At 43.8% G+C, this 116,663-nt stretch overlaps 1 protein-coding gene and 1 long non-coding RNA gene across 4 annotated transcripts; both read left to right on the plus strand.

Moving 5' to 3' along the window:
- The first annotated feature begins 2,746 nt into the window (after positions 1-2,746).
- LOC142360605 (uncharacterized) lies at positions 2,747-75,049 on the plus strand. 2 transcript variants are annotated; one of them, XR_012763237.1, is made up of 4 exons: positions 2,747-3,140; positions 10,326-10,437; positions 40,344-40,540; positions 74,965-75,049. It is a non-coding gene; the product is annotated as an uncharacterized LOC142360605 (long non-coding RNA). The 2 variants fall into 2 exon arrangements; XR_012763236.1 differs by lacking the exon at positions 74,965-75,049 and adding an exon at positions 52,491-54,764.
- Positions 75,050-80,255: 5,206 nt separating this feature from the next.
- Positions 80,256-95,844, plus strand: OGFRL1 (opioid growth factor receptor like 1). 2 transcript variants are annotated; one of them, XM_075414565.1, is made up of 7 exons: positions 80,256-80,618; positions 82,435-82,521; positions 83,083-83,161; positions 86,361-86,439; positions 86,532-86,598; positions 86,741-86,886; positions 88,442-95,844. In XM_075414565.1, the coding sequence occupies exons 1-7, from the start codon at positions 80,343-80,345 to the stop codon at positions 89,193-89,195; spliced, it is 1,488 nt and encodes a 495-aa protein (XP_075270680.1). In that variant the 5' UTR covers positions 80,256-80,342; the 3' UTR covers positions 89,196-95,844. The 2 variants fall into 2 exon arrangements, with proteins under 2 accessions (XP_075270680.1, XP_075270679.1); XM_075414564.1 differs by having other exon boundaries at positions 83,080-83,161; positions 88,442-95,843.
- The last annotated feature ends 20,819 nt before the right edge of the window (positions 95,845-116,663 follow it).

Raw genomic sequence — 116,663 nt, forward strand, 5'->3', positions numbered from 1 at the left:
ACCCCGTACATCTTAAATATATGATTGAGCTTTACATGTTTATCAAGCTATTTTAAGTGTAAAACAGTAATGTTCAGCTCTTCCAGCAAGATTGGGCTAACCCAGCCTTCCAGTGGATCCATCTAGGTGCTCCAGCCTGCTGAGAGCTCACCAGCGATGGAGTTACGAGGCGTCAGCCGAGCAGCAGTGCCCATCCCTGCTCTTAGCCCATGGCAAAAGTGAGACGCGATGCTAACATAAACCTCTTCCCCTGTGAAAGCGGCTTACGAAATGTTTTTCTCACATTTGAAAGAGTTTATGAGCAGGAACATGTCCGGCTACCATGGCTCAATCAGCGGCAGCTTGTAAAGGCGTTGCTAATCACCTATGTGTCTGCTGTGATTGTCTGATTTTACCCATGTATGGGGGAGCTGGACGTGGCTATTGCAGGAGGGATTTGTGGAGTACGGATCTGAGTGGCTCCAAAACTTTTGCTATCCTGTTGAGATTTGGCTGAATCCTTAGGTAACTACTCCATGTGTAAATACTAGATGTCATTGTTCCTTCAGCATCTCTTGTACCCTGTCCAAGTTGAGCTCTGGGTTGTTGGAGGCAGCACTGTCCTTGGCTAGAGGTTTGTATCACAACGGCATGTCCGGGCTCTGTCCTGGGACTTGTGCCTGGCTGTGACACGAACACAAGCCTTACAGACAATATTAATGCCTGAACTCCTGGGCTATAACCCCCAGACACCAGAAAGGTACCCAGTCTGCTCAGTAGGTCAGGTCTTAGTTGAGAAACAGAAACACAGCAAAAAATCTAAGCTAAGGCTGTGTTTTGAGACACACGGGAGAGGATGCTGGCACCAATGTGCTTATGCACTGACACTCAGCCCTCAGGAGGAAAGGCTGAGAAAGAAGGACCTCTGTGCCACGTGCAGGAGAAAAATCCAAGTTCAGTCAAACCTGTTTTTGTTACTTGTAATATTGTAGTATTCATGACTCTCCGACGGGAACAAGATGTATTGTATGGCATACAAGCTGGAATTCGCCTCTGTTATTCTTATATCTATGGTATGGGACTGCTGCGACGGCAATCCTCATCAAAGGGCAGGAGTCACAGAAGATGTTCTCCCCAGGCAGGGGAAGCCCACGCTCGCTAGCCACCAGCGCGCTCTTACTGCCAGCGTTCAAACTCAGCAGCAAGCAACTGCAGACTACGTGTCTGCTACCATCACCAAGGACTGAGAGCAGATGTATACGGAAAATGTAATGAAACAGGTGGAAGCAAGCGGAAAGTGGGATAAAACGCAAAAGGGCTTTGCCAAAGGCAAATCTCGCGAGGCAAACCCAGCACCATCTGTGAGAAACGAGGTTCCTGAACAAGAAGGCAGGAGATGCAGCAGACCTTGGTCAGCATTTGGTACATGATTTCACGGGGAGCTGTTACAGGGGTTGGTGCCGCAGCGTGGGTATGAAACTGGCTGAGGGTACATGCCCCTGAGGGAACGCTTCCCTGCAGAAGGAAGCTCCAGAAGGACCAGGCACTACAGTGACCTGAAGTTTAACATGTTCATCCACAAACTTGGCACTGAATTACGGGGTATACTGGTGAAATCTCCTGATGGCGGGGCTGGGAGGGACAGCCAGGAGAAAGAAGGATCAGGGTAAGAACTTCTTCACTCTGAGAGTGACGAAGCACTGGAACAGGCTACCCAGGGAGGCTGTGGAGTCTCCTTCTCTGGAGATATTCGAGACCCGCCTGGACAAGGTCCTCTACAGCCTACTGTAGGTGACCCTGCTTCAGCAGGGGGGTTGGACTAGATGACCCACAGAGGTCCCTTCCAACCCTGAACATTCTGTGACAGCCTGAAAGATTTGAGTACCGGAATGACGGAAGTTCAAGCAACAGAGTTATGTATGTTGAGATGAAACAACAAATGCACTCAGTTTTCGGGTGCCTAACTGTGACCTATTGGGTAGGACCGAGCAGAGTGTCCTTGCGGGTTGCCAAACGAGCGTAACACGCTCGCAGGAAAGGCAGCGAGGCCCCGAGCCGGCGGCTTTCCTCTCGGAATTGTTATTTTTAGTATCGCTTCTGCTCGCTCCCTGGGTGTGTCAGGCACTTTGTGTTCCTCAAGCTCCAGAACCGACGGAGGGACTCACCAGGGGAGGCTCTCGCCGGTGGCAGAGGCAGCGGCCAGAGACAACGCTCCTCGGCTCCCGAGGCCGCTCGGGTCCCCGCCAGCTGCTCCCCGCTCCGGACCTCACCCTGCTCCTTCGCAAGCCCTTTTTTGCCGTCCGCCTCACCGGAGAGGTGTCCGGGGAGGCAGGGCCGCCCCGCCGGGGGTGCGACGGGGCCACCCGCAGGCCCGGCCGCCCCGCTGAGGGCCCCACTGGGCCAGGCGCGGCGGCGGGGCCCCCCGCTCCGGGGCTCTGTGAGCCGACGCCGCCTCCCAGAGCGCCGGAGTCCAGCGCCGGGCCCGCGGCTGCTACCGGCCGGCGGCCGCCTCAGCACTGCGCGCCGCGCGCCGAGGAGGCGGGCCGGCCCGCCTGCCGCTCCCCGCCCCATTGGCTCACCCTGGGGGGGGGTGTGACACTCCGAGCTCCGCGGCGCCTCATTGGTCGGGGCTGCCCCTTTCCCCCTGAGCTAATTGGCGGAGCGGGACGGGATCCCCCTCCGGCGGCGGGGTGGGCGGTGCCTGGGCGGGGGCGGGCGGCCGGTCACCTGCGGCCGGGGCCGCCCCGCTCCCCGGGCCCCGCCGCGGCGGGAGGAGGAGGAGAGGTCCCGCCGGGGGCGGGCGGCGCGGCGGGGCCCGCGGCCCTCAGGGGGAACGGCCGGAGAAACAAAGAACATGGCGAGGGGAGGAGGAGCCTGTGTGTGCCCCCCCCCCCCCCCCTCCGCCTCCCGCGCCGGGAAGGGCGCTGCGGGGGCGGACAATGCCCGGCCCGCCCCGGCCTCGGCGGCAACGGGGAGGTGGCTCGCCTCCCTCCCCCGCCCCCTTTCCCCGCCCTTGTGGCAGGGCCCGGCACCGGCCCGCTCCCGGTCCCCGCCCCACGGAGCGGGACGGGACGGGCTGGAGGCGGCGGTCGGGAGCGGGGCCGCCGCAAGTTTCGCCCGGAGCGGGGAAAGTTGGGCGCGGCCCGGCGGGACCCGGCCAGGTAAGGAGCGGTCGCGGCGGTCGGCGGGCCCTGGGGGCCGGCACCCCGCGGGCGGGCCGAGGGCACCTGCAGGAGCCGGGCCGGGCAGCCCGCTCCGCTCGTCTCTGCCAGGTGCGGCGGGCCGCGCCGGGCCCGGAGCTCCGGCGGCCGCCGCGCGGGGCCCGAGGAGTCGGGCGGGTTCGCCGCCCCCCGGGCTCTGTGAACTTCTGAGAAAGTTTGAACATCGGCCCCGGTCCGGTGTGCGGGAGTTCCGCGGCCGTGCCGCCGGCACCGGGCCGGCCGCCTGCTGCGCTTCCCGCCTCGGCGCTGAGGGGAGTCGCGAGCGTGCCGGGCCGCCCCCCCCGGCGAGCCCTGCTGCCTTGCCAGGCCTCGGTCGCGACTTCGGCCCCGTCGCTTTGTGCCGACACGGAGACTTTTAGTTATTTTTTTGTTTGTTTTTCTTTTTTTATTTAAAAAAGCCCAATGGTTGATGCGTCTGCTTTGGAGGTGGTTTCAGTGGGCCAGTACCGAGCGTTCGGCTCTTCAGCCTCAGTTTTGAGACGCTTTGAGCCAGTTAACCTGAAACTTGGGTTTCCAGAAATGTTTGGAAGCGGAGTATTGCTGGTCTGACTGAAATCGTGATTAATGTGTTCATAATAAATTCTGCTGTGCTCCCCTCCGCCCCTTCCCCCCCCCCAGTTTTACATCCAGGCAGCTCAGTTGCGTACCAAAAGCCTCTTCTCGTTTTCGTGTAGTAAATTATCAAACTTTCAGGCTGTTCTTGCTCCTTTTTTTCTCTCTTCACTCACGCTCTGAACAGATGAAGTGAAATTTTGGGGAGAGGGAGAAGAGTGTCTCCGTATACATGGTGAGACACGAGAAATAAAAGGCAGCGACAGGAAAGCTGGGAGCATAAATAGCCATTATTTTCTATCAAAGGTTAATTAGTTATCATCTTTAGATCTGCACATGTAAGTATAGGATGAGTAGAGTTTTAAGGGGAAAGCGGCACAGTGGCTTTGGAAGGTACTGTTACACATCGCCCCAACTTAAGAAGAATATCTCTTTAAAATGTGTTGACATTTAATTGACCTTTGAAAGTTCATTCTGTTAATCATACTCAAAGCACTAAAGCTATGGTTGACTGATCTGGTGTTCCTACATTCAGCCGTGCTCAGCATATAAATTCTGCAGCATAATTGCTACTTAGTGAGCAAGAGTTTCTTTTCTTCTCCGAAAATGAGAAAGTTTTGCTTCGCCTCCGGCCGGGTGCTAGGGGTAGAGCTGTGAATCCAAATGCTTTCCTACCATCAGTTGGTGCGGCGGGTGTGGCCTCCAGCCAGGCAAGAAATTCTTTTGCTGAAACTGTGTTTTTCTCCTTCCTGAGGCCGAACATAGGGCAAGGTAACCTTGAAGGCTACTTCTGTGCCTACTGAGAGTCAAAACACAATGGCTCACTTTTCGTTTCTTTTTTCTTTTAAGCTCTTCTAAACTCCAGCTGTTTGGATGGAGAAAGCTGAGTTTAAATAGGTTGATGGCAGAAGATAACAAAGCCCCCCACAAAAAACCCCAACAGCTTGACTCTTGAAGTCAAACTTGATACACTCATGTTAAAATGTGTGCTACCTGCTTCATGGCCGTTGTCCGTAGCTTTGCTGTAACAAAAACTTGGACAAATACTGGGAATGGAAGCGTTACATGTGAGGTTGCTATTGAAAGATCCGGGTAAAGATTAATTTCTCTTATGTTCACTTTCTAGAGGATAGGTTTCCTGGTGAGGTAAAGATCGCCAGCAATATTTTTTGTGTGTTCAGACCTCTTGTGTCATGCGTTGAATTGATAAGTCTGTTTCCTCGTGAGAAGTGAGGGAAATACTAAATGTTAAATGCAGCATCTGTGATTCCTAACAGATCGTTAGCTCTTTGCTGTTACCATTGAAAACTAATTAATAGCTCTTACTCTTAATTGTAAATCTACTTATAAAGTTAGAGCCCTGCAAGTGCTGCTGTGCTTCTCTAAACTATTTTCTTAATGCTGCTTTTGTAGCTGGAATCCCCTTCCCTAACTGGGGAGTCAGATGGGACGGTCAAGCCACGTCTGCAGCTGAGTAATTGCCCTGCTGCTCCGTGGGGTTTCTGGCTCTTAAAGCCCAGGGGGAGGGGGGTCAGCTGAGGGAGCGTTTTCATCAGGGCTGCGTCCACCAGCGTGCAAGTGTTTTGAATACTGAAAAGAGATCCTGTGGTTGAGTTTTGTTTGTTTTAGTACAATAGATACAGGTGCTGCAGGTGATTCGTTTCGCTGAATCTTTAGAAAGCTGGGTGAAAATAAATATGCCAGCAGCATATCTGTACTTTCTGTGCAGTTGACGGAAGGAGGAGGCAAAAAAACCCGAGGCGGTTTACGGGCTGGAGCGTGCAGGTGCCTGACCTGCGGCTGCTCTGACGCCCGGGGGTTGGCACCCGTTCCAGCTGCAGGACCTGTGGGGAAGGGCCATGCGAGGGGTCCTGCGGCCACCGCCGAGGACAGCGAGCAGGAGGGCCTCAGCTCACCGGCGGGATGCGTGGAGAGGGGTCTGCTGTGCAGGTCAGCTCTTACAGAGGCTTAGTTAGCTATTGGGTCTCGCTGAGTGAAGGCGTCGATCCGTTTGTATGATTTGCAGTTGCTAACGCCGCCCTGGAGTGAGGTGCCCAAGCAGGGTCCCCTTTTCCAGAGGCTCTTTTTGGGGGTCATCCTGCTGATTCGGAGGAGCGGTTGCTCTCCTGGGTGGCCGGAGCTCCCAGGCTGAGGCTCTCCTGTTGAGACCGCTGGGCAAAGCAGGGATGGCTTCACCGCATGGGCGTTCGACTGGGGCAAGGACAGCCAAGTTTTGGGTTGTGGCCTGAGGCAGACCGGGGGGGGGATTCAAAGCCAAACGCTTCTTGTCCTTGTGCTTTTATTGTATAAAAAGGTTTCTGGTGCAAGCCGGTCCATTCCCAAACTCCCCATTTTTGGTTTTGGGATAAAGGACAGACCTGGAAGTTGCATTTTGAAAAGCACATTTCTGTGTTTCGGTGATTGAGGTGTGGCAGGGTCAGCAGGGGATATGAGCACTGCGTGGAGGTTTGGACATGCGGTACTCATTCAAGCAATGTTGTGAAGGCTTCAGTGTTGGTACGTGTACCCACTGGCACAAAGTTACGTGCTTGAAGGGTAGTAGCAACTGAGCACGGATTTTTAAAGTTTTATTCGTATCTAAAACTCTAGCAGGCACCTAAACTCTTGAGGGTTAAGAGGGAGAGTCTTAATGAAGGTGATGGTTGATGTTCTTTGTATCTGCATTCCTAGATTACTCTGAGGAGGATAATGTGCAGTCATTCACTGAAGATTATGGCATTGCATGAAAGGAATGAAACATTGGGCCATAAATTAACAGAAACAGGAAAAGCTCATTCTCAACTCTGGTTTGTTAATCCAACTGTTTGCATATATAACCCTTTGCACAAAGAACATATACTGCATAAATGCACCTTTTATAGTAACAGAACCTACCACAGCAAGTATGCTTTGCAAAGAAGAGTTCCCACTCCTCTTTTAAATTCAGATGTGTAGAAAAGAAGCTATGCATTATTCTCTAAGTCTGTTTTTTTCCTGTAACACTTCATGTTGAATAAAACGGGATGATAGTGTGGTCTTGATCAGTATTAGCCTAACGGATGCCTTTCTTCTGTAACCATTTGAAATTTAAAAGAAGCACGAGTTGGGAGTGCAGATCTAGATGGGTTTAGTTGCATTTTAACATACTCGCTGGTCAAGGTGAGCCCAAGCCATCCTAATGTGACATGGCTAGCATAATCCAAAGGGGAATCGTTATTAATACATTTGAAAAATGAAGTCTGGTCTTGCTTCAGTGTTTTTCTTCAGTGACGTGTTCAGAATTAAAGCTTTTGTGGCAAGTTGATTATGAACTTTCTATGAGTCTAAGCAACTGAGAGCTTCTTCTTGGAGCTGTCAAGATATGTTCTAATAGCTCTAATTTTTAGCTGACTACGAAAGCTGCGTCTCTCCACTGGGGATTTTCTTTGCTAATAAACATCAGAAAAGTTTTTTGGATAGGAAGCCATTTCATAGGTGTCCTCCTGTCCCCTTTTCTCTTCCTTTTCTGTAACTTCTGGGCAATTATTCCTGCTCATCAGGATCAAAATGCAGTTACACCATTTGTTTGCATTTGTGGAAAGCTGTGGGGGGATACCCCTTAGAGAAGCTCTTTGTAACTTACACTGGTAATTTTGGGGTGAAGGTGGGGAAGGAGGGTAACTTTAAGTTCCCAGTGCCTGAAGCTAGCAGTAGGGTTTCTTCTGTCTTTGTGCCCTCTTCCTACCCGCCCCCCATCCCTGGTCTCATATATGGCTCTGTGGTCAGTCTAATGCTTTCTCCTCTATGCGTAGGACTGAATTGTTTCTCTAACTTGGTGGATGTTTTTTCCATGTGCATGTTAGTCTCTTACAGCTTCTGCTTCTGGAAGGCTGGGAGGAAAGAGCTTCTCACACCGATGAGAATACAGGTTAAGAGAAATTTGAAAGTGTAACATAAACAGGATTCGAATTCGTGGCCCTGCCAGTATGATGTCAGGATTTTATCCAATAGGTCAGAGTATTTAATTACAAACTGTGGGAACAAGCAAGTGTTTAGCTACCTGGAGTCTGATGTTCAGCCTCATGCTGTTACCTCGCTCCATAAGCCTGCTTATACCCAGGGGGAGGGAAGGCTGTTGGAAATAAATGAAGAATGGGACTGGAGTAGGTGTATTGCCCCGGTCTGTAAGTGTGTGAGGGTTAATGCATGAACTCTGGTTTTGTTCTTTAAACATTGCTGTTATGTTTTCCTTATGTCATAGTGCTTCGAATAAACAAGAGTTTTCTAAATTACTTCAGCAAGCGGTGTTGTTAAGAGTTGCTTTCTGCACGCTTTTAGTGGATGTGTTGCTTAACATAGTACCCAGAAGTTCTCTTGCATCTAGCACTAATTTCTGGTAATGTTCAAGTACCTCTGGGACTAGAGTAGTCGATGCATTGCACAGCCTCATAGGAAAAAAGCATAAACTGAGGCCTAGCAGACTCTTCTGCAGCATCTGGGACTTGTGCAGTTCACTATGGAGCACACTAAATAAAAATAGTCTTGTGGTCAGAGGCTGTATTTGTTTTCGTCTACTGGAGAGGAAGGAGAAGCATTAAGACTGTGCTAATTATTCTGATAGTCTTTATGTCCCAATTGTGTGTTTGAGCACTGCACAAGAGAAGGAGTGATGGGAGGAGAAAAATAACCTTCGCTGTTTAGGCAGGGAGTTAGGATGGGTGCTGTGTTCTCGTCATGGGCAAGCAGATTCCTGCATTGACTACCTGGCCCTGAAATCAGAAATATTAGGGTAAACTTGTAGCATGTGAGGTGTGGGTTGCTTGACCAATGCGACAATCAGAGTTCAAGTCCCTGCTTTTCTTCAGGAATACAGCAGGTTATAAAATACATTCCCTAGAGATGTGACTTCAGAGCAAATTACATGTCTTGAATAACGGACATAATGTTAGTTAGGAGACAGTTTGCAAAATACAGGATGAAAGCTTCCTAGAAGTTTTTGGGGGGGTGTTGAGACAGAGTTTTGTGTTTGAAGACTGTTCTGGTCAGCCCAAACATACGTTCACCCCTGTGTGCAGGCATCTCAGCTATGGAGCGCCTGCTGCCTGTATACAGCATGTCCCCTGTGCCAGAGGCTTGTTCTCACCGCAGCTTTACTTTGCCTTCCCTTTGAACATGGACAATAAGGCTGAACAAGTTGTGTGCTAGAGGTAGTTTGTTCACCCTCTAAATCTAAGTAAATGTTCTTTGGTAAGCTTGGGATGTGGTATGTTACACTCTCTGGGGTAATGCTTTTCCCAAATAACCATGAGAAGGAGTTATTGCCGTTGGGGGCTGTTTCCTTGTCCAGTATGCACTCTTCATTCTTGTGTTGACCAAGTACATGGTCTTTGTATTTATCTGAGATAGGAAACCGCTTAAGCATTCTGCGTTGGGAGCTGGCACAGCGATGCATACTTATGCACAGCTTCAGGCCGGTCGCCTGCTCCCCTCCACGGCGGAACAGCAACCGGCACGGCGCTGCCAACAAGAGCAGCAATGCTCTGAACCACCTGGGCATCGCCTGCTTTGCTAGCTGGTACGAAAGGACCATTGAGCCTTTTCCACCTTTCTGTCTGGCCAGTACTTAGGGTTTGTGGGCTTCACAGTGATGCCCTCGTGTCACTGAAATGTAGAGTAGTGAACAGCACCGTATTGTTGGCTGAGTCTGTAGCAGAGCATAAATATTGTGGACATCCCTCCCTAGCCTTCACTTGTTCCTGGAGCTGGCTGACTGGTGTTTATCAAAGGCATCCTCGTTTCACGTGGTCACATGCAGAGCTGGCTCGAGTACCTTCAAAAGGTGTCAGGAGTGCAAACTGACAAAGAATATATTTTGAGTGTACACATTTCAGTTAATAAGCCCTACTTACTGCGTTTCTTTTGCTTTTGTCATGTGCTTGTTACTGAGATTTCAGAACCGTCACGTGTGTATTCTCCTTCTACAGATTGGTTTACTTTAGTTCCCCTTATTGTGTTGCTTCCACGCTCTTCTCTATTACTCTGTTTCTTTGTTTTTCTCCTGATAATCTGGTTCTGTCTTGGATGTCTGTCTGTCTATCCATCTGCGAGGGGTTTCCGTATGTCCCTTTTCCTCCAGAGTGACTGCATGAATAAATTCCTTCTCCGTCTTGAAGGCTTAACTAGGAGGGCTCTGGGGATTTTGCTGTTCTGAAGTGATGCTCAGTCTCGGATGTATTGTATGATTGGTTTTGGTGGTCGTATCTGTATGATTCTTAAGATAACAAATAAGAGAAGTCATTATCCTCATCTCTGGTGGGAAATTTAACTACTTCAGTATAAGTTCTGAATACTTCTGTTGCCTTAGCAGTTAACCTTTATCTGCTCTAATTGAGAGGCAGCTGCATTCAGGAGTAATGTGTCACTTTAAACACATTCTAAGTTTTAAATCACTGTACCAGAAAAGGATACGGTTTTAAATAATGGTTGTTAAAAGCTATCTGACTTCTTGCAGACAATCCTAATAATGAGAACTATGTGATCTGAACTGCTGAACTTCTGGAATGACAATAACTTCTGTTCATGTGTGTGATGCAGATTCCTGGAAATCTGAGGAGCAGTCTTCGGCGTCCGAAGAATGCAGTTCTCCCTGGAGGTGTGGGTATCTCGAGTGAAGGGGGCTGAAGTAGGATCAGCTGGTATCCAAGAAGTAAGTTCTTGTTTATTCTCCAGATATATTTCCACTGAGATGCACCATAGTATTCATTCACCTAGATGGATTAAAAGCTGGTGAAAATCCTCGGTGATTAAACATTGGGGAGAGATTCTTGGGAAGAGGCTCAAGAAGATGCACCCCATGTTGTTCATTCTTTTTACCAATAGTTTTGACATCTCATTCCCAAATGTTTGGATGTTCTGTATCTCATTTGGTGCATAATTTCCGCTGCTTGTCTGCAATTGCCTGCTCAGCGCAGGGGAACACTGCTTCTGCAGGCATTTCGGAGTGAGTTCAGATGCAGTTAAGAGAATCGGATTCATCGGCAACATTTGGAGAAACTCATGCTGTATCATAACAGCTGTGAACTTGAGTTCATATAAGTAATGTGTGCTTAATCTTCTTATGCTGTCAGTGACAGGAAGAGGAGGAATATTTTTTTCCCATATTTAATGATGATCTTAAGGTTTTTGACAAGCAAATTTGAAAATTACTACAAAGCAAGTTGGGAAACAGTTGCCATGAGTGGTTTTTTTTTTCTTTTTTAAAGTTCTGTGCAGCTTTGAATTTGCCTTTTTATCTGTTGGTATTTCAGTGTTGTTCTAATATGGTTGAAAAGTAATTTAAGTGCCTGAGTTTGCGTATCACCTCATCTCCATGAAAGGTGATGGAAAATGTGGAGGCTCTGTTTTTGAATTGTAGCAGGACTTGGAAAATTTTGGTTTAGTTGCTTTTTTTTGTTTGTGTGTTTTCTTTATCACCAATAAGCCATTCATCTGGCATGGAAATTTCAGGAGAGTGAGAGAAAAACAGTTGATTTTTTTTTTTTTTTTTAACTGAATGATGTTTAAGCGCCACCAGTTTGCCCCTTTCTGCTGCTGTGACACGAACTGTAAATTCTTGAAGACATTAAAACGTTAGAATGTTGGTCCTTTTTCCTTACCTGTATTTGTTCAAAACCTATTCAAGATCAGCATATATGAAGCCCTGTTGATTGATATTCGAGTCTTGGACACTTTCTGCCTAAACACCTCTGTAAGAATACTGTACAAATTAAAGAACAGAGCAGTAAAGATAACTGATTTCATTCTCTTGCCTAACAGTCCATACTGTGTGATAAAATGCCTCACAGTTTTAGACTGACCTTGCCTTGACTTTCATACAGATATAATCTGTTTGATGTCTTTTTTAAAAGCGGAAAGGAAACTATACATGGAGTAGAATTGCACATTGTTGCTGACAGAATGTCCTTCATCCGATTAATTCAAAGTAGTAGGATTTTATACTTTTTCCCCCTTTATGTTGTAGATATTAGGCTGGTGCATTTACAAATGAAAGACTTAATATCTGTTTCATGACCAGGTGTAATTAAGCTGAAATGTTTTCATTCTGCAATCAGAGATTTGCATATAAGGATTTTTTTTGCTGCCTTTTTTCTTTTTTTTTTTTTTTTTTTTTGTTTTTATGCAGTCCATGTAGATTCTCTTGCAAGGTGACTATTTGTGTTTTTCTTAGCTGGCTTGTGATAAACAAGATGGGACTTGCCAGAAGAGGAACTAGTTTTTCCCTTTTTTCCCAAATTGTCAGTATAGGGGTTACATTTTTCTTACCCTCCTGTCCTTTGGTAAATGTCACACAGGGATGTCAGCACCTCCTTGTATTGGCAGCTTTGTGAAGCTGGGCACCTCAATGAGAGTTTCATAGTTTGTCGTGCTAGCTCTGCGAAGGAGAGGACAAGTGGATCCCGTGGCTCTGGCGTGGTATATAGATGCCAAGTGCGAGGAATTCCTGGAATGTAGAGTTGTGCAGCACTGATAAAGTTTGCTTTGTTTCCTTAGTGACTTGACCCATTGAGAAAATGTGGTTCCCTAGGAAGCTTTAATAGCTCAAAGTTGGTGTTGAATAAAGGGAAAGGCCCCAACATAATTCTGCTTGTTTTCACCTGCTGCCCGAAAGATTAATTTTCGTAACCTTAGTATAGAAAATATAACCCTGAGTTTTGAAAGTGATTTATAGAGATCCTTCACACTTATCAGTTTGAGTAAATACACCACAGGCTTCTGCGTTCCAGCTACAGCCTTTTCATAACCTACTCAGTTTACAGTGCGGTAATTTCACTGGGGGACAAGCAAGTTTCAAGGAAAAAACACCTTCTAATTAGAGTGATATAATCACTCTGCTTGCCTGCTGCGGTTTCGTATGACTTCAGAAAAATAGTTGAGTGATTAATCTTTAATTTTCCCCATCATTAACTTAATAAGGAAACGGGAGATAGGATGAAAAACAAACAGCAGAACTGTGCAGCCGGGATGTTGTTATGCCAAATCTTCTTGGCTTTTTCATTTGGTAAGAGATGCCATTCTGCCAACGACATGAAATGTAGCAGCAACTGGGTTGCTGAGACAGTCAGTAGAAATCTTCTAACAGGTTTGAACTTTACCGAAGCCTCTGCAGAGCTTGCTACACGAGTTCTTCCCTCTGCCCCACAGTCCCCTGTGGGCTGGGCGTTTTTTTTCCACGGTTTTTTTTGGAAGCAAATGTTGCATAAACTAACTTCTAATATCACATAATTCCCTCGCATCCACTTTGCTGTGGGGAAGGAAGCCATCCCGGATGCTGTAGTGAAATACCCTTAGAAAGGGTTTGGTGCTATTTTCGTGCCGGTTGCTATCTTTAGTCACTGTGCTGATAAGCAAACTTAGTTGTAGAGTAGTGCAGTTTTTCTAATGAACGTGACAGGATTGCTCTAGTCTCTTGGAGAACAAAACAAATGCAACAGTGGAAGCAAGCTGGTCTTTTCATATGTCTTTATTTTAATTCTTACTGGATGTGAAATAGGCAATGTAATTCTAGAAGCGTCATGCTTGAATAGAAAATATGGCTGGCTGTTTGCAAGTGTTCCTCGGGAAGTCGTACTTTATTTCATTTGTAAATACTTACGGAAACAGTCCCGTGTACATCTGCGGGCAGCGACACAGCAACAGAAGTTGTAGCGATCTTAACTAACCTGCTCGGAGGCCTCTGCATGTTAATAATATAAAGTAAACAGCTGAGGAATGTGTATCGCTGTTGACAGTGAGCGACTGTAAACATCCTCGACTGGAAGCTGTGAAGCAGCAGATGGGGCTTTCAGTCGGATGTTTGCAGCTGCCAACTGCCACAGACGTCAAGAAATGTTTGACACCTAAAGCACAGTTGTCTGTTTAAAACTTCTATTCTATTTGGTTTATCACAGACATACGAATTTAGGCCAAACTTTTCTACATACTGCCTAACCTTTCTTGTGATGTCTGTGTCTGAACATCTAGAAGTCATCCAGCCTCTGGTAGGAAAAAGAGCAAAAATGGAATCAATTAGGTTATAGTTTAAACTGTAAACTTAGTTGTAAGTTTTCAGACGTGAGTTTTCGTGCAGCTTGCTTGGCTGTACAGGTTGATTGGCTTCGTCTGCTACGAAGTTTTTACGAGATTATCCCACGCATTTAGCATCTCTGCAATGGTTCATTTAGAATTTGAAATGCTAAGCTTTGTAGGAAGCAATCACTTACAGGAGTTCTGGAAACTAGAAATGCACCAATCAAAGCAACTGTGGAAAAAATTTATAAAAAAATATTTTTTCCTGGAAGAGGCCCAACCCAGCAAAATGATGGGGAGGTCAGGGAGATTTCATGCGACTGCGTTCACCTCTGATGTATCGCAAGATCTCAGCTGTTTGAGGTTGAGGGATCCTCCCCCTTCTCCCTTTCCTTTCATTCTCATTCCCTCCTCCCTTTCAAAAAAAAAAAAAAAAAGCTGGAGAAAGTGGTGAAAGCTGATTCATACTTTTCTAGAAGTTAGTTGAGACAATTTCAAGACTCCAGTCCTGCCAGCTAGTTTTATGTGTGGGTGGACCCCTGTGCTTAGACATGACCCCAGGACACAGAGAACAGTTTGTGTGATTGGGATGGTATTTAATGATGATTGCTGTCATACCAGAGATAGCGCAGCGAGGTTGCAGCACATAACTGATTTGAGTTGATACTGAAAGCGCTAGTGTATTCACTCTAGAGAGAAGATATGCATCTTGTTGGTATGTATGTTACATATCTACACCTTTGGTAAAGAGATTTTTGTTGTTAACTTGTTTTTTCTTGTCATCAGTAGTATCCTCCTTTCTCAAATATGTATGCATGCTCATATGAAAATATGAGGGGAAGTAATCTAAACGTTAATTTGCCCCTTTGTTTCAGATAAGGTACAGATAACCTAAGACTCTCGGGAGTTTCTGACTTTATTTTAGAGGAGCTAATGTCCTGGTCAGAGTTTTTATAAAGAAATTATTGACGTGTAGATAGCTAAAGCGGTATCTGCATTGTCAAGAAAGCATGCTCTTATATTTGAGGAACCTTCAGTAATTCATGCTTTATGAATTGCTTGCAGTGTAGATTTGTACACTTGCCGTAGACTCAGATTATATTGTATTTCAGTAGTGCTTGAAGGCTCCTGTTAGGATTAGCACTGTATGTAATCTTGCACACTTCACCGTCTGTAATGAGGTACGAGCTCTCCCAGCGAGGGATTGCAATCCAATTCAGAACAGTGGCATCAAAGTGGAATCCAGATGATGTGGGCAGAGGACAAACGGGAAGGGTGAGAGGAAAACCAGGGGGACAGAGGGATGTGCTTGGGAGTGACTGTGTCTGTAGGTGGCTTTGTTTAATGAAAATGGAGAAATACAGGAGACATCTATCTTCTTAGCCAGTTATGTGTCTGACTATAAATACCTTGAAAGGTGATGATTTGGTTGGATGGCTTGTGGATTTGAAGTTAGGACAGACAATGATGAAGCTGTGTTTTTAGTGGTGTTTTTTTTTTTTTTCTTTTTTCTAAAGACAGCAGAGGGAGCAGTTGAAATGGGCAGATGTTTCCAGAAGTGTTTTCTTGCAAATTTAAGAAGCTGTGCAAAGCTTGTAGTGAACTTGGAAGAAGAGTCAATATGAATACAACATTTGACTTAAGTGTTGCAAACTTAGCAACATACTGACCAAGTTCAAGGCCAAGGTAGTTGTCAGAGGTAGGGCTTACATTCATTGCAGAAGTAGCTGAATTTTCTGTGTGCATCTATGGCAAAAGAGAAATGGGAATTGCTGACAACAGTCAGGTTATATTTGTGAATTATAGGTATGGGTGTTAGTGTTGGCAGAGCAGGACGATAATGAAGAGATCTATGGTTCATCAAGTAACAAGTTTTTAGATGAGTGCTTCTGCAGCCTTTCTGGCCTTGAAACTGGCTTTATTGACAACCCAGGGAACTTCCTAAGTGATCTTGTAATGAAATTCATGAAACTTGCATGCACTTGAGGAACACTGTCTAGGCAGAGGATTCTTGACATAGTCTCCTCATCTGGAAAGCTTCACTATATATTGAAGAAGAGGACTGAGCAATAGGAGAGAACTTGCATAGACAGAGTATTTAATATCAAAAGCATTAAGTCCCTGCTGTGAAGATTTACATATTGATAATATTTGTGCTTTGGCAGGAAATTCTTTTAATACCCATTCTATTACTCTTCTTCCTGAATTACGTACCGTCTCAAAGTTCAGCGTGTTTCCTGTTGGAAAATGTAGTAGTATGTTTGGGTTGTTTTCTTCAGCCCCTAATCTCGCTGGCACATGAGTTTTCTTCCAGAAAAACAGCTTCAGACATGTAACCCACTCTTCTGCCAGCTACCTCTTAAAATCTGCTAGAGCTAAACTTCAGAAGAATGATAGAGCAGTGGTCCTTAATTTCCGCCTGTGGTGGAAGCTGGCTGCTAGCTTTGTGTTACTCTGAATGCTCGTGTATGTTGTCTTACCTGGTACTTCTTGAGGTCACTGTCTCGCTTGGAAGGCAGGGTCTTGCTTTCAGGCCCTGGCTTCCAGATTTGAGTAGGTCAAGCCAAGCCCTCTTCACCCCTCTACTGAATTAATGGATGTATTCTTGAAAAAGCTGCTTCCTTCCCTGGCCCTCTGTGAAAGGGAAGAGCAGTTCTTGTCTGAGGGGTCCTGGTTTTGACTCTGCAGAAGTTCTGTCTGCCAGCCAGGGAGGAGGGAAGGAAAAGGGGAAAGTCAACCAGTGCTACTTACCCGTGCATGCTGTTTATGGAAAATCTTTAAAATGGTGGGGCAGCTGTTGGAAAAGGCACAATCCATCTGCCTACATGTGCGCTTGTTATGAAGAGAATACGGTTGATGATGTGAATGGATGGCTTTCAGTACTGAGCTGCTGTTCCTACTCAAGCCACACTCAAACCCATAAGTTGTTCAGATACGCGCTTTAACTCTTTGCTTGAAAAGTGACTTTAATAGCCACACTTGTTACGGAGTTTGCTTTGTTAATGATATGTGAAATAGGCATTGTACGTTGTGCATGTTCAGTTTAAAACCACAGTAAAAGAAGATGAACTAATCCTGTAGCGTTACAAAATGAATCTGAATTGAAGAGCATGATTTTTTTGAGTTGAGTTCGGCATATGATTTTTTTCCCTTTAAGCAGTAATTTATAGACCAAGATGCTTGAAAACACTCCTTTTTTTCACTGGTACATACAGACTGTTCTGTTTTTTTCCTAAAGCTTCAAACGGTTATTATGAAACAAATAAATGAACAAAGGAGATGAGAAGAAAGCCACGTGCCGCTGTGCAGTGACATAGTGTTTTTCCAGATGATGGCTTAAGGCATCATTTTAGCTATGGATGTAAATGTAACTTTTTTTATTTAACAATACTGCTCTTGATTTAGTATGGATAGCCAGCATTTTGCTCCAGTTCAGACTTCTGTCATTGGCACTTGATTTTTCTTGTGAGCAAATTGGAGATATTTTCAGTAACTTTCTGTCTTATGTTGCTGAAGATTTTTTCTTTTCCTCCTCCCTTGTATGCCCTTTGATTTTTTAAAATATGTGCCTCCTTTGATAAAGCAGAGCATAGAAAATTATCTCCAGAGCTTCTGTCTATAGCAAGGCAAGACTATCAGTGGAAGAGGGGGATAATGCTCACAGTGGGTTTTTTTGCAGTCTTTTCTGGGCATCCAGGTAGATTTCAGTCAATAGCTGGTCTTTCAGCATCTGCCTGGAGGAGCTCTGAGCTGTTCTATTTTTTTTTTTTTTTTTTCTTTTCTGTTTAATTGTGTAGTGTAAGGGCAGAGGATTTGCTTTTAACTCTCCGGGATGCTGTGCAGAGATCTCTTGTCTCTTTGCTTTCACCAGATCACTTATCTCTTTGGCTTCCCCTGACTCACCTTTATTCATTAGATGCAACTTACACTGCTTGCTTTTGTCTTCAAGGCCATCCCAGCCTATAAGTGTATTAATTCCCACAGCCAGTTGTCCTGTAATGCTGTTCTTCATTACTGGCTTGAACTTTTTCTAACTTTTCAAACTTTTCGAACTTTATTGCTTGATTTCAGAAATACAAGTCTGGTCAGTCAACAGTCTTTTGAACTACATCATTGTAGTAAAAGCTTTGGGACGTTTTTGTGCACTCTTCTGAAGGCCATAGGCTGTGAAGAGATCTTCTTACAATAATGTTTATAGTACTTTTTTCCACTTGCCCTCATCACCTTCTGTATACTTTGAGAGTAGGATTAATATTTTCATATTACGGTGTTGACTTTGCAGAGTTGATAGCTGCATTTCTGATGTGTGCTGCCATTTCTGGGGAAACTGTCTGCTCTACCCCATGCAGAATGGTGAAAACATTTTACTTCCTCCAGAAAGGTTTTCACTGTTCTGCATAGCAACATGTGTGTCCTTTGTGTTCCTTTATATATTTCTATAGAGGTATGCTTGCAACCAGTTGTATTAAGGCTGATATACTTTGCCTTGTATTTTTATCTGTGTGTACGTATGTGTATATGCACACATATACATGTGTGTATGTATCAGGGAAGAAGAAGGAAGAGGCAGAGAAGGCTGTGCAAATGGCTTATTTTTTTCCACCGGTTGCCTAGAGCTGCATGCTGAGCAGAGTAAACCAGGCTTGTATTCTCGAATTTTTTAATACAATTAGTTTCAAGAATTCTAGCTGTGTTTCATATATTACTGTGTATTATTCCATGGAATAATCTGAAGCTCTTGTTTGAAAATTACTGTTTAAAAAAAAATAAAGCAACTGAGTATTTCATCTGTTTACATTAAGAACAAATGCTGCTGTTCCTTTAGAGCAAGGATGTTATTAGTGTGTCAGCACTTTAATGTATGGAGACTAGAATGGGCTGTGAAGTTCTTCTGTTGTGGTTGTCGAAAGCTATGTAACGTTAAAGCCTTTCCGTGTGTCCAATACGATTCTGGGATTCATAGCAGTGATTAATTCTATAGCTATAAATGCTTGTCATCAACATCCTGAAATGTTTTCACAACATATGGAAGGGTTTTTAACAGCTTAAACTAAACAGCGATGAAATAACGGAAAGCCTCTATGAGACACGTTTACAAAGTACTTACTATCTCCTTGAAACTGTACCTGCTATGAGGGTTTTCAGTCTTTAGTATGAATAGTGATGTCCCTTGGGACACTCCAGCCAGTAATTGGAGCTTCTATGTAATTCATGGAAAGCAGCGAAAGGAAGGAAACTAGCTTAGATCCTGAACTTACAGGGCAAGACCCAACTAGGAGCAGTGGGGAAAAGATATAAAGCAACACTCAGCTCTGCAGGGCTAGCACAATGTCCTGTCTGCTAAACGGCGCTAAACCTGCTCCAGCTCTTCCCTAAGAAGTTTGCATGTACAGCAGCATATTCACAAATACTTCCAAGGCACAGGTTAGACACATTCGAAATGGCTGGCTGTATTCTGCAGAGCTTGTTGGATGGGGCCCAGGGCTGTGACCCTGCAGATGCAGAGCTCTGACCAATGGCCTTGGAAATGGCAAAGCAGCCATTTGTCAGGTTGCATAAATAGAGGTATCTGAATCGGTTAAGTATCTCAAAAATGATTACTTATTTTCTGAGCAATTAAGCTTCTTCACAAAGAAACAAATAGGAATTAACATTCTGAAAGTAAATACGGTGTTGTCTTAAGATGGAAAAAACACTAGAAATGTGATTTCTCTGTCCCACAATGGGTTTGTATCATTATCATTACCTTTGAATACTTCATGAGGATCTAACTGTTCATGAGGGTTGGTAGGAAATACCTGTGAAAAGGATTCGTATTGCTGAACTTACATAACTGTGCTGTAGTTAAATAGGTCTGAGCTGGACTGTTTTAGGCTTATGTTAATGAAGAAGGAGAGGCCCTTTTACAGGACAATTTATATGGTTTATTTTAGATATGTATTTAGGAAGGGGATGACTGGTCCCCAGTTGCCCTGCTTATTTCTCTCCTTTATCTTCAAAGTCAGTCTAGGATAAGTAACTCAGGTGTGGGTATTTTGAGTTACAGAAGTCCAAATGTGGTCAGATGAATACAATCTTTTTCTCAAAGGAAGAAATTCAAAAGGTAGAAAGCTTTTGAACAACACAAGGTGAAAGATGAAATATGAACAGAAAAAGCGGAGCACTGTGGAATGGCTTACAAAAATCTTCCTAGTTGTGGAAGAATCCACAATCAAGGGAGATAGCAAAGATAAAATGGCTGAGAATAGAGGTGGAAATCGTTCTTAAAAATAGTCTCTCCCTTCCTCCTGCCACCAGAAATCCCGAAATAGATGGCTGTCAGCTTCTATTCCATGAATATAAATTAGCAGATAATGAAGCAATGTATAAAATTAGTAAGAAAATGACGTGGATGGAGGGAGGATAGCTGGACAGTCACAGAAAGAAAGATTTTTATTAGAAACAAAGGTAACTTTAATGCGAGTTCTCCATGACCAGGTAGAAGTCAAAGTCAGAGCAGTGCCTAAAGACAACAGTACTCGATGGATTTGTCAGGTATGTGGTTAAAAAGCTAGATTGTCATATTAAAATATGACATAACTTAGAAGATGCCAATAACTTGTATCAAGGAGTTAGAGAGGAGTAATATGAGAAACTCTGTGGACTGCTGATCTAAAATTAGAGTACTCCACATTACAGATAGAAGCTAAATTGTGCCAGGGCTTAACTGGGTGAATAGAGCATACAACTGCTTTATAGGCTGTCAGCTCGACATGGTTTTGGACAAAAGTACTGAAACAGTGTCCTGTACAAATAGGGCTTGGACCAAAGTAGGTAAGTGGAGTAAATCACACTGGGAAATACTCATCTACTATGTCATCTTTTTATTTTATTTCATGTTAAGTCAGGCAGATTAGTAGCCTCATACAAATATAAGCCTTTACAACCTATTTCAGGATATTGGATTTGGCAACCCAAACATCCTGACGGAAAAAAGTTAAAATAGTAAAAAGTTTCGATACGATGTATCAGAGGGTTTAAGAATTGGTGAACAGATTTAAAACTATAATTAGCAATAAAGAATCATCGTTGAGTGTTACGTTTCCCTGGGGTGGAGAGTGGTAGGCATTGATTCTTTATATTCCCTTGGTTTATTTTTTTGTTGTTGGTTTATCTAAAGGAAACCAGAGGTATTGCTGGTAGCTCACAAGTAAATTAAGTATTGGAAAGGTACAGTGAAGATGGGAACAAGTCATATAGCAGTCTACTTGTACCTCTTAGGGAGCAAGTTGGGGAGCATCTTGGATGCAACCAGTATATAGATCTTTATACATACACATGTTTAGAAATCAGAAATTTAGGGTATGTTTATATTTGGTTTTTCTGTTTGTGAAAAATGCTTTGTAGGTGCCTACTGGGTAATGGGTTAAAGCAGTTGTAAAAATATGTGCTTTTAAAAGGCAAAAAAAAAATTATACGAAATCATAGGATCATTAAGGTTGGAAAAGACCTCTAAGATCATCAAGTCCAACCGTCACCCCAACACCACCACGCCTGCTAAACCATGTCCTGAAGTGCCACATCTACATGTTTTTTTGAACACCTCCAGGGATGGGGACTCCACCACTTCCCTGGGCAGCCTGTGCCAATGCCTGACCACTCTTCCAGTAGTTTTTCCTAATATCCAGTCTAAACCTCCCCTGGTGCAACTTGAGGCAATTGAGGCAATTACCTCTTGTCCTATCGCTAGTTACCTGGGAGAAGAGACCAACACCCGCCTCACCACAGTCTCCTTTCAGGTCATTGTAGAGGGCAATAAGGTCCCCCCTCAGCCTGCTCTTCTTCAGACTAAACAGCCCCAGCTCCCTCAGCCGCTCCTCATAAGACTTGTTCTCCAGACCCCTCATCAGCCTCATTGCTCTTCTCTGGACACGCTCCAGCACCTTGATTTCTTTCTTGTAGTGAGGGGCCCAAATCTGCACACAGTACTTGAGGTGTGGCCTCACCAGTGCCGAGTACAGGGAATGTTATGTGTCCAGGATTAATTTATGTTGTAACAGTGAGGAGTTAGGAAAATGGCACTATGTAAACCTAGGTGGTATTTTGTACTTTTCTCTAGCAGTATGTGCTTTGAGTTGGACGGTGGCTATGACAAGCCACGTAGCTTCTGTGTTGGAAAAGGGAAGGCAAGGTTGCAGGCCTATTGTGAGGCAGTGGGCAGTGTTAGGAGATAGGATAATACCAGGGAGGCATGAAGAACATGTTTTTGCTCAGCAAAAAAAAAAGAAAATGAGAAGAAGCAAGCTAGTAAAGCTGAAAATGTGGAACGGACAAACATGGGAGAAACAGTACTAAAACCTTGAAAACAAGCACTGCAAATAATACTTTTGAAATACTTTGATTTTTTTTTTCCCCACTCCAAGTTCCGAGTTGTGCAGTTAAGCGTGACTCTGTCAGGCAAAGTATGTCAGCAGCGTACCTCTGAAGCATCTGATCAAAAGCATTCTTGAGTGCCGCGGTGACGGGGTGGAAGCTGAGCGCTGACCAGCCCCATAGGGAGTCCGGGTGGGGACAGTGGTGTGGGAGGGATCAGCCTGTAGCTGAAGGTGTCCTAAAGGACTCTAAACTTGTTTTCGAGAGAGACTGGATGCTTAGTGTCTTCTGAATATCAGGCCTTCAGGATTTATCTCCACACTGCAAAGAATATCAGTTTTGTCATAAAATATAGTCGTGCTGTTTTGACTTCTGATGAGGATCTTTAGGGTCATCTTATGGCTTGTGTTGGATGGTATTTTTGAAAGGAGCAGAACTCGGCTGTATAAAATTAACACTCTAAGTGTCATTTGACAGTTCAGAGAGTTGTCTGGTCTCAGACCTGAAGTAGCTGAGCTATGGATTACTTCTGACGCTCCAGGATATGATACCACTACGAGCTGAGGTTAACAGATCAAATTCCTGAGTCAATCAGTTTCTGATTCATCTTTTAAGTGTTGTTCCAGGTCTTGAAAGTAAGCCAAATTCTCTGCAGCAGCAAATGTTTCTACTTCTCCGAGCATACCGAACAAGTAAAGAAGTCCAGCAAAACCCAAATGCAGTTTGGCAAGCCAGGATACTGCTGGAAATACTTGCCGAAATTGCCTTGGCAAAAGCTTTTCTCTGTTTTCAGTAGATTTGGAATGAAATCAGACAAAATCTCAGCTTTCTCTCCATGGGAACCTTGTGATTCTCTTAATATTCCTACTACTGGATGGATTGTGTCTAATGAGTGTAGCTGTAGAAGTGCTGGGTGCGGGGTGGTTTCGTTGCACAGCGTTCCTTGTCTCTGAGCTATGGGAACTGGGTTATAGCTGCATCAGCAGAGTCATTCAGATGCTTGTTAAATAAATGGAAAAGGAGAAGCATGTGTGCTTGTAAATGTTACAGTGCAGGGACAATACTTTCTCCCGTGTTTAAAAGTTAGCAGTTGTTCTGTCTGACTCTGGCCTTGGTGAAGGTTGGGAGAACATTGACAGAATGCATTTGGAAGGGCTTCTGGGTTGACAGCCAGGAGATTAATGATCTTCTCTTGGAAACAAATCTCAGAAGATGGAAGAACCAAGGAATAATGGAAAGAATAATGCTCTAATACTCTCCAGCGTATTTCTTTGTTCCTTCAAATTTCTTGTGATGCTGGTAGTAGCACAAATACAGATTAGATGTTACTGTTTCAGTTTAGGCTGTTTGCTAACAGTAGGGAGCTAATGGCTTGGGGTGTTAGTTAAGCTTTCCAGGTATATGTGATGATATGGAAAATCGTATTTTTACATTTTGTTCAAACAGTAAGCAGGTAAAGAAAGAGAAATAGATGATGGCAAACCCCTACATTGGGGGCGGGGGATGAGTAAATTGCAGTCTGAAGAGAGCAAGAAAACTGCTATGGAATTTGAAAGCTGTCATAGGTCTTGTTTCCTCTCCTATTTATTTTTTAATTTTGTATTCCTGACCTGGCAGAGTAGAATATTCAGGCTGTAGCAAGATGCTGGTGTGGCCAGTAATGATGCCTAAGATGGATGTTTGAAGCAATGTAGATGCCAAAAATTAGACAGCATCTCCCTCTGGAGGTGTTTCAAGGCATCTCTGTCTCTGCAGGGAACTTGGTGCTTATTGAAGGAAGACTGCGTCATTAAGTTCCTACACCTTGGAATTATCCTGGGTACTCTAGTCACTTCTACCCCACCCTGCATGTTCAGTAAAAGCACAATATATGGCAGAACCACACCGGTCAGTGACTGAATGGGAGAACTAACCTGTTCTGTATGAGTGGATTTTATGCATCATACTAAAGAAAAGTTGATTAAGGCAGTTCATGCAAACAGGTTATATAGAACTTTATACACAGACTTTGACAAAAAGGTTCTAGTCTAATCTTCTGGCAAGTGAATGATGGATCTAGGGAAGAAATTACGTTTGGCTGCTTGAATAGAAGATGGGCCCCTAAAGAACTGACTAGGCCAAATCTCTTGCATAGCACCAAAATGCCAATAATGAATAGCCAAAGACTGTTGTACAAGTGATAGTTATCTTGTCAGTTGGCAAAAGAATAAAGGATGCATTCTGTTCATGACTGATCAAAGACTTCTGTACAAAGTTTCTATGCGCTCGCTCTCTTCATAGCTGGTGAAAATTTAATTGGTAGAGTCAGTGAGGTCTGGATAGCAGCCCCCTGTTCACCTGCCTGAAGCTAGTGCCAATTAGGATCTCTAAAGCATTGGTAAAATTGTGTGATGCTGATGGATACAACCTGGGACCTGCAGGGTTTACAACAGAGGCAGCTGAAGTGAGGTGGAACTACCAGGATGTTTAAACTGACATCAGGTCTAGGTACCTGAATTACACCCAAAGTGTCTGCTGTAGGACAGGCTGAATCTTTCTGTAGGCTTTTTTGATTGTGGGGGAAATTTGTGTCTTTATATGGTTTAGGTGTCTTAATGAGAGTTGAGTCCTACCCTAAATGCATTTGTCTTATTCTTCTTGAATCTGTAAATAGCCAGGCATATCTGTTTGGATAAAACTTGTGTAAGAAGTTCTTGGAAGAATCATAATTTTGCCTGAGAATGTAGAAACAGCATATTTTTATAGGTCCGTTCAGTGTTGCATTGTGGTGAAGTGTTGACGGTGTTGAAAGATAATCTAGGGTTTCATTCCCTCTTTTCCTTTGAGTAAGTCTCAGGATGTATTGTAGCTTTTATTCTTCTTGAAACTATATTGTCCCTCCTGTTCGTCGTCTAATCCACGTGGAGGTCTTTCTCTAGATCTATGCAGAACACGTGGGAGCTTAGTGAAGTTGCTGATGCTGTGTTTGTCCTCTGCCATCTGATAGCCTAAAGACAGGAAGCTAAAGGGTTTCAATTTCAAGATGAAGTGGAGCATATTGGAAACCTGTAAACAAGAAGTCTGATCCCTCCTCTTTTTCACCTGAAGTCTGCACCATAGTAAATATCCACACAGAAGGATTTCATGTCTTGTATGAGGAAATCAGTGGAGAAGCCTTGTTGTTCTTTAGTTCATTTCTGTCACAAAGATGCGTTATGTGGACACATCTGGTGCTGTCTTGGAAAGTTGGGTGTTTCATTCCTGGGAGGAACTGACTGCAGATATCGGCTTTGTTACAAGATCCTATTTTTCTGTTGCGATTTCTTCCATGTCAGCGTGCTGAGTTGAGAAGTGAATTGTAAAGGAGCTGTGAACTCAGTATTGAAAAATAACAGGTTGTCCACATGTTCGTTAAATTGAATGAAATTGGTAGCTTCAGGAGAAGGAGAATGTGAGTGTTTCAATACAGAGTTTGAAGAACTAAAATTTGGAACTGATCGTGTTTTTGCTTTGGGCATTTTGCAGTTGCTGCTTATGAGGACAGTGTTATTTCGGAATGATTTGGACCTTTTGTCAGTATCACTGATTTGAGACTGGTTTAGCTCTTACACGGCTGAGTGGATGTATGTTGAGGGGAAGAAGGAGCAACTGTTTCTCATTAGGACACAGACAAAAAGCTGTGAGCATAAAATAAAGGTATGAAAAGCATCTTCCTTGCAGTAGTGTCAGCTGGACCCAGTTCTGAGCCTGTCTACTGCTTTTCTGTGGTTATACTTTTTTTTTTTTTCCACTGCCAGCTGACTGTTTGATGTTCATGAAAGTGCTTGCTCAGCGGGGCTGAAGCTCACATGTTCTTCCCTGGCTACTCACCTTGAGGTGCACACAGTCTCCCTTGTGTTCAGACGGGCTTATTGTCTACAGCTTCTCTTGACTGTCTAAGAATACTCATTCATCGTAGCTAAAATAGATTTAAAATGTTTCTAGGAAAGGTATCGGTGTTTTGAATCCCTCAAACTTCTGGCACTTGCTGTCCGATGCCTTGGGACGTGGGTGGCTAGACTTGGTCGTATCGTTGTCAATGCTTCTCTTGTAGAGAAGTTTTCTAAACCTTTGGCAGACTACACGTGCTAGGTGTACTGAGTTATAAGATGGTGTTATATGCAGGTATGTGTTCTCCTCCAAGAAAGCTGCAGAACAAGCAAATGCTCCTAACTGCATCTGTAGAGCGTCTGCTGTCTTAGATACTGATGAAGTGTCTTTGTTCCTAGAGATTCAGTAGCTCCTAATAAAACTTGTGCAGTTCAACTTCTAATGTACGGCTACAGCATTTTTGCTTTAAAAATAAGTTGTTTTTAACTTTTTAAAGATGTTTCCACGGCTGCAGCAAATCTGTTCTGTGGTGTGAAGTACGTGAGTAGAAACAGCATGTGCTAGAAGTTGCATCATGAACTAAATCAGGGTTGTGACATACATCATATATTGAGAAATAGTTTGCATTGAATTTCAGTTGCTTACTGAAAAGGACATCTGAAGGTATAAATCCTCTAGTTTTCATTGTAAGCAATAAAGCATCTCTGATTTGATTGCATTTTGCCTTATGTGCTAATATTCTGCTTTCATTTGCTGGAGTTGATATGCTGGAACCACTTTTCTGCTCTTACGAGAGAACTGTCAGCTGGTGGGATGAAAGTTTCTTTGAGCTGACCAGAAAAGTAACCAATGTACCTTAAACGCAGTAATTCTTGTAGTCTAGTATATATTATATTTTTCTACTATGATTTGTGTCAGAACTCATTTTAAGTTTTGAGTCACTTTAAACTTAATAAGAGTAAAATATTTTCTTTTTAGGAAACAAGGTGTATGCTTTCAAATCTGGTCAGAGAAATGGCTACTGTTGCAGTAATTCTGCTGCAGAAAATCTGTGTCAACTCCACCTTTGTAAAGAATCTGAAGAGACATGATGTAAAACTGAACATCATTCAATCTTCACTTCCACGTTTACCATTTCACAGTGGAGGATTTCATTGTTTTAAAAATAAAAATCGGAACCTAACTTAACTTTCAATTTCCTTGTCGGTTCCTGTTTTAGCATCTCTCGACACTACTGCTGTGCTGGCGGGAGGTGTCATGGTGTTGGGCTCTCGAGAACAAAGTTTCCTGGCACTGGCATGAACAGCACCAGGACAGAGTTTCTGTTATGAAGAGGGTGTATATGTTACTGTGCTTCTTAAATTTGTTTTCTGACCTGTGCTGAAGTGGCTAACGGTGACGACAGACTCATTTCTCTAGCAGTGGTGGCCTGCGGTAGCTTCAGTGCAGCTCGTGCAGCCCGCCGGGGCTCTGAGCAGGCGAATGTCAGTCACTGCAACTTCGCAGAGAAAGTGAGGTATTTCTAGATAGAAACATAAGTCAGAACAGGAGAGAAGGTAGACATCATGGCTTTTCCAACTCATCACAAGGTGCTCTGATTATTTTGCATAGCCTCCTAACAACCAGCCTGTGTGGCATTTGCCAGCAGCCCTCTCTTTGGTCTTGTGTCTAGCCCAGAAGGTAAAATTGGGATGTTGCTGAACCCTGCCTAACATGTCACTTTTTCAGAGAAGTCCCATAGAATTGCAGTGCTAGTCAAAAATATCTCCAGAAGGGAAGTACCCGAGCTGCTTACATCCCTTGCTTCTCCCTTTAATACTTGGCAGGCTTTCACTTAGCTTGGTCAGGAAGTTACTACGGGGTGGTAGCTGGAGAGGTCACTTGCATCGAGCAATCTGAAATACTAGCTGCCTGCTCTCATCCTTAGCCAGGAAGGGCACAGGCAGAACTGTAGGCGGTTGCTTGATTTTTTTTTTTTTCCCCTTTTTTTGCATTTGTTTAATTTTTTTCCTATGCTGCTTGTAAGACCTAGGAAAGAAAGTGAAGTCTCTGTTTGGTGGTTGGGTATGGAAGTGGTTTCTCGCAAATTACTTTTTGTGAGAAGTAGCCTGCTAATTTTTGTAGCAGAGAGTAGCTCGGAAGGTGAGTGGCACCGTTCCAGGTTAGCACAATGATTCACAGCCCTGAGCAGGGCAACAGGATGCAATTTAGCAGCCTCAATGGGGGAGGAGGCATGGAAACTTTTTGAAATATGATTTCCATTGCCATTTACTGATGAAAATTCTTATCCTGGAGCCTGTCTCTGCCCTTATCTTCTGCTGCTGACCCTCGAGCTTCTTCCTTCCTGCTTCTCGGGTGGAGCCTGGATATCCATGTTGCCTCTGACTGATGCTTCTTTGCCTCCTGCTTCCTGCCAGCCCTGTCTGTCATAGTCATCAGGTGGGTTGTAGGGCTGGAAGTGAGGTAGAAACAAGAAAAATCGTGATGCAGTTTTCTCTTACGCCTGCTTGCCTTGTCCTGTACATTGACCATTTGGTGTTGCCAGTTTGATTCCTAGGCAAAATGCATGCTGAGAGCAGCTTTCTGCTTCATTCCTGTGTTAGTAACTGAAAAAGCAAAAGCACTTCAGTTACCAGATGGACTGGGTTTTCCAAAAGTTGTAATTCTCATGAACTTTGTGAAGCTCAGAGTTTATATTTATATATCCTATTCTTGGATTATAGTTGTCTGTATTTATTTGTTGAAGTATGGAGTACAGTGTGTACTAGTTTGATGTGCTATTTTTGATGATCACTGCATTGTTCCACTTCCTTAAAATAAATGAAGTAAAAATAGACTAATACTTAGCAGCATGCTAAGTGGTGAAAGGTTGATGCTAATTAAATAGGGTTGTCAAGTGCGTGTATGAAGAATTACAGATGGTGCAGAACCTTTGTAAATACTTCAGCTGCCCAAACTTTGTGAAAATACAAAGTTTTTCAGTGCATTAAAAATTTTTTTAAAAAATGTTCCTTTTATTAATTTTATATTGTTCTTTTATATTAATTTTATATTGGTAGTACTTGGGCCCCTCATTTGTACATGTGTAAGTTAGGCAGCCAGAGGAGAGGTGGAGATGGAAATAGAGAACTGTTGCTAAATTGGTACGTTTCAGTTCCTTTGTTCGGCAGAAGATTTACTTTAACCACAGTAAAATAGGTGTATGTTTTAAAGAAAACTCCATGTAAAATAACTAAAAAAAATACCGTCTTCTGTGATATAAACCAACATAGAATCAAAAAATCTATAAAGTAAGTAAAAAAAAAAAAAATCTATCTATGTTTGACAAATGCTTAATTTATTATTTTTTCATTGGGGGGGGGGGGAAATGTGGCTTCCTGCCACAACTGTTCTTGTTCCAAAGTATCTGAAACTCTCCTATCAGTGACATTGCTGTTTCTGTAAACACTGTCCCTGGGCTGGCTCCGGGACTCTGTTTGCTCAGAGCCTGAGCTGGGAGACTCCCTTCCAACGGAGGAAATGGGCCAACGCGTTAAGCTCTCGCTGGAGATTGTTCACGTCCACAGAAGCTGTATCCTCTGCTGGAAAACAGAGCTTGGATCCGTGCCACAGTGTGTCCGTGATGTTAATGAGTGGGAGAAGCCCTGTGCTCATTGCCTGCTTCAGCAGTAATCTGCTAATTCGGGGAAGGAGTGAGAAAACAAAGTGGAGTTTGATGAAATTTAAATGTGATACTTAATCCTGTTAGTCCACAGAGGCAAAAGCTTTGTGTTGGGGGGGGGGGGGGGGGGGGAGAGGAGCTATTGAATTTACCTGAAATCTATGCATCAGGAAGAACCAGATCAAGTGGGATCTGGATCCATGCCTTGTTTCAAATACGTCGTCTTTGCCAAACAGAAACCTCAGCTGAGTTTCTGTAAAACTGAAGCCCTGCTTGTTTTCATCCCGCAGCAACTGCTGTTTAATACAGATGAGCAACTTGATCTTCTTGGGTTGCTCACATACCATGGTATAACCCTCACCGAAATGCTAGTAAAGAAGTTTTACGTTTACTACCTGCTTAGGAGAAAAGAAAGTATGTTCGGATGAGTTTTATTACTATCTTTTAGATCAAGTGGTGAGTTTAAATCCTTTTTTTCAGTTTCAGGGTTGCTGCTTCGAGTAGTAGCTATTACTGCTCTCAAATTTTTCTTTGGTGTTGCTACTTCAGCAACCCAAGCCTAAAAAGGGTTAAGTGACTTTGTAAGTTGTCAGGCAGATGTTCAACATGACTGCAGCACTTGGTGGTGCTGAGCACCGTGGTTTCTGTGATATCCTTGACGTGGTTCTGGATCGCAGTGGGTAGATGTGCTGCGGGGAGCATGGGGCACAGCAGCACTAGTAGGGCTGGTAAGCCAGCAACACCAGTGTGATGCTTAAATCTTTTTTTTTCGTAGGTAGTGTGGAGAGGAGGAAGGAGGACTGTGAAGGGAGGCTTTGGAGTTGGAAGTTGCATTTCTGTTAAGAAGCAACATAGAGGAAAGCACAAATGAGGCTTAATAGAAACTATAGCGTGGGGGGCAGAGACTGATGTGATGTGATAACTGGAGGTACGGAAGGTGGCTTGATGAGGGGGAAGGATGATTGTAGACCTCGATAGGCCTAGACCATGGCAGTAGTTGGTGTTTGATTCAGCTGAGAAGGGGTAGCCATAAGAGGTTTTAAGGGCATGATTTCTTACACCGTTCTTCCTGGCAGTAGTTTTCTGAATGTGTTACGGTCACAGCGAGATTTTTGCCTTTCCTTCATTGGAGAACGTTGTGTGAAAATGAATCTGGAAGAGGAAAAGTTGCTGGATGAGATAGAAATGTAAGGATCAGTTGAAAGGGCCACAATTTAGATTTTGTGCATAAAGGATCTGCAACGCTGCTTGTTTGGCTGTGTCTGTGGAGCTGTAAGTATTAATGATGTGTTGGAGTTGGCAGGCATATTTTTCTTGAAGTGATGGAGAGATGAAGAAAGATTTCATGTGTAGCAATGGACACAGATTTGGAGTAGAGGCAGTTTTCCAGACCATATTCACAAAGGTGGCAATTTTTTTAAAATTGTGAAGTCAGTCACCCAGAGACTGGATGTCCAGCAGAGCTTTTCAGCATGTACACTTTAAAAGCAAATGGAGGCTCTTCTGATGGGGAAGAAAAAGTAGCTGAGTAAGAGAGCTGGGTCTGGACCTTCACAGAAAAGATGGTTGACAACTCAAAATGCATAGGGATGGAATACTGCAAATATCTTTGGACTTTGATAAGAACACTGTTAGCTAAGTTAACCTGAAGAAGGTCTAGGATGGAAATAGAAGAGTGAAACTTGAGGTGACTACTGTGCTTAGAGATTAAGTGAAAATCTGGGTAGTGAATGAAGAGGTGAGGAGATTGAAAGATCCAAGACGGGGAAAATAGCTGGAGGATGAAAATTCCCTAATAATGCATACTTTTCCATAGAACTTGCTTGTAAATCCTTAAAAAAGGAACATGATTTAAAAGAAGTGATCCAACAAAACTATTGTAACACGGCTGTAGTAGCTATAAGCACTGGAAATAGGAAATGCTTCTTGCATTGCTTAATTCTTGCTCTGTAAATTTATTAGGATTCTTAAACCAACAGCGGCAAGAAAAATTGACTGTACAAGTCTTTCAAGCATTGTGCCAAACCTCATTTCTACTTGTCCACGTAAAAATGACAGCATTTCAGGTTGGCAATTTCCCTTTCTTAAAAGCATCTTTATCTAGAACTTTTTTCAGTAGAGGAAGAAGGATTCATCCATCATACTCCATCTGCTCGGTCATGCAAGCGCTGCCTGGTAACTATTGAAATGCCAGCCTCTATCAAAGTCTCACAGCTTGAATGCCGTTTGCCGCAGTTCATTCGGCAGCAGAGCTGGCTGCCTGGTGGGTGTGGAGGAAATGGTAGAAGCTAGCTGAACATAGTTTAGGTAATTTAGAGAAGGACGCATAACCCCCTTTGACGCTCAAGGGTGAACTTTTAATTTAAAAATTTTAGGAAATGAAGTTGCACTAAATAGTAACTGAATGAAGAGCTTCCTTCTACCCAAATTTTGCTGCTGATGTGAAATCTTAAGTAGCTCTTAAGTGAAGCTTTGCAGCTTTGCTCCTGCAGAAGCTCAGATTCCTCTTTACCGTATTAAAGCTTTGATTGTAAAGAAGTTAGATTTCCTGGGGAAAAGGGGCCAGCTATTCTGTTATTCTGGCGTAGTGCGCAAGCTGGCTGTTGAGTCATGTACTCTTGATGCCAGTAATGTTCTTGAGAATTCCCGAAGAGACGGTGCCTGCAGTAGTGCTTGTCACCTGGGCATATCAAACTCTGACTGAGCAAGCGGCATGTGTAAAACTGAGGCAGCTGGGGTTGGTTTTTGCTTGTTTTGAATGTGCAAGAAGTGGGGGGAAAAATGACTTGCAGAAAAGCTGTCGTAGAAACAAGCGTGTATGTGTAGAGAATTTGAGAGAGAGAACTTAATAGAGAGGAGCTATGAGCCTTAAGGGTCTTTGTTACAGTTAGAGCCAAGACTCATGAATTAAAAATTCCAGTTTAGAGAGTGCACATAAATTACCTCTTGTTTTAACCTGACAAAGACTCGCAGTTGTATGGAACAAAATAAGAATTGTGCAAAGGTTTCCTGATGAAACTGAAAAGCAAGGTGAAACATGCTTGTAGGTTTTGTGTTTAATTAAGTACTTAGGTTTGCAACAAAACTTGCCTTCCCTCCTGAGTCTGTGGTCAGGTCCCTCTGAGAGAAACTTCTGAGACTATGTAGCTCACCTAAATCGGAGGGAGGTTCCAGGGTTTGGTTTAGATATGAAGTTAGAGGAGCTCTTCCTTTGGGTGTAATTTTGATACCATGTTAAGTGGTTTGGGGATTTCCTGTGAAGTGATTTACTTCAGATTCATTTTTCGCAGTTGCTGCTGCTCTACTACTAGGTAGTTTGTACTCTATCTCCCCTTCAGAATTATACACGATAAATCTTCTAGGATTCTGTCTGCCTCTCTGCTTTTTATTTCTCTCTTCCTTATTAAAGTCCAAATTATCTAACATCTATATTAAGAAAACATAAGTGCTCCAGAAAAAGCCTCTGTGTATCTGTATTTTTGCTGCTCTTCCAATTTTACTCAACTTGAGAGGTGAAACCACGCAATAGAAATCTATGTGCGGTAGGCTTAAATTTTAACGTGAAACCTCAGAGCTGTGCTAAAACCACCATATAAGGCATGATCGAGATGTTTCAGTAAATTCTCTTCCTAGCCATCAGCCTAAAACGTTCATTTTTGCATGCACGGTTTTCAACTTAACGTAAAGGTTGTTTTAATTATTTCATTTTCAAAGTTATTCACATTTGACTGTAAGAATATATTTGCACTGGATTAACTGCATTTGGTAAGAAAATTGAAGAGGTTTTTGTAAGTCGTGCAATAAGCCAGTATTAAAACCATAAATGTGGTTTCTTATATTACTCTTATACCTAAGAAATTAATTAAAAACAAAGTTCTGATGTAGAGTTCCACAGGTCAATGTATGCTTGTTGCTTTGCTTACCTGCGTATTTCTCACAAAAGAAAGATCAGGATATCACTAACATACAGTGGTTCTATGCCAAGCAAAAATGACAGGAGTTAGATTTCTTCGTCACTTCACGATGCATTGCTTGGCTTCTACAAATTCTGTTGTTCTCTTAATATGTGTTTTTGCTTCAGAGTAAGACTTGCTTTCTGTCCTACAGCAATCAACTCAACCTTGAAACGAGCAAACCTGAAAATTCTTGCTAAGACTAAGTAATATAGGTGTTGTTTGGGATGGGGGAGTGGTTTAATTCCCTTTTTGATTATTTTTAATCTACGCACTAATGGTCTAATGTAAGTCCTGCCCTGTATGTCAGTAGTCCGTGAAACTTTTCTAGTTAATAGCTTTAGTAGCAAAGTGTGTAACTGAATTGAGACACTGAGCAGGAAAAACGGTTTTATTTCACGTCTTTCTTGCTGAAAACTAATTTTTACCATTGAGAAATTGTATGTTTTGATGCTTATTTGTGTGAAGAAATGAGGTAAATGCTGCCGCTTGTTGGAATTTTCTAGGTAAAATCTCCTCAGCCAGAGACACTCATTAACACTTTCCTCACAACTCTTGTCAAAAATCAGAGGCAGGGAGAAGATGGAGGGAGCCTTTGCTGTTTCATAAGGACAATCGTGCTAATGCTTCTTTTGCAGAAAAGCTTTATTTATCTTAGCAACCTCGTTGTTAAATAATCCCCAACACTTTGTAGCACAAGCTAAGGAGAGTAAAGCTATTTAGGAACAGAGGGAATGTGGACGTGTGGGGCAAAGACGCATGCCATAGCTAGAGAGCCTGATGAACACGAGAGAGGAGGGCATTGAACTGTAATTAGAGATTATTTCATATAAAACTGGTTCTTGATGCCTTATGGCACTAGAAACTGATGTCTAATCTTCCAGCTTTGTATTTCATTTTTTTGTACGTTGATAACGTGTAAATGAGATCTTATGGCAGGCCCCCCAGGCTGTTTCTCCATATGAGTGTGGAACTTTCTATTTTATGTGACTCTTTCTATTCAGGACTGCTGTCAGGGCTGGATTTGTGTACCCGGATGGTTGCGGGGGTGGGAGTGGAGGGGCGGGGTGGGTGAAAGAAATACCCTTATCAGCATGGAGTGGAGGGTCGAACTAGCAGTTCTCTAGGCTGTACTGACATCTGGTGGCAGTTTAAATATTTCTATAGTATTCGAAATCTTTTTCATTCAAAGATGGGGCAATTGCCTACCTACAGTCTGCTTGCTTTTGTATTTTGAGCTGTTCCACTGTATTTTGTGGCTTCTGTGTGATGGCCATCCTTCTCCCACTATCTTGCTTCTGACTCCTGGGGGAAAAAAAAATTTTAAATTGCCAAAACTAATGTTTCTTTTATCTAGTTTAAAAATGTACTAAGGACTTCACTTTTAGATGTATTTTTTTATTCTGTGTTTATAGCAGTTGGAAAATTATTATTTTATGTTTTTTCTCCCCTCCCTTCAAAGAACTGCAAGGCTTATGAAGGGAATGAATGAGATCGTTTTCTTTCTTTGAAGCCAAAGGCACATACAGCTGCTAAAAGAGAGCCCAGAGATCCACTTTCGTTTTTAGATCTTCTCCATCAGACAGAGACCCTGGGGTTCCTCCTTACGTACCCAGATATATAAGTGCATGTATCCAAAATGTAACACAGAATGATCAGGACAGGAGAAAACATAGAATTCACTGGCATGGGCTTGAAGCAATCTTATAACGGTGTCAGGGTTTTTTTGGAGGAAGTCAATAAGCAATTATTGTTGCCGGGCCCAAAAGTTGTTCACTGAAACTGAGTGCCCTTCCACGAGCAGGCAGCTGGGAGGAGAAACTTGGCAGTTTTGAGGGAAATGCTGTTTCGTGTCGTAGGAGAACAGCAGGAGTGAGTGGTTTGTGGTCTTCACAACTGCCACATAAGGATGGACACCTATGAGGGAGGATCCACCAGCCTCTAGTTAAGCTCTAAGGATGCCTGTCACTTTGCCTGCTCCTCAACGCAGCCCAAACCTCAGTTCTTCACATTAACGTGGCTGTTGTACTTCAGATGTTGTTAGTTACTCTCTGAGGGGTGGCAGGTCAGTGAAAGAGGTAATTTGGGATATATCTCCAAATGTAATGACCACACAGTCTTTACTCCAGGACTCCACCAGGCAAGGAAGGAAGAGTTTTAAATGTTTTGAAGTCTTCCCTAGGCCTGCTGCTTTTTAAGCTCCCTGTATGCGGGAGGGGGATACAGCCCCTCCAGTGGGTCACTGCAGGTGGATCGGGTAGCCTCTCTGTAGGCAGATTATAGATGTACGTTACAGATGAATTTTGAGGAAGGTTTTGGAGACCGTTTTGAACTTTTTTCATTTGTAAGAGGCAGTATAAGAGGGCTTATGTAAATAATGCCTTATTAGTTACACTAATGCCATAATATCCGTAACATTCAGTGATACTTTTCCCAATTTTAATAGTGTGTCTGATGCAGAGGTAGCAGAAAGATAAGTTTTTTTTCAGAGGGCCACGAGTACCTAGAAAGTAGCAGGATGTCAGCTCGTCTGACAAGGCTGTAAAGGTGTTGTACCTCACACTATATGTGATTTTCTCCCTGTTTACAAACTGAGCATCTTTTTTTTTTATTTTCCAGTTATCTGCTGTTGGGTGATATAATTGAGTGGTTTTTGACTGTAACAAATATTCTGTAAAGTGAGCAGTGAGTAATATGTGTATGTTGGCACCCAACTTATTGTCATCACAACAAATTAAATATATAACTTGCTACAAAGGGAAGAGAATGGGTTTTCCTTGCAGTCCTTCCCTTTCGTTCTTCGTTGTGAAATGAAAGCGAATGAACAACAGCTGTTGCTTCGTGTATAGTGTGGCCTGAATTGTGCAGTTCAGAATGTCTTCCTTCCCCGGCAGGGCAGTGCTTCAGTTGTGTTTGGGTGCTGCTGGTTTTTGTTGCACTACATTCTTTTAGCAGTTGCTTCTTTTGTAACTCTCTGTACTGTAGTTTATCCTTACTGTTGTGATAGCTTTGCTGAGACCATGATCACTGGTGTGGCTGTCAGTACAGGTAGTGCCTTCCCTGACCTCCCTCAGCTGCAGAATTTTAGCCTAGCTTTTTGCAGGACTTGCTGGCAAGTCAGCAGCTTTATTTCTTCTCAGACACTTGTAGAACAACATGCTTTGCAATGAAAGCTGGTGGGTTTTTTGTTGGTGGGTTGGTTTGGGTTTTTTTCTGCTATCTGGGTACCTAGACATAGATGAGGAACTGTGCCTAGCAAGTGATAGGCAATTATTTTGGCAAAGGAGTGCAATGTATGTAACTTCCTACCCCTCCCCAAATATCTTGCCTTAGAAGCATTATTCAGACTTCATAAAATATTGGTTAAAATAAAATAGTCACCTGAAATGACTTGGAAGTCAAAGGCAGTCAATAAAGGAGGAGTAGAAATATATTGGACCTGGACTTAACGTAAGCATTTCATTGTTGTCATGTTCTGTCAGTTGTTTTGAATGTGAGCCATTCAGAATAGGAATTACTGTGTTCAGTATAAATGCGGTTCTTACCAGAAGACTTCCTCAAATTGTTTGAAGATGTTATGACTATCTGGTGGGAAGCATATCTGAAATATATATGCAAAACTGACTTTTAAAGTCCTAAGTCACTTGTATCATTCATTTAAATGCTGAAGCCGAAGAACATATAGTATGTCTCAAAAGTGTTTGGGATTCCATGATACTGTTAGACAATAATACATTGCTTAGCTTTTATTCTGATTTTTCTTGTTCTAAATTTCTGGATTGTTTTTCCTTCTTCTGTATGGGTATTTCCTTGTCACTGCATCATTTGCCTTGACAAGTTTTCTTCCTGTATATACTGACAGTATGATGCCTGTTATTGCACTGGCTTTCATAAATTTTCTTAGATGTGAGGCCAACAGCTCCAATAGTTCATAGGCTTATTTTGAAAGCAGAATTCTTTGTTGTTATAGAAATAAGCCGAAGCAGACATTTTGGGTTTTTTTTCCTGCTACATTCTTTTTAGCAAATACAGTATCCATGTTCTCTGAATTTACATGTTTTAGGGTTTTTTTGCCTTGCAGACATACTGGATTATTGAGGGGGAGGTAATTTTTTTTTCCATTTATTTTCCATGTATTGAACTTAGAAAAATTGTTTTAATGTTAGGGAGTCTAACACAGGTTAATGTTTTCAAAGTCAGCTGTCTGATTTTAAACCCTGAAGTTGAATTGTATGGGACAAGTGAAATAATAGTAAATAGAAGTTCTAACCAGCAGTTATAATAAAAGATGCAAATCAAGATGATAACACATGAATATGAAAAAATTTCATCATAGCCCTTAGAGGATCAAAATAGGATCTGTTAGAAATATCAGATGCTTGTCTGCCAAAGGTTAAGAGTACTGCAGTAATTTCAGTCAGAAGCTACCACAGCATTATTTTTCCACCCTCTCTTATAAAAGGTTGATGTGCCTTTTGCAAATAATACTTAATCTGGAAAACCTTGAATAAGAAATATAAGGTCTCTAGCATCTGTTCACGTGGGACTTTGAAGCTGGCCTTGCCTCCAACAGGGGCTGGGACTAGATGACATCCTGAGATGTGTTTCACACCTGGATTATTCTGAGATTTACTCCTTTGTCTTGCTCTGAGGGTGCAGCTCCATGGTTTTCTTTCTGCACTTTATGCTTTTGTTTCTACCGCTGGATTAATTGTTGATCCAACAGCAGGCTGTTCTGTTCCTTGCAGGGTTACCTGGCAATCTGACTTGCTTGGCTGCTTGGTTAAAGGACAGGCATTTCCCTCTTCTGCTGTGTGTCTTGGAGAGATCCAATCCATGGCCCCAGTCAACAAGTAAAACAGGTGGAGTTTTTTAGAAGTGCATCTTCTGGGCACAGAACTAACGTAGGTTGTTCAGCTGCTGATCAGAGAGATGATTTATTTGTGACAGACAGCTTAAGAAGGAAACCTTTTAGTTCTTGCAATTTTTGCTGCCTTTGCGTTGCAGTTCATATTATTTTGTAGCAGACTGGAAGGTGAAGGTGATCTGTACCTTCAGATTTATTTCAACTTTTCAGGCTCCTGCAAATCTCTAGGACCTCTTATGAATGGTAAAGTGGGGTGTGGAATTATGTAGTTCCGCTCTTTCCCTCTCCTGCTGCTGTAGTTTGTTTTCTTGAGTGAAGGGATCCCCACCAGGGATTTTTGTGGCATACTGTGCTATATAAGGTGTTCATACCATGGTGAGAACAGTACCAGTACTGGGGCAACCCTTCTATAGGTTAAGCTCTCAGATAAAGCTTTTCTGGCTTTTCAATAGCAAAGTAACTTTTCTTTAAGTAGGTTGTGTGTGTGATTTTGTAAGACAATTCAGGTCCCCAGTCACTTGCACATTTCTTTACACATACATTGTGTTTTCAAAGTGGAAGCTATTAATAATCTTGTCCCAAAGTGTTGCTTATGTTATACTAAAACCTGTTGAAGTGAAATTTGTTCTCTTGTGAGGATTTTGGCTTTTCTTCTAGATGAGAAAACCTTTTTGTTATTTATGATTAAGCTCTCATTTTTTATTTTCATTTGCGTTGGTAGCAACCTTAAAGGTCACCTAGTTCCAACCCCCCTGCCATGGGCAGGGACACCTTCCACTAGACCAGGTTGCTCAGAGCCCCATCCAACCTGGCCTTGAACACTGCCAGGGAAGGGGCAGCCACAGCTTCTCGGGGCAACCTGTTCCAGTGCCTCACCACCCTCAGAGTAAAGAATTTCTTCCTTATAGCTCATCTAAACCTACCCTCTTTCAGTTTAAAGCCATTACCCCTTGTCCTATCACTACATGCCCTCTGTCAAAAGTCCCCCTCCAGCTCTCTTCTAGGCCCCCTCAGGTACTGGAAGGCTGCTATAAGGTCTCCCCAGAGCCTTCTCTTCTCCAGGCTGAGCAGCCCCAACTCTCATAGGAGAGGTGTTCCGTCCATGGGATCATTTTTGTGGCCCTCCTCTGAACCCGCTCCAACAGGTCCATGTCTTTCCTGTGCTGAGGGCCCCAGAGCTGCACACAGGACTCACGGTGGAGTCTCACCAGAGCAGAGCAGAGGGGCAGAGTCACCTCCCTCGCCCTGCTGGCTATGCTGCTTTTGATGCAGCCCAGGATATGGTTGGCCTTCTGGGCTGTGAGTGCACACTGCTGGTTCATGTTGAACTTCTCGTCAACCAGCATACCCAAGTCCTTCTCGGTAGGGCTGCTCTCAATCCATTCTCTGCCCTGCCTGTATTTGTGCTTGTCATTGCCCTGACCCGTATGCAGGACCTATTTTGTTTTGTCCTTTTCCTTTAGAGGTGATATACTTAAGGAAACTGAATATTTAATCTGTTTCTGAGAGGAAGATACAATCTCAGACATACCTGGACTGCTGTTAACAGTCAACTGTTGTTGTATAACTGAACTCAAGTTTATCAAGACATGTCTTTAAAAATATCCTTTTCCTCACAGTATTCAAAGGTATCCCAGAACCATCGTTCTTCTGATATTTAAAATATAAGCCAGATATTGTAGGCATTCCTCTAAGCCAGAGCTCTGGGGTATTTCTTTTAAATACTGTTAAAAGCTTCCAGTCCTTTGGAAAAATTACACAACATCTTTTACTTGTGGAGCACAATATTTTTTTCTGCTTGATTGATTGTTTGCTAGTGTATTTATGTGCCTTCATTAAAATGGCGAATTCTCTCTTTTCTGCAGGCACAACTTCAAGACATTCAGGAGTACTTTGGAGTGAACTGGGAGGAAGCCTTGCAATACCACGATGCCAGTCACAGTGGCTGTCCTCTGGAGATGCTGAAGCTCAGCTTCGTTTTGAACTTCTGTCTTACGCTTCCCCACTTGTGCTCAAAGGACTTAACATTGACTGGGATTCATATGGTATAAAATAGTCATAGGTATGGGGTTTTTTCCTCACTTTACTTGACATTTGCATGTTTCTGGCAATCAGTGATGAAGTCTGTACTAGGTCTGCTGACATCTGGTCTGTTTTCAAGAGCTCTGGGTGACAGGTACTGTAAACATCCTACACTCTCAGCTGTGGAAACTAAGAAAGCTGGGAGAAGGCTGTTTACTCTCCCTGCCTTGGAAATCATCTGGAGGACAAGGGCGGAATATTGTGAGCTCTGTGTTGACTGTATTTCTGACAACCTGTATTTCATATTTTATGTTACAGTGTCAGTAACAAAATAGCATTATATTATAGAATCAGTGACCATTTTCTGACTGAGGTCAGAAGGGCCTTACAATACGCTTAGGCTTGAGGGAAATTTAAGTAGTAGCAATAATGCATTACAATACTTCCATCCTTAAGCAGGGATTAAAACAGACCTGTCACCCTGTTTGTTTATCAGTAGTGGTACATACAAGTTACGTTGTAGACATCCTCAGGTTGACGCATCAGTAGTGGATTTAGTCAACATCATCCTTAAATGTTTGGTTCTTGTTTTCCAAGATTCACTCAATTCTCGTTTCCGACCCAAAAGGGCTAGAAACAGAGGTCAGAAGGCAAAAAGGTTCTAGGAGATTTCAAATTTGAGTTTCCATTTGAAGAAATTCATAGGTGTCAACACTGTTTAACTCCATCTCTAAATTAACTGAATTTTAGATACAAAGGATACAAAGATATTGTATATCTTGTATTTTGATAGGAAGGATACAAAGATATTTTAGATACAAAGATACAAAGGTATTTATTTGCCTTTTGTTTTCACAGTCTTCCTCTTCCTCCTTGTGTTGCATTCTGTTTGCTGTTAGGCAAGTAGAGCAGGTCATTTTAAATGTAGAATAAGCTGAAAAAAAAAAATTTCCTTGTGAATCTAATATCCTGCTGGCATGGTCTAAATCCTCATGAAGTGTAGTTTTGCAGCTCTTCTTAAGCAGTTACTTTGACAGAAAGAATATTATTCCCCTCTTCCTTCTTTTTTTCTTATTTATGGGAGGGGGGTAAGTTTTGTGCTCTCTAAGAAATTTCATAGAATGCTGTGGGTTGGAAGGGACCTTTAGAGGTCACCTAGCCCAAGCCCCCTGCAGTGAGCAGGGACATCTTCAACTAGACCAGATTGCTCAGTGCTCCGTCCAGCCTGGGCTTGAATGTTTCCAGGGATGGATCATCTACCACCTCTCTGGGCAACCTGTTCCAGTGCCTCACCACCCTCACTGTAAAGAATTTCTTCCTTATATCCAGTCTAAATCTACCCTTCCTTAGTTTAAAAACGTTACTCCTTGCCCTGTCAGAACAGGCCTTGCTAAAAGGCAATTATTTGTCATAATATAGTCGAATTCAAAGATCACATTCTAGCTCCTTTTACAATAGTATTCTTATGTCTTCAGATCCTGCTTCTCCAGCTTTCTAGCAAAGGCATTTGAGTATAAAATCTTGAAATGAGGGCTGTTCTAAGAGTTTAAATACCAGGATTTGGAAAAGTGATGGGAGTGGGAAGACGACAGGCGAACGGTAAAAGATTGTGTAAGGATTTGAAGTAGTACTGCTACAAAATGGACAAAAATGAATTCAAACTATTAGGCAGAGCTAAAAAAAACTCAGTTATTTGAAGCAATAATTATTTTTCAGGCTGTTGCTTGCCTTCCATTTGTAAAAATGAATGGGAAGGGAAGCCAGAGTTACAGGGCCCATGAGAGTGCAGTAGCCAAGGAGTAAGCTGATGCATGAAAGGAAGGTTTGGGTCTGACTGTGCAGTAACGAACAGCAGTGCTTCAGGTTTGTGGGGTTTTAGCTCGTGATTTGTGGAGTAATTTCTAAGAAAAGCAGAGTTAGCCTCCTAAAGGGATTGTTTTACGGACACATTAACTGTTCAGACTAGTCAAACGATAGAGGGTAGCATTTCCTAATACACATGGCTCTCTTGGCAGAGAGAGATTTCCGAGGGTGATGGAGCACACAGTTACATCCTCCACTGTGTGACGATACTGATTGTAGGCTATGCTGTCGAGGAAAGACAACCTCCTCGAAGGAGATAACATCCTGAATTTGTGGGGTGTGGTTTTTTATATTAAGCTTATTTAGATTTGCTTTAGGCTGGGAACCATTATTTTGTGTCAATTGGAAAAACTTTTTTATATTTAGCAGTACTTATTTGGGCATTTAATTGTGAAATTCCATCTGCAATTTCATCAGTGTTAGCTGGGACTGGTTGAGTTTCTCGTACATTCTTCCTTGGCCGTGCTTTCCTGCCCTTTTACTTGTGCTGACATTAATGTTTGTTTAAACTGCAAGCTAATTCAGTGGCTTGACCCTGCTGGAAACTAAATAAGCAAACAGCTTTTATGTGGATAAGCTGAGTAATGGTTTACTCTGCCACTGTGGTGTGGCCTAAAATGCTGCTGAAAATGCCAGTTCCTTCAAATATGGCCAGTTTTCTGAAGACCTAGAACAGAGTTTATTCTAAATAGATTATGAAATCCCAAAATAATGAAATGGTGAAATTACAGGATTTTGTATATTTTTGTATCTTATATGATGTTTAATTCTTGTTAATGCTGTTGGGATGCAATTGCAAGCATGCTGCTAAAATAAATTCACATAAAATTGTTTTACTTAAAATTTTTCATTTTTTGAACACCATTCATACTTCTTATTGAAAGATTTGTTTGTAAAATCTAGTAACTGTGTTGGTAATAGGGAGCAACCAGTAATTTTGCTACCTCGAGACCTTTAATTGTAAAGGCATCCTCTGATGGACTTGCACAATACTGAGCGCTGTATAAATTGTGTTATTTCTAGATCCCAGAGGGTGTTTTCCCCCCAGGTATTACTTGCCAAGCCAAAGGCAAACGTTATGTCCTTTTCCCTTGTTAATCTCAGACTTCAAAGAGTTTAACATTCTTTCCAGTCTTTCAGTTAAATATAGAGCTTTGCCATTGTGAAAAAAACATACAGGGCTGTTTCAAAAGCCTGTTGCTGGTAATGAGTTTTGGATTGGGTCCATGGAGAGGTAATCTGGATAGCTACTAGCCAATCATCTGTGGGAAATGCTGACTGAAGGCACGAGGGTTTTTAATTTTTCTTGAAGGGTGGTTCTGCCAAGATGTGAAAGTGACTTGGTCCAAGTGGTTCTTGGCACCCGGAAGAATATCGTGCTTGGCTGTGAAGCCTAACATGCTGCATTGATTATGTTTTGGGGATCTTTTTTATGAGGAAGAGGATAGTTCTTACTATCATGTTTCTTTGAGTTTAGGTATTGTAATTTTCTCTCTCTAAACTCTTAACAGAGATGAAGCAGAATATTTTTTCTTCCCCCCCTTTTTTTTTTTTAAAGCTACGTTTTTGATTATGTAGTCCATCTAGGTAATTGCCTAAAGTACAGTTCTGGTAACAGAGAGGGTGACTGTGGGAAGAAAGAATGTGTGGGAGTCCTTGGGCAGAGCTGTCGCTTGTTTGGATATTGCAGCCTGTTACAAGTGAAATACTAGAAAAACGTCATATTAAAAGTTTCAAAGAGCTGCTAGTGGGGGAAAGGAGAGATGAAGGGGGAAGAGAGGTGACTGACTTGTTATCCAAAGGGGGAGTAGTTATATACTGTTGATTTTAAGTGTAAACTCTTCCTCAACCATATAGTGAAAGAGAGCAGCAATTGTCCCTGAAGCTTGTGCAAAAGTTGAGTCCTTTTTTTGTGAAGTACATCTCACTGTCACAGATTCTAGTTCAGTGCAGGATTTAAAGGTCTATGAGAAGCCACTGTGCTTTAAAGACCTATATCTAAATTGAAGAATGAAAGAGGAAGAAATTTCTTTTAATGAAAAAGAGGAAGAAAAACACGTTAGGTGGACTTCAGTCATAGCTGCCCCTGAAATGAGAAAGCAGGTTCTAGATTTGAATTTTCTCTGTCCTATGACTGAGATGAAAACATGACAAGTAACTGTCCTTCTGCAAAATAGACAGGTGTGGAATATCTGTAATACAAATATTATGCATTCATATGCAGACAAAGATTTTAAAGCTTAAAAATACATTAACTTAAAATCTGAGCAAACACTTTTTCTTTGATTCAAGCTTTCCTCAAAATTAGGTTCTGTTTTTTAAAAACCTTTTTTTGTAAACTGATTCTCTTAAAAAGCACTTTTAATGAAAACAGAATGCAAAAGCTGAAGCTTCTTTTATTCTTGTGTGAACCTTTTGGTTCTTGTCAGCTCTGGGCTCCATCCAAGACCTACTTAGCCACAGTTAGGCTTTTGTTTCCTTGGTTTTGGCCTTTGGTTTTAAGGATGTTCGTGTGAATTAAATGGAAATATGCTTTTGTAGCAACCATTTTGTATAATAAGCAAACTTCAACTAAGCATTGCAACCTATAACTACAAAGTACCTCAGAAGAGAAGCTGAGGGCTTGCTTATTTTAAGTAGTGTAATATGATAGCTAAATTACACCTTATTTAACTCTCCAGAAGGGAGAGCAGAGTGAGGCTGTGTTGCGTAAGCCTGAAGTTTGCCACACTGACTTCGCTCCGCAGAGCATCTGGCTTTGTTCCTGCTATGGTTAATAAGGGATTTTTGTTGCTGCCTTGGTCCTGTTACTAAGCTGTTAAAATAATAGTGCAGAAAGATGGAGACTAATCCTGGCTTTGGACAGACTATCTGTGCTTCATTTTCTCCTGTGTGAAAAAAGATGACACTTCCTCTGTAAACACACAACCCCAGGTTGTTTTGGAGTCTCTCTTTTGCAGAGAAGCATATTTTGCAAAATCATACCATCACAAGCTAGTTTGTCTCCCCATGTTCAAGCCTTTCACCATGATTTAGATTGCACTGCTCGGCTGTGCTGCTGGGGAAGCAGAAGGGATGTGCTTATTACACGACCTAACGCAGGGTGATCATACAGGCTGCTAAGAGCTCCTTCTTGTGCTGCTGTTGTGGCGCTGTCCTCCCACGGGTGCCAAGCACACAGCACCTCTGCCAGTGGGACTTTTAAGTGTGTGTGTACGGGGCAGCCCCCAGTTTGTACAGTTGTACCCGGGCAGCTGGGGTGTTGAGAGCTGCCTGGCTGTGGCAGCACAGAAGCTGTCTCCAAACCAGCCTCACCCCACTTTGAGGCCATGGGTGTATTCTTAGGCTACGGGAGGGTGAGGTTGACCCTTATTCATTACTTATGCCAGCAGAAATACGCTGAGCGTCACCACCAACTAAGGACTTCTGGACTTCGCATCATTTGAAGGCTGTTCTTCAGTTGTTTCTGTATAGTCTGAAGCACCAGTTGGCTCAGGTGTTGTGAAAAAGTGCTGCTAAAATAACTCACCTCTGATGGGCAAGGGATAGGTTGATGTTGACAAATTGAGTAATTCCAGGATCTAAGAAATTCGTGGTATGTTCCTTGGCTAGAAATAGGCAGCTCTGTATAGCTATGAACTTCCTCAATAGTTAAACTTTGTGTTACTTGGCTAGCTTGCAAACAGTTTTGGTAAGGATGTTGAGGTATCACGAGATTATGCTTAGTTCACAAAGTACAAATGAAATATGCACAGTGGTAGATTTTTTTTTCCTTAGCAGTGACTGTACTCGCTGCATTGATATTAACAGAGCTGCTAATTAGGACCTTGCAGCTTGACTGTGTGCGATTGATGAAATGCTACAATAAGCTTTGTGCTGCCTGCATGGAAGAGCAGATCAAATCTAAACTGAAATAGATCACATTTTATTGCCTTGGGGTAACTGTGTATGCTTACAAATATCTGAAGGGTGGGTGTCAGGAGGATGGGGCCAAACTCTTTTCAGTGGTGCCCAGCAACAGGACAAGGGGCAACGGGCACAAACTGAAGCACAGGAAGTTCTGTCTGAACATGAGGAAGAACTTCTTCCCTCTGAGGGTGACGGAGCACTGGAACAGGCTGCCCAGGGAGGTTGTGGAGTGTCCTTCTCTGAGATATTCAAGACCTGCCTGTACAAGGTCCTGTGCAGCCTGCTGTAGGCGACCCTGCTTCGGCGGGGGGGTTGGACTAGATGACCCGCAGAGGTCCCTTCCAACCCCTACCATTCTGTGATTCTGTGTGTAGCATACAGTCTTTGAAATTAAAAGTGACAAAACCAGTTGTGTCTGTTGCCACTCAGAGTAGCTGTGTGTCATAGCATATAGGTTTGCAAAAACAGGAGTTACCAAACTTGTCTGCCCTTCACTGGAAAGTCCTGACACTCCTGAAAAGTCCCAGAGCCACTCGTGTTCATGGCTAGAAGCCTGTCGTGTTGACCTGTGGGTCCCTGGCCCTTATGATGACCATTGCAGTACCTCCCCCCAGACCCCAGGAAAGGGCTCTCCTGAGGGTATTTATCACTTTCTTTCCCTAATGAAAGTGTAACGTATCAGTTGCCTTTTATGATCAGCCTTGCTGAAGTTTGCATGCTGTAAAAGTTCTGCAGATATCCAAACTGAAGGGTCCTTGGTGATATTAAACCTTGGGAGACACACTCTATTGCTAAAAAAAAAAATAAAAAAAATCTATTTTCTGATACTTCCAGTGGAAAACTTAATTCTGACAGTGTTTTCACCTATACTTAATGTTTTTCTGTCCTGCAGAGGTGTGTGTCTTGGCCCAAATGCTCTTCAGTGGGGCTTTGCTGCTCTTTAGCTCGAAGGTTTGGTTAGAGCAATGTGAATTCAGCATGTTGTATGGCTTGGTTTGGATAGGAAGGAATCAGGACTGAAACTTGGAGGATAAAACAAAATGAATGGAAAATATCTGGTAAGATTTTTTTATGAACTGCTGAGCTCTTCCAAGTGGGAGAGAAAAAGGATCAAAAATTGAGAATATTAGAGACAATTGAAATTGATGTCTGAACTGTCAGTTTGGAAAACTCCAGAGACAAAGCGCATGGAAAGTTTTCCCCTGAAGTCCCCACAGAATTTTATAGACAAATCTGAATGGAAAACAGCAAGGATTTACGCCTTTGTCTACAGGAACGGAATAACTACTGGCAGCCAGAAAAGAAACTCCAGATTCTTGGCAGAAAAAGAAAGAGGTCTGGCTCAAAGACTTGAAATGAGTTGATTTAAGGTCTTCCATGGGCAAATGTAAGATGTTTCATATGTACAAAATAACAAATTTGTGGAAATATGGAGGTGGCAAATGAAAAATGTTGGTTAGGGCTTGAACCTATGTGTACCTGTATCTGGTTTCTTTTTTGTAGGCTGAAATGATGTCTGAACATATGCCCAATGTGTTGTTCATAGCAAGTAAGGTAACTACCTATAAAGAAATATCGAAGTTCCCACTTCAGATTGTAGTCTGTCACTTAATTTTAAAAGCAAGATTTATTTTGAGTATTTAAACAAAATTGCAATTTCTATTTCACGTTTTCATCTAAAATGAAATGAAAAATAGTTGATGCTGTCATCATTTCCTAGTTTGAGCAGTCTGAAAAATATATTTGGATTTTAGGTGCATGAAAGTTCACAGTGATTTCTTGATTGCTGTGGGTGGTTTGGTTTTGGGTTGGTTTTTTTGGTAGATCATGCTGTTCTTTTGATCTGTTTGATGTTGCTGGAATAGTCTTAAGGCAGCGTTAGACTGGCTTTGCTCCCCTCCCTCCACCTCTCTCTCTAATCTGTATTTGTGTCTAGTGAAGAGGGGGAAGTAAGGATTTTGCTTCAGTCCGTTCAGTCAAGATTCCTATGCTGTGCAGATATTTCTGGTGAAGCCTTCACAGGCTTTTTAACATTGCTGGTTTAGTACCATCCTCTAGTTCTGCGGGGATGTGAGAGAGTGAGTCATGGACACTGTGCTCTGGGGCTTGGACAGAGGGAGATCCTGGCAGGGGAGGGGCAGTAGGCTGGACCCCTGTGTCCCTGAAGCCTTCCCCTCCAACTCGCCTGCTGAACTTTAAAGAAACTTCACAGGTCTATCCAGTTTTATTTCTCTTCGGGTTAACCTGAAAGATGGAGAAATGCATATGGCTGTCACTAGTTGGGCTAGTTCGTGTGGCTTAGCAATCTAAGGTGGTTTTTAATGTCTGTTCTGCTGAAGAGAATTTGAACCAAGACACCAAAAGGTATGGGCAGGGGGACTTGTTCCACTTTTTCAAGCAGGAACACTGGCTTTTTTTGTTATCTGGCTCCAGGGACTTGCCTATACATGGACTTGTTCTGAACAGCTCTCCCTGACGCTTCTGTGAATAGAACAGGAGCTTCCAAAAATAATTTAATTTTTGAATCATCCATTGCATTTGAAATGCATGCTCTGCTTTAATAGTAGCAGACAGTTTTTAGGCATAGACAAGTTCTTGACAATTTGTTGAAAATGAAACCTTTTTGTGGAAATATTCTCTTCTTTGAATTTTTGAGAAATGTGCTTGGATCCAAGCTGTGGTTTGTGTGTGAACGAGGGCAAACCTGCAGCACAGGCACTGGGACTCAAGTGGGATGTGAGAGACTGAAACACGTCTGTCTTCTATGCGATTCAAAAATGAAATCTTGACAACTCTTACAAAACCAAAAAAGCACCCCAACCTGTGTATGTGCCCCCCAACTTCCCATGTTCTCATGTTCTGACCAACTTTATTCCACTGTTTGTTCATGGAAAATATGGTTGTTTTATACCTTGACATGCAGCCTGCTTGAGAGTATATTTTCCAAATTAAGTAATCTTAATTTCTCATTTTATAAATAAAGAAGCATCCAGTTACATTTGGGATACAATCTTCTTGTGGACAATGGAGGTGGAGGACCAAGAGTCAGTCGAGAGCTGATCATGCACAGAGAAGGAAGTACAGAAGGATTTTTCAAAGGGCCAAAAGGTCCGACTTAATCCTTGCTGGTGCTGACAGTCCTGTGGAGATGAACATTCATAGACGGGCCTATACCCTTCTGAGGTTGTGCCTTGCCTTTCACCAGCAGCTCCTGCTCTGCATCGTTCTTGCACACCTGTCTGCTCCGTGGGGATTGCCTGATCCCATTAAGGGGGGGCTGAGGACCAACTCTCATCTGATCTGTTTCTCACATCTTGCGTTTCGTAGCTAAGGGACTGAGAGAAATTGGGCTGAGAGGAGGTGGCTGCCCAGAGAAGTTCAAGAGGGGCTAAAGTCGGTATGGTTGCCAGCACAGAGACCTAGAAACAGGGCTGCAGAATGGCTTAGAAGCAGCCTGAGGATGGCTTGAGTAGAGAGGAGTCTTGGGAAACAGAGAGGAGCAAACCTGGGGAAGGACAGAGCTTGCTGCTTAACATAGAGCCTCAGCAGCTGATTTCACAGGAGAGGAGGTGGCATGAAGCCCTCCACAAGAGGACATAAAATGCGAGAGGTGGGCAATATGTGTGTATATAATAAAAAGACAGCAAAATGTGAGACTGCTCCGTGTGTGCGGGCTTGTGAGCAAAACTTGGAAGTACTTGGTTTAGCAGGCATGGTGGTGTTGGGTTGACGGTTGGACTTGGTGGTCTTAGAGGTCTTTTCCAACCTTAGTGATTCTATGATTCTACTGTACCAGGAGAGTGTGGTGAACCTTTTTTGAAGACAGGTCTTGACAGACCTTTAGCTTGGAACAGGCTTGCGTCCAGCTGGCAGAAACAGAACTTCTAATTGTCTGGAAAGGACCATGTATACCTATTCTAAGTCCTGTTGCATGGGCTTCTTCTCCCTTGGTGAAGGAAGGAGTGGTCGTCCCACATCAGTCCATAGACTGTTGCTGCTGCTCAGCCTGGAGAGGGCAAGGTCATCTGCAAAGAGCCTGGTCTGTGGTGTCGTGTTCCTCTGGGAGGAGAAGGCTTGTGCTCCAGTCACCCATAGCCAAAGCCCCTGTGCCGTCAAGGGAAGATGCCAGGGACAGCAGGGAGTACAGCCTGATTCTGAGGAGGAGAGTTAATTGATCACAAGATTATCTTCTTGGGCATCTTGAACAAAAAGCAATGTGTAAAGCAGCCAGAGATTCAAATATATGTTCCCCAAACCACCTGCATCAACTCAAGCTACTCTTAAGAACTAGTCTTCTATCAACAAGCGAACCTGGAAGTCTTCCTTTATGCCTCATCCTCCTCCGGCGCAGCGTTTTGGAGGTAGCTCCGTGGTGTCTGTAAGGTTCGTCGGGCGCTGCTCTAACAGAACGGGAGCTGGCCCCGCTCCTGCCGGTCCCCGTGGTGGCTGCTGCGAGGGGACCAGAGGCACAGCTGCGAGAGCAGAGTACGGAATATGTTTGATAATGTGGATTTACAGTCGGGGACTTTTCTTGTCGATGGAGGCGGCGGGGCTGACAGAGGCGGGCGGGCTGCCCCTGCGGCCTCCGAGATGTTTAAAAAATAATAATGAAATAGTTTTCGGTGCTGGCTTAGTATGACGTAAATTTGCTTCTCCCTCAGCACCCTGTTCTCTGTCCAGCCGAAAGCCAATATAAAGCCCCCGTGCAGAGAATTAAAAGAAATAAAATGTTTTCCCCAGTCTCCCGCGCGCCCGGCCCGCTGGCCTGGCGGTGGTACGAGGCCCTTGGGCCTGCTGGGCTCCTTGGGCCCGCTGGGCTCCTTGGGCCCGGCTGCCCCGCCATCGCCCGCCACGCAGACACGGCCCCCGCCACAACACACGAGGTGAATGTCTGACCCTGCCTCGGGGAGAGACCGGGAGACCCTGGGGGGGGTGGTCTGGTCACAAGGGTCAGGTTCTAATGAGCCAGGGCACGGCCTGGCTTGGTAACTCCTGTTTCCGACTACCGTTTTCTGCTTCAGGACAGAAGTGACAGGGTTTTTTCTGCTTTAATTCAGGTTGAATGCTGTACTCTGCTTTGTCTCCCTACTCATTTAGGATTTAGGCAATAGATAGTTAAGGCAGTCTGAAATATTTTTGCAGCTATCTAGTCCATGAACTGTAGCAGATTTGGCCTGTTTTTGGAGAGTTTTGAGGCAGAGATGTTTACAGCAGCTTGCAGAAAGGACAGGACTTGCTTTTGTAAAATGCTCCTTAATGTGCCAGAATCCGCGTACCTCAGTCTCACTGCTAATCAGTCTCCAGGTTACAGAAACATCGTTATATTTCTTTTTGCCGGTCATGGCCTCCATTCCTGGAGGTGGGGAGAAGTACAGCCTTCAAACCTAGTGGAAGCACAGAGCTCTTGTTTGCGTTTTCAGACAGAGCTCCAGCTCCAGGCTACGCAGTCGACAGAGGCCAGCTATGTTTGAATCTCACTAGCTCTTTTCAATTTATTTTTGTCACTCTACGATTACTTTTTCCTCTGTCCAACTAGATTCTAGAGAAAATCTTTGAGGAAAGACAGCAAAGGACAAGATGATAACACTATACCTTCCGAGTTGGCTTTTTAAGGATGGTATGACACTCCAAATCATTCCTTTGGTGCAGGAAAGGGAAATCTTTTATTTGAAGAATGGTTGTGGGACAACTCTAAACCTTGGAGCTTTTGGAGTACAATTTATTTCACATTCTCATTTTGCTTAAATTTAAGATGATGAAATTTTCTGTCAAAACTTCTGTATATAATTGGGCATTAAAGTTACTCTGCTGGGGAGCTGTGGATGGCTTCACTTTCTACGGTTCTTACAAGAAAGGATCAGGGACAACCAAGGGTTCTTAATTTGCTTTACAAGGAAGCCCAGTGTACTGGCTTGTCTGTCACTGCAGTATTTTGTCCATCTGCCAGGCTTTCTCTCTGCATCTGAGTGGAGCACTGTGGCTGCATTTCTGTTTGCAACAGAGGGGGTTTCAGTGGGCAGGCATTAAGTTATTCAAGGTCTAATCATCTTTATGATATGAACAGGAAAAAAAAAGGCAATTCTGAGTGTGTGCCTGATGTCTGCCGACACACAACTTCTGTTGCAACCAGTGGGAAAGCATGGTTGACACAGGCTTAGCACCCCGGTCTTACAGCATCTTACAGCACAACTAATTTTTTTTTTTATTTTTATTTTTAGTTGTAACTTGTGATTGTGCAAAGGTGTTAGTTTGACGGAGCACTGGAACAAGCTGCCCAGGGAGGTTGTGGAGTCTCCTTCTTTGGAGATATTCAAGACCGGCCTGGACAAGGTCCTCTACAGCCTACTGTAGGTGACCCTGCTTCGGCAGGGGGGTTGGACTAGATGACCCACAGAGGTCCCTTCCAACCCCTACCATTCTGTGATTCTGTGACTTGTTTTTAATTGCTTTTTCAGGCACACCAAGCTTTTTTTCAGGATAAACAATCAAACTGTTCTGGTGATTGCTGCACTTTGAGCCGTCACATCTGGGTATGGTCATAGTGAGGAAGTGACCAGCTCTGCTGACAAAATCTGTGAGCTTGAGACACTTGTAAGTAACGAGGTGTTAGAAAGTCAGAAGATTAACCTTGTGCTATGTTAAGGCAGCTGTAGGAACAATAAATAAGCTTTTGCAACTCAAGAAAATCTGGAATTTCAAAATGCCTATTGCATTAACCCAGGCACAATTTGGCAGTGATTGCTATGGGTTATCTAAATTAAGCAAGAAGTTTTCTAATGTGGCAACTGTTAGGAAATACTTTGCAAGGCACATCAATACCTCCAGGACCCAAATGCACTTTCATTTCAAGGGGGAGTTGTGGGCATTCAGATCCTTGCAGAGAAGTTACTGAGGCCCTAAATCAGCAAAACACTTTTAAGCGTATCCTTAAGCACTTTGTTGATGAAGGGGAGACATAAGCTCTTAATTATCTGTGCTAAATAGGGAGTTGCGAGGCTCCTTGAGTGTCTTTTAAAACACTTACACACTAGCTGTGCCCTGAAATACAGAGCCCAAGAAGCTGCTGTCTTACCCTCTAGCTGCACTTGTCTTATGTGAATGTGCTAACTAACCTTCAAGTAAATGGTGCGCTACATCTCTTTGTGGGAAATTTGTCTATCCCAAGTACTTATTGGTTTGAAAGAATAGCATAATGCGGTATTCAGCTTTAACTGGAGCACTTTTGATAACTGTCCATCTTATCCAAATACTGCTGAGTGTGGGATTATTAAATAATCTGAAAGAGAAATGGAGGATAACACCAGGAAGGGAACTGACTTTGTCTTTTACATGTTTGCCTCTGTAGCATAATAGGGCATTGGTAGATACTTCAGCCCTATCAGTGCAGCCAGCCCTTTGGAGTTCTCTGCAGGAGGCAGAAAAAGACAGAAAAGAACCCCCCCCCATCCCCTCCCCAAAGCAGCGGGCAATCACAGCTGTTCTCAAGGAGAAGGTTTGTGTCAGCAGTTTTACACAACTATGCTCAGAAAGTTTGTGTCAGCAGCCATAAAAGCTGGCCTGTCAGCATTTCTCTTTTATTCCATATACAAAATGCATATTACTGAACAATTATGCTAAAGGCAGGGAATATTTCTTGATAACGCAACTTTGAAGAAGCATCTTCCTGTGGGAGCAATTCACATCACGTGCTGCAGAAATCTGTGTGGGTTTAGATGCAAGTCCTTCTTCCTGGGACTTGCTGTAAGATTGTGTTGGAAGCCAAGTCATTTGGTGCTACATTGTGGCCAAGGTAGTCTTGGCCTGACCCAACATCCATGGAAATAGGTGAATTTCTAGTAATTCTAACGAGCTTCCAAGCATGCCCCCCAAAAACATATTTATTATGAAGGAAGCTGGGTGATGCTTAGATTTTTGGCCTGCAAAGTCTTCAGAGAATATGTAAAACTTAAGCTTTGTCCACTGTTACAGTGTGCAGTTGTGATCTAGTCATCATACAAGGCAGGACAGCGACTTGGGATGAATTTTGAGTACAAACTGATTTACTGCTTAATATATGTTTATTGCTGTATCTCAACCACCATTTCACTGTATTTTGGCTGTCTCCTTTAAGAAAGATGTTTGGGGTATTTTCGTCCTTGTTCAGAACAAATATTGTATTAAATAACATAGGTGGAGAAACAGAACTGGATTTTAATTTCATTTTTTATTGAATAAGAATGCTTGTATCTCCTGTGAATAGGCAACATTTTGCTGCACGGTCCTCATCTCTGCTTACTGGCAGGCACAAGTTCTTTAAGAAACAAACAAAAAAGCCAAGCAAAAATTCATGCTTGGAGTAGTTCAGGAAGCACGAGAAGAGCATAAAATCCCCAGATGCTCATTGTAGATTTGACCTCTGTCCATGTGCAGGAGCTTGACTACTTAATTGCATGCGGCTGCAAGTCTAATTTCTGAAACTAATACAGACCTCTGTTTGCACATGGGGACTCTGGTGATCCAAATCAGCACAGAATTTGCTGTAATGCTGAGATCCACCTTGCCCACTTGTCAGCTGTTACCAGTCTGCTGCTGGAGGGTACTGCTGCCAGCCAGTCAGCTTTGCAAGGCCGGCTCTTTTACACAGCCTGCAGGGGCGTTTTCGTTAGGCTGTGCAAGGCGCTGAAGGGAGTGCAAGGAAAAGCCGTGCGCAGAACCGTGCTGCCAGGCCACTGCTGCCAGGTACTGGCCTCCAGCTGGGATGGGAGTGGGGGGGCGGGATGGTGGTAGTGGTGTCACCTTAACAGCTTTTCGTAAAAAAAAAAAAAAAAAAAGGTAAAAAAAAAAAAAAAAAACCTCCAAAACAAACACTGCCAACAGCAATAAAGTCTATGCCAGCTGCTCTGCATAAAGTTGCAGATTCTCTTTTCCTTTCTCTTTTCCTTTCTCTTTTCCTTTCTCTTTTCCTTTCTCTTTTCCTTTCTCTTTTCCTTTCTCTTTTCCTTTCTCTTTTCCTTTCTCTTTTCCTTTCTCTTTTCCTTTCTCTTTTCCTTTCTCTTTTCCTTTCTCTTTTCCTTTCTCTTTTCCTTTCTCTTTTCCTTTCTCTTTTCCTTTCTCTTTTCCTTTCTCTTTTCCTTTCTCTTTTCCTTTCTCTTTTCCTTTCTCTTTTCCTTTCTCTTTTCCTTTCTCTTTTCCTTTCTCTTTTCCTTTCTCTTTTCCTTTCTCTTTTCCTTTCTCTTTTCCTTTCTCTTTTCCTTTCTCTTTTCCTTTCTCTTTTCCTTTCTCTTTTCCTTTCTCTTTTCCTTTCTCTTTTCCTTTCTCCCTTCTGTATCTGAAATCAGTAGATTCTCAGAAAAGACTATTTTCTGGGTTTTTTTCTGTTTTTTTCTGTAGACCTTTTACTGATATAGTATTCAGTCAAAACAAATACATTAATTTTATCCATGTCACAAACACTCTGGCATACTTTCAGGAATTATGACTATTCTCTAGTTTAATGTGTTTCTGTCTTTTTGGTGTATATAGGTTTTATTTCTTTCCAGCAAACATGAACTATTTTTTTTTTTCCCTTTATGAGTCTGAGAATTTTTCCGTGCATTTCAATGGGAAGCGTAACAGGGCCTCTCACCCTGTCTTTCACTGGGCTGCGTTAATCTCTTCATGTGTTTTTGGGAGGGAGGCATATGGATGTTATAGCTTTGTCTAACCACAGAAGCCAAGCCTTTGTGCTTGCAGTTCATTTTAGGACATCTTTTGCAGCATTTACTTACCCATAAATGCCAACCTGTTGGAGTGGTAGAGGGGAGCACCACACTTTTGTGGCAGTTATTTTGGGGATGGGAATGACATTGCTTTTTTAGAACACCAGATTTTGCTGTGTTGTTTTTATAAGAGAATGACCCAATTATTAATTTTTAGCTGTGTATGCAGGTACAGTCTTGTTCATCTCACAAAATGAAAACAAATGCCCTGAGGACTAAATGCAGATGTTTCTGTATAAGATAAAGCATAATTCTTTAGGATATCGTGCCATCTTGAGTACCTCCTCACCACTTAGGGATTGAGTTGATAGTCATGTCCAGTGTTTATCTGTTTTCTCAAAATCTTCTCTACAGTAGTACCTTAATACCTCTGATGTGCAGGATACCGTACACCTTCTGTCAGAACCCTAGACATCTAGGTTCAGAGTCCTGCACTGCCCAAGTACATTGGTAGGTTTCACAGTGTTTACGGTATCTTCCTTGTCTGTCTGCTTATCTTCCTGCAAGTTATCTAGAAGCTAAGATGTCCTCTCCATTGGTTAATGGTATCCATGAAGTGGGTGAAACTGGAGGAGAGAAGCTCCTGAGAGTTTGTAATCCTGTAATCTTTCAACAGTTCAGATAATGTTGGTGACTCATGGAAAGATAACAAGCGCCAATTCTTGCACTTTCACTTTGAGAATCAGATGGCAAAACCCAACAAGTTAAACGTGAAAGGGCTGAAGAGCCCCTGTAGTTGCCTAGGAAGGAGGAAAGGAAGGGGATCAGTTGATTCACTTGAAAAGCAGTCACGGTTTCCTCTCTGTCCAGCCAACCTCAGTGTCTTCAAAAACACTTTTTCCTGATACAGAGTTTAAACTGATTTTTTTTTTTTCAGCTTTAGCCCTTTACACTATTACAGCTAATCCCAGTGGAAATATTTCTCTTCTTTTCATTATTTTTTTCTCTGAATATTTGTGTAGTTTTCTATCTGTTTCATTTAATTCTTCTCCCTTTAGGCCAAATAAATGTAGTTCTTGTCATCTTACTTTCAAAGTTGTATTTTTAAATAATAAAACAGTGTTAAATATAGTTGAAAGCAGGCAACGTAATGCATCTGAGATTCCACAATTACTGTCTCCAAAAGCCTAAATTGTGTCCATTTTACTAAGACCAGTAATCCAATGTTATGAATTAGTCCCTTGTTAGAAGTTTTTGAACATTTGAAATAATAACTAGCTTTTAAAAATAATTTATTGTGTGTTACTGGCATGTAAAAGCCTATTGTCAGACTTGATGTAAATTCTTCATCCTGTTTTATTACTAATTACGATGAGAACTTGAATGTTTAAAAATTAATCACTGAATTATTTTTTCCTTTTGCTTGTTAAAACACTGTGAAAAAGCTTGGAAACTCTTGTGACATCTGACATGGGACTTCATGGTGCGTGTTTCCTTACATCCTGCTCTGGAAATATTAATGCCATTCATTCTTTAGCAAGTGGGACTGGGAAGAAGTCCAGGTTTATCTGTCTTTTCCTGGGGCAAGTGGAAGATCCAGGAGGTTATAGGATTTAGAGATTCTTAACTTCTAAAGCATTTGTTTGAATTGCTAGTAACTGAAAAGTTTTAATATACTGAATATATTTGCAAAGCCTCTTTCTTAGAATTTGTATACCAAATGGTATCCTGCAGTAAGCTTTTTAGTGGGCACTCCTGGAAAAGTCATGTAGAAGCTAACAAAGATGTAATGACTAGAATTTGACAGAAATTAGCTGTTAGCTCAATGATACATCCCTGCCTATTTGATTTGTTCACTATAACTTTTACACAGAGTATTAAGTCATTACCTGGTAATATGTATAGATCTTCTGATTAGTTCAGATTCATAGATACTCTGTTGAAAGGAAAAGTGGAAATGATGAGGACGGGAGCTTTGTCACTGCTTCCTCTCTAAGATCTTGACTACCACTGGTTAAAACTTCTCCGTGCACTTCTAGGCAGAGTTACTGACATGGCTGCACCAAGACTGAAACATACTCTGAAGATGGGTCTCTGTAATGGTTTGACCAATAACTTGAGCTTTGCAAACTCCTGCCTTTGGCTCCGAGCACTGGATATTTTAAATCAGGCTCATAATGAGTGATAGGATGTTACCTTTTCCAGGTGACACCCTAGATGCATTGCCAATATACCTAGTTGAAATTTACTAAGCAAGTAAGCAATAAAATAAAGTCTACAGAGGTACATAAAACTAGGGTTGCTTGGATTTACTGCCAATAGATACATGATGAGTATGATTAAGAGGCACTTTATGCCAACTTTCTAATAACTCTCTGCTAAAATTTGTATTTCAGGCAGTTCTGTCAGCTTTATTGTTACTTTCTAATTTTGGTCTAAAGATTTTTATCAGATGTGATTGTTCCCTTTGGGGACTATAGGATGCATAAATTTCTCAAGATGAGAGAGTTTCTGTGATGCATTTTTCTTGGGCACTGCTGGTTAAGATGAAACTCCTTACTAGTCTCTGTAGTGTTTTTCACTCTGAATTATTTTCTTAAATCTTCAGCTTGATTTAATATTACTTATAGCATAGAAAAAAGCTTCCTTTCTGTATGACTGCAGGAGGTTGGTATACTGGTTTGAATAAAGGAATCCTTATTCTTGGAAAGAAATTGGGTTTGAACTCCCATAATCTTGTTTGTATTAAAATTGAGTTCAGCCTGTGATTGTGCTGCAGGAAGCTAGAAACTGAAGTCCTCTGTGAAAACCTACTGCCCTAAAACTAAATTTATATTGTTTTGTCTTTCAAGACAAAAGCAATTTAAGTCTTATGTCTTTAAAATAAATATTAAAACTAAGTGCATCTTGCCCATGAGGTAAACATCATTTGATTGTCTTGCCTAAGCACCTGCTGCCCTAGGTCTGTCTGGCTTCTTGCTTCTGGTCCAAAAGGACACTGGCATCTCATGACTCCAGTGTCACACCAGCCCCCTCCCTGTGTAGATGTAACTATGCTGAAGACCACATTTAATGTCTAGAAAGACTTTGTAGAAGGAAAAAATAGAAGACTAAATTTTGCCATTTCTCGGAAACAAGTGAATGAAAGCTGATACAGGTTTTAGTTTGATATCTTGTAAAATTCTTTGGATTACCAGTAACAGCCCACAGAAGCAACAAGAATCTATGGGCTCAGTTCAGATCCTCAAGCACAGGCGTCCAGTTATTTGCTAGATATCCTGCGTGGCCTCTGGCTGCTGCTCCAGAAGGCTGTGAGTTTCTGTTAAATCCTGTGTCCTATCTGCCAGACTTCTGTGGGTGTTGTGGTTGCAATGGTGTCTGTTGTGGGTCAAGTGAATGAATCTCCAGGGTCTTTTGACTACGTCTGCCTTGGCTTTACAAGGATGTCACACACACCCAGCTCTTGGGTAGACATGGCTAGGTGTCCAGTGCTAGCCAAGATGCCCTCATGCCATCCTCCTAGTTCCCAGCTACTGCTCCAAAAGGACACCAGTTTCAAAAAAGTCTCGTGTCATACCTGCCAGCCCTGCCTGGACATCTTAGATACTCCGGAGTATCTCTGTGGTATTGGACACTGTTTCATCTAGAAGTTGGTGTTAAAGGGCCCTGCTCTATCTGTTACCAAACAGCCACTGCTGTCCTATTGTGCTTTTGGAGAAGACATTCATTGGGACGAACTGGTGGCAGCCCATTCCACGTTCAGGAAACTGTATCTAGTAAGGGATAGGATTCATTTCACCTAACTTTAGAGACCAATCTCTTAGCTACTTTACAGAGGGAGTCTAGATAACTAGCTTAGTGATATGAACACCTTGAAAGACTTTTGTGCTGAGGAGATGCCTGAAATGAGTGAGATGATGGCTTCTTATGACTGAAGAGGAAACCTAGCTGACTAATTCAAACTGCAGCCTCAGAGTGCGTGTCTACATGGTATGCTAAAGAAACCACAGTTAGACTGCAAGCGTGCATGAATGCAGAATCACACAGAATGTTCAGGGTTGGGAGGGACCTCTGTGGGTCATCTAGTCCAACTCCCCTGCCGAAGCAAGGCATACTGTCCAGATAGCCCAGGAACTCAAGCATCTGGGGTGCTTTGCTGGCATGTCAGAGACCGTGCTGTGGCAATCATCTGGGGACTGTCTGTGAGACAGCAGCGTGGGAAGGAGGAGGAAGGGGCCATGTTCATGGCAAGTCAGGAGAGGACTCTTTCTGGGCAGCATAGGTATGGCTTTAAGGCAGTGCCATCAAAGAGGTGAAGGCAGCTATGCGGGCATACCCAGGTCCAAATCAGTGCCTGGAGTGGACGTGGCCAGGCTGTGGCTGACCGGAGGTGTGACGGGCTTGGGAAACCGTACAGTAGGTAAGCTCTCCCTTACATCATCGGCCACACAGATAGGGCTACAGCCCAGTAAACTATTCCCACCCTGTTTCAAAAACACCAGTTAATGAACTGGATGACTATGTGAAGCCATTTTATGTGAAATTCAGTGTGGATTAATTGCTTAAATATTCACCCAGTTTCTCAGGGGGTTTTATGGTACATGCTAAGTTCCACCTTGCTGCTGCTACACTACAGTAGTACTTATGCTCATTAGCCTTCAGGTTAATGGGAGCTTTTCTAGCAGGGTTGCACTAAGCCTGCAATACACGCATAGTTCCTTTACAGGGAACTGCTCCTACCTCTTGTGAAATCCTCAGGGGCAAATGAAGACACCCATTTCCTCTTTGTGGCAGCGAAAGTTCCCTGGGGAGACTCCCGTAGTGCCGGCCCTGGGCTGGCTAACCAAGCGTACAAGGCTGTTGCCTGTGAGTATGTGATGAACTTCATAGTTGTGTTCTGGTCTAAAGTCTGCCTACTTTTTTGTTCTCTTTGTCATCCCCTCATCCTACTATATGTCTGTCTGCATGTGTGTGTATATATATCTAAATCTATCTATATATACACGCAGACATATATATACACGCATACTGTAATGGGGAACGTGGGTGGCTGTTCTCATAGTTGCATTTTGGAAAGCTAAAACTAGGCTTTTGGTGTTAAAAATGGTGTACGGTGCCCAGAGCAGTGGTTCAGCTTTGCCTCCTCTCTCTGTTTGCTTGGTAACCATAGCTACTGCACTTTCCTTAGCAGAAGCACGTTTCTCAGATTCCTTCTTGTAGAATTACTGATATGATTACTTTACAAATACCAACACAAAGCTTCTGCAATGGAAGTCTGGTCTCTTCTACTGGCTTCAGCCTGTTTTCTGGCCTAACTGCTCAACTCATGAACAAAACCTGCCCCTGGTTTGCTCCATGCTCAGCTCTCCCTTCGCATACTTGTCACCCCTTAACTGGTTTTGGTTGACAAGAGCACCTTACACTACCTGTTGCTAATCTAAAGAAAATAACCGGTGGTCCTGGCTTCTGCTGAGTATGTGATGCTCAGCAGTAAATCTTAAATGATTGATTATCCTGAATTGTTTTCACCAGCTATTGGAAGTGCAAGTGTTAGAAAAGTACATGCTGCTTCATCAAAAGCATGCAAGGATTTCAGGTCTCCTGCAGAAGAGGCAAGCTAGCAGGAGAGTAAATCATCACAGGCACTGTGGTACTGATGACTTGTATTTGTGTAGCACCTATTCCTTAGTCCTGAAAAGCCACAAAATAAAAGGCATTCCCGTCTTCCAAATGATGGATAATCTTGGCATAACAGAAGGAAAATAGCAGACGGCTGTAGATGCAGGGGGGAATACAGTCAGCCTGGGTCAGGATGATGCCAGTCTTAACTTAGCAACTGTCTAACTTCAGTTGAATTTTTGAGGCTTTATGACTTTGGATCATTTCAATGGAGAGATACGACATAAACATGACTGTCATTATGCTGTCATAAAAGAAAAGGAGGAACATCTTGTAACATTTCTAATAAGTAAGGGGGGTTTTTTGGTGATACCTATTTGCGGTATGGTTCTTGTGTGAATAACTCAATGGCTGTAGTTACCACAACCCACCACGAAACCAATGCACTGCCATGAAAGTAAAAACTAGGCAACGATGATTTTTGCTTTATTGTCATATGGAACTTAATTGTCAAAAATGCTCTGGCTAGGTGAGAAGGATCCCATTTGAGACTGATGCCTTAGCGTAGGTGTCTACAGCCTTGCTACTGCTGTATAATCCCATTTCAGTGAGAGCAGACAGCCTTAGCTAATTAGCCATCATGTGTCTACTCTGCAATGAGGCAAATAATTTTTAGGCTTCCTGAGCTGTGTCCGTTAGGTTGTCATTGACTACAATTGACCTTGTTGGTTAGATTTGCCACTGACTGTTGTGGAGCTTGGAGACACAGTACCGAGGTAAACAATGTCAAAATTTCCAACCAGAGTCCCATCCTGTGCTATCTCTTAAACTGTCCATGCAAACGTGTCTGCCAGCTGGGATGTCCTCAAGTGTCATGCTTGGCCAGCAGATGTTGCTTTTAGGGTGCAAGTCTACCAGAAGCTGTGTGTCATATCATGCTATACTGGATGTCTCTGATTCCCCTGGACATCTTGGATGTGACCAGACACCTGAGCTTGAGCAACTGAGTCACAGAACCCCCTTCTGTCTAACACAGAACTCTGCTCAGAGCCCGTGAACGTGGTATACATCTTCATTTGGGTAACCTCAAGTGTTGGTGTAAGAGCAGCAGCTGAAAGAGTGGCTTCATAACTAGCTGTTGCCTAGTGTTGGAGGCATGCTCAGTGTAGATATATGCAGAGTTAACATCATATTAGGGACAAAGAATTCAATATGGGAGCGGAAGAAAGCTGATTTTCACTTGCTGGGCCAAGCAGGCAGAGATCCTACATAGCGTGTTCTCAGTTAAATTCTTTAGGTTACCATGGCATTTATCACAATACCTTGTCAGTGTTGTATTCTTGTTTTGAATGCCTTGTCATGCGTGTCACATCAACTGAACACTGTCTTTGACTTTGCAAGGGTGAGTCACTACATGCAGGGAATAGGTACAGCAGGAGCTACCCATCAGAGGACAGGGGTGTGGGCATTTCTGTAGCCTGTGCTGGTGTCAGCCTGGGTCCAAACCTTCTACCTTGGCAGCAAGCAAAACCACGTGCAGCTGGAGAAGCAGGGGTCAGCTCTGCTGCCAGACTGTGATCTGTGTTCTGCGCAGGGCTCCAGTGCTGATGTGCACTTCACGTGTTGTAGGGGGATAGCATTCCACAGGCTCGGTGATGGCATCTCACAGACCTTTGCTTATGCCTGACAGGAACCTGAGGTAAATCCTGGGGTCAAGAAACCAAGTGATCTATCCCTGAGAGCTGCACTTTCTGCTTGCAGCCCACCAAAGTGAAGACACACCACTTTCTCAGTATGACACATCTCATCCACCCTCCTATGCGCCCTGTGTCCAATTTTCACGTCACTTGGTTACATTTTGTCTTAATTTAGAGCTAGTTTTGCAAGCAAACAGTGCTACTGTACTGCCATACGCTATATGACTTTCGCAGCAGTGCTTACGCAAGCTGAGATCCCAAGTGAGTTACTCAAGGACAGGGAAATAATTTGCTATGGCTTTGTACAGGGGCACGGCACGAAAAGACCTCGGTTAGGACCGTGGATGTTAGTTTACTACAAGCAATAGGAGGTTCATTTACAAGGAGAGTAGGAGTGATGCTGCTGTTATGAAAATCGTGAGGAAGGATGTAACTTTTTGTTCACAGCTGAACTGTATGATTTTCTCTAACTTGTCATATTGCTTAGCTTTGCTAGCCGTCTCCATTCTCGGAGGAAGTAAATGCTTTCAGTAGAAGAGTTCTTGGTTATTTTAATGTACACTTCCTTTGCAAATGAATGGGAAGGGTTAGAGAATGAAGAAGCAGCATTACATCAGCCTGTGAAACCATGTTATATACAGAGACACCCACAGAGGACCAGAATTCTCTGTGTTGTTATGTTGCCATGCAGAGAAGCTGCAATTATATTAATGTGTGATTTTGAGTGAAATTAAGAATAGTATTGAACAAAGATCACAAGGATTGATTTTAAATTACCATTTTTAAAGAACATTAGCTATTATCATAGAATGATTTGAGTTGGAAGGGACCTTAAAGATCATCTAGTTTCAACCCCCCTGCCATGGGCAGGGACACCTTCTGCTAGATCAGGTTGCTCAAAGCTCCATCCAGCCTGGCCTTGAACACTGCCAGGGATTCCCAGCTTCTCTGGGCAACCTGTTCCAATGCCTCCTCAACCGCATAGTGAAGAATTTCTTTCTTGTATCTAATCTAAACCTACCCTCTTTCAGTTTAAAGCCACTACCCCTTGTCCTATCACTACATGCCCTTGTGAAAAGTCCCTCTCCAGCTCTCTTGTAGGCCCCTTCAGGTACTGGAAGGCTGCTATAAGGTCTCCCCACAGCCTTCTCTTCTTCAGGCTGAACAACTCCAACTCTCAGCCTTTCCTCATAGGAGAGGTGTTCCAGCCCTCTGATCATTTTTGTGGCCCTCCTCTGGACCTGCTCCAACAGGTCCATATCTTTCCTGTGCTAGGGGCTCCAGAGGTGGATGCAGGACTCCAGGTGGGGTCTCACCAGAGCAGAGGGGCAGAATCACCTTCCTCAACCTGCTGGCTATGCTGCTTTTGATGCAGCCCAGGATACGGTTGGCCTTCTGGGCTGTGAGCGCACACTGCTGGGTCATGTTGAGCTTCTCGTCAGCCAGCACCCCCAGTCCTTCTCGGCAGGGCTGCTCTCAATCCATTCTCTGCCCAGCCTGTATTTGTGCTTGGGATTGCCCTGACCCATGTGCAGGATCTTGCCCTTGGCCTTGTGGAACTTCATGTGGTTCACGCAGGGCCACCTCTCAAGCCTGTCAAGGTCCCTCTGGATGGCATCGCTTCCCTCCAGTGTGTTGATTGCACCACACGGTCTGGTGTCATCAGCAAACTTGCTGAGGGTGCACTCAATCCCACTGTCCACGTCACTGACAAAGATGTTAAACAGCACCGGCCCCAGTACTGACGCCTGAGGAAAGCCACTTGTCACCGGTCTCTACTTGGACATCAAGCCATTGACCACAAATCTCTGAGTGCAACCACACAGCCAATTCCTTATCCACTGAGTGGTCCATCCATCAAATCCATGTCTCTTCAATCTAGAGACAAGGATGTTGTGCAGGACAGTGTCAAATGCTTTGCTCAGGTCCAGGTAGATGAAGTCAGTTGCTCTTCTGTTATCCACCAGTGCAGTAACCTTGTCATAGAAGGCCACCAAATTTGTCAGGCATGATTTGCACTTGGTGAATCCATGCTGGCTGTCACCCATCACCTCCTTGTTTTCCATGTGCCTTAGCATAGTTTCCAGGAGGATCTGCTCCATGATCTTGCCAGGCACAGGGGTGAGATCTATTAAGATATGTATTGAATTGTGTCCATTTAGTTTTGTATATAGTATGCAAAAATGAAAATTTGTGGTTCCTTCTAGAACATTACATTTAGCCTTTGTGGTGTTTTTATGCTGTCTCAGAAATCAGTGCAACAAAGTTTGAATTTTATAGGTGTAGAGTTAAAGTCATTCCACAGATGTCTTTTCCTTAATACACCCATTTGCAGAGCAAACAACTGATGAGATATCCTTGTTCCAAGGTACTTCAAAAAGGGGAGTTTTTTCTGGGTTTTTTGTGGTGTTTTTTTTTTTTTTTTTTTTTTTTTTAAAGTAAAAGATGTTTTGATCCTTTGATAGCAGCTTTGCTATAAATTTTGCTCGGAGTAGCCTTCTCAGGATGACTGAATTTTAACCACATACTCAGATTGAACTATGAAGGCTTGAAACAGTTTACTAGTCTTAAAGGAACTATGGAAACATGCCAAACCTATTTTCTTTTTAATCACAATTATTAAACAACAACGTATGCAAAGTATGTCATTTTTTCTTCCTGAGAACCAAAGTGTCCATTTGTTTACAGGAAGGATAAAGGGTTTTGTAACTTCCCTGAAAGTATGCAAATACAGTGCATGAGAAAGACCTTAAAGCTTGTGAAGCAGTGAAGGCACTCGTAGATAATGTCATATGCAGCAATTCTTCTAATGATCCTTGGAGCAATAGCTCTAGGCTGTAGTGCTCTGGCTGGGACGGAGTTAGTTTAATTCATAGCAGAGCACACGGTGCAGTGTTTTGGATTTGTGGCTGAAGCAGTGTTGGTGACACAGCAACGGGCTCTTGATGAGCAGTGCTTGCACAGCATGAAGGATTTCTCTTTTTTTCACTAAGCGAGTAAGCTGGGGGTGCACAAGCAGTTGAGAGGGGACACAGCTGGGACAGCTGACACAAACTGGCCAAAGGGTTGCATCACAGCAACAAAAACTGAGGCAGAGGAAGAAGAAGGGGCAGGAGGTGGCTTCCTAGGTGGCCAATGTTCAGAAACTGGCTGGGCAACAGTCTGTCTATGGCAGGTGGTGAGAGATTTCCTTTGGTTTGGTTGGTTTCTTCCTTTTCCTTTATCTATTAAACTGTCTTTAGCTTGACCAACGAGTTGTCTTGCTTTTGTTCTTCCTATTTTCTCCCTTTGTCCCACTGGAGTGGGGGATTGAGCAAGCAGCTATGTGGGTGCTTGGGGACTGGCCAGGGTCAACCCACCACAGTCCTTTTAGGCACCCGACATGGGGCTCGAGGTGTTCACGATAATGACAGATTTGATTGGAGTGTGCTAGACTGAGTTCACAGCTGTTACCTGGCAGCTGGTACTTGCTGTTGCAGGTCACAGTGATGGTATATTTGGTCCCTTTCTTGCTGTACATTTAATTCCAGGGCTTGTTAATGGTTCCTTTCAGCTTTTGCTGTTTTCTGTGTTGTTTGCCGCTTTGTTTCACCTTGCCTGGGAAACCTATGCTAAAAGCACTGTCCTTGAGCCCAGTCTGGTATTTGGCCCCTGCGTCACTGCCCTCCCAGTCTCTGGAGAACCATTTCCTGGAGACAGCAGGAGTCACACCTGCCTCCTCTCTGGTAGGACCCGCTTTGTGGGGGCAGTGTAGAATGGCACCCCTGCTCCTCTGGGGTAGGTGCTTCCAGTCTTATTGCAATGACCGCTCAGATTCTTGAACATCCAGATGCAATCAAAGCTCTCATACAGATGTGGGCTGTGAATCTGGTTTTGTCTTCTCATAAGGGTAGCCAGCTGGTACGAGATGTGACACGGGAGTCTGCCCTGAGGCAGCTGATTCCTGGGTGGTAAGGTGCATGGGAGAATTTGGGCAGTGTACTGGTCAGGCTGGGATGGAGTTAACTTTCTTCATACTAGTGCTATGTTTTGCGTCTGTGGCTAAAACAGTGTCAGTAACTCACCAAAAGCCTACAGCACCAGGTGTTCCCAGGCAGTCTCCCATCCGAGTACCACTCCAGGTCTGCCTTTTCCAGAGGGCTGATCCAAAATCAACAGAAACTCAGGACTGTCTTTAAGCTGATTTCAGTACGTTTGAGGACATCTTGGTAGAGCCCTGGTTAGTGGTGTTTCTCAGCAGCTTCTTGGACCATCTCGTAATTAAAAGATTTAACCTAAAGTATTTTCTTTCATATTGGGACTCCAGTAGAGATAATAACACTTTATTTAATCAGGTGTGCAATGTTACTTACTGGGGTAACTGGTGCACTTAGCTAGGTCGATAGTGCTGGAAATGGTCTTTGTGCTTCGTTTTCCAGTTTGTATTGTTCTTTTACAGCCATGTTAACTGGTAGGCAGTAATGTCACGGTTAGTTTACTACAATTTATGCTTGGATGAAGTCCTGAGGCTGTACTGCTATAAACAAAATCTCATGGGTAGCTGTATTTTGAATTTACTAGCCATCTCAGACAGGTATACTAACTCTGTAGGCGCAGAAGAGTAATTGGTAATCAGCAGGTATTTTGCATCCTCAGTTAATTCACTACCTCATGCCTTGTGCAGGACTTGCTTCTGCCTTGTTTAATGGATGTTTCCTTTGTTTAAATACTGGATTTTGGAAAACTAGCCTATGGTCCATTTGGTGGTTATTTGTTTCATTCACTTTTGAGTATGCTGACTTAGCTATCTCATCTTCCAAAACTCCTCCAGTCATTAATGGAGAAGGGACTCTTCCAGGGCCCTATTCACTTTATGTTACATTAGCAGGTAGTGCAGACCAATGGCAGCCCTGAAGAGCAAAACAGTCAGAGCTCAGGACCTGACACTCACACTATAAAAATGTTAGGGATTTTTTTGTTTTCTTCAGAATAGTGCTAATCTGGTCCTGTGGACTGAATGCCCATTGCATCTGAAGTGTAGCGAGTACACTCCTGGGCTTCGTCTTCCCATTTACTTGTTCTGAAAAAAATAAAGTTCATGTTCTTGGAGACTGCATGAACAAATAATGTGGACCAAAGCCCAGTAGGTGGGAGGATTAGGAACTCATCTTTAAAAGCTCTCTTCTGATCCAGACTAAAACACTAATATAGATGCAGCCTCAAAGTGCCAAAGTCAGATTACAGTTCTGGATCTCTTGCTGTAGCAGTCTTCCTCTTTCTTCATTCCCCATAGAGCAAGTCTGTGGAGACTTGCCAGCTACTCCATTGCAGCAAAGCTGGGTGCTGAGAGTTGCGCTGTGACTTCTGTGCGACACCACTGCAGTGCGGAGCTGCCCTCCTGGCGGGACCAAGCTTTGCAAGAGTCCTTTAAACCACCTGAGCTTGTCAGTCATTCATCAGATGGCCAAGCAGAATGAGCTCAGCCTGATGAATTAAAATGTGTCTAGGTACTGAAGATGGATCTCTTCTTCGGTAACTTTACGTATCTTCAGTGTAGGTATCGACACGTAGGTACATCAGGTGGTCTCCCTTTATAAAGAAGATAAAGAAAGAGGCACTTCATCAGGCCTAGTTTAAATGTCTATGTTAGGATTAAATGATTCGTGACCTAAAAGTTCCAGTTTTTCTCCACTGACTGTAAGGGGACTCTGAGCAACCATTTAGGGGCACCCACGCTGTAGATTTCCAAAGCTGCATGAGAAGCCCACTTCTCCTTTCCATATCTGACCCAGACTTCAGAGATGTATTTCACAGAATCACAGAATAGTAGGGGTTGGAAGGGACCTCTGTGGGTCATCTAGTCCAACCCTCCTGCCGAAGCAGGGTTACCTACAGCAGGCTGCACAGGACCTTGTACAGGCGGGTCTTGAATATCTCCAGAGAAGGAGACTCCACAACCTCCCTGGGCAGCCTGTTCTAGTGCTCTGTCACCCTCAGAGGGAAGAAGTTCTTCCTCACGTTCAGACAGAACTGCCTGTGCCTCAGTTTGTGCCCATTGCCCCTTGTCCTGTCGCTGGGCACCACTGAAAAGAGCTTGGCCCCATCCTCCTGACACCCACCCTTGAAATATTTATAAGCATTTATTAGGTCCCCTCGCAGCCTTCTCTTCTTCAGGCTGAACAAACCCAGCTCCCTCAGCCTCTCCTCGTAGGGGAGATGCTCCAGTCCCCTCATCATCCTCATAGCCCTCCGCTGGACTCTCTCCAGCAGCTCCTCATCTTTCTTGAACTGGGGAGCCCAGAACTGGACACAGTACTCCAGATGAGGCCTCACCAGGGCAGTGTAGAGGGGAAGGAGAACCTCCCTTGTCCTGCTGGCCACACTCTTCTTGATGCACCCCAGGATTCCATTGGCTTTCTTGGCAACCAGGGCACACTGCTGGCTCATGGTCAACCTGTTGTCCACCAGGACACCCAGGTCCCTCTCCACAGAGCTGCTCTCCAGCAGGTCCACCCCAAGCCTGTACTGATGCAAGGGGTTGTTCCTCCCCAGGTGCAGGACCCTGCATTTGCCCTTGTTGAACCTCATCAGGTTCCTCTCTGCCCAACTTTCCAGCCTATCCAGGTCACGCTGAATGGCAGCACAGCCTTCCGGTGTGTCTACCACTCCTCCCAGTTTGGTGTCATCAGCAAACTTGCTGAGGGTACATTCTAACTCTTCATCCAGGTCGTTGATGAAGAAGTTAAACAAGACTGGGCCCAGTACTGACCCCTGAGGGACACCACTGGTTACCAGCCTCCATCTAGACTCAGCGCCGCTGATGACGACCCAACAATTTGAGGATTCGTCTTGAGGATCGGGGGTTTTTTGTCAGACTGAATCACTTTTCTCATTTTCTGTCACTTTCATACCTGGTGTGCTAATGATGACTTCTCTCACAAGTTGTAATCAGCTGCTGGTGTTTTCTCCCTGGCCCAAAATGTCTCTCAGACATTATCAACCATCACTAGTTTTCACCCCGTGATCTGAGCTCCAATCCTGTTAAATCTCAGGAATGCATACAGAAATACTGATGGGGGAACAAGGCTTCGCTTATATCTTGGTGGATTGTTGACAGCATTGATAGGCTGCAGTGGATTAACATACTGAATTATCAAGCCCCTTAAAGGAATAATGAATACTGTTTACACTGACTTTCTGCCAAAAACATTCCTTTGTAATGTAAATGAAAGAACACACCAAAGCAGTTAGATACATGTACCACCTGTGTCTGCTCAAACTGACAGTGCTGAAAAAGAGTTGTTCCTATTCTATCTTTTTAGCCCCAATGTGATGCTTACTCTACCACGGATGCTTTATTTTTCACTCTGGCATGCACTCAGACCTGTCAAGTATTTTGCTGCTTGAGGACAACTAGGAGTGGTGTTAGAGGGTGACAAATTTCATAGAAATGCAAAAATTAATCATTATTTTCATCTGGAGCAGAACAGGGAGATGATCATTACATTCTAGAAACTGCAAACACCTGCATGCGGGTGAACTGCTTGTGTCAGAGTTTCAGCCAGCTCCCTTAAAAAACATCCAGAACACTCGATATTGTTACTCATGCATGGCTGGCAATCTTTATTTTGTTTTCATTCTGATTCCTCTGAAGAATTCATTTAATAAGAACAAACATGCATCGTGTTTTTTTCTCCTGTGTTCCTTGCAATGTTATCTCCCGATCTTAACTTGTAGCCTCCCACTACAAAGGAACACCACCACAAAGCACCACAAGCCAGAAAATGCCATCGCTTTAATGTTCTTAAGAAAAAAAAAAAGGGTTTTCTCCTTTTTAACATCAATTTCAAGAATAAAAATTGCTTCTGGTTTCTTAGCCATACATTTCTGTTGTAGGATGAGTACAGGGTTTTTTTAAGTATATTGTTTAGCTGTCTTATCCTTTTGGTGAGGATCCTCCTGTCCTCTGGATAAGCCACATTTACAGAGCAATGAAGCTGCTCCTTGCTTCCCTGCCCTGGATCAGTCCTTTGCTTTTTTGGGTGTTCTCAGCTCTGCCTGCTGAGTCTGGATTTGGCTGTGCTCTTTTGCCTGTGTTCTGGTTTGTGTTTTGCTTTGTAATGACCTTTCTTTGAAGATGTATATTAACAGCTTTATCCACTGTTAATTCTCATTTTATCTGTAATTATGGTGATGATATGGGATTTTTTTAGTTTTGCTTTTGGTGTTTTTTAACAGTGCCATTGATTAACACATGTAATTTGCACTCCCTTGTTCATCCCCAAATCCTGGAATTTCCCAGCTCACCTAGGGGTTTTTTTTTGAGAAATCGACTCCTCCCAAATCCAGCTGCAAACAAACTCCTGGATATGATGTACTGAAGGAGGACAAAGCACTCATTGTATTTTAGCATATTACCACCAATATTTTGGGGGGGCACTTTGCCACATGCAAAAGGACAATGATGTGCTGCTTCACTCGTCTCTTTATTCAGGATAGAAGTGAGCCCATGTGGATGCCACTGGTTCATTCAGCCTGGTCAAACACCGATGTGAAAGAATAGCGATGTCTTTCCTGAGCACATCAAAGGCTGCCTGTACTCCAGCTGCCAGGTGGCTTCATGCTGTAACAAGGCATGTTACAAAATGAAATGGGCTAATTCTGGAATACTGCACATGCTCACTGTGTTCAGATAATTTTGGTCGCTGCATCAGATTCCGAAAGTGAACATTTGTTATCATTATTTGTTAACACATAAGTCAGATTTTCCATACCAAGAAAAGATCTTCCTTATACCTTGTTAGCTCTCCAGCGTCACTAGAAGCAGAATTTCATCTCTTTAAACTTGCCATCTTGCATGCTGTATTAAGATGGCAAGTACACAATGTATTGGTGGCACCGCAGGGATAAAGGGGGAGAGGCTTTTACCAGCTCTACTGACGTATTTTCTTCAGAACAGAAGAACACAATAGCATTATGATGTGGCCGTCCTGTGGTGATCTAAAGAAACCTGTGACAGGGAATGTTACAGGGGCAACAAGTAAGATGAAAAAAAATAATTTCTTTCATTCCAGAATCTGTGTGCACCAACTGCTTACAGAGTTTTTTGTGAAGCTCACATTATGTAATGTATAACATGCTTGAGTCCCATCTCAAATCAGGTTCGTGTCACCAACTGTGGGCCATTTCTTGCTCCTCAACACTGCAATGTAGTTGAATTCTTCAGCTTTGCCATCTTCTCCCTCCAGCCTGCCTCTGAAATCACCCAGAGATTGGCAGGTGTGGGGAAGGATCACTCTGAGGTGCCATCACAGAGTAGCAGGCAGGACTGATGCAGAAGACAGCTCTGCCCTAGTGCAGCTGGGAAGCTGGATCTGTCTTTTAATGCTGTGCTGAATAGTTTTACTAGGTAAACTAGCCCAAATGGTTGTAAAAATCTCTGGGCCTGTGATAAGTAAATGAAAGTCGGTATTGTTGGTGGTTTCTGTTCCTGCTTGTGTGCATTTACTTTCTTTCATATCTCAGTCTATGCATGTTTGCCTTAATCACAAGCTAAAAGCCCTGTGGAGCATCGGTGACCTAATTAAAAATGGCTTCCCTGATGAACTTCTTCCCCAGTTTATGTATTTATATAGGTTTTCTACAGATGACATACAAAGCATGATATGGGAAAGGATGAAAAGTAGGTCGTGGCAGAGTCACTGCCTGCAGTTGTCCCACTGGTGTTATTTGGCCTTGTACCAGCCTCTGACTGGAACTAACTGCTGAGGAGTTTGTCAGAGATCAATGATTCTAGGCATTTTCAAATTATCCTTGATGAACTATATGAAATCCACAACTGTCCACCCAAAAGCAAACTACAGAACTGCACAAATATGTGTTATTCAACAGACCTTTTTTTACTTGTAGGGGTCCTATAAGTCTCATCAATCTTGACACCAGTTAGATCTTTGAAATAGCTGTGCTGCACCATCCTGACTACATAAATTCACACAGTCACATACAAAAACTCAGTTAGAAAGAACAAGTAGACTCTGTCGTCTTGAAATAATGGTTTACCGGCAATATCTTTCACAGGGACAGCATGAGCTCCTAGTCTAGTCAAACTGAAGTATCGCTGCTTGTGCGTGCTTCTCTTTCAGCTGCCAGAGGTGGGCCGAATTTGCAACGGCTGTATGTTGGTACTGCTGGGCTGCACTCCTAGGGTTGCCCCAGCTTTATGTTGCCTTAAAGTCAGGCCCTTTAACCCAAGTGGAGCAGAACAGGATTATTGCCTTCTTGTTATGGATGGGAAGGGGCTCTGTGCAACTTCTGCTATGTTTAGGTGGGGAAATAAAGCACAGTATCATGACATATCAGGGTTGTATGATGCTAATGATCTCCTTATACCCTTTCATACTTCTCTGTTGGTCATAGAGCCAAAGGCTGGCTATTCTTTCAAAGACCAAGGAGGAATCAATTTTCTTGTTAGTCTCTTTATCTTTGTGATCTTATACATAAGAAATTCAATAGGATATGGCAGGAAGGTTAAAGCCCTGTCTCTTCCTAAAGAGATTTGAACTCTGAGGTCTACATACCTGGCAACAGATGCTCTGAAACAAGGGTCCACTTGGTCTCTCACTGGAAGTGAATTATGTGGTATGACCTGATTACAGATAATTTCCATCATGCCATGGAAATGGATGCTCACCACCAGTTCGGTTGGTTGCCTCTCCTGATCCTATAGGAAGTTGGGTATTCTATTCAAAATTCAATAGCTTCAGAAAACCTCAGGAGTGTGGGGCTGGGTCATGTCATGTCTGATGTCTAAACCTGAGTTTGGCTAGACCTTGACTTCATTTATAATCAGTAGATATGAACAACTTTTTAGTGATTTAGCTTACATATTTAAAATGCCTGTCTTAGAATGATATGGATCATCCTCTGGAGGTGCCTGTTTTTCTCCATTGACTACACAAGGAGTGTTGTGTGATTAGCTCAGGCCTAGGCATCTACACGTTAGATGCCTCAGGGCATATAAATGCCCCAAATGAGAAGCCTGCTGAGGCTCAAGAAGGATGTCAGTCTATGTCTCTGGTTAATGTCCCAGAGAAGACAATCACACAGTTTTGGGGGGTTTGGGCCTACTCTGAGTACACTGATGAGTCCTACATCTGGCACAGGTAGAAAGTGCCTGGTTCAGGATTTCTGGAAGTTCAAGGCAGGAGATACTGTGTGCTGTCAGATCAGAAACATCCATTTACACATCTAATGGCAAAGACAGTCTGTAGTATACCTTCCTGACAGAAATATGGGTGCTCAGGGAGATTAGGGGCAGGATCAAATTTGTAACAAAACGCCTAAATTTAGTAGTTTATACATAAACTTATGCCTACAAGCTAACTAGGGTGTGTAAGTGTCCTTTAGATAAATGGAGCTCTGGTCAATACAGTCCATGCAGCTTTCGGAGCGATTCAGCCAGCCAACCAGTCACATATAGGCATAGCTGGCCTACGCCTGTATGTCATAAGCATACACCTAGTAGGTGTATCATTCCCTTTGAGATGTCCTAGAGTAGCCAAGACATCTGCATGGGGCTGGCGGCTACACCATGGGACTTGCCAAGCCTATGGAGCACCAGTGCCTTTCTGCAGCAGAAGATGGATGCACTTAGGGGTCTCCAAGGGCACTTTGATGCCTGCATTTGGGCTTCTGAATCACACTCTTTGTTTGTCTTTCAGGGAGAAGAATTTGTTTCTAGGTTCCACTTCCAAAATTACTAGCTTGCCCAGTGCATTCCAGGAGCCCTTCAGCAAAACTTACTGGCATCACCTAACTCTGTGTGAAATTCTGGTGAGTAGATGTCATTTCTCATCAGTGGTGTCAGGCAGCTGACCTGCTCATGCACCGTAGTCAAGCCCCACCACAGGAAAGCTGAGCGTGCTAATCCAGGCAGCTGGTTTCAGCCCATCACAAGGGTGATGTAGGACCCTAGCTATAAATGAGGGGTTGCTGTACAGCAGCTCATTTAGACCATGTTGCATCCTACAACCGGATTAATTTCCTCTCAAGGAGCTGGCTGCAGTTGTATGCCACGTTCAAAAGGCCAGTCTGGGAAGAAACTGAGCAGAATCTTAGAGGCTTAAGGACTAGACTGAGACTAATTCTCTGACCACCTAAACAGACCATCTTCAGGTAATAGACTCCTTCATTAATTTCTTCTGGGCTTACCTTGGCTGTGACCTTTTACAGAGCCCTAGTACAAGACACTCCAATAATCAGGGCTTTAATTAAGGTTTTCAGGGTTGTAATCATAAGCCAGCAAAAAATGGAAGAACTTCCACTGGTTTTAGTGTGCTTAATACACTGATCTGTAATGTCTAGCATGATCTGTGTGAAGTCTTTTCTTCTCTGCAGAATAATTTCAGGTTTCAATAGAAACAAATTTACGCAAATGACATTCACAGAGGAAAACTATGGAGAACTTTATAAATCAGATTCACCTTCTATAGATACTACATCAGGCTTCACATTTAGCAATCTGGGGCATTACTGAACTAAACAGGAGAATTATAATTCACCATAGTCAGATATTCATTAAGAATTCCCAGTTCCTTTGTTACAAGGTAACAAACCCCATTAAAATACCAGTCAGCTACAGCTATTGCATACAAAACATTGTCATACCTGTCTGACTTTGGACACTTGCCCAAATGTATGCTGGTGTCCAAATATACTCAGAACTTTGTCTGAATGTATGTTAATAATACTGTAACTCCCAGATATTTCTGTTGTATTCCTGCCTGTCTGCACTTCTAAAATGTACCTTTGTACATTCAAGTATCTACTGTGAATCATTTTACATTATCTCAACTAAATTTCATTTTACCGTTATTTATTTTGCCCTCTTCTGCCATTTATCAAAGTGGTTTTGCAGTCTATTCATATGCTCTAAGGATGCATAATCCCTCCCAGCTTTATATCACCTTAATATTATGTTGGTAAGACTCTCCACAGTTGTTAATTGACCTCTCTGGTATGCTATTCAAAACATCCTGCCAAGATAATGATGAAGTATTACAACTATCTCATATTTAATTTTTAATAAAATTTTACAGTTATCACAGTGATATATATGCAGCATAAGCTTCCAGAAAGTGATGTGGTATCCATTTTGAAGTCCTTATAAAACCATGTCCTCTTGAAAGAAAGAAATTTTTTTTCACTAATCTGGGCTATTTAAAATGGATATAGAAGTGTAGAACCAGAAGTCAAATGCTTATGTTTTTTCATCAGCTTTATCGAAGTCAGTATTTGGTGTGATAGTGGTCTGCATTTCCCTAGGTGTTCTATTGTTCTTGTAAAATCGGTAGGGTAAGAACTCCTCTGGCCTGTGTTAGGTGGAAGTCAGACTGTTTGATCGAAACAGGTCCTCCTGGCTTTAGCACTTACCTTCTCTTGTACTGGAATACTTCGGTGAACTCAAGTGCTAAAAATTCACCACCTTCTCAAAAATTAATACCAGTTACAACTGTGAGATAACTGAAATTAATTTTTTTTTAATTAAGATACATTCTGTGGGGATCTGTTCAAGCTCTCAAAGACCACTCTAAGAAGCTATGTAAGGTGCTAGAGCCTCTTCATGAGTGCTCACTGCCTCCAGTTCATAACCAGAACCAGCTGTAACTGTGAAAGATGACATTGTTCATGGAAAAAATGCACACAGCTGGCAAAGTGTAGATCTACCCCACCACAACCTTTCTTAGAGCAAGCTGATCTCTAAAAGTCAAACCTGTGTCCTGCTGGACAGCTGAGAGACGCTGCGAGTAACATGATAAAAGTAGCAGATGACTCTGTCAGGGAAGGAACCCTTTCTTCCGCATTCAGCTGCACACCAGTGCAGCCAGGTCTCCATAGGCACAAAGTGGATGCCCCATTGCTGTCTAACTAGCGGTTCTTGCTGGATGTTGCTCCTTTGTAGCAGTGAATGATGCTTTACAACATTTCTGGCTGGCTAGGAAAACCTGCACCAGCCTGGCAACCCACCACCAGTCGATTAGGCTTCACTGCTCGCTTAGACTGCAAGTAGTATGGTATACCTCGTTATCAACCCTTAAGAAACTCCAAAAATACATCCCAGTACACCAGGAAACTCCATCACATCACCTCAGCAGCATGGGCTACTGCAAGCAAGTCAAAGCAGTCTTCTGCTCCTGGCACTGGCTTCCCACAGCAATACCAAGTCAATTAATTTGACTCCCAGTTCTTATCAGTGGTCTGAGATCCAGATCCTTTAAAAATCCTCCTGAAGCTCTGTGATGAGATTTGGCTGACAGTGTTGCTCTTTGGGTAGAACTGAGCTTTCTGCAATAAGTTGTAGTTACTTGCACAAGAGACAGAGCTTTCTTGCAGGAAGATCTTTAGTCTGTAGGGTTGATTGCCATGCAAACTAAATATCTTCAGAACCTTCGCCTGATTTTTGATGCATGCTCAAGGCATGCTTTGAGGCTCCGCTGTCACTAGTTTAAACACGGTCAATATGAGGGAGTACTGACAAAAACTGTAGCAGGGGAGGGGAAGCAGAGCCGGTCTATACTGGGACCAGTTGATGTTGGTCAATGGAAGCAGCTAGTCAGCGGGCAGTCACGACAAGCGGGTTCCAGACATCAGAATTTCTGAAGTCAGTTCTTTCAAACTATGCCAACAGTGCAGGAGGAGATACTGTAGAAGCAGGAAACAAATCTGCCCTTCCTCCAAAAAAGGACAAAGAAGAGGGAACTCTGCAAAAATGTGAGACATAAGCACGAGTTTTATAAAAGACCGTGTTCCCTCGACTGCAGCGCTAGCGTCCAGCCTTACTGCTTCCCCTCTTACAACCTTTCTTGGGCCTTCTTGATGGGTTTTTTTATTCCATATTAAAACACTGTCCACTGGCAAGAAGGAGGCTGAACCTTCCTGTATACTACAGACATTCCTAGGTATCACATTTCAAAAAACTTCCAGTAGAGCTCGAAAGCCAACAGGAAAAGGTCACAAGGACGATGAGAGAAGTGCAATGGTTTTCTTGCTAGGTAAGGCTGAACAGGGTAGGCCCTTGCATCTTGGAAGAAACCAAGAGGAACTGGAGTGACAGAGGTCTGTAACATTGTGAATAGCGTGGACGCAAATAGGGAGTGATCATACCCGGTTTCTCATAAAAAAAGAACTAATCAGCATCACATGAAATTATTTTATATTCTAACATGTATACTAGATGACATGTATTTAAACTGTATAATATTTTCTCACTATGTAACAGAGGTCAAAAGTATATATAAACAGTATAGAAACAGGTCCATTGGTGCCTGTTAAAATGAAGACTCAGATGCAACCTTTCGCTCTGGAGGTTTCTAAAGCTTTGACTTTTCATGAGCTGGGAAGATGTGTCAGGGTAAAAACTGCTAAGTGTATGTCCCATTTCTTAAATCCTTCAGTAAGTATCCCTAAATGACCATTTCCAACACTGGGAGAGTGGGCAAGATTGACCAATTTGTGCAAGATCATCTTGTTGTCCCAACCATTATAGTGGAACGGGGACCACCTCCAGTACTGGGGCTATGATGGAGGCAGGGGGCTTGGGCTGAACGTCGGGGTGGGGGTCTTGACTCGGACAACCAGGTTTGATCTTGGACGGAGCCGGGTCCTGAGGAGGGCAGCTGCTGATGGTGACGATGGGGTGTTGGAAGGGCTGAACGGGCTTTATTAATCTCCATGCGGAGCAGAGGAGGAGAACTGTCTTGGCCAGGGCAGGTGATGGTGGGGCGAGGCAGAGGCACGGGCACCTGAGGCAGATAGCCGTAGGGCAGGCTGGTAGCTCAGCCGTGGCTCCATCTAGGCGAGCTGCAGCTCTAATACACTTGCCTGAAACAAGGCCTGACACCTGGGGCATTCCGGGAATTTTTCTGTCCTTGGCGCCAGTCTGCGCAGCTCACACACATCAGACGAACCTGAGGAGAGCGACGCGAATGCATCTAAGCATTGTGCCGTGGCGACTTGGGTTTCAATGATCTTTCAGTTCATGGAGAGTGGGTTGGGAAATGAGAACGTATAGGTGATGCCACCTCTACACTGATGATCCTGACATCTGGTTATGATGTTGGTACCTGCGCTTGAAGAGGATGCTAAAACGCTGAGTCAGCAGCCAAAAAAGAGGCACAGAAATGAGTGAGGGAACAGGGAAGGTAATTTACGGCGAGAGGCTGAAGAAGCTCGACCTGTCTGGTTTACCGAGGACTGAGATGGCTTGACGACAGCGCTCATCTTCAGGAGCAGTCAATATACCGGACACCACACCACGGTCTTTAAGGCAGAAATCCGTGCGCATGAACTGAGCTCTGATTAGGGATGAAGGCCACACTGGTAACCGTGAGGACGAGTGCAAGCTCTGGTTAGGGATGAAAGACGCACTGGTAACCGTGAGGACGAGTGCAGCCGCCAGAACAGCGCGCTACGCCGTAAGCTCATGGGCTCTTCGCTCCTGGCAGTGCTTCTGCCCAGGAGGCACGCTCCGGCCAGGTCCCAGACACACGGCCCGGCCCCTGCCCGACGCCCCGTCGGCTGCACCCCCAAGCTCTTCAGGGAGCGGCTCAAACCCTCTGGCTACCACGCTGCTGCCCCTCCGTGCCCGTCTCCGCGCCCTCCTCCAGGCCCGCCTCAGCGCGGCCCTTCCCGGGCCGGGCGGGCGGCCCCTGGCTGCGGGGCGGCCGGCGTCCGCGCTGCTCCCCGCGGACACCCGCTTCTCCTGACCCTCTGCGGGTCCCCGGGGGCCGCTCCAGGAGGAGGAATCCCCTGGGGGGGAGGGTCCCGCCGCCTCCCTGCGGAGCGCGGCCTTCCGCCCCGGGCCCCCGCAGCCGGGGGAGGGGGGGCGCTGGGTGAGCGCGCCCGCCTCCCGCGGAGATCCCGGCGGCTGCGGCTCCGCCCCGCGCGTGTCCGTGGGCTGGGGCCGGGCGGGGCAGCAGCCCCGGCCGCCGCCGCCCCGCCCCGCCATGCCGCAGCCGTAGGCAGCCCGCGGCCGCTCCTCAGCCCTCGGCCTCCTCGGCCTGCGGGCGGCGCGGCGGCGGGCCCGGCCCGGCCCTGCCCGATGGGCAGCCTGCTGAGCGGGGTCAGCTTCAAGGAGCCCACCACGGTGGAGGACTGCGACTCCACCTGGGAGACCGACTCAGAGCCCGGGGCGGCGGAGCTCGGCGGGGAGCCGCGGCGGCAGGAGGGGGTGTGCACCGCCGCGGGAGGCGGGGACGAGCCGGCCGAGCCGCCCGCCGCGGGCTGCCGGCCCCGGGAGCCCCCGCCGCCCTCCTCCCCGTCCCCGCCGCCGGAGGAAGGGGAGCGGGCGGAGGCGGACGCCGCCGGCCCCGAGCAGGTACGGGCGGGCGGAGCGGCCTCCGGGGAGGCAGGGCGCGGGGCGGCGGGCGGCGCTGGCGGCCGGGCCGGGCCGGGGCAGCCCCGCTGCCTCCCGCGCTCCCGGCGCTGCGGCAGTGGCGGGCCGGAGCGCGGGCCCGGGCGGCTGCCGACGGCGGGGGCTCCGTGGTGACTCGCTCGGCGTCTGAGGGGGCAGCGAGCCCGCCTCGTACCCCGGCGTTCCGGGAGCGCTTCCCGGCAGAAACCGGAGGCCTGGAAATCCTTGTCTGCCGCTCTTCCCAGCGAGGGTTCTGCTGCAAATTAAACGTGGTCTTCAACTTGGCCTCTTAAATTAAGTAGGTTAGAAAAATCTGAATATTGGGCCGTACGTGGCGACGGGTTGGTGGGTCCGAGGTGAGGGATTTGCGGAGCAAGTTTCTGTCTTTTAGGATCCTTTAAAAGTGACCACCCTGAAGAAATGAAGGGTTGCTTGGCCAGTGATTTTACTGGAGCTGAGCGCAGGGTGGACCAGCTAGCTCTTTTTTTTTTTAGTCTGTTAGATGTATTACGTTTATATTTCATTCAGAAACTGTAAAATTAAATAAGCGTAAGCGTTTCTCCCTGTTCTGCTTGATACGTGGTGATCATGATGCCTGGGTGTCAAGGGGTGTTGCCCGGAGCTGTGGTCAAAGCTGGCCTTGCAGAAGGAAGAACGAAAACAGAGCTCGCTTGTCATTAACATGCGACTGAAAAGCGTTGGGATGGGCAACAGTAAAGGCAAACGCCCAGTGCAGTCAGAGGGAACTTACCTGATTAGGCTTGGCTTTAGCCTGTTACGTGTGTATTGCAAGGAGTGGAATTGATTTTTTTTTTTTTCTTATTTGGCCTCTGGTTTTAGTGTAGGGACTTATTTTACATGGTTGAAGAATACAAAACTCTTTGCTGCGGTGTGGTTGTAAAGAAATTACAAAGAAAATAAAGTTGTTGGTAGCAAGTTGAAGTCTCTGAACACTAACACTTCATTTTCTGTTTTTCCTCAATGCATGCAGCTTTTTCAAGTGTTCTCTGAAGTCAGTGGGATGATTTCCATTGACCTTGATGGGCTGCAGTTGTTTCGGGTCACAGCTTCTGAACAGCTGGGGTCCAGTTCAAGTTTTCATATATGTGTGTTTTGTCGAAGCAGGTTTTTGTCTTGAGTTTTAGTTGTTCTTCTCACTAGGCTTTAAATTTAAGTTCCAAGAAACAAATAATAGAAAATGTCGCTGCTCGTGGTAGGGGGGTTGGAACCAGATGATCTCTAAGGTCTCTTCCAACCCTTACCATTCTATGATTCTAAAATGATTCAAGAAGGTGTTAGAACTGCGAATTGGCTTGTCCGTTACTATTCATTTTCTTCCACAGGATGCAATGAGAGCAATGGAATCAATGTACACATGACAAATAGTCTTTGCAAATAGTATGATTTCCTGTTCAAAATGAGTAGTGTCTCCGCGTTTTCGTGTTCAGTTACTTGTTTCATCTTGTGGTGGAACTTTCTGGGTTACTTCAAAGTCTTGTGTTTGGAAATGACAATCAAATTGTTGATTTAAATCAAATTCAATCTAATTGGAAGGACATCTCATAGTCCTGCTTTTGTATTTAATTTTTTAGTTTAGATTTAAAGTGTGTCGTGTTAAGTATTCAGCAGGGAGATTTTCAGTGTTTGACCAAACAGTAGGCAAATACATGCATGTTTACATTGCTGAAATCCATAATGAAAAATAATTATTTTAATATTACACAAATTCAGTATTTACTGAGTTTGTGTGTGGTTATTATCTACTTTCTAACTGTTTCAGAGTGGTGATGGAACTGAGCTGACAGCCAAGCCAAAGAGAAGCTTCTACGCAGCAAGAGATTTGTACAAGTACCGACACCAGTATCCAGTAAGAATATTTTGTGGTTTAAAATTGCCTTTTTAGTAGAAGATGGCACACAACCCAAATATTATTAAACCTTTGTAGCACCCAGTAAATATGAGAAACGAGAACAATCAAAAAGCTGAGGCAGAGGCCCAACGTATGCCAGTGGGAGAGGAGTGAAACTAGTGCAGCGTCTTTTCATCCCAGGTGTACGTGTGAACATGTGAGAAGTGTGAGCGTGGGAACAGCGGTAGGAGCCGAGAAAAAAGCTTGTGCCTTGAACATCGAAGAGGGTAGATGGTAGCGTTTGGAGTTGTTATTATCTGCGTCTTGGAAGTTCCTTGAGACCAAAGCTATGCTCGCTGCTCTAACCTCTGCCTCAGTAGCAGGTACCAGCCAGGAGGAATTTGCAGATCCTTAAACTGAATCTTTAAGAGCATGAGTAATTCTAAGCGATTTCCAGTTCTCGTAAGACTCTGAAATTTTTTTAGTCCTCACCTTACTCAGAGAGCACAGTATCACTTTCTGGATGCTCTTGATAGGTTTTTCTAGGGTGATAATGTCCTATTTCCTTTCTTTCAGCAGAACTTTAAAGACCTTCGATATCAAAATGACTTGTGCAATCTCCGCTTTTACAAAAATAAAATCCCTTTTAAACCTGATGGTGAGTAACCTGTGGCAATGATAGTGATAACAAAAGAATGCTTACTAATAATAGTAACAAAGTGAAACTGTAGTGAGAACTGTGGTGCTGACACATTTGAAGTGTGTAGTTATATATTGTATAGCTTGAACCTCCAGTGTTGGAGTAACACGTTGATAACGTGGGAGCAGGTTATGCTTAAACCAGAAGTAGGTTTCACTCTAGGGGGGTGGTGATTTTCTCATGCATTTTCAGCATGGTTTAGTACAGGGCGTTGTTTGTCCCACAGCTTTACAGTAGTGTCATTACCTTTTATTAAACAAAGCTAAAGTTGCTTCACATGCTGCACAGACTCTTGTAGGAGTGGCAGGGATATGGGTGTTATCCCTAGTGCTGTGTAAGGGAAAAAGAATGTGTTGCAACTCCCTCATGTGTAATTAGTATCATAACAATAATAAAATAATTTCTCAAAGTCCCTAGTGGTTCTGGTAGTGGAGAAGGAACCTCACATGCAAGATTCTGCACAAACACAGAACGAGCTGAAAGGTGACAAACCCTGCTCCAGAGAGTTTGCAGTCAAAGTGTGAGAGACAAGAGGGTAGCAGACAGATGGGGAAGCAGGAGGAGGCAATAAAACAGTCTTGATTAGAATGGTAGACAGGAGTCTTGGCACATGAGAGCTTAGCTGTTGGCAAAAAAAATTACAGGCCAAAAATAAGCTTTTGAGAGTTTTAAGAGCACAATGAGGAGGTTGCTTTGAAGGTGTTTGCAGAAAGATCCTCTCAGCATGAGAGCAGCTTGGGAGGAAGTACCAAAGTGCACACTGGAGTGCAGAAGAAGTGAGATGTGGAGGCTGCCATCAAGGCAGGATGCTGTCAGAGGCAGGATCAGTCTCATAGCAACAAATGGGTTCCCATAAGGTAGGAAGGGACAGGTGACAAAAGACTTTGGAAGTGAAGGTGTATAGTTTTTGATGTTACAGAAAAGGGCTTCGCGATGGAAGAATGCAATGCCAAAAAAAAAAAAAAGGCAATATAAAAAAAGCCGCAGTCAAGAAACATGATCTTACCAGCAGTGTTCAGGGTAGATATAAGCATGACGAGGGCACTTTTCAAGGTCAGGAAAGAAGATGTTGAGTTGCAAAACATCAAAGTTCTGATAGGAAGTTGGATGGGAAGGAATGTTATGTAGAAGAATGTAAAGATGTGCATATAGGATGGTTGAAGATGAGAGCTGTTTATAGGCAAGGCAGTGATAATAACCTGACTTGTTCTCTCACTTGCTGAGGATATGTGAAAGAGAGATAAGACTTTGTTTTAATCGTCTTGAGCTTTATCTCAATATCCCCAGGCAGGTGCTGAAGACCGTGTTTTTAGCTTGACTGGAAGAAGAGGTAGATCTGTGAATTACCAGTACAGAGGCAGAAATTTCAGGAGACATTATGCAGAGAACAGATACAGAAAGAAGGGCACCTTGGTCCATGTGAACCTGAGGACTACGTGAACCTGAAACTGAAAGCCAGAAAAGGTTGGGAGGGGTGGGGAGGATGATGCTTTAAAGTGCAAAATGAAGGAGCAGTTCAAGAGGATTAGCCACGAGAAGAGATAGCCATGAAAGCTAGAGAAAGGCATCCCTCTTAAAATTTGTGAAGAATAAAATTTCTCTTAATGTTTTAGGAGAAAACTGCAGTTGCTAGTGTCAAAGGTAGCTGATAGGCCATGAAGACTGGAGTGGTGATGACTGTGAGCTCTGGTTACGTAGATTTTTTTTTTTATTGAGAATGGGAAAGAGTAGCCATCACCTTGACCTAAGTCTGTGTATCTGTGAGAGTGTTCAGAGGGCGTCTAAGCTACCACGTTTAGGGACTGAACTGCTGGGGAATGTTATTAAAAAAAGACATTTCTAGTGCAATACTAGATCTGAAGTTTAATTCCGTGACCTACAAATTTAGCTTGTGGTTCTGACTCAGAGCTGGCCTGTCTGTCTCTTCGCCCTGGAACTGAGCAGCAAGTTTTCCAGTACTTGAAACGTAGGTTAGATACAGTGTGGTGATGGTGGGAGGTCGTCTTTGCAAGACCCTTTTCCAGCATTGCCTGCACCGGAAACCACATGTTCTTAGCAGCCCCTTTGACTGGCTGCTTTCTCCATTTCTTGAAGAAAAGTACCAAATCAGTTCTCGTTGGCCATTGAGACCCAAGTGGAAATTTTCACTGGGGGGGGAAAATAGTGCAAATGTGCAAGAGGAGACTATCTATGTGCGGCTTTGGGCTTTTTAGGCCACTCCTATGCTATTTGACTTTGGGAGAGGCCATGCGGCAGTGGTCAGACTGTTGGTTTCAGAGCAGAAACAGGCAAACACTGAGTATTCATTCAGGAAGTGAGACTGTACAGGTTTTGGAACAAGGAACATCTTTTTATGTGCTTTGTGTGTTTATGCAGTGCCTGGAAAAGTGCCCTGGCCTGTGACTGAATTTCATAGGCATGGTCTCAGTGCGAAGAATGATTAATTTCCTTTTACACGTACTTTTTCCCCTTTTTCTGTCACTGTGTTTTTCCAAGAGGAACTGACTGTACTCCACAACTGTTTTGAGACCACTAAAAGCTGAAATTCTCATCTGTTGAGCAAGACCAGAGAACCCAAGGTCAAACTCATAGCAATGGCAGCAAGACGCTTGGCCACAGCTAATTGAGAGAGCTTTCCCAATCGTAATGTTATTTGCAGCTGGAGAGATTCCTGGAATAGGAGATTTCTAAAGGAGTTGAGGCTTTGTTCTACTAAGATGAGAGATAGAGAGAGATACATATATATGTGCAGAGTTTTGTCATGTTAAAGCAGTAACAGGTGATTCACGATGCAGTATTTTGTGGAAGTGGTTTGTTAATTACCAGTCAGTGTGATAAAGGGATCTAGGACATGAGAAATTTAGGGGAATTGTATTTTACTGAGGTTATTGTCACATACCCTCTGCTGGTAAGTAACTTGGTATAAGTCAGTAGGTTTTGTTTGTATTGAAACTTGATAAATTTCTTATTTATGTTTTAGTAACTAATTTTAAATTAAAATGAATTTCTTCATGGCTGTAATAGACCTTATTTCACATAGTATGTCAAAGAGACTTGAAGTATGGGTTCTGTCATTGTGTTAACGTGGCATGTACTTTATGCAGCTGAACGCTAGTTTTGATGGCTACCTAAGCGTTTTCAAACTATTTTTATGCAGGAGTTTATATTGAAGAAGTCCTAAATAAATGGAAAGGAGACTACGAAAAACTGGAACATAATCACACTTACATACAGTGGTTGGTCACTTATTACCTATTTCTGTTTCAAAGCATTAATTTGATTCAGTGTTTGTATCCTGTGAGCCATAATGCACTCTTTCTTTTAACAGGCTTTTCCCACTGAGGGAACAGGGCCTGAACTTCTATGCTAAAGAATTAACTACATATGAAATTGAGGTAATACAAATGGAGATCAATACAAACCAGCACATTAATTTTGATACATAACTGCTTTTTGTTTTGTTGAGTTGTTTTACACAATGCAGAAGGACTTGCTTTAGTGCTACTTAGAATTTTGGACGTATTCTTTGTTTATTAGGAATTCAAGAAAACAAAAGAAGCAATTAGAAGATTCCTTTTGGCTTACAAAATGATGTTGGAGTTTTTTGGAATAAAACTAATTGATAAAACTGGAAACGTAGCACGAGCTGCTAACTGGCAAGAAAGATTTCAACATTTGAATGAGTAAGTAATGACATGCACTTCACTCTCTAGAACTGCTATAGAATCTCTGTAGCCTTTTGTTTTGTAGAGATAGAGAAGATCTATTTTCCAAAGATTGCCAGGAAAAAGATATAGTCAGTGCCTGGTTTGTGTCTGTAAGTGTACATTCCTCGTTCCCCTTTTTTTGATTGTGCTTCTCACGCATTACCAGCCTGACATCAGTCAATTCCCTGAAAATACAACTTCAGATGGTGCTGAAGAAGGTCACAGTTCCAAATTAATTTGCTTGTCATGCTACTGAATGCATTTTGACCTGATCCCAGTGTGCTGCTTCTCGAGTTGGAAAGAAGTGACTTATCTTTGTATTCATATTTCTTTTTGTGAAAAATCAGATTCTCCACATCTGTATGGAAGCTAAATAACAAGATTTCCCTCCCTCCTCAAAACATGAAGTGTTCAATACTTAATAACTTTTTAATTGCAGTGCTTAACTGGAGAGGTTTAGACACACATTAAGGCAAAGTTTAGCCCAACTTTCCACAAATGACATTTGTTGTCTCTTGTCGGCATTTGGTGGAGCAGAAGTTTGCAGAAGTTTGTCCCGTGCAGATTAATTGTATCAAAATCTCTCTTCAGATCGTTTGGTCACTTTTGCAATACCTCAGACCTTAGAGCTGAAGATTGTTTTCTTGCAGTATTTTGTACTCCTGCCCAAATGAAAGCGTGTGGGTAGGGTTGCTGGTTGATAATTTGTAGTGAATAATGGAAAGAATTTGTTCTTAATTTTACTCAAATATTACGTGAGCCAACTCATGGTTGTGGGCTCAGACTCGGGCCACAGATAAAACAGGGTCTCGGGAAGCCCAGATATTACTCACTGCACATTTTTACATTGTAATGCCTGTATTCTTACCAGTGAGTAGCTACACAGTTTTAAATCAGAAGCTGGGGCTCTCTTTGCCTGATTTTACACATCTAAAATTTAGGCATTTCAGTTTTACTGTTTGCTTAGGTGTGCTTTATGAGGGAAAGCGCTCTTCAGATGCACTTGCAGAAGGTAGTTTGTTCCATTTATCTTAGACGCTTCTTATGACAGGGGGACTTGCTCTCCAGAGGTGCTGGTTTTTCTCCCAGCGCCGACTGTTATCAGGAGCGCAGGTAGCTGGTCTAGACTGGAGACCCAGCTTTTAAATAGCTTAAGTGAGGTGCAGGGAATCCTGTTCTGTAGCTGTATTACAGCAGCATGCTACAAACCCCACATTTTATAAAGCAACTGGCTTTTCTCCTCGGAGAGAATACATACAGAAGAAGGAATCAAAATCAGTGCACACTTTGATTTTTATTTTCTTTTCAGCCTGTTGCCTTAGTGTGTTTTACAGACACTAATTTTCACTCACAACATCCTAGCAAAGGAGGTGCTAGCAAGCTTCAGCAGCTGTGAGAAATTAAAGTACAGGAAGCCTGCAGTACACACCTGGAGTGATAAAAAGGAGTGAGGAATTGCAGTTCTAGTTCTGTATCTGTAAGGTGGGTTTTTTCTGATTCAATGGACTTTTTTCACCCTTTTCTTCCAAAGGTCTCAACACAACTACTTGAGAATCACTCGAATTCTGAAAAGTCTTGGTGAGCTTGGATATGAGAGTTTTAAATCTCCCCTGGTAAAATTTATTCTCCATGAAGCTCTTGTGGAAGATACGATTCCCAACATTAAGCAAAGTGCTCTGGAATATTTTGTGTATACAATTAGAGACCGAAGAGAAAGGAGGAAACTCCTGAGATTTGCTCAGCAACATTATACACCCTCAGAGCATTTTATCTGGGGACCCCCAAGAAAACAGAAGTTGGAGGGAAGCAAAACAAATAAAAAGCCAGCATCTCCAGTTTCTATTCACAATAGTTACATTTCTAAGCATAAGAAACCAAAAGAGCCTAAAAATACATTGGCAAGTGGAAGCTCAGCTGGTAAAACAACTGAAGAAAGAAAGGTAGAACTCGCAAAAAATGGGGAACACAATGACCAGGATGAACAAGAACCGAACTGCGATGCTGTTAGGCAGAATAGCAGTGAAAAGAACTGCGATACTGATAACGGTCAGCTTTCAAAATCGGAAGAAATTCATGATACTTCAGACAGAAAGGAGGACACTTCGCATTCCAAAAAAGGTGATGAAGATCTGAACAATGACTGTGGAAATCACCCAGGCACTATAGAGAAAGATTTATGTGACGCTGAGAATTGTAACACGTCAGTAGATCTACAAGATAACCTTGATAAGGATATGCTTTCAGGGGGCACCACCACAAAAAACATGGATGAGCTCGAATCATGAGTCTGAGGTTAAAAATCATTGTATTTCATATTGAATGAAGCAAATTATTCATTGCTCTTCCATCTTGGGTGAAATTCCCATCTAGTGTAGTATAAAGTATTCATGAGACTATGCTCGTTGCAAATGCATCAGGTTAGGCTTCTGTTAGGTTAATGAATTTTATGTTTTTCAGCCTCAGTTTATCAGCAGTCAACCAGGTGTGGCTCTTAAAAACAATTGTGTATGTTCAAAGCTAAGAAATTGATTATCTTTTCCAGACACTGTGCATAGAAAAGCTTATCTATTTTTTTGCCATTAAATTCATCTAGTATAAAAAAAAAACCACAAATGCAACTTACTAGAAAGCCTTGGAACATCAAAATTTTCAAGTTTGTTTTAATACGCTTTAAGCGTTGATTTCCTTTTATAAAATGACTAGAAATTATTTCAAGAGCACAGTTTTTTCCCTAGTGGATTTTTTTTTTTTAGGGAAGTATGTTCATGTTTAACAGCAGTATTTGCACAGCATCTTTTACCTTAGATTAATATCCTTGTCCGGGACACTTGGCAATGGATATCTAAATGTCCTATGCAGCTGGGTATCACTGTACACTGAATAAAAGAGTAACTAACAAGGAAACTGTATCCACAGCTTTTGGGTACAAAGGGAAGTTGCACTTCAGATATCTTTTAGTCCCTGTTAAATTCTCTCTTCTCTTGACTTGTCTGTTAGTAATTTGGGGTGAGGGATCTCTTTGATCACCTGGATTTGGTCTCAGTGTGAACACTCTCTTTTGATCAGCTGTAGTAAAACAACTCCCCCAGCTGGGTGCAGCACCTGAAAAGCAGTGTCTTCACCACAAAGCACTGCTTGATCATCAAAGCCATCAAGAAAATGTCACCAGACCTGTCCAGCTGGGTCTTACCTGAACTTGGACGTTTCCTGGCCAGCTTTGGGTGAAGACTGCACAATGCTGAACCCACTGTTGCTGGTCTGGGAGAGAAAGGCAGTCCTGATGCTTCCTTCCAGCTGTTTCCTCTCTTTGCTCTCTGTCAGAGATCTTTCACAATTTAATGTTATTTTGGTCATAGGGTAAAACTTCAGACAGGCCAGTCTGCTGGCCCAGCTGAAGCCCAGCAGGTGGGAATTTCCCAGTTGAGATCTTTCCCGACTTTCTTTACTGAAGGACTGTTGGCTTTCGCTGAGTAGCCACTTCTGACTTCACGCCATTCAGCCAAATGAGATAATACTCAGCAAGTAAATTGTGTAGAAGATAAATTAAAAAATAGTGCAGGTAGAACTCACACTTTATACAGTCCTAAAATAGCCTAAAACTTCTGTATGTACTTTCTGTTTAAAAGTGTATATATTATTCACTGCCTTTAATGTGTTTTTGATGAAATGTTACGAGGCAAGTAGCTGGCTACAGGTTGAGTGTCAGAGTGCTATGGGACTTTATTCTAGTCTTAGAACTCAAAATGTCAAAGTCTTCAGGGGTTTCAGAGCATAGACAAAATGTCTGGTATTTTTCTGTTTTGCTAAGTCCCGTCGTGGCAGTGCATTGTCCGTTGCTTTCCCCGGGTAGCACTGTTTCTTGGCATCAAATAGAGTGGCAGTTAGAGTACCCATGGACGAAGATTAAGCTCTTCCCATCATGAAGAGGCAGGGAAGAAGGAAGATGTATCCCTCTTTCTCCTGTGCTGACTTGAAAGGAACATAGGTACGTGGACTTAACAGTAACCCAGATCGCTCAAGGAGGCATGAAGTCTGTCTGAGCAGAAATTGCCCAGAGAATTCCTGCCACAGCCTCTTTAAAGCTGGAAAGTTGCTTTAGAAGCCTTTCACAATACCCTGGACTTGAACTAGGGTCCCCTCGCTCGTGTTTGCCTCCGACTTTCTGAGCAGAAGGGGGCAGGAAATGCTGAGAAAAAATCGGCCCATGTAGTTAAGGTCTCAGACAGGGAGGATTACTTTATGTTCTGCCTATGACTTCTTCAATCTTGAGTGCCTCACCATGCCAACTTAATAGTGTTGTTTTTACATAGTTATTTCTTGCCTGGCATAAGGAAAATTTATACCCTGTGTATTAGGAACGTAACTACAGGGTACGTAGTTATACAGAGCCTTCAGTTTCTCAACTTTAGTATAAAGGTTAAACACTTTAAAAAATGCATAGTGTTCAAGTGAGATAAGGGATGCTGGGGGTGTTATTATATTTATACTGTAGTTTGATTGAACATCGATGACCTCAGGAGATCTTTTGTCTACTGAATAAAAAAAAAATGTCTTGCTCTAACTTCAAACCAGAAAGCTCTTGGGATGTGCATCCAAAAGATTTCTCTGCAGTACGGTATTCTGTTATTGTGACAGAGCTTTCACCTGTACGTGCTTGCTGGTTCTCCACTCATAATTTAGTACCTAATGTACTTTTTAATCTGGCATTGCTGTCTGCTTTAGGGGCCCCGTGTGTCTGATAATACAGTCAAGAACTCTGGGCAATGGGCACAAACTGAAGCATAGGAAGTTCCAGCTGAACATGGGGAAGAACTTCTTCACTCTGAGGGTAACAGAGCACTGGAGCAGGTTGCCCAGAGAGGTTGTGGATTCTCCTTCTCTGGAGGTATTCAAAACCCACCTGGACGAGCTCCTGTGCAACCTGCTTTAGGAGACCCTGCTTCGGCAGAAGGGTTGGACTAGGTGATCCCCAGAGGTCCCTTCCAACCCCTACCATTCTGTGATTCTGTGACTCATCCTTATTAACTCTGCAAGTTTTTTTTTTTTTTCCTAAATCCACAACTCATTATATTTCTGTCACTTTTCATAGAAGTGAGAAGGGTAGTGGCTCACCAATTGCCTACAAAGAACTATGGGCATTAGACGAGTGAGGTTTTTTGTGTCAGGTGGGCTCCTGCACTCTATAATCTCTGTTTTACAGCTTTATCAACACAGTTACTTCCATAGGAGACTTCAGCTTTAACTAAAAACTTCTGCTCCGTGTAAAATATGATGGTTTATCATGCTTTTCATGGAGGAGTTGTTTCTTCTGATTTTGCAAGTGCTGAAAAGAAGGGTTAATTGCAGGGCAATCGTACAGTGTAGCATCCTGTTGAGATCTGTGAGGATCAAGTGGGTGCACTGTATGCGTTTTGTTACAGAATCATGGCCTTAGCAACCAGAAGCACCCTGTGCTTGAAGTTTCTAAGTAGTGGCTTTCAGGCTTACAGTACAATATATGTGGAAATTATTGTATTCTCATAAATGCCAGTACTTAGTTATTTAACCATTATTTCAGAAACTGCGGATGTGCAAAGAAAGTCAGGACATTTGCATACTGTTAAACTTATTTTTGTCTCGCTATACGCTGCAGTATTCAGGGATTTCTGTGTACTTACTACAACAATGTGTTTTGACCCAGTGTTTCACTAGGTTGAGCTATTCATTTATTAATTGAACAGAACCTCTCGTACAGGCGTTCTTTCCTAATAAGCACATCGGAGTAGCTTGTGGTACTGTTAAGTGGGAGTAGTGTATATGCACACAACCTGTGAATTTGATTTTAAGTATCCTATGGTGAGGGGATATGAATGCACAACTTGACAAAATGTTACCAAGTACACAAATGCAAATGAAGGCTATCGTACAAACCATGCAAAAATGCCGCACTTTAGGATCAGCTCCAGCTCTGTGCTGTGCTATCCAGGATGTAGCTGTGCCTTGGAACCTGGTACTGCGTTGGTGTAGAGACTGAACGCTTGGGTACGTGAGGCGTGCGCCACAGGCCATTCAGATATGAAGATTAGTTAAGTGTGTGCACGTATCGAGGAGCAGAACTGAGCTCTTGGTGCCCGTATTGCTTGGATTTAAAGGCATGATCCTGAAGGAAGCTGAAAGTATTTGCAGTAAGCCTTGCAGAGCTGTTCCATGGCTTGGTCAGCTCCTCCGTTTCCTGCTCTAAGATTGCAGCAGTCTGATATGTTAGGTATTTGCATAATCACCGTTAATATTTCGTATAACCTAGTGTAAGCCTCCTTGAATTATTCCAGGATAAGTCTCATAATTTGCGGTTGCATATACCTGTACTATAACCAGAAAGTTTACAGAGCTTAGAAGCTTTGTATGATTTTGGTGGGTGATCCAATAAGGTAAGCTAAAGGAGATTGACTAGATTTAAATGGAAAACAGCTCTTTTTTGTTTTTAAGTAAAATTTATGTGTATCTGTTTAATTGAATTTTTTTTTTTGCACCTTTCTTTTCCTGACAGTTGTGATGGTACTGATCACAAAGTTTAGTAAGATATATGAAGTTCAAGTGAAAATGTAAGTCCTATTACACCATACTTTTACAGGTAACATCTCATTGAATTTCCTTGACAAAAGCTGTGTTTGTGAACAAGATGGAAGTATGTGGAGTAAGTTTTGCCGTTAATAAAAGTGTGACAATACCGTGCTAATGATGTACATTGTCCTAAGAACTACCAGTGTGGATCAGAACCAAAGGTGCTTCTAGCCTTTTAACCTGCCTCCAGCAGTGGCCACCAACAGACAAAAAACAGATGAGGTGACCCCATTTTTCTCTAGAAAATTTTCCATTTTTGAACTCATGTTTTCTTTCAGCCTCCACAGTCCCTTGTGGCTGTGAGTTCCATGTTTTAATTATGTTTTGTGTAGAAAAAGTAATCTCTTGTTTGTCTCAGATCTGTTTATTCAAGAATTGCTAGTGCATTTGAACACCATTACTAAAAGTAGTGTGAGATGAACAGTAATCCACTTCAAGTCAGTTTTGAAAAGCCATGGGAGATTCTAATGATAAAATACCTGCTTAGGCAGAAAATGTCCTATGTTTCTGTTCCTAGGCAGAAGATTTCTGCTTAGGCAGAAAACTTGCCCTACGTTGATTACAGTATTGTCTTGCTTGTCCCTTCTTTTTTCACATAAATCCTTTTATTAGAGGTATTAAAAGTCAAATTCCAACTGCAGAACAGATGTTTATTTTTTCCTGTTGGTGTAAAAGCAAGATCAGTCAAAGGCAAAACCTATTCCTAGCCCACAGATGAGTGAGATACCTCTGGTTTTGGAGACACCAGCATCAATGGGTGTGACGTGATCATGCAGAGGATGGAAATACTACCTGGGGTTTACCGAGAGCCATGCTCCTCATCCTACCTATTGGTAACTAATTTTGATGCATGTCCCCAGTTCCAGTTGCAATTGGAGTAACCGCTCAAAAGGTGTTTTTGATGGCCATCGGAACCTGAAAATGAAGGACGGGTTCGAACAGGCCTAAGCATGGGCAACCCGCCGTCCATTCAAGTCACCGTCAACACCATAGATTCACTGCTAAGGGGTATTTAGATGCAGTTCCCCAGGGGGAATGTAAATTGTGTCTCTCTAATATCTCTGTGCTCTGTATTGCTTATGAACTGTTTCTTCTCCTAAAACCTATGCTCCTTTTACAGCCCTCATTCTTAACCATTGGGGAAAGCAAGAGTTTATTTTAAAGAATGTATTTCATATGTGCCATGCCTAACTGACTCCTAAAATACAGTTAAAAAGCTGTAGAGAACACTTAAATCAAGACTTCCTGTGGCTTTACACTTACGATCACCTTTATTTTCCAAAGCATTAAGCTGTTTGCTATAAAACAACGAATGTGACAATTGGCAAATTGTTCTTACTTTTGAGAAACTCGGTGGTTTTTAATTCTACCATGCTTACAAGTCGAGTGGCGTATTCATCAACTAAAGTTTATTGTGAAATATACTGAATGTATTTACTACTGTGGCTAACTACGTGAAAATTATTGTTTTGCAGTAAAAAAGGTTATGCGACTTACATTTTTGGGATCTGCTGAAGCATGTTTGCTAATCATTAGTTGCTCTTTTTGCTGTGTTCTAACCTATTCCATGGTTGTTTGCCCTTTATGCAGTTTGAGTTCAGCAACAGACGATTAGGTATAGTTTTGCACTGATGAAGTTTGGAAATACCGTAGACTTCATTGTTAAAATGTATTCTAAGAAAAAAGTGCAGCTAAAAGAAACCACCAAAACCCAACAATTTTTACTTGCAAAATGAAACAGCTGTGTGTCAGTTTTTATGGATGGTCCTGCTCTCTTCTCTGTATTCCTTTGCAGTGTTTAATTACAGAATGCCGTGCATGTTTGGTAGTACCAATACCATATGTATGTGGTAGGAGTGGTAACCAGTTTCTGGATTTGTAATGCACTATAAAGATATATTTTATAATTCTGTAACTGTATGGCAGTGTTATGCCAAAACAATTGTATAAACATAAAAAGCAATAGTTTATGTTGCTTACTGCTATATTTTAAATCCTTTGTAAAATGAAATACTTAGACTTCCTTTCAGGTAAATATATTTTTAATATCAGCAGCCAAAAACTCTAAACTAATAAAGCTTCTTCATTTAGCAGCATTGTTTTAGCAACATGTACAAATATTGTGTAGCTCTAATAATGTGTAATTGCTGTTCGGCGCTTGTTTGTATAGTCTTCTGTAAATGTATTAACACTTAAACGTAGGGCATTAAAGGCTCTGGTCCTCCTTTTTTGTTGTTAGTGACAAAACCACCATGGATAGCAGGGGAACAAGGGAAGGCCCAGAGTGAGCTTTAATAAAGCTTTGAGGTCTCTTTATTTAAGAAAAATATATACTATGGAAACACTGGTAACATTAACATTAATATATCCATTATGATCATGCAGGCAGAAACCCTCCGGAGCCGTGCCAGCAACTGGCTACTGCTGCTTAAACTTAGCAGGGAAACATTTAACCTGCTGGTTGTATTTATCTGGCGCTGAAGCTGTAGCGTTGGGTGGCTTCAGCTCCTTTTGCCCCCAGGGTTGTAGTAAGCTGCTATTCGTGTGGTGGGACTGCAGATTTATGTAGCTCGATAAAGGGCCCGGCAGGTTTGGAGAGGGTTTCCTGTTCTTCTCAAAGCAAGGAGAAGCAGGTGCTCCGTACACAGAAGGAGGGCTCCATGCATGGTCCATGTCTCGAATGAAGCTTGGCGTTAACGTGGCTCTGTCAGCGTACTTGCATGTTGCCAGGTCACCCAGGGATGGGGTTGAACTGGTAGGCGATAACACGAGGTGTCAGCGTCTTGGTTTCCCCAGGAGATTCTGCCACAGCTCCCCGAGGCAACTGCGGTGGTTCATCTGCTTGTTGGCAAAGACGGGCTGTAAGGTGGCTACCCTCTTCTACCCTTGGAGCGTAAACTTCACAAGTGAAGGGCCAGGGCCTGTGTGGAGACATGTAGGTACGTTGCTGGTTGTTGTACCATCAGCTCCAGCCTTTGAGCACGTCTGCAGTAAAAAGATCGTTCCTGTGTGAGCACTCACCCTCACGAGTGCCAGAGCTGCTTCGGATAAGTTACCTTGGGGCTCGTTAATGAGGGCAGGAGCATAAACTGATACCCCAAATCTAGCTGGCCCTAGTTAAATTAAGACAAAGCAGCTTCTGGAGGAGGTGGAAGAAGGGGGTGATGGGCCAAAAGGGCAGGCAGCCACTTGGGAACACTGCGACACACATCTGCCAGTACCTTTGGGTTGGCAGGGGAGCTCTGTCCCCACCGCCACGAAAATACGACGGTGGATGGGGATACACGTGTATCTCTCAGGGCAGAAGTTCACCTACTTTGCTTTACTTTGTGGGGCTAAATCCAGGAAAATTTCAGCTGCTGGGGTGAGGGGGGGCACGCAGAGCACGTTTCTGCGCTGGTGGGAAGAGCACATGGCAAGGAAGGACCGAGATGGCAGAGCCTGTGTTCGTGCGAGGAGGGCTGGGAAGCACCATTACTATGCATAGAGCAGCAGTGGAGATGGCTGAAATAAATCTAAACCACCTCTGTTGTTTAGGGAGTTGAACTGCAAGGTTTTGTTTTGATTTAGTTAGTTTGCTGAAATATTTTTCTAACAGAGCTGTGCCATAAAATTGGAGTGAGAATATTTTATTTTGATATGTTTATAACGATCACATTAATTGCAAAAATGTGATTTAGCTAACAAAACCTGGGAACACTCTTCTTAAAATTACATTTTAATGGATTTATTTTGCTTTGTTTGTCTGGGCTGGGTAATAAACTAGAAGGCAAAATATTAAATATCTTCACTCCCTGGGGTCAAAGAGGCCGAGCATTATCACTGCAAAGTTGAATCGGTAAGTGTGACTGGAGAGCACCTACAGTTTAAAAATAATCTTCCAACGAAGCAGCAAAAGTATCTACCAAAGTGTTTTGCAACTAGATAAAGATACGTAATGACACTGCTGTTTAAACGTTAGCTGCACATGTCTTCTGAGGCGGATTGCGTCGTAGTCAACATCTGTATGGCTTCATTGACCAGCTGTACCCAACACGAAAGTTGCCCTTCAGCTCCCACAAGCCTTTGAAGTGTGGCTCTCTCCCGCGGTGACAGGCAGAGGGGATGTTTAGAAACCGGTACCGGAGTCCCCAGCTCTGACCCCGCCATGGAAAGCCGTCACTGTTGGCTGGCACCGAGAGCCAGTCAAGTGGAGTCTGGCATCAGCGTCGTGACGTGAGCCCACTCCCACCTCCCCGCCGATGCTGTAATCAGACACGCTTTGTTTCCTCATGAGGAGATGAGCTGAAGATTTGGCCTTCTCGGAGCTGGGCTTGTTCAGCCTGAAGAAGAGAAGGCTGAGAGGGGACCTTATAAATGCTTACAAATATCTGAAGGGTGGGTGTCAGGAGGATGGGGCCAAGCTCTTTTCAGTGGTGCCCAGCGACAGGACAAGGGGCAATGGGCACAAACTGAAGCACAGGAAGTTCCATCTGAACATGAGGAAGAATTTCTTCCCTCTGAGGGTGACGGAGCACTGAAACAGGCTGCCCAGGGAGGTTGTGGAGTCTCCTTCTCTGGAGATATTCAAGACCTGCCTGGACAAGGTCCTGTGCAGCCTGCTGTAGGTGACCCTGCTTGGGCAGGAGGGTTGGACTAGATGACCCACAGAGGTCCCTTCCAACCCCTACCATTTTGTGATTCTGTGATTCTGTGAGCTGGGCCTGGGATCAGCCCCTCGGCGCCGGGGATGGGCTGGGGGCTGTTCTGCCTCGCCCCTGGGGTCTGGTGCCTGCAGGCTGAGTTACGCACCAGGGGTGTTCACTGATCTGCCCAGGTGCAGTTGTTTGCAGGAATCACCTGCAGCTCAGACCTTTCCTTACGGGTAATCTTGGTCCGCATGTTGTGGGGTGAGCTTAAAATTATTTTCCAGGAATTCTCCCTATAAAAAGCCAATTTATGAAGGTTTAATTGTGCCCAAGTGTTTGCTTGATCTGGTGAACTCTTGGAATGCTTTTAAAATATTTTTATATAGTATATGCAATGCATTAGATGTTTTTGCAGGCAATATTCCATAGACATAGTAATTTCAAGGCTTACTGAATGCAGAAGAACATTTAAAATTCAACTGGCTCTTTCTATTTTTATTTAATGTATAAATCAGGCATAATTCATGCGTAGTTCCTTCCAGGTTTAGACATTTATTGAGCACTATGTATGGTTATAAACATTTTGTGGCAGCTGTTTCAAATTTCAGAATAGAAATAGAAAAAAAAAGAAACCTCACATTTTCACTTCTCCAATTTCCTCTGAAAGCTTAAACAAGGAAGCTTCTAATTTTCTGCTTTCATACTGGCAGCTGAAATGAGGGCCTTGAACTATTGCTGAGAACTAGGACTTGGGACCTTCAGCCCTACATGGGACCCTCAGTCACTTGGAGGCAAATCTGTAGTACTTAGTTAACTGAAAATGGAGAAATGTAGTAGAATTTTCTGAAACTACAAGGGACCTAATGCTGGTACCTAATCAATGAGCACTCTCAGGAAGACTATGAAGGGTTTCGCTGCATCTAGAGGAAGCTCAGGAACAGCCTAGTTCTTTGGTCAGTTTGGAAAATGTTCTCATGAAACCCCACATTTTAAGTCTTCACTTAAAAATCAGAGTTCTTTCTTTTTTCTATGTTTTCACAATAAGGACACAGTGATAATGGCACCTCTTTTACAGTTTAAACTGTAAAACAAACCTGTGCTATGCTGACATGCATCAATGACACCGCCCATGCTGGTGGTTGCTTCTTGCTCACCCCCGGTCACCGCCATCGCACGCTCAAAGCCATCCTTGCTCCGCAATGGTGCCCAGCTGGGAGTGCCCAACGCCACGGAGCTGAGCTGCATAACCAGCACTGGTGGCCGTGGTCCTTCGTGGCCTCAGTCGCTGCGGCGGAGGTGATCACGCCCAGGAGCTCTTCAGTGGGGAAAGGTGGGTCTGAAGCGCGCATCTGCTTTCTCTTCCCCGCTACCAAATTCGGTGGTTGAGTTTCGAGGCAATTCCCAGCCCTTGGCCGGCACCCCGGGCTGCGCGCTGCCCGGTCCTGGCGGGGTCGTTGCTTTCCCGGGCGCAGCAGGTGCTGCTGCTCACTGTGCCTTTCCTCGCTCTGCGGCTGCTCCCTTTCCTGAAGCAGAAGCAATCTCTGCCCGGGTCTCTTCCTGGCACTTTTTCAGTGATGGGTCATGGGCCATGGGTGCGTTGTTAGTTGTGCTGGGGACTTTCCTCAACCGGTGCCCGTATTTTCAAGGCCTTTGCTGTTCTCCCGCCCTTAAACTGTGCAGGCAGCTGGTGCCAAGCTCCATCCACCCAGTGAGATGAGGACAAACCTGTGAGCCCCGTGCCAAGGCAGCGCAGCCTCGCTGACCATGAGGAGCAGCGAGGAAGGGCCACCATCCCTTGGGAAACGGAGAGCCCGCCTCAGGTCCAGCCTGCGTGGGAAGTACGGTAGCTTTTAAGGAAGGACGTGTGCGTAAGTGATGGCAGTGAGCCTTCCTGCGGCTGTGTACGAAATTCCCCAGGAGACTACACTCAGATATCAGAGTTTGTTTACTGTAATGAAGGCCCAGTCCCATAAAGCTAGCAAAAATATGTCCCAGTAGTGCTTTTTAGCAGCTTTTCACCACTTTGCATAAAATGCTGCTGACAAAATTTCAATCTTGAAACCTCCCACAACCACCAGATCGTTAAGAAATGTTGCTGAGTCACCCTGGCACGGGGTGAGTGCCTCCCTGGGGCACGGCTGGGGACACCGATGCCGGTTTCAGATGTGTCCCTGAACTCAGCAGATGTCAATGGTTGAGTAACAGACCCCGTGGCAGATTCTCTGCTGACCCATTTGCTGCACTGCTACTGGGATAATGGGAGTCCTACCAGGTAAATTCCAGGCAGAGTTTTGCCAGGACTTTACAAAGATCTTTTCATAGAGACTCAGAAGGAGGATAAATTTATATAATAAGAGTCACATTGTAGTTCAAGGATCTTTGCTGGAGAGAATCCGACTCTTCTGGGACCAGTTCATTGAAAGAAGCAGGGGCGAAAGCCCTCACAGAGACTCTTTCTCCATTGACACCTGAGTAAATCGCAGCAAGCCTCGTCCACTTCGTCAGGAATAATATGGGAAATTATATACTATATCGCAGTCTTTTGGCATGAGCAGTCTAAGAGCGAAGGTGAAGGTAGGACTTCAGTGGCTGAATCCTTCGGTATGAAATAAAATTATCAAATAAAAAAATAGCATACCAAGTGTAAAGTTTGTCATCTGGATAACTCCAGTTCAGTGTCTGCCTAACCCTAAATTGTCTTACCTGTCACATGTTTCCTAGATGCCTGGTGTCCCACTTCTGGGCAGTCTCTGATGGTAGAATTCCAGTGTCAGGAGGCAGATGGGAATTAATGAAACATTACGGGGATCTGCAAGAAGGGATGCTCAAAGAAAAGGCACAGAAAGAAGTCCATTGGATTGGAGGGTTTCTGACCCAAGGACACTGTTGAAGTCATGACTTAGGGATGGAAAGAGGAGCTTTCATGCCATTGTGAGATGAGCTGTGTGTGGGCTGGAGGTGGGTGCTTCCCTCTTCGCCTACTCAGCCAGAACTGACTGGATGTCAATGACTTGGAGATGTTCAGAAGAGACTTATGTTGCTTTCAAAGTCCTGATGCATTTATGGCTCTGCAAATCTAATTTCTCTTTCCTGTAATGTGAGTGAAAAGCTGTATTAAAAAGTCCTGAGCCTACCCTGAGCAGGATTTCCTCGAGGGCCAGCGATCACTCTCGTAGATCCTCACCGAGCAGATGTCCTTACTCACAGTTCTTGATGCTTTTCATCCAAGTGCAAACCTGATGTCAGGGTCCTGGGTGCAGCAACAGGCTCCGCGATATCCTACAAGTGTTTGGCTGCCTGTGGTCAAGGGCAGCCCTGTAACCTGGGATCAGCCTGCTGTGAAAAGAGCTGTGGGAGAAAAAAGCTGGGAGGCGTCTCCTTGGAGGCCTCCCCTGCTTCGTGGGGGAGCTGGGGTTAAGCTCAGACCATGATCCCCGGGCTTTGCCTGAGCTATGCTGCAGCCATGCTGCACCCAACTGTGCTCCTCACTGAGCCCAGCCGGATGACTTGACTCGTGGCTTGACTGGACCTGCCTCGTCATTATTATTTTTCAGTGCTGTAACTAGACAAGGGAAAGAGTAGATTAAACAATGCAATTGAATTGCCTTAGCTGCAAATGTAATGAGGTAGACTGCTGGTGAGACAATTTGGTGCCTCAGACACTTGCTGGGAGGCCCCCCAAGGATGTTCTTCCCTCCTCAGACACCCTCGTCCCACCGCCACAGCCCCAAACCATGGCACCAGCCAGAGCAACAGCTATGAGCATCTGCACTGCTGCCGGTGCCTGCTCCCTTCTGGCACCACAGCCCTAGAGCCTCCTGGCTTGCAGCATTCCCCCACAGCTGGTGGCTTTGGTTGTCCTTCTGGGTTCAGGCTTTCTCTTCCCCCACTCTTGCTGTCCTGGCTGCAGGCTGGTCCCACCTCCCCTGCCTCCCGCTCGCTCTTGTCAGAATCCCTTTTTAACAAAACAACTCAGAAGACAGCCATTATGAGGACCAAGCCTAATGGCAATCACACACTTGTTAATCATGCCAACACTCACGTCTACATTAATGACAGCACTGCTAACCATAGCTGTGTTGCAGCCTTTCTGCTAACTCTGGTGGTCATCTGGACGGCAACTTCACTGGACTGGAGGCTGCCTCTGGCCTGCAGATACCACCCCAGGCTCAAAGAGTCAAAACCCAGAGCAAACACTCAAAGCTGAAATCAGGTAACCATGAGAATGCGTAGGATTTGCACAACGCCATTCGCACAGGTCGTGACAGTATTTCAGTTTCTGTGTTCGTCTGGCACTGGTTTCCTCCTGATTTTGCAGTGATAGCTAACGGCAAGATTAGAGAACCTTTGCTTCTCTTTTAGCTAGAAGTCTCTTACGAAAGAGAATTAGTAAAAATCAGCTGAACTCCTGAAGTGGTCTCTTTTCACAGGTGAAAACTGGGATGCTGTTGAGAGGTTAAGGTCGCTATTTGAAAAATAATCCTCGGTTTCTGAGGTGAAAGATTCTTTGATTTTCTGCCTCAGATTTGCTTTGCCTCTATCTTTCTTATATATCTACAGTGAAAGCTGAAATTATCTCAGGACGAGTGGGTGATGGATGGCTTGCAAAGAAATGCAATGAGACCATAGGAAACTGATGAGGTGCTTTCTGTGGAAGCCAAGCTGCAGGACAAGAGAGGCAATTCAAAAGTGGTAGAACAGCTGGCAACTCCAACCCACGCCATCTGGGTTTGTGTGATTTTGTAATATTTATTGTCACTAACTCGGAGAGGAATATGAGTAGAGCTGGCTACAAGTGGAAATGAGCTGGCTTCTCAACAGAGCGAATTGTGTGCAGAGCCTTGGCAGGGACACACAGCAGGGTGAGCATCTGATACCAGCCGGCCAGCCATGAATTACTGCTTCATTGGTCAGATGGGCTACATGAAACAACAACAGAAAATTTTTCAGTCAGGCAAGGGAAGCCCTGCTGAAAAAAATGGCATTTCAAATCTATCATTCGGAGAGGGGAGTTAGAAGGTTGCCAGCTCTCCATCTGGAGTCTGAAGTTTGTGAGAGCCATGTCATTTTTTCCTTGAAACCTTAGCATCAATAGATGTGGGCTTACTCCAGAATCTTATGTTTAAAAACAGTCTTTCTCGGTCTGATGGTTAAGAAAAAACTGTGACCCACCTCTACCTAACAGCCGCAGAAAACGGAACAACCCCTGAGTGCATTTTCTTAAATCTTCTGATTTGAGCCAGTTTGTGGTTTTGGGACTCTCACGTGTGGTTGTGACAGGACTGGGCTGTCAGCGTCGAGCATATTCACGTGGGCAGCGCGACTGCTGCCTCAGGAAACTGTTCTCTGGAGGCGCCTGGTTTGCTCCATGAATGATGAAAGGAACGCTGCTGCTCCTAGCACAGCTGTCGTGGTTAGAAGCTCAAAGTGGGACAGGAAGAGTTCAGGCTTTTAGGTTTCTGTTCCTCATCTGTGAAATGGAATAACATGTGTTTTTCCTTCCTGCAGATCAGCCAAAGGATAAATTCCTCTTCTTCTGATACCATGATCTGGTAATTACATGAAAGCTCAACCTGCCTTACTTTTGTTTTTCACTTCTCATGGGACATTAGGAAAGCTTAAAACTTTTAGTCTGAGTTCAGTCAAGCCAGAGTTACAAAGGAAGACAAACAACGTTGCTTGCTTCCTTCCTGCCTGCCTTCTCTTTCTTTCTTTCCTTCGTTTTTGATCTCACACGTTTCAGTCCTAGTTTGGGAACTGACCTATTTTTGATCATTGACTGCAGTACTGAAGCACTGGAGAAATACATGCCATAAAATATGAAATAAAAATTAGCATTTTATTCTAGTAGATCACTATATTTTCTAAATCTTTTCTTCATCTTTGAAAGTCAGGTTTTGATTTTTTTTTTTTAATGGAAAAATACTGGTTCTCTATTCTGGGATTCACTCCAGAGCTGAAAACACTAGTGTTTGTAGTACATCAATTTACAAAACCTGTTAGTTAAGCTGAAGAAAAATGTAGCAAGATATTGAGTGCCAGAGAAGACGAAGTGCCTGGCTAAGAAGCACGCAAAAATGCATCTTATGTCCGGCTCACACTGAGTGCAATGCCTCAAAAGGGAAAGGGCAGTCACAGAGAGCAGCACTGGTTCTTCTGCCCTTAGCTAGCAGGAATGGGTAATAAAAGCAGCAGCAGAGAGGAGTGCAATAAGATACCCCTCTAGAAAAGACTGCAACAATGACAGAAATATCTTCAACACTGAAGACTACTCTGCAACTAGTGTGTCAAGAGGACACTGGGAAGGAGACCAACTTACATGTATCCATCTCATGAACGGTGGTGAAGATAAATCAAGAAGTTAAGAAGGAAACTCATCCGTTTCTGTCAGCAGCATGGTGTGAGCTGGCTGTGCATCTTTTGAAAAGGAAGAATGCTGCTAGAGAAGCAACAGAGGGGTAGAAGACACAGCCATTGTGAAACGTGCTCGTCTCTCCCGGTAGCCCCAGAGCAAAGCAGAGGTGTGCCTGGGATGGCCCTGCTCCGGAGTGCCCCATCCCATGCTACCAGAACAGGGCTTTCCTCCAAAAAGCCTCTGTGCAGCTGCGAAGGCAAACGGGGAAGAGTGGTTCCTGAGCAAGGTTCAGACAGGTTCAACCACTCAAAGCAACTGCCTGCGTGTTAGAAGATTTGAAAACCACTGTGAGAGAGAAATGCTCCATTGAGCTGAGTGCATCGTGTAGATATGTGTTCTGCACCCCTTACCCAAGGTGATGGAAGAGCCCTGACGGAGCAGGAGTGCTGGGAAGGAAGCCTTGTAGAGGCAATGTGCTTTCAAATCTGTCTTCTTCCTTATCAAGCAATATTGCTTTTCTCCTTCAAGAGAAAGGACTAGGAATTTTTCAGCCCATCATTAACTTCATCCATTTTACAAATTTTTATGTCCCTGCCTGGAGAGACCTCATTGCAGCTGAAAAAAAATAGGAGACCTGGAAGCACAACTTGAGCAGTGAATCCCAGCTGCGCTTGCTGGGCTGGGGACACCTCCTGCCCTGAATGCCCCATGTGTGTGCCCAAGGATCTGCCCCTCCCAGAGACTTGTCCCCAGTGAGGCTGTATGATGCTAAAGAAGTTCCCTTACGATGAGTTTCCCAGAGCCATTTTGTACAATACTCCATCACAAAGCTGGAAATTCATTCTCTTTGTGTTGCATTTGGTGGGATTAAGATTTGAAGTATTCAGGGGGAAAATAAAGTCATCTTTTGAAAGTGCCAGCACATGCAGACAGGGGTGAACATAAAGGGCACAGCAGCATCTTCTCTTTTTTTCCTAGTCAGATGTGCTTGCCCAGAGCACCAACTGCCACAGCAGCTCAGACATCCCCCGGCCTGAGTCCCGACTGGTGACAGGCTTCAGAGAATGAACTGGGCAGGCTGGTGGTGGCAGCCAGCTGTGCTGGGCTTCCCAGAGGTCTCCCACTCCTCTGCCTCAGTAGTCTGGGAATACTGTATGCATGCCATAACAGACTGCATGTTGAAGTGAGTGGTCTTTGTGCATCCTCAGCCACAAGACAGAGGGTCAACATGGTCTTGAAACAAAATTCTTCAATTGAAAATTGTTGTTAAAAATCATTCATGCAGGTTCCTAACACTGAAGTTCCTATAAACACAGATATTTCACAGCCAGACAGTGCATTCTCTATTCCTGAAAGAATAGAAAAGTTGTATCTTTTTTTTTAAAGCAGAGAGGGAAAAGTGACCATTATATAGAACAAGGCGTGTAGTAAAGAGAACAAATTCTTCAGCTCCACGGCAGTAGAATTGTGTTTAATCATATTCAGCTCTTTTCTCCTGGTCCAGGCATGTCCAGAAAAAATCAATCTCACGATCAACATGCCACAGGAATCTCATTTTTTAATTTAGCACTCTAAGGGATTCTCTTTTGAGCCTTCTGATCAGACAAGAACAATTACTGTGCCTCTAAAGTCTCCCCTGCATCCAGTCTCCAATTAGTCACATCTGGTAACAGTTTTTTGATGTAAAAATAAGGTCATCTCTTCAGCTGCTTATGTCTAAATCAGGAGACGCTGCCATAGCTCATTCACAAAACAACACCTCACTCTTCCCAGCCACCCCAGGGCCTTCTGCATCCAGGTTTTCAAAATCATCACCTTTTAAAAAACTTTGTCTGGGCTGTAAGAATGCCACTGATTAAACTTTTGTTTGCTTGAGATACTCCAGGTGTTTTGAGAAGCACACAGGCTAAGCCAAGCACTTGAGTGCGTGTGTTTCAGTTCACTAAACAGAGCTGAGATCAGTGGGACATGGACACATCCAAAATTGAGCCTGTACTTCAGTGCTGTGAGTCCAGAACTTTCTCCTTCAGTTTGTTTTCTTCTTTTCAGAACTTTAAACTCTGTTGTGGGTTTTTTCTTCAACTTCTTTCAATTCTGTCACGGAGAAAGGTCACAGTCTTCACAGTTTGTTGGTTTTCTTGTCTGATTTCAGTCAGGCCTTGAAGGCAGCTGCTTCTCACCTACTTTTGTTCAAGATGAAAAGACACGTTGGGCATGATGGCACTTGAGCTTACTGTAGAAGCACTCCCCCTCCCCATCAATGTATCTTTTTCCTTTAGGCAAGTGCCAGCAAAGCTTGCCAACCGTTCAAAACAAAAGGTTAGTGGGGGAAAAAACCACTGTATATTCAAAAAAGGTCATGAAAAACAAAGGAAGACGCTAGCAAAAAATCCCCAATTCTTCTCCTTTCACATGGGGCTTGGCTCTTCCTCTGGTGGGGGGCAGAGATGAGGCCAGCCTGGCTGGGGAGCCAAGCCTAAGCCACATTGCGAGGACACAGGCCCTCACAGCACTGCCCACCCGACCTGGTGGGACTGCCAGAGATGGGATAGAGCTCCTAATGCCCCAAAGACCTCGGAGATGCGAATCCCTGACCTCCATCCTTGTGCACAGCATTGCTGAGGAGCCAAAGCAGGAGATATCCCATGGCACAGCTACGAGAGGCAGGCAACAGCAGGTGCTGGGCTCAGCTTTGAGATCTGGGCACTTTTCCTAGGATCTTATGGGGACTCCTGGGAGCTCTTTGGAGATAAAGCTGCAAACAAGTTCATTAGAGGCGATATGCTGGGGAGGTTTGTGGGGAGGTTTGCTGCTCGCTAGGGGCTTTGATCTGGGGTGTTGTGGAGAGGCTGCCAAGGCCTGTCAGTTCTGGGACTGTTACCCCCTGTTGCTCTTCCATGGAGGCACTAACAATGTCAGGGGAGACCCAGAGCATATCAAGCACGAGTGCATGGATCCAGGGGTGGTGGCCAAGGGCACAGGGACCAAAGCGGTGTCTCCTCAATCCCGCCAGAGAGGGAAAGGTCTTGAGGAAGAGTGGGTGGATCTTACAGGTCAACAAGGGGTTGCACAGCTGGTGTCAATAAGAAAGATTTGTCTACAAGACTTTGGGAGCCTTTTTGACGATCGAGAACTGCTTGGAAGAGATGGGATCCACATGACCAAGTGGGGCAAAAATGTCTTTCCCGACATGCTGGCCAACCTGGTGAGGAGAAGTTTTAAACTAGAAGTGATGGGGGAGAGAGACCATGACCTATAATCAAGTGAGGAAGTTGTTGGCAAAGGGTGAGGGGTGACGTGGACAAGAAACCTCATAATCAACATAAAACAGAAAGGGGCAGAAAGGGGCCCATCCTAGGGGTATGCACACAAATGAGGGTGAGCCCACATGGAAGCATGGTGGGGGAAGATCTCACACCTTTTCTGGGAAATCAGAACAACTGGGAGTTGCCTTTATGTGAGATAGCAGCAGGCATGCAGGTGGCTCTGCCTTGGGAGGGGTGATGAGCCAGCTGACAGCTTATGGGTCAGGGTTAGAGGGTAGATCTGCATGGACGGCATTGTGATAGGTGTCTACTGCAGACAGGAGGAAGTAGACAACTGCAAGAACCAAAATGTAAAACCAGTGTGTATATATACCTAAAACCAGAAAAGTTTTATGCACATAAACCCAAGATGGTGGCGGGACACCATGGGACGTGGTCTCCTACCTGAGAGGAATCATGGGCCTCAGTGTATTGGAGGCCTCAACCCAGACAGAGCTCAGGGGGAGGATGCCGGCATCCTTCTTGCAGGCAGCAGGCAGTGCCCGGCTGCTGCTCCAGGGCTGGGGCGGGGTGGCGGTGGTCTTGTAATGGGATCTGTGCACTGGATGAGGAGCTGTTGGCAGGCGAGGGAGCTGCGGAGGAGCTGGGCAGCTGCACACCATTGGGGAGGATGAACATGAGATTGACAGGCTCTGTGCAGAGGCTGAACAGCCCCAAGGTCCCTTCCAAATGGAATTATTCCATGATTCTGTGATATAAGGACAAACAAATGTAAGCAGATCTTCCTTAACATGAGCATGAAGGAAACTCTGAGCACAGGTAGTTTAGCAACAGGTGGCATGAGTAGATTCATAAAGCTAAGGTTTTTTGACCTCAGTAATGCTGAAGCTGTAACCTCAAGTTCTTGATCCAAGGTCTTGTATCTCATACCCCGAGGAAGGTGTAGAGCTACAAGAATGCTAAGATGGCTAAAAAATCTGACCTGTAAAGAAATATCAAACAGACTCAGACTGTTAACTGAAAGAAGACAAACTGAATGAGAAACATCGTAGGAGCCTGAAAATGCTTCAAACTATCCTTGGATGGTTCCAAAGAGGAAAGAAATCCCCCAGTCTATGCTTGTGCTGAGTATGACCAAAGCACAGTATTCCTAAATCTTCATAGACTTGTAAAGCGCTGGCATGTTGTCTACAGCCACGTGGACAGCCTACCACATGGAAAACCCCTAATTCTAGTACAAGTGTTTTGACCCACTGAAGCAAAATGAATGAAAATGCCATAACCTGCTGCGTTTACTTGAGTTTCAGCCCTGGATAGCTGCGTTTTGCTTGTGGCAATGAATTGTCCCCTGGTTTGCCTGTTCCCACGGACATCTGGGAAGCGTTCTTTTGCCTTCAGGTTCCCCATAGATCCACTGCCTCTCTAAACACAAACAAGCATGTAGAGAAAGTGAGGCAGAGTTAGCAGTGGGGTTTTGGGTTTTTGTCACCTAGGGTAAATACCTAGCTGAGTGAAGATGCTGTATGTTCTCCACATTCCCCTGTGGTGGGTTGACGTTGGCTGGATGCTTGATACCCACCTAGCCACTCTCACTCCCCCTCCTCAAGGGAACAGGCAGAGAAAATACCATGAAAAAGCTCATGGGTTGAGATAAGGGCAGGGAGATGCCTCACCAGTTACAATCCTCGCATTCTCTTTTCTTCTTAGTAAAATACTTCTGTGTTCTTATATTATTTGAAAACATTATTTGTTTGTTAACTTTGAAAAAGAGCCAGTAAGGCTTGAAGTGGGAGCTTTTTCCTAATGACGGTGTTTGGCTTCGCTGGTGGCTCAGCCAAAGTGTGATGTAGCCCTCCTCCTCAGCCCAACTCCTTAGACATATTTTCTCCAAAGAGCATATTTCAGGAGTTCATGTTGCTACTCTTTTTGTTTGTCCTGAACCAACCATTTCCTGTAGTGCAAACTTCAGTAAAATAGTGTATATAGAATCAAAAGAAAAAAATGTAGTTCCTGTTTTACAGCCACAGTTCAGGAATAACTTTATTATTCAGAAGATGTGAGGAAACTTGGTGAGTTTCACTTTCAGAAACATGAGAGTTGTTCAAAGTTGTTGTTGAAGAAGGTTGCCACTCCTGTGCAGTAGATCCAAGAAGCTGATATACATATGAGCAATTGGCTATAGTATGTACAATATCTAGAATAGAAAACTTTGTAGTAATGAAATGCACAAGTTCCTGTTTCCTTTCTTTTTACTAGTAAAGAAATGAATTGCTGCAGAGATTAGAAAGTAGGATTTTTACGACCTGTATCTGTGTTTCTCATTTGTCTTCTCAAATTTCCTTCTAACATACTGGGCAGTTTCATTCATTGTTACGCAAAAGCAGCCAGTGACCAACAAATGAAGAAATGACCAAGTGACAAATTGCACAGACTCATTGTAAATCGAGGATGAGATTTCTGGTAGCGCTCGGCATCTGCCCTGACTGGGCACTATGTGACGTGAAGGTGAATATCGATGATTTATCCAGAATCACAGAATCGTAGAAACATAGAATGGGTTGGGTTGGAAGGGACCTTAAAGATCATCTAGTTCCAACCCCCCTGCCATGGCAGGGACAGCTTCTGCTAGACCAAGCTGCTCAAAGCCCAGTCCATCCTGGCCTTGAACACTGCCAGGGATCCATAGCTTCTCTGGGCAACCTATGCCAGTGCCTCACCACCCTCATAGTGAAGAATTTCTTTCTTATATCTAATCTAAATCCACCTTCTTTTAGTTTAAAGCCATTACCCCTTGTCCTATCCCTAGAAGCCCTTGTAAAAAGTTCCTCTCCAGCTTTCTTGTAGGCCTCCCTCAGTTACCAGAAGGCCGCAATAAAGGTCTCCCTGGAGCCTTCTCTTCTCCAGGCTGAGCAGCCCCAACTCTCTCAAAGAAGAGGTGTTCCATCCCTCTGATCATTTTTGTGGCCCTGAATTCTGAACTCAAATGCCCCCTTGACTTTACCTACAGTACTTAAAAGTGCTACTGTCAAGGTTCTCCACAGAACTCTTTCCAAGCAGAAAATCTTGTATGAGTGGGACCAGACCTGTATTTCCAGAGCTCCAGCAGTCAGTTAAGGACAGAAGCCTCTCCAGTCCTCCCCAAATTCCTGATAAATGTCCCTTATATACACACAGCTTAGTTCTTTATTGGACACGGTTGAATGGTGAATGTTCAGACGTATCACTCATGTGTTGGACAGGTAGTCACTGCTTCGCTAGCAAGCCCACTGCATGGAGGAGATCTCAGGCTTACTCTGCAAACAGTCATTTGAGCGGTAGATGATGGCACCTGGATACAACCTGGCCACTGCAGAATCCATGGGTACCTTCATAAACTTCTCTCTAGGAGATATGGGACAGAAATATGGCCCATCTGTAATATAGGTATACTCAGTATAAATGGCATTTTCAAAGCAACTAAATAACAGCATAAGGCACGTATTCAGGAATCACTTATGCATTCAGGAATCTGTTTCATCAAAAATAGAATTTAGAGTACATTTTCCTAAAGTGCTTGTTTTTTATTTCTTTGAAGTTTTGCAGTGTTTATTGTGGGCTCCCTGAGGTTTGCAACTGGTTTGACAGTCAGAGAAACATTACTTAATGCCTTGGCAAAGTATGTACAAGGTCATATTAAGGTATCATTTTTTAAACAGAACTCCTACAGAAAACAGCTGAACACTAACTGTACTAATGGATCTGAATGTGCTTGTATCAATGTGTTATTTTACTGCATAAAGAAATCAATGTTATTAAAAAAAAATCATAGCAATCATAAGGACATCACCAATTTGAGAGTGCTATTTACTGAGTAGCTAGAGACCAATTTTCCAGTCTTCCTGTTTAAATTAATGAATATTTAAAGAGGAGACTAATTTGATTTCCCTAAAACCTGCCCAGTTTCATTAACACAGCAGGGGAAAATACAAAATATGTATTTGAATGCTTTGTTCTTCAGGAAAAGCTATTCTACCTCTGATGTGTGGAAGATTAAAAGAAACCAGTGATTAAAATAGTATTAACAGAGTTTGTATCACTCCTGTTATTTCCCAGTCTTCAACACTGGCAAGTGAAAGATGGTTAAATTCATATTTTTTAATGAGGCTGTTCAGGCAGTAATATACATGCTTTGTGGGAAGGCTGAAAAACCCACATTTTTCTCACAAAGCAGCGACAACCATTTGGAGGGGAGGGCAACTCCAACACGACAGAAGTGTGGTGCGGTCTAGGATGTCTCCCAAGTACAGTGACACGCTATTAAAGCCATTCTGAATGTCAACAAGGTTCACTGTGCATGAAGACTGAAAATGATACAGAAGCAGTCCCTTATCTGGGTAGAACAAAGACTGTCAGAAAACTTTTTTTTTTTTTTGTGGATGAATTTCATTTACCTTTTCAACAGATTTTTAAATCTTTTGTAAAATGCTCCAAGGGGGCATAGCACAGTGTGAGACTTGTAATCAGCCTGAAAAGAGTGACAGAAAGCTGGCTCATTTGGTCTCTCTCAGTGCTTTCCTTTATTCTAACCCGTCTGTTCAGAGCTTAAATCACAGGAAATCTGAGTGTTTAACTCTTACAGCAGGTAGCAGAAAAAAGCACAACGGAACCTGAGCAGAATATTTGACGTAAAATCTACATTTAGAAGCAAATCAGGGGCATGACTCACCTGCCTAAACCAATTATTGTACATGCATAGCCTTTTTTGTTGTTGATCCACCTGACAAGTGAATGCATAGATTTAACATGAAAAAAAGTATCATCCTTAGCTTTTAATGAAGGAAGCAACTAATTGAGTAAACACAAATTTGGAGGGAAAAAAAAAAAAGAGTATATATTAGCTGACTGACAGCAGAAAAAACCCCCAGTCTTGGTGTGGAGCTCTAGAAGTGCTGGAGTGTCCATGGCTGATACCTATCAACCTGTCTGTAACAGCATGTAATAATGGCCAGAGGTGTGCCTCAGCCAGCTTCGGGTCCCTGAGGAGGTGTCTGCACGGAAAAGCAGGTGCCTGTGGTTTGTCTCCTTACATTCTGCCTAAATAAATTAATGAGTGTATTTTACATCTTGGCCTCAGCCTCTTGGGCCGAGCACCGTCATTCTGTTCCGTACAACAGCTGCTCTGCGCCATGCCTGTGCTTTCCAGGAGAAACAAACTGTGTGGCGGAGAAGAGAACACCTGAAAAACATGAAGTCTGGAAATATCTGGCAAAGATGAGAAGATCTCCCCATATCAGGGCCCTTTGTCTGAGACTGGGACAGCTGCATTTTGCCTTTCTCTGTTCCATCTGGAATTTCAAGCAGATACTTCCCTAGGGATATTTTCTTTGTCGCTGCTATTTCTCGTTTTTTTCTTTAAAGTAGAAACATAATTTAATTTTTAAGAAACACATGCTGAAGCTACAAAAAACAATCTTTTTAATACCACTTTATCAGTATTAAGTGTAAGTCTCATGCTCCACAGCTAGAGTACAGACCAAGGGGGATAGGATTTTGTCTGATAACGTTATTCAGCATCCCCAAATATCTACTTCTATAACCTGAAAGTCTCCATACTCTGACTACAAGGTTTCAATACATAACCTGCACTGTACATCATTGTTAGTTGTGAAGAGGCAAAGAGAGTACTTACAAACAACTAAGAACTTAAAAATCACTCATATTAATAACTGGCTTAAGGAAACATTTGTCCTCTGCAAGTCTGAAGAGATGCTAATGGAAGCAGAATCAGAACCCAGATTTGCTCAGGGACCAGGTCTCAAGTCATGCTGTGAACACAGGTTATGTATCTGGGCTTTCATCCAGTTTTGCTCAGCAGGGAAAAATTTTGCTTCTCAGGTCCTCTGGGCTACACCTACACTGCCAGACACAACTGGACACAGGGGACTCAAACACCCTCCGGAGGACCACCTCTGTTGTTTAGTTGTTAGCATGCTTCGTGGAACAGCTTGGGCCCGTGTCAAACAGCACGTGATTCCCAGGCAGATTCCCAGTGGGGACCCTGGGTGTACTGGGTTTGCACAGCAAGGTTTTGGTAGCTGGGGGGATACAGGGGTGAATTCTGTGAGAAGCCGCTGGAAGCTTCCCCTGTGTCTGATAGAGCCCATGCCACCGGCTCCAAGACAGACTGCTGCTGGCAAAGACCGAGCCCATCAGCGATGGTGGTAACCCCTCTGGGATAACATATTTAAGAAGGGGGAAGAGTTGCTGCCCAACTGCAACTGCAGCTGGAGACAGGAGTGAGATTATGTGAGAGCAACAACTCTGCAGACACCAAGGTCAGTGATGAAGGAGGGGCAGGAGGTGCTCCAGACGCCGGAGCAGAGATTCCCCTGCAGCCCATGGAGAAGACCACGGTGAGGCGGGCTGTCCCCCTGCAGCCCATGGAGGACCCCATACTGGAGCAAGTGGATGCCCGAAGGAGGCTGTGAACTCATGGGGAACCCGTGCTGCAGCAGGCTCCTGGCAGAACCTGTGGCCCCATGGAGAAAGAGGAGCCCATGCTGGATCAGGTTTGCTGGCAGGGCTTGTGACCCCGTGGGGGACCCAAGCTGGAGTAGCCTGTTCCTGAAGGATGGCACCCTGTCGAAGTGACCCACGCTGGGGCAGTTCGTGAAGAGCTGCAGCCCATGGGAAGGACCCACATTGGAGAAGTTTGTGGAGAGCTGTCTCCTGTGAGAGGAACCCCACTCTGGAGCAAGGGAAGAGTGTGAGGAGTCCTCCTCCTGAGGAGGTAGGAACAGCAGAGACAACATGTGATGGACTGACCGCAACCCCCATTCCCTGTCCCCCTGTGCCACTCAGGGGGAAGACATGGAGAAAATCGGGAGTGAAGTCGAGCCGGGGGAAGAAGAGAGGGGTGGGGGGAAGGTGTTTTAAGATTTGTATTTATTTTCTCATTACCCTACTCTGATTTGATTGGTGATAAATTAAGTGAATTTTCCCCAAGTCACGTCTGTTTTGTCCGTGATGGTAACTGGTGAGTGATCTCTCCCTGCCCTTACCTTGACACCTGAGCCTTTTGCTATATTATCCCTCCCCTGCCCAGCTGAGGAGGGGAATGATCAAGCTGATTTGGAGGGCACCCGGCATCCAGCCAGGGTCAACCACCACACTGGGCAAGGTCACCCTGCTTTGGGAGGAAAGAGCATTTTTTTTTAGAGAACAGCCCTTTGCCCATAATTTTTACTAGCACTGACATAGCCGCAAAGACCAGCATCATACTAGAGCAACTGCTGCCTTGCACAGAAGTGGACGCAGAATCGCTGGGTAGGTTAAATGGTAGTCAGTAGGGCTGTTCCCACTCATAGCACTCAAAGATTGGGCTGAAAGTAGTGATTTTACCTACATATCACAACTAAAGCTGTGAGTGCTTCCTTTGGCCATTGTACTTTTCCCAGGGCACACTGAGCCACTTAGAATCTGGAAGAAATTATTTCAAAATTTCTACAAAAAGACCGCTCTTTCCCAGCTTCATTCACTTTAAAATAAAACCAGCTAGATTGTTCCAAACCAGATGGATCTGCTGTGTAACTTGAAATGGAGAATTTGCGCAGCAGTGGGTGAGGACGGCTGGCACCCTCTTTCAGCCACCTCTGCCACGGGGGTGGGAGCAGGGAACTGAGGCAGCAGTAGCAGTGGTGCTCGTGCTATTAGGACCCGAAGCAATGTCAGCTATTTCCAGAGTGACTTCGTGCATATCCCACTAGACATTTCCACAAAGTGCAGTGTCTGTTATTTTCCTGAGTCCTAAAACTGAGCCCAACATTAAACTGTGGATGAAATCTTTGTAGCTCAGACAACTAGGTATTCGTATTCTCATTTTGGTGGTTTATATAAACAATAGTATTTCTGACCCCATTAAAAAAGACGCAGGAACTGAATTCTTTTCAGTTAAATTCAGTTTCAGTTCAATTCTACAGCAGTAGCTTTCAAATCAACAGCAAAACACGCCCCCAGTGGCAAATTCAATTTCAAAACACAAGCTGTTTTCTTAAAAGTGACTCTGCAACATGCTAAAAGCAGCTACTGTCAAGAAGTTATACTACAAAATTCTCCTCTGTCTGGTAAATAAAAATCAGATACATATCAGCCTTTCCGTTACTCCAGCAGAGATGGTTTATCTGGAATAGTATTAATCCTTCCAGTGAGGAGAAAACCGCTTTTGAAAATCATGTAAAATGCTTCAGCAGTGTTCTTTCAAGCTTCGACAATGTCACCGCTGAGCGTGGTGATGTGCAACAAAGATATCCGAGAACTCTGACTTAGGAAGCGGCATTTCTGCGCATTTTTGTTACATTTCTTCCATCGAAGCGAGCTTCGGTTTGGTGTGGTAATGCGGGAGATTTTCCAGCATTGTCTGTGAAGAGCTGCAGTCAGATAAACGTTAGTCCTCCATATCATTTAAGAGGAGCCACAGTTCTGTAAGCCAGCTTATTTGTACACAGAGTGTATTTTTAACAGCAGCAGCTTCTAGTATCTTCTGCTTAACTGCTGGGATTATGTGAAAGAAACTGGAGTTCTCTCAGCAGCTGCTTTTTCTGGACGAGAGTGTAACAACTGCAATCTTGCTGTACCAAACTTTGGATTAGGAAAAGCCATCCTACTGTGGTGATCGTTCAGGCTGATTTGAGACTACTGCGTCCCCTTCTCCACCAAATCCTCTGTTAGAGGTTGGTGATAACGGTCCCTTTCGAAGTACCGCGCCTGTGTAACACAAGCTTCAAAGTCACTTGGTGAGGCGTGTTTCTCTCCTTCTTTCTCCTCGGAGCTAAAGCAATATGGGATGTTACACCACTTGCAAGGAATGATGAACAGATGTGCTGGTTTACTTTGTAATCGCTCCAAAGCAGGGACATCCCTCTGAAT

The sequence above is a fragment of the Opisthocomus hoazin genome, chromosome 2 (assembly GCF_030867145.1).
Source record: "Opisthocomus hoazin isolate bOpiHoa1 chromosome 2, bOpiHoa1.hap1, whole genome shotgun sequence".
In the NCBI taxonomy this organism is placed as follows: domain Eukaryota; kingdom Metazoa; phylum Chordata; class Aves; order Opisthocomiformes; family Opisthocomidae; genus Opisthocomus; species Opisthocomus hoazin.

What these genes read in the sequence shown, in the direction of transcription:
- OGFRL1 (XM_075414564.1), top strand. Translation starts at nt 80,343, where the DNA reads ATGGGCAGCCTGCTGAGCGGGGTCAGCTTCAAGGAGCCCACCACGGTG. An exon ending in AATCCCTTTTAAACCTGATG is followed by an intron (nt 83,162 to 86,360) that starts GTGAGTAACCTG and finishes ATTTTTATGCAG; the next exon opens with GAGTTTATATTGAAGAAGTC. An exon ending in TAACTACATATGAAATTGAG is followed by an intron (nt 86,599 to 86,740) that starts GTAATACAAATG and finishes TTTGTTTATTAG; the next exon opens with GAATTCAAGAAAACAAAAGA.